General features: G+C 42.8%; 3 protein-coding genes and 1 long non-coding RNA gene across 33 annotated transcripts; 2 read left to right on the forward strand and 2 right to left on the reverse strand.

The window, feature by feature from the left end:
• Nucleotides 1-18,551: 18,551 nt before the first annotated feature.
• On the reverse strand, nucleotides 18,552-57,781 carry scn1lab (sodium channel, voltage-gated, type I like, alpha b). Of its 11 annotated transcripts, none has more exons than XM_023828012.2 (28): nucleotides 57,030-57,781; nucleotides 51,669-51,764; nucleotides 48,621-48,937; nucleotides 47,468-47,586; nucleotides 47,035-47,124; nucleotides 46,713-46,841; nucleotides 45,983-46,074; nucleotides 44,358-44,588; nucleotides 43,594-43,657; nucleotides 43,108-43,249; nucleotides 41,896-42,102; nucleotides 40,916-41,194; nucleotides 39,208-39,576; nucleotides 38,741-38,876; nucleotides 37,768-38,006; nucleotides 37,453-37,626; nucleotides 36,991-37,347; nucleotides 35,998-36,483; nucleotides 32,137-32,266; nucleotides 29,671-29,825; nucleotides 29,334-29,507; nucleotides 28,713-28,835; nucleotides 27,037-27,309; nucleotides 25,221-25,274; nucleotides 24,978-25,115; nucleotides 24,380-24,484; nucleotides 23,628-23,898; nucleotides 18,552-23,488 (listed from the first exon to the last, which is right to left on the reverse strand). In XM_023828012.2, exons 3-28 carry the CDS (start codon nucleotides 48,882-48,884, stop codon nucleotides 22,299-22,301), a joined length of 5,991 nt encoding a protein of 1,996 aa, XP_023683780.1. In that variant the 5' UTR covers nucleotides 48,885-48,937; nucleotides 51,669-51,764; nucleotides 57,030-57,781; the 3' UTR covers nucleotides 18,552-22,298. The 11 variants fall into 11 exon arrangements, with proteins under 11 accessions (XP_023683780.1, XP_023683779.1, XP_023683784.1 ...); XM_023828011.2 differs by lacking the exon at nucleotides 45,983-46,074 and adding an exon at nucleotides 45,783-45,874 and having other exon boundaries at nucleotides 57,030-57,539; XM_023828016.2 differs by having other exon boundaries at nucleotides 39,241-39,576; nucleotides 57,030-57,539.
• Nucleotides 57,782-60,916: 3,135 nt separating this feature from the next.
• On the forward strand, nucleotides 60,917-93,949 carry LOC111852274 (cordon-bleu protein-like 1). Of its 6 annotated transcripts, none has more exons than XM_023827970.2 (14): nucleotides 60,917-61,428; nucleotides 61,557-61,650; nucleotides 80,571-80,759; nucleotides 82,759-82,966; nucleotides 83,240-83,465; nucleotides 84,186-84,227; nucleotides 84,336-84,436; nucleotides 84,529-84,738; nucleotides 85,195-85,315; nucleotides 90,132-90,327; nucleotides 90,530-90,618; nucleotides 91,103-92,421; nucleotides 92,956-93,133; nucleotides 93,294-93,949. In XM_023827970.2, exons 2-13 carry the CDS (start codon nucleotides 61,601-61,603, stop codon nucleotides 93,103-93,105), a joined length of 2,901 nt encoding a protein of 966 aa, XP_023683738.2. In that variant the 5' UTR covers nucleotides 60,917-61,428; nucleotides 61,557-61,600; the 3' UTR covers nucleotides 93,106-93,133; nucleotides 93,294-93,949. The 6 variants fall into 6 exon arrangements, with proteins under 6 accessions (XP_023683738.2, XP_023683741.2, XP_023683740.2 ...); XM_023827973.2 differs by having other exon boundaries at nucleotides 90,135-90,327; XM_023827972.2 differs by having other exon boundaries at nucleotides 60,917-61,283.
• On the reverse strand, nucleotides 73,220-75,494 carry LOC111852275 (uncharacterized). Its single transcript, XR_002840199.2, has 3 exons — nucleotides 75,389-75,494; nucleotides 73,939-74,069; nucleotides 73,220-73,458 (listed from the first exon to the last, which is right to left on the reverse strand). It is a non-coding gene; the product is annotated as an uncharacterized lncRNA (long non-coding RNA).
• Nucleotides 93,950-98,187: 4,238 nt separating the features above from the next.
• On the forward strand, nucleotides 98,188-123,910 carry LOC111852297 (growth factor receptor-bound protein 14-like). Of its 15 annotated transcripts, none has more exons than XM_023828053.2 (17): nucleotides 98,188-99,276; nucleotides 100,445-100,801; nucleotides 104,376-104,558; nucleotides 105,385-105,447; nucleotides 109,290-109,585; nucleotides 113,282-113,438; nucleotides 115,580-115,698; nucleotides 116,119-116,193; nucleotides 116,288-116,425; nucleotides 117,620-117,730; nucleotides 118,733-118,828; nucleotides 119,256-119,318; nucleotides 119,908-120,024; nucleotides 120,467-120,536; nucleotides 120,612-120,702; nucleotides 121,313-121,406; nucleotides 121,516-123,910. In XM_023828053.2, exons 5-17 carry the CDS (start codon nucleotides 109,523-109,525, stop codon nucleotides 121,663-121,665), a joined length of 1,344 nt encoding a protein of 447 aa, XP_023683821.2. In that variant the 5' UTR covers nucleotides 98,188-99,276; nucleotides 100,445-100,801; nucleotides 104,376-104,558; nucleotides 105,385-105,447; nucleotides 109,290-109,522; the 3' UTR covers nucleotides 121,666-123,910. The 15 variants fall into 15 exon arrangements, with proteins under 15 accessions (XP_023683821.2, XP_072556462.1, XP_072556459.1 ...); XM_072700361.1 differs by having other exon boundaries at nucleotides 100,699-100,801; XM_072700363.1 differs by lacking the exon at nucleotides 98,188-99,276 and adding an exon at nucleotides 108,363-108,456 and having other exon boundaries at nucleotides 99,298-100,801.
• The last annotated feature ends 20,269 nt before the right edge of the window (nucleotides 123,911-144,179 follow it).

Below are 144,179 nucleotides of genomic sequence, written 5' to 3' on the forward strand. Positions count from 1 at the left end.
CTCGGGTGTCCACAGTGAAGCGGGGGACCACTCTTTGGTAAGGGGGGGGGGGGGGGGGGGGCTCTGCTGCAGCTGCAACAGGCTCACTGGGTGTTCCGTCTGCCAGGAGATGAACCAACTACACTGTCTCTCTCCCAGTTAACAAGTGTGCCTTCATGGAGATGCCTTTGTCTCTGGTACTCCCACCTGGAGCAGCCAGTAACTGGATCATGGATCACTTTGAACAAGTGACTGCCCTTCCAGGGTACGTCCTGTTGGCGACAACTTGGGTCACTAGTCATTTTAGAGCACTGCTTCACCGAACAAAACCTAGCATTCTTTGGGGAAGATTCAATTTCATTTTATGGATATTTTCAAAAGAGGTAAATAGTTTCAACAATTTGTGAATTAGGTGTGTTGCCATTCCTTTGCAAGTTACGGGCAAACTGTGTTGGTGTTTTTCTCACAGTTATGTGGATCTTGGTGAGTAAGATTAAGTAACACTAACTAGGTGTAAAATTCTGAAGCAATGGTGAGAGATACAAATCGGGAAATTCTTACTGCTCTTCTGAGAGTCCAGAATTTGAAGGTTGAACCAAACACAAATTTCGTGATGTTAGATTCCACATTATTGACTTAATATGGAGCACAATATGTTTTGTTTATGGAATGTATTTTTTATTACTATTCAGTGGGAAAAAATGCCAATTGTCAAAACAAGAACTAAAGGACAACAATTCATTTAATACAAATACTTCAGAAAGAGTAGAGTATTACCAAGAAACTGAGACACCACCTGGGGGAAAAACACTGGATTTCTGGTGATTTTGTTTCCCAGCCCAGTCCTTGTCAACCCCCAGACAGTCCGTGTTTTTGCTCCTTCCCAGCTCCCAGCACACCTGTACTAACCAATCAGCACTGTATACCTGGTACAGGTGTGTTGGGAGCCGGGAAGGAGCAAAAACATGAACTGTCTCAGGGTCCCTGAGGACTGGATTGAGAAACCTTGTTTTAGAGAAAACAGAAACCACACAAGCAAATCTGGTTTACAGCATTTGATTTCCACACACGAAGGTCAATTTGGAGGCACAGATTCCACTGAAACTGCATGTCTGTGATGAGGAAATGAGGAGCTGGTGCAAGACATAATCCCTGAGGCTACGATGTAGATGTTTCGAACTGACTTTAAAATCCCCCCATTTGGGCAGGATATTTTCAAAATGTTTGTCTATTTCCCACACTCTGAAATAATACCTGATGTTTTTATGTAGATCTCCTAGAGTGAAAAAATAGCCTGTGGAAACTAAAGAGCCTTGTGGTCTTTAAGGAAAACACCACTCACACCCCGTATCGTAGGACAACGCGAAGCTGCAGCAGCTTTGGGTTTTCCTCGCGCTAATTCCCTGTTAGCAGCTGTTCCCAGCAGCACAGTCCTGTCAACACATGCACAAAAGATAACAGGCCCGCCGGCTAAGCACCGACACCAAGACGCAGCCCGTCGTCTGGCTGGGCACCGGAGGCACAGCCACACATTACGGCCGTTTCGCTTCAGTGGTCAAAGCCGAAGTTTGCACTCGACTCCGGAATGTGACCCCGGGCAAAATACATCAGTGGTTCCAATGCGTAACCTGCTGCTGTTACTCAACATGCCAGTTGCATACAGTATGTCCATCCATCTGCTCTCTCTGGACTGGACACTGAAACCAGTGGGAAATTAGTGGGAATGATTCAGCTTAGTTTTCAAGCTTGTGATCCAGGCACCACATGACCACTGGTCTGTTGTGGAACATCAATCCTCAGCAAGGCCCACAATCCCCATTAATAGGACTGAAAATTAAATCTATTTCATTTATTTATTGAACATCGTTGGTGGTTCAATTCCATTGCCCATTTGCACAACTGTATTTATTTAGTCTTGTGTCCATTTTGTAATGTCATACATATGTCTTACATATTTATATTCTATATATCACAAGTACCATCGCAGGGCACACATTGGCTCACTATGGGAAATCTGTAGACACCCATTCGTCTAACAGTGTTTTTTTTTTTTGGGCTGAGCGAGGAAAACCCATTGAGCTACTCACTGAGCCCCCATGCCACCCTACTGAGAGCATGGCATACAGGAATACGACCCGTAGCAGCCCAGTTGCGATTAGGACTACCGAATACATTAATATATATCCCGGATTAATGGGGATTATGGGTGTTGCTAAGGATTGATGTTCCTCAACATGCTAAGAGTCAGTATGGTGCCACACAAAGTCTGTGACCGGCTGGATATACCAATGGGAATGTGTCTGCCAGCATCACAAGCTCAAAAACAAACTAAGCTGAATCATTGTCACACTTGGGAGTTTTACTTACACAAAAATGCTCTGAGGGCAGAACAAAAAATGATTAGTTAAAAAAAAATAACCAATCAGATTGCAGAGGAGGCAGGTCCAAGTAACTAGAGGAGGCAGGACCAAGACATTTGATTGGTTGTTCTGACATCTGACCAAGATCTGATTGGTTATTTCTGTGAACCAATCATTTTTTGTTCTGCTCTCAGAACATTTTCGTGTAAGTAAAACTCCCATGAGCCATTTGCACTAATTTCTTAAAAAAGATAATGCCATGCTATCCAAGGTCCCATTCTCACCCCTTTACCAGCAAGTCAGCCAGATCCAAGCACATAGACACATGGTATTCAGGACTTTGGTTCCCCCTGCTCAAGGACATGGTATGACCCTCCACTTCCCACATTAATGGCTGGCACACGTCAGCTTCCAGACAGTCTGGTTTCCTGGCCTTGTTGATGTTCTTCTGGACCAGGAAAGAGTGCTGCATAACTTGGATTTTTTTTGTCTCAAACATCTAGGGCTGTGATCCTGGGTCCAGTTCCCACAGCTCTTGTGTGTTTACATGGGTATCTTCTGATAGTTAAAAGACATGTGAGTTGAAGAATCTAATTCGCCTGCATTGTGTGTCTTGCCCTGGCCTGGTACCCTGTGCTTACTGGGTTAAGCGACAGGATCCCCAAGACCCTGTACTGAATAATTGATTTTGGAAGATGAGTGGAATCTTGAATGTATGGATGTTACACATTAAACACATCATACACTGTTTAGGCCATTATTCTACACATATGTGACATACTACAGATTTTGAATTACAAAAACCCCAAAACAATTACTAAAAGGAAAAAAAACCCGTAGAATATCAATGTTTCGCCTAGAGTTAGCATAGCTAAAACTCTAGGCAATCTTGAGTGATGGACTGAGAATGCTCTTTGGAGCAATTTGGGCAATCTGACATCGATTTGAGAAGAAAGTGTAATTCCCACGAAAGGAGCGCACACATAAAAGTGTTTTCAGAGCTCACAAGCAGCCTGTATCAGATACAGACAAAAACCATTACCTATGTCATCTGTAAGTCATAGATTTGGTTTTACCAGAAGGTTTACCCATCTATTCTTGCTTGACGACTACTAATTTTGTCACTTATTTCAATATATAATATAAAAATACTCATTTTAATTTGCTCTTACAACCAGATGGAATACATCAACATGTACTTGGAAATATGTAAGATGATCACACGTTAACATGCTGTAGTATAGCGTCAAGATGGGTATTCCCATTATTAATGCATATTTACTAACAGATACGTATAATGTGAAGTGGGAGGGGGGGCTTGGTCGTAACCCGATAGAGCGCACGGGATGTGAAACCGGACCAGCATGTGGATCACATTTGCTGCAGCCTGCTGTCCAGACATCCTCCCCGAATGGACATAGCAGCCAAAACGTTGATCACTACCACCCTCAAGCTACTTATCTGCCTCCACCCCAACAAGTTCTGTTTCAAAGAGACTGGGAGAGCACAGGCAGAGTAAAGGTTGCGAGACCCATCTGTGTCTCTCCCCTTTGATGTGCCTGTGATATGTTCCAATTGAAGATACGTGGCGTAGACGGCCAGCGATGCGAGATGCTTCGGAACAAGGAATTCCTGCCTGAGTTCCACATCTTCCCCGACACTTCGAGGGCACCTGATTAAACAGTACCGCCGCTATTAAAAGATATAGGAACAAAATTTTAAAGGATTATGTTAATTACAGGTGGTTCTGGAGACAAATAATCCAGTCCACAAACTCTTACGCAAGTCGGATTTACCTTCCTATACCAGTCAAGACACCGTATTGCAAAAAACCATATATGCCATAAAGGTACTAATACAGTAAGAATCCCGTTATTCACAGGTGAAACGTGGCAAGACTAACCAAAGATGGCCGAAACTGCAAATAACAGCGAACCATCTGCAGACCCCATATATAACATGTTTTTAATGTACATATACTGTACAGCTCTGAAAAAAATTAAGGGACCACTCTATATTTTCAAAAAAATCTGCATTTTTAAATCCTGCTTGAGTCCTGGTTCTGCTGGTAATGGGCTGCACTGAGAGGCAGGCTGCTTCTAGGCTCAAAGATTCTAAGACAGCAGTACACAAGAACAGGGTAAAGCAGGAGATACTGGGAATAACTAAAAACCAGTCGGGTGGAAGGCAGAAGCGACTTCCTAATGCCAGAGACGACCGTCAACTTATCCGGCAGTGACTCATAAATCAGAGGATGACCTCAAATGACCTTCAAAAAGAATGGGAAACATTAAGTGGTGTGAAGTGCACTGCTAAGACAATTCATAACAGGCTCCTAGAAGAAGGACTGAAGACCCATAAAGCAAGGAAGAAGTGCTTCATCAATGAGAAGCAGGGAAGAGCCAGGTTGGAGTTTACAAAAAAAAAACAGTAATTTACATAGGAGCATACCCGTAAATTTAGTGAAACCGAAAATATCGCTGTGCTCTCTTAATTTTTTCCGAAGCCGTATATGGTAAAATTTTATTGACAAATTACGCATAATAAGACATTACCAACATTAATAAAATACATTGTAACTTTAGTCAGCTGGCTGGCTTGAGATTTCCAATTTGAGACAAATCTGCACACACATTTACATGTATGTAACTGTTTTATTACCTTGTAAATAGTTTGTAGGGTTTGCAAACTAACACATTGCTTTTGATGTAGCTAATTTTAGGTTTAGAATGGAATAATACAGATTTGCTGTAAGATTTCTTGCATGAGAGTCTGAAAGCCTGAGTGTCACACCAGATGCGTGAGAGTTGGCAGCCCTGTATACAGTGCCGTACTCTCTCATACTTGAATGAAAGGGATTCTGGTGTTTTAGCCTAATTCTCAAGAGACGATAGAGTAATGAAACAATATAACATATCAAGGGATGATGGAGCAAAACACTGTGCTTTTTATACCCCTCAAAGGACAAAAGAACAATGAAAAACATACTGCTACCCATTTTACAATGAAAACTATTATGTCATGTACAGTACTTGTACACAACCTACTGTATAATGAGAAAATTGTATTTGTTAAAAAATCTGAGCCTATTGGGGGTACTCACTGGCTGTACTGAGCACAACTGGGGTGGCAGATTTCATTGTGTTACAGCCAATACTCATTTGGCACACAGTTTGAAACTTATGAACCATTTATTTCTGTAATTTTTCATTTTTTTTTTTCATACTGTAGTAAAACACGGATAAATGTGACTGCGGATACAGGAGGCCCACTGTGATAGGTACTAAAGAACACATATGACACACATGAAAAGATAATGTGCAAATGTACTTATGTGTCACCTTCTTTGTACTAGCACAACCATAAATTATGTCTTGGATATTTTTACATAAGTGTGGATTTACTTGCTTTGGTTTTACACGAGACAAGAGCTGCCTGTATTCATTATAGAAAAGACACTATCCTTCATACACTGAGTGCTGCTGAACAGACTCAGCTGCGACGCTGTTGCAACCACTGCAATTCTTGTTCAGAGTCCGTGGGCCGTCATGAGGAGCATTAAGAAAGGATACTGCTGTCTGCCTCTAGGAGTGCTTGGATCGCAAGCTCAGACGCAGGTATGGGAGCATGATCACCACAGACCTGTGACTCTCACTAAGAGCTGTTACATAACAGTGCAGGTCAGAGCCAATCCCAGCGGCTGGGGGGCAGAAACAGCTCAGAAATCTGAGGAACAAAGGGAGGTGCCGTTCTATTCCAGAACTGTGCAGCATCCATAGCAACCTCATCGTATCAAGTCTCCACAGCCCCGGGTGGCTGACCTCTGACCTCCGAACTTTGAACCCTGGGGGCAGGAGCTACACAGAGCTTCAGAGCAAGAGCAGCGATATTTATAAAGCCATCAGAAATGATTTATAATACGGAGTCTGTAAAACAGTGAAAGACTAACAGCCCGTGCCACGTGTATCTGAAACCAACCACATATTGCCCTTAATCTCAACACTGTCACTCTGTCATTTGTCACGGTGCCAAAAAACTGAAAAGGGATTTCAGATTTAGTAGTTCTCTGTTGCTTCTCTCTTTTTGCAGACCATCAGTTGAACACAGAAATTCTTATTTTGTTGTTGATCAAACATGCTAAGCTGATCTGTACTTTATGTAAGAATATAGCTATGCATCTATAGCCTGACCAAAGAATATTACACGCTCAGCGGCAGATATGACATACAGAGAGTAGTCACAAATCCTATTGCAGCTTAGCTCCTACGGCGAGATCTTTTCAATCTCCTGTCTCTGGAGGGGATATGTTTGAGAGAAAACTGTCAGCCATATCTCCTCCTAAGAGGAGGGAAATCCTAATCCATCATCCTTCCCTAATACTCCCAGAAATCAGTCTGACATAATCTACCACCACATTGTCTCTCTTTAGACCTTCTGTTTCAGAATCTCTAGTATAATCCCTATAAAAAATTCCCTAGTATATCTTTCCTTTCTACAACCAGATCAGAGATTCTGCTATGCAGGGACTTGAAACATTTAGCTTGAATTCACAGACCCTGCATTGCACCATACAAAATTTCTGTCTGGATGTTGAAGCCTTTTCTAGTTGGCAGAGGACAGAAGGCCGGACTAGGTGCTGTAAGGGGATCCAGAGATCCATTTTTCTACAGCCTATGTTACACATTATTTGCAATGGCTTCAGAAATGATTAGTGCTTTCAGTCTGTATGTAGTAACTACCCTGGGGGAAGAAAGTGAGTAATGAGCATGCCTTTGTTGCAAATTCCTTTCTTTGCATGCTGAAAATCCTATTTGAATGATTATTACAAGGGACAGAAGAACACCTGGTCTTAATATTGACAGCAGGGGACATTAGCAATAGAGAATGGATAGAAAGTAGACATGAGACTCTACACATAAGCTAAGGCACCTCTGGGAAGGAAAGATGGTGTGTCTGTCTGTATTTCTACAGGGTGAGGTCTTTACATGACCCCTTAATCTGAACCCACCACTCCAGATCTCCCTACATCTTGACACTCCACCTCACAGACACACTTTGAGTGTTGTGCACCTTCCGTAGTATCTCCAGGGAAGGTTTCCGTGATTCCCCAGCACTGGCTGGAAGCCATGCTACTAAGGAATCAGCAGAAATGCAATAACTGTCACCGTCACATCATGCTGGACTTCCAAGACGTATCTTGATGCAGGTCGAAATCTGGGCTGTTTCTGAAGAGACGTGTCCTCATTGACCTCAGATCACGTTACTAGATTTTAATAGCGTTGGCATTAACGTCATTCATCATTTTAACATCTTCTAAGATCTTTATAGTTGCGTATGACCGCAATCACAGAATAATGTCCGTATGTCCAGTAGCACTCACCATTAGAAAGTAAACCACTGCTGTTCCAGTGAATTTCAACAACAAAAAAAAACCTTTAAAACACATTATATGCATTTTGTCCTATATTAATGCATATGAAGCTAACATTCAGAACTGTGTCCTTAAGAGATATTTGTGCTGTGGCTTGTTTGAATTCTACGGACCACTGGTTTGCATTTCACTTTAATAAAACAGGAGACAAGAATGAAGAGAAGAGCAACTTGAGTAATATTCTTTTATTTTCCCCGTTTATGTTATGTAATAAATATTGTCTTCCTTTGCATTGAACACAGAAAAAAATCTGACATTACTTGTGTGTGTGTGAAAGTACACAAGATAAATTATGAGAGGAGAAATACCTTACGCGAAACTATTCCTTTATTACGAATTGCTCAGATTTGACCTGCGGGAAAGTTATATTAGTTCCATTGTGAGTCATCTAAATAGGTATCATTTTTTAAAATGAAATAAACTATTTCAAGTAATTTCACGTCCGTTTCAAAAACATTCCTGATTTCAGCTGTAACCATAGAAACCGTGCGAACCCCGGCCGCGTGCATATCAGACTCAAGCTGCTAGGCGTTTTCTTCGGAGACATGTTTACTCCGGATTACGGGTTAGACGCTTAATCATGCAATGACTGCCACATAAACACATTTAAAACGGTATTTCATAAAGAAAAGATTTACCCTGCAGCGCACGCCAGCTGCAAGTAAAACCTGTAGGGCGACTGCAGACGTACGATTAACGCACACCCCGGTGAACACGATCCATAAATGATTTTAAATAAATATGACATTATCGCGTATTGTCATTGTTAGTGTCCTTATGTAGCATACGGGCGCTGGATCATAAAGTGATTTTAGAGTCACGGTCGCTTTATGCAATACCTTTTAGGTTTATATCAAACGATGCAACGTGTGTGTAAATATATTGTGCAATCTTGCACGAAATTGTCCGATCACTTTGCACTTGTTTCTGTTGTTTACTACAATTAACTTTTCGTGCAGTGATCGACTTTTCTTTTTTATATAAAGAAATCTAGTCTGTGAGTAACGTCATGCGATGGCTAACTTGCCTTTCCCCGTTCTCTTCTCGCCATCTTGATCATTTCTGAGGTCTCCGGACCTGAGCGGCCGCCGCCATTTTCGCACGGCGGCCGGGGAAGAGAGGCGGCTCCGGCGCCGCGGGAATCTCACTGATCCCTCGCACGGTGGCGCACCAGCCATTCCCGAGCGCCCGGGATTTGCTGAGCGAGGAAATGGTGGCACTGTACCTGCTCATTATATTTCCCGAGGTTTACTGCAACTGCTTTTCACATTGCATTTTAGTTGGAATGAGAACTGTATTTCTGATGCCAGGCAAATGCGGAAAAAAAAAAAATTTCCTTGAAGAATGTATTTATTTACATGTAATTTTAGTATTGTAGCGCTTGACAGACCGATAAATGAAGTTAAGGAAAACTGACATTCATTAGACAGGGTGCCTACTGCATACTGAAAAATACATTTGTAAGTGATCGAGCTACGTACAGAAATAGTCCTGTTTTGTCTTGCAATTTGCGGGATTCGAGGGGAGTAATTACGTCATTCTGCCACTTATAGCCAGGAATTCTTTTTTAAGGTTCCAAATTATACTGCTACAGAACAGCCATTAACCCGACTAAGAAGAATCAATGAGGGTCGCTGCCACAAAACTATATTTATAGCAGGCCAACAGATACAGGTACCATTCATTAACGAAACATGTCCACCTCCACAGCTGATGCTGTTCACAATTTTCTGTGCTGCTTCCGGGGAATTCCATCAAGATGTGGCTAAATGCTGAGTGCACTGGATTTCCCCCCCAACGCACATGTGAGAACTGCATCAGAAATCCAGTTGTAGGATTCAGATGAAGGCACTGCATGCAGTGATGCTGGATTGGCTAGGCAGCAGGCCTTTGCTGAAACATGCTTATGTAATGTGACATGTAGGAGCCGTATAATGGGGGCAGTGTCGCGATGAGGATTCTTTTGTGTCCTTGTGACCCCCCCCCCCCAACCCCCGTCCTTTTGAGTGACCAGCTTGTGAAGCAGAACACACAGCTGGGGCCCCTACTCAGTCGAAGGTGTGGGTCTTGTTTTAGTGTGAGGTGCCGTCTTTCACTTAAAGGCCATTTCATGATGATGTTGGTCGTGCGGTAGATGTGTGCACACGCCTGTCATCAAACTTTATGAACGTTCTTGAAAACAGCTATGGTCCTCCTACACGCATATCAACATGCACACTGCTATCAGATGAAAAGAATGGAGGCTTTTCAAAGGGAAACCTACATTTAGATTGGTCTGTATTTAACTTTCTTGGTAGGTGACTTGAATTTTGCCATATTGATGGCTGAGTAAAGATCAGGCTATTAGCCATAGTAATAGCGAAAGTATTTTGGTAAACAGACAGCCATTTAACCTCGCCTTTAGTGGTGCTGTATACAATACCTAAGCAAAGATAATCCTCTGAACAATGTGTGTAACACAAAGCTCTGTGTGTTTTGGAACACTTGTTCAAATAAATAGTGATTGTTATATTAAAAAATGGGGAAACACTATCCTGTCCAAATTTGCTTTAGATGAATATGCGTTGATAAAAAAATAAACAATAATGATCACTTAGAAAGGCTGTGGGTAGATCTTTGTGGTTCCTGCTTTATCCATGTGTTTTACTTCATATAGTTCATTTAATCTGAAAGGAATCTAGGTATTAAAGTGAATACGTGTGATATGGATTTCACATTTACTGTAGTTCAAGTGTGTTGAATATTATATTTGACCACCATGTTCACAACAAAACAGCCTTGTTAGGATTGCTTCATTAATAATGGTGGTTTATTGACTGCAGTACTTGTTTAAAATTCCATAAAACTGATTCCTTAACTTTCTTATTTAAGATGAATGGAAAAAAAATACAAAACAAAAAACCATGACCGTCAGGTCTTTTAAAATTAAGAAGAAATGGATTGAATAAGTTTAAATACAAATAAGCAACCATGATCCATCAAACAGCATTTATATCTGGCCGTAAAACATGGACCACAGCTTGTGTCCTCAAATATTTCTAATTTGCTAATTGCTAATTTTGTTGCGTAATGTTAATTTATGTTTCAAACTGTTTTAGAGCCGTCTAATTTTATGTCTGTAGCGATTAGTCAGTTGCTGCTTAATTATTGTCCTGTAAAGGATGGAATTGTCATAAAGGCAAAAATGGCGGCGGCCACTAAGGTCCAGGGGCCTCATAGCTCTTCTCCCTGGTGAGTGGCTCAGTGGGCTAAGCCTCTGTGCCTGTGATCACAAGGTCAGCAGTTTAAGCCTCAGCACAATTCTCACATGTCTGAAGGCCCCTGCGCAAGATCCTTAACCCCCGGCTCTGGGGGTGCTTCATGCCGGCTGACCCTGTGCGGAGATTCTCTCCTACATGTGTGTCTCATGGAGAGCAGGGTAGGGACAGAGAAGTTTGCAATGTATCTGTAATTTTGTGACGGATCATTTTCTTCTTATTCCATTTTATGCTACCGGGGTACAGTAAGAGGACGAATACCCTTAGAGATTCAGGGGGCCTGTAACTTAACAGGGGCCCTTGAATACATACATTTATATGTAAAATTTGGTAGAGGGTAAACAGCAGGCGAATGTCTCTCATCTACATGCTATCTATGTACGTCTTGTTTTTGCGGTACATCCAGAGTTCACCGAGGCCATTGGCTGATTTCAGGTCGCTATAGCTCAAAGTTTTTGGGAAGGTTGTTGTTAGCCAAAATACAATGTGATTATCATGTCTCACTATCAATGTTCTGCAGGGTGGTTACTGTCGGGAGGATGTGGGGGACACGCAAGAATGAGGATCTGAGTGTCACCCCAATGTAGGAGTCTGTCACCACATTCAGGAGCCCCTGGGCGGCTGCAGCATAGCCCCGCCCCCTCGTGGGTCACATGGTCAATGGGACTCATTTCAATTACATTTACTGGTTCAGTACATATTTTACTTACGGAAGTAAATTAATGACAAAAGTCGTTGATAAAAAAAAACACGTTGAATTACACTTGTCGAATAAAAACTCATTGCATTAATGACGCTTTGAATTTTTGGGGACTGTAATTTAATATGTGCATACATTTAAACATTGAACATTTCAACTGAAAACATTTCAATCGTAATTTCATTGCTTAAATATTCAGTACAAAAATATTCGGCTTCCAAAATTCAGTTCATACGTATTTTAAAGTGCATGTTTATAATTCAACCACATGAATTCAGTTAATTTAATTTCGCCTCAAAATAAATTTCAAAAGAACAAATTCAGTTGAAAATATTCCATGTGTTTTATTCGCATCTTTATTATTCAAGCAGTAACATTCAGTCCTCTTATTTCTGCTTTACAATATTGAGTCCCGTTATTTTCGCTGTTTCAAATACGCTGCCACAATTTCAGTGGTTTAAAATACGATCCGAATTCCGAAATTCAACCCTCTACATCCGGGACTAGCAGGATGAGCCATAGATTGCCGATAGAGTACTCTTCGGGAACCGCGATCAAAATGGAGCAAGCGATCAGTACAAGTACTGATTGACTTGGCAGCAGATTTTTGTTGATTGTGTTATTTATGTTTCTTGTCGTTTACTGGTAAATACGATAACTTATTGCAACCCCAACTAATAGGTTTTTATGTAAGTAATTCGCTAGCTGCATTAATTATCACCAAACTTATCTTGCTAACGTAAGATGCCTGCGGGCAACTACAAGGTCCGCTAGCTTGCAAGCTGGCCAGCTAGGTAGTTGGGATGGGATAGTAGAACCCAGAAAATACATTAATTTACTTCCATATAATCTTGTTTTTCCAAATAATATAAAATGGTCTTTTTTTTCAAATAAATGAAATGGAACTGTCAATTAATGCATAAAATACTCAATTATAGGGAATGGATGCTAAAAAGGTTCACGCAGAAAATCAAACTTTTCTTTACAAAGCAGGTTAGAGTGCGTTAAATATGAGAAACGCACTTCATTTTCTGCCCCCACCATGTCGTTTGGATCCGCCGAGAGTCAGTATAATCACTGAACCGGAATGAGTCAGAGCACAAGGGTCCGGCCATCTGCTGCTAAAGTATAATGACTTAGAGTTTAGTGTTGGGAATTGCATTGCACTGAGAATTCAGTATATACTTCAACATAAATTTATGCCTATGTGAAATATTTAAACGAACACGTCAAACAAACTCCCAGTTTTTAAACGATTCATTTGGGGAATATCCTTCGAATCGTGGCACAAGTATATTAAAAGCATAGGCGGCGATTTTAAATGTTCAGCGTTTTCTCCTAAATGCGGTAATATTGTACAGCATTATATAAGGACGGCGCGAAAGGCGGCGGCAGGAGGGCGACTAGGGCAGTTGGCAGCGAATTGCTTTCCCTGCTGTCCCAAGGGAGACCCCGCCTGCCTGTCAGTTACCGTCTCCCATGAGATTTGGCGAGCAAACGCTACCTTCTGCTTTTATCAATGGGAGAAAAGACAGATCAAAATAACCCCCGGACACGGCCGACCGTGTCAGACAGATTCGAGTTCAAATCAGGATGCCGGTGAATCGTATACGAGTCGTGCGGACATTAATCCGAATCTGCTCCGGTTTGAAATAGACCCAGAAATGTGCATATTTTACAAACACCGAAATACATTTTTTCTAACGTGGATACTGATATTGTTTTAGGGGATCACGTCTGCGTGCCATAGTAATTCACTAATATCACACAATTATTGTTTTGTTCCAAAAAACTTACGTATAACTGAGTAATTCTCACAAGCAATCCGACTTTCAGAGAAAAAAATATGAGATGCGAAAGACGCCACCTGCTTTCTGACGTGAATGAGCACCATTAACTAGTGGTGGGCGGATCGATCCAAGTATCGATAATAATGTTGGTATTGATATTGATCGATACCAGTTTAATGAGTCCGAATGCGCTACTGCTCTCAAATGTCGTTCCCAGCTGTCACATGACTCAGCGGCGCCAGGCTATCAAACAGGCGCGTGCACATGTGATCAACTGTTTCTGGTTGTTGTCATTAGTCCTCTGTATTAAGTCCGCGTTTCAGTTTGTTTCCCCAGTCCGGTCATTGAGTGCGTTCGACTTGCTTAAAGCCATTCTGATCCTGACGCAACGCATTACGGTTAGATGCACTTCGACCTCTCACCCGGCTGCACAAAATGGAACCGCCAAATGACGACACACCTTTGCCCTTATTGGCTGAAGAGTTTCTGTTACACGCATGACGTTTATATCCCAGGCAGTTACGATGCGTAATCTGCTATTTCTCCCGAATATCACGTAAAGCAGTGAGAACTGGTTTTCAGTTAATATACCTGGTAAAATAAAGTTTAAATAAATGACATAAATGCTCTAATAGTACACGTAAGTTAGTGGTTTATTTATTGTTAGTTACTGTAATGTTGCGCTGCTTTATTTGGTTAATCGTCCAGTCTGTGAAGAAGGCATTCAAGTAAGAATTGCATTGTAGTATGACTCATTTCCTAATTTATATTAAGTAATTAAGAAGTATCGATATCGGTATCGTATCGGCGATACTTTCCCTATATTTACTTGGTATCGCATCGATAACAAATCTTGTAGTATCGCACACCACTACCATTAACTTCTGGCTGCAATTACAACATGCTTAATGATCAGAGGAAAAACTCTGCTGATCTGAACAACGTCCCATTTGTGTGGCGGTCAGATTCCTGCGATTTACGGACGTGGTTTAGTGTTTGCTATAGAGCACCTTCATAAAAGCATATAAACAAATGTATAGGCCTATGCATTCATTTGTATTTTCTCTGTGAGCATTCTGCCTACATTGTAGGCTGAGATCCCTTTTCTTTAATTGCCTTTTGCTTTAGAGCTGAGTAGTCGATGTTTCAATGATATATTTAATCGGAGTAAATAAAGCAGTAGCTGGCTTGGCTCCCTCTGTAGGACATAATTAAAGCTAATTCCATCCGCTTGATTACAGAGGGTTTTCCAGCCAACCTGGCATGAGTAATTGGTGAGAACACCAGTCATCCTCCTATTTTATATGTATGTATGTGTGTGTTTGGCAAGGAGGGCTTAATTACCATGGCGATGGATATTTTAGCAGTAGCCATTCCTCACTGGTGGCCCCCCCAGGCTGCGTTATGAGCCGGTATCTGTTTGCAGACAGTCCCTGTGGAGCATGGAGGTGCAGTGTCCCTCATAATGAGGATGTGGACTGAGCAATGTCAGCTCCTTTATTTTTAAAATAACTTAAAGCTAAGCACTTAGAAATTTGAGACAGAGGGATGAGCAATGGAGCTATTGGCTAGATTTCTTGTTTGTCTCTCTATTATTTCAAATAGAATTACGTTATTTTTAGTATATGACTCACTCCTTTTGCTTTATAGCCATCAGCATAGTGTTATATTTGTTATGGTTTAGGAAAGGAGTTGGAGTATGTAGACATGAGGGGGTATCCAGGAAACCTGGGGCCATTTCCTGGTGGATTCCCAGCTCAGTCAGAAGGTAGATCTGCTCGCTCAGCTTGATGGCTAATCAGCTCCTTTGCAGTCAGTCGTCGTCATGCTCTGGCTGCATCCCGCAGGCAGCCAATCAAGCCGGTTGCTAGGTTGCCGAAGGTGCAGACACCAATTCCGGCGCAGACGTCAGCCATGTCTCATGCCGTCGTTTGGCCCTTAACCTCAGTTTTCAGGCGGGAGCCTTTTTCTGCGGATCCATGCGGAGTACGCTCGGTGGTGAATCGTGGGAAGGCAAGGTTTGCTCGGCATTAGCAGAAAGCCCTCAGACACTTGGGTGAGGGAGAGACAGCTGATCGGCCACAGAAGGGAGTGCTGTGATGTCAGGTTGCCAGGCAACAGGCGAGGAAAATGTGCAGCGTCACTCGTCGCTTGAGAAAAAAAAAAATCTCACTGTGGTCTGGATCAGCCATTGTTCCCATTGCGCTGAAAGCCACTGGATATCGGAAGGAACATTTATGCTTATTTAATATCAGCTGATTGGTTACATTGTCCGCCCCTGGTGCACACCATATACCATCATGGCTGAATCCATTAATTTGTAATACAATCACCAAGCCCCTCCCCAAAGGAAAAAAATATCCACAAATAAATTGTGGGGGATGGAATGAGAAGACTGGTGATCACCAGGGGCTGCAGCATGTGTGAAAGATCTGTTTACACTACACAACTGATTTTGGCTCATCTCTCATTAAGGCTGAATCACAAGAAAGTTCACTGAAAATTCAGTGTTTATAGTAGCATTGTGAGCCGAGAAAGACAGAAGTAACTGGTAGCTGGCTGGTCCACATTGGCGTTTAATGCTACATTTTCTGTTAATTACAGGCAGTCCACCGATTAAGAATGGCTTAATTAACTTAACTTATTGACATCTTGTACTTACAAACGGACTGCCATAAAGCCTGTTATATTAAAAACTCAGGTTAAATACAATGGTTCACAATAACAAACACACGCACTACTTTGTGACGCTCATGAAAACGTTGCGTGGCTGAAGTGGTTCGTCTGCTTGAAGTACAATACCATATGTGCTTTTAGTATTTCTGCATTATTATTATTATTGTTGTTATGTACTGCGTTATTTTTCCAACTTGCCTATGAATTCTACTATAGGTGTCACGTCCAGCCCCCTGACCCTCCGGTCTCCTCCCTGGTGTGGCCCTAACAAGCCACGCCTGTTACTCGGTTATCTCACCTCTTCTTCCTAACAGATTCAGGGTTACTTGCCTTGAATCTCTGTATTGACTTTATTATTTTCACAGTTGGGTATTTTTTTTAGGGTAAGGGTTTTTATCAGGGGTAAAGCAACATTGGAGTAAAAGAACTGGTGTTGGTAGCATGGCACAGCTGGCAGGTGAAGTATTCAGTCTTCACCATTGGCACACTACTCCAGAGTCAAGCGTGACATGGCCACCAGCTCTGTGGTTTGGTGATTAATTACAGGGTATGGCTGGTGCACCTGGGCACAAAACTCAGCTCCTGCTTATGTCTTTTTTATGGTGGTCTTACTGCTCTACTTCAAAATTAAGTTTATTTGAACTAAAGGAACAAAGGCTGGAAATAAACAGGATCATGAGGGATCAAAATGGGGGAAGTAGAACAAGGTAGGACACAAGCAACAAGAAGGTACGACGTCAGTGACTGGACTGGGGAACACAGGACTGAGAACCACCTATATACTATATAAATAATATAACGAGGGAGCTAACAAGAGGCATCTGGGAGTGACCCACATGAGGGTTAAGGAAATTAAATGTATGCATTAGCAATGGATGAAGAGCCCTTCTTAACACGAGGAGTGTTGTTGAGCTTTGGAAGGATGCCTGCGCTGATAGCATTCCCTGTGCCTGACACTCATGGGAGTTTAACATACACAAAAAATGTTCTGAGAGCAAAACAAAAAAATGATTGGTTCAAAGAGATAACCAATCAGATTGTGGAGGATATGGGTCCAAGCAACTAGAGAAGGTGGGACTAACCAATAAGATGTCTTGGTCCTGCTGCAACCTGATTGGTTATCTCTCTGAAACAATATGGTACAATATGGCATGGTACCCAGCAATTCAACCTCTTACTGTACCTCAAATGCACTCAGTCCACACGTTACTCTAGAACAGTGGTTCTCAAACTTTTTGGACCCAGTACCACTTTGGATCAAACCAAAGCATGAAAAAAATCACAATAACCTGAATCATAAAAAATTACAATGGGCCTGAAACAAATAACAAATAACAGCGGGCTGAAAAAATGTGGAACATAATTGGCTTGGACTTGGTTGGGAGGCAAATACAATATGCTTTCATGGGGCCCAAAATCCAAAATAGGCATTCATCTCAACAGCCTTTTTCAACATCACAGCCCAACTATCCAGCCACCGTGGCTCTCTCTCCTCTAGGGGAAAGGTTAGTTTTGCCCTGGACACTTAAAGGTATGACCAAAACCACCTTATTCAAAAATATCTCATTCGGCATGCAGTTCAGAGCCTGCTAGATCGACCAATCCTGGGGACTGAGATTCTACTACTACGCCCTGACTATTTCAGGATCATAGAAACTGCAGGTTGTCGCTGTATGCAAATATGACACATAACACCGGAACAGTGCTGAGCCTCCAGCTTCTCTGCTCCGCGGTGCTGCTCCACCTAAGGAATTTGCTTCAAAGGCAGCAACGCAAGAATTTATGGCAGGACTTTTCAATCTTCCTTATTCCAGGGCCCCCCAATTGAAAATGGACCAGACCCCTACTACCAATGTGTGCCCATATGAATAGGAACGGATTACTGGAGGGATGTCTTTTTTAATATATGCTGGATAGATCAGATGATAATATCGGCATTTACGTCTCTGCAGACCCCCTGCAGCCGCTCTTCAGACTCCGGGCTAAAAACCTCCTGGTTTAAGGCATGACTTCAGTGTTCTCACTTCTCGATCAGGCCTAAAGGCCCATGCCGAGCTGCTGTGATATCTGCGTCATTGCAATCACCTGCTTTCAGACGACAGCATGTAACTGGCAGGGGTTAAACTCATCAGCCAATCACGGATCCCCAATGACATTAAGGTCAAACCAGCTCACAGTCCAAAAGCGGTTAAGACCAAAGCAGACAAAGGTTTCTCTGGTTAACGAAACTGAAGCTGGCCAACGAAACGAAGGACAACCAAGCAAAGTCACATGACAAGAGTTCATGTCAAAAAAAGGGAATTAAAAAAACCACAACACCAGCACACAGATAAAACAAAGATAAAAAGGGAACACAAATTCTTTAAAATATCTTTATGTTTTTCTTTCAAGAACAGTACATTGTGCAAGTAAGGAGGAATTACGGCACATACAGGGGCAAAATTGCAACGAATCTGACTGGCCAACACCAGCAAGACGACAGACTCTGGTATTCCTCAGAATGCACAGTATCCAGCATTTGAATAATTCAATTAGAAACTGCATTGCACAATAACATACAGAAAATTCACATTATTTTGTACAATTCGTCGAGAGAGTCTCTCAGTTCTATAAAATGTGTTTATCATTTCCAAATTATGCTTTTACCTAAGCTTGCTATTTAAGGTTGTGAAGCAAGAGCTGAAAGCAATGAAAGTAAGGACACAGAAAAAAGCACTATTATAAAGTTTTGCACTATTGTAAAATAAAGAGAAAAAAAACAAAAGGAAAAAAAAACTCCAGGACAGATATGCACTGCAGATAGACAGATGTAAGCAAGTGCCATCAAAATGATCTCAGACAGAGCAAAGAAACACAAAATGCAGATGCATAAAAAGGCTGCAAAATAAAAACATACATACAACACATACAATTTAGCCACACGTGACCCCGTGTTCTGCTGAAATCCTCAGTAGATTATAATACAGTTTGAGAAAGAACTTCTTTTGACCACTGATCTTCATATGACTCATTTAGAGAAACACCTGGGAGTTATATTTAATTGAATGCGCAATACTTTTTCAGGCTTTGCTATCCAACATGTATATTCAGCCAAATTGGGACATTCTTGATATATATATTAAAACAGTAATTTGGAATGCGTGGGACCAATGGTATTAAACAACTAATACTACAGGTTAAAGAATGGCTTTTCTCAAAGAATTTCCATTTGTTGGATCTTAGAACCACAGGGAGGTGTTAAGTTAATGGAAATGATGAAATATGACCTTGTGAAACAATAATATATGTGTATAGATATGATGTATGCATTCTACATTTGTAGAGGTTGGGTAGTGTTTCATGGAGTTAGTTGAATACATGTTATTTACATACTTTTATGTAGTTGCACATTTACGTTTATTAAATATGTATATATTCTGATAAAAGCTCTCTTCCTAAAAAACAGTCATACATATTCTTTTTTCCCCCATTTTAAAGAATTTCAGTTTACTTAAATTTACTTTGACACAACATATTCCTTCCATAGTAAGACACAAAAATGTCTACGTCCATTAAAAAACTGAGAAAGCAATTTTGGAAAGTAGTATTACGCACCTCATTTCCATCCATAAATATATGAGAGTTTGTTACTAACTAGACATCTCTAACATTCACACATTTCAATGTAAAATGCACTCAGATCCACTGAAATGCTTAAAAAAATATCGAAAGTGTATGTTATGCATTTAAAGTAATTATCTTCTCAATAGAAATAGCACAAACCACTGCAAAATGAATATTTGCTACATTGAACAGTGACTTGAAGTCGTCGAGTATGATTTACAGTCAGTGGACAGTGTTCAAATCACTACAGCAACTATATAATGACATTTTACAGACATACCTGAGGTACGATAAAAATGCAGTCTTCATTCTTTTGTATTGTTTTGGCTTTTTAATGAGATTTATCCTGCATGCAGTCTACTGATACACTACAAGCATATTAAATATGGAATCTATTGAACGTAATGTAAAACATCATGTACATACAGGTATACATGTATATGTATATATACTCCATATATATACATACACATATATGCATTATAGTTCTTTACAGTTGTGACATGATCCTCTTACTGTACTCTGCTGTGTACCATTGTGCAAAATTAAGCCTTTCAAAATGGAGTAAACATAAGCAATGGTAAACAGCTGCAGGAACACAAAAGACCCAAGAGGGGGTAAAGACACGTAACCTTCCAGCACAACTGCGGTCAAGCAGCAAGTCCGGGTTATACCATTTCAACCCCCCCCCCCCCACCCCTCCTTTTTTTTAATTGCTGCAGCCCGATCTACAAAAGAGAAAAAAAAAAACTGTACAGTAATCAAAGGTGAAATCCACTTCTCCATAAATAGTTTACTGTGGATTACTGACGGACAACTGTGCAGTGGATCCTAATTAACAAAGTGGCAGTGTTGCAGTGCAGTCGTGATTTACAGCATATTATTTACAAAAAAAAAAAAACACACATATTGATATTTTACAACATTTCTATGGACACAGAGTGACATCAAATCAGTTAAATTCTCACAGCTGGTGTGGAATGCGTCAAATTTACTCCCCGTACAGAAGACGACATTGAATGGTGTCTCGGGAATGTTCATGATGGTGGGAAAAAAGGGAAATGAGAGGACAAGCACAAAGAAAGTTGAAGTATATGAATAGCGTAGAGGAAAATTATAAACAAAAAAAAAATTGAAAAGGGGTTTTTCTCAACGGCGCCCTTTAGGCCACATACACACACGGGCATGTGGCGTCTCATCCTAGAAGAAGGCCTTCACAGGCAGATGGAGGACGGAGCAGGACACAGGCCACGGAGATGCGCATCAGAGAGTGCCACCACGGGGGACACTGAGAGCGGTGCCTTCCTAGGCGCGGCGGCCTGTATCTGCTGTGCTTACACTGTTCCAATGTTGACTTTTTGCTCAAAAGAAGGATGGTGAGGGACAGCTTTATACAGCACGGAAAGATCTCTACGCTTCACATCTCCACCTCTGCGTCTCGAGGTGACTGCCAGACCCTGGTGACTAAAGAATACTGAATTTAGAGCAGACAAATAAATTGTTAAATAGTGACCCACTGAATCTACCATGTGCTGTACAATGATTCTGAAGAATAAGACAGTAAGGATCTCATTTCTTGGGGTGGAGGGAACTCAGTGGAAACAGGCAGCTCTCAGACTAAAGGTCTGTTTTGGTCTAAGGTTGCTCGTAAGCATGTGATGTCAGACTGACTTGGGATAAAAGTAGGCACAAGAAAACGTCTAGATTCACCAAAAGAAATGTATCATAGGGCCCCTCAAATGTTGAGGGCCACCCGGAAACACTGAGGACAAAAACAAACTTGTCTCTGCCAATGACCCTTCATGCATGATGATGAGCGCACATGCTTCCATGCAAAAATAATGAAATAAATAAATTAAGCACATCTCCGTACAAATGTCAGCAAAAAACACTTTGCAGCTGCTGTGCTGATGGCTGTTTCCAGTCCTCTGACATCTTAAATGGTACAGTAACCCCCTCCCAGTTCACAGAGGAAACCCTTTCACAAAATTTGCACAATCAACATATGGTTTAAAAAAAAACATTAAAAACAAAATCTTTTAACAAAAATAAGTAAATAATATGGCGATTGGTATGTAAGACACTGGATGTAGCTGTAGCAGTGCTAGCTGCAAAATAAATATAATATAATATACTACAGTGTTTTACATTTTAACTCAAAGCAAAAAGAGGTTGTCTGTTTCTATACAGGCTCTGTGTAAGGGTCGCCATTTTGACTGGTTTCTTGCTGTGCGGCTGATAGAAAAAATGCCGACCCCTCTGCCTAAGATCGTGACTCCCCTTTCCTGTTTCACTTCAAAGTCTTTCGACAAGGGTCACCGCCTGATTTTAGGCACTGACCTTAAATTTAGACTTATATAAGCACTGTCAGTTTGGCATAGCTGTCCACGTCAGAAAAGGAGTCCCATTGACACCAAGAGGTCACCTTCCAAGGCTGTAAACAATTTGTCGCTAAAATGGAATGTCTGGATTTTTGCCCGACCTGTCTCACCCTCCTTCATTCTACTTCCGGTTCTCTCTGACATCTTTGTCTTTGTCTTCTTTTTCACGCCTGTCCTTCTCATATTTGTTTTTGTCAGGTTTCGTGACACTGTTATACGAAGGCGGGGAAGCCGTCGAAGGAGTCATGTCAGTTTTGTCTGAGGTGGAATTTTCATTCAGTTTGTCTATAACTAGGACTTCCTTATCCAACAGCTTCCCTCCTGAGAGCTTCTCCTTGTACATGGTGGAGGCTCTCTTAACAGTTCTCCTGATGAGATAACGTCGGAAAGCTCTCTGGATGATGATGGCGGACATTTCCTCTTGCTTGCGGCGCAGTGTCGTGGTGATGGGCTCATAGGACACCTTGGAGGGGTTGGACGCCATGAAGCGCTCCTCCATCTGTCCTCGGAGAACGTCCATCTCGCCGCCCTCGCCCAACACGCGCTTGGTGAAGGCAAACAGGATGTCCAGGCAGTGGATGCGCTCTCCACTCACCATGGGCAAGTCCATGGCAATCAGTGAGATCTTGTTGGGCTTTGGTATGCGCAGTGGGGGGTCCAGGGCGTCGGCAAAGTCAGACAGCTTATTAAATTCCATGAATTGGGTGGCGTTGGGGTCAAACTTCTCCCAGACCTCATAGAACATCTCAAAGTCATCCTCACTCAGGGGTTCGGCACTCTCCTCTGTAGCCACACTGAAGTTCTCCAGGATAACAGCAATGTACATGTTGACCACAATCAAAAAACAAATGATGATGTAGCTGACGAAAAAGAAGATCCCCACTGATGGGTTCCCACAGTTTCCCTTGTAGTTGCTACCAGGGTGCTCCACCTGACTGTCGCAGTCGGGCTCTCCCTTGTTGAGGATAGGTGCTAACAGGCCATCCCATCCCGCCGATGTTGTGATCTGAAACAGGCAGATCATACTGTTGCCGAAAGTCTCAAAGTTGAACATGTCATCAATGCCAGACTCCCTCTTGACGTAGGCAAAGTTGGACATGCCAAATATGGCATAGATAAACATGACTAAGAAGAGCAGGAGACCGATGTTGAACAAGGCAGGAAGTGACATCATCAAGGCAAACAAAAGTGTACGGATGCCCTTAGCACCCTTAATGAGGCGCAGGATGCGACCGATTCTGGCAAGTCGGATGACTCGAAATAGGGTGGGTGACACAAAATACTTCTCGATCAGCTCGGAAAGAAACATTCCTGCAAGAAAGAAGATCAATCAGACATCCACATATAATCATCATCTTCCACTGTCACATATTATACATAATAGAAAGTTCTACATATTATAGATTACCTATAAATTGGCAATAACAATAAATAGCTCCAACGTTCTTACCAACTATTGAAAGGATGACAACGACAAAATCAAATATATTCCAGCCAATGGTGAAGTAATAATGGCGAAGAGATATCATCTTGAGGACACATTCTCCAGTGAAGAGTACGATGAAGACAAAATTAATCCGATAAAGAATTAGATCCATATCAGTTGTCTGGTCATCTGTCTCTACCATCATGGTGACCATGTTAAGGCAAATAAGAATCATGATGACAATATCAAAGGCTTGCTTTGTGATTATGTCGAAGATATACCCTTGGAATTTGTTCTGTAAAAAGAAGAAATTACGATTAATCAACCAGTGTTACAAGTACGTAGCGTTGAATTATATGGTGCTTAATGAAAAATTTATTGTTATTGCTCTAATTATAACAATAAAATAAGAACTTCATTATTAATTCATCCTCAAACTACCTATCCTGACCAGGGTCATAGAGGGGCCTGGAGCTTATCTCAGGCAGCATATGGTGCAAGGTACTGTAAGGGGACATCCTGGAGGGGGTGCCAGTCTGCTGCAGGGCAAAAGCTATGGACAATTTACAGACACTAATTAACCAAATGGCATATCTCTGGACTGCAGAAGGAATCCCATGCAGTATGAGGAACACATGCAAACTCTACACAAGCAGAGCAGAGGCAGAATTTGAGCTCCCAATCTATAGGCTGTGAGGTACTAATACTGACCACTACGCCTCCTTTAAAATAGCTCAGGCATATCATTTTCCCTTAGGTCAACTGCATTTGCGTACCACAGGCCGCGGGATCGGCTTCTGAGGTTTCTTGGATCCGAGTTTCTTCATGGCATTGTAGTACTTCTTTTGTTCCTCAGTCATGAAGATGTCCTGACCTCCAAAGTAAAGGGGGAAAGACAAAACTGATCACAATCTTGCACCTCTGGTTTAACCTCTTGCTTTTGAAATGCTCTTTGGACATATCACTATGAAGAGACCTTGTGTTAGAGAAAAACCCTAAAGTGTGAATTCTCCTAGAGGGGGCCCAGTGAACGCTCCCCTATATCTCATGCAGAAAGTGACTGTGCATTTTCCATTCTGCAAAATATAAATATGCCAAGCAGCTACTATGCAAACAAGCAGTATAGATAACAGACAGGTATGTAACATTCCATGTGGGGTTGTGATCTCATTGACTCAAAAAACTCAATCTGTGATATAGGTATCAAATAAAGAGTCAGTGCAGAATTTACATACAATATATGTTGTTTCGTATATCCAACCATCCGTTATAAGAATTTACATATTATAGTCAATATTATGACATAAAGTCAACAAGTTACCTCAAATTTAAGTTGCAAGTTAATAAGAGACATCTGCAGGAATGAATACTTATCTTCTTCTTTTGCTGATTGAAGTTGTCAATTATGACACCAATGAAGAGGTTGAGAGTGAAGAAGGATCCGAATATGATGAAGATGACGAAGTACAGGTACATGTACAGGTTCTCTTCGTAAACTGGCTGATCTTCTAACTGTGTAACAGACGGACATAGGCGATAAGTGTGCATTCAAATGAAATGGTGTGACAGAGGCAGCCCTAGTGTCTGACTCCAGCAAATTGCACAAGACACACTCACATTCCGGGAATCCACAGCGGCGTACATGATATCCATCCAGCCTTTGAATGTTGCCTGTGTGAAGGAGAGCATGAGATAATTCAGCTGCACCCCAGCTGCCTGTGTCATTCAGGTCACCTTCTTGAAATCAGAATTTTGTACGCCCCCCCCCCCACCACCCCCCTGAAAGCGCTCCTCTGAAAAGAGAAAAAAGCTACATTTTCACACTTCAGTCACATGTCATGGATTTGCATACAAAGCACTTGAAATCTGAGAGGCTAAGACTGCACCGTGTCTTTAATCCGCAGTATCTGCCTGCCATGAATAGAAAAAAATCTCCCTCAATCTACAATGTCACATTAAAATAAATGATATGTCAAATTCATGTAATAGCTTCCCGGTATCTACTCGCGACTCTCCAAGTCGCCCAGTAAAAGATCCAATCATGAGGACAATTCTGGTTTTCTCAATAAACAAACAAACAAACAAATACATTTCAAAAATCAATGCTGCTCATTTGGATTAGCAGAACATCAACTGCATAATATTATAAATTTTTGGACAGTGTTTTCATTATGAAGTCTGAATCTAGACAGCTTTGATGGGAGAAGACTTAATACTGATTAGCAAAATAAACTTCTCTCAACTCTTAAGCATGGTGATAGAAGAGTCATGTTGAGGTCTGTTTTTCTGTCTAAGGACCAGAGGTGCGCAATTTAGGTCCAGATAATAAAAGTCCAGACGAATATTTGGTTTCAGCCAACCAGTTGAGTATAAAGAGTCACAGTCACAGAGGGTTGGTTGAAACCTTGATTGAAATCTGGACTTTTATTCTCTGGACCTGAATTTCCCATCTCTGCTATGAACTGAAATGATCCCGCACTAATGAATCATGCCAAATCTTCTGATGGAGAATGTCAGACCTTCTCTCCCTAAGTTGAAGTTAAAAATCTATTTAGTGTACATCGTTCACGCTATTATCATAAACATTTAAACTTATATTGAGATATGAAGGTTCCACATACTTCCAAGCAGCACTGTAGATTAAAAACTGAAATGAACACTTAAAAACCTTCCGTTCCTGTCCTCAGAGAAAAGACAAAAATAATACTTTGGTGATTCCTTTATGCTAAAAATAATTTCCCTGTTTCCCTGCTTTCAATCAGGTCAAAATCACACTACTTGTGAGACTCTGTTGCTATTTTCAGGCTGCATCAGTTCAGATTAAACATCTGGATTTATCCTGTCATGCTGTTGGCAGGGCTTCCGGATAACGACCGCATATACCTACAGCTGGACGCGCATCGCCTTCACAAAAAATATTTTTTTATTGCCAAATGTTTACTCTTGTGAAGTCTATGGCACCAAAGCACTTAATTGTATTAACCATTCAACTGTAAGAAGAAATTTATTTGCATAATAATGATTAAAATTCCAATACTGCACTGTACTATGTCTTGCATTGTCTTGTTGTTTACTACACTGCTGTTTTGTCCTATATTTGCACTGCTGTTTCTCCTATTGTTCCCCACATGTTCCTGTTCCATTCTCTGCAACTGTAGCACAAGAATTTCACTGTTTTCCTCACAACACATTTGACGATAAAATTTGAAACTTTAAACAGTAATAGTAGTTTCTCTGCAAACTGTGATTCAGGTTGAAATGTTTAAGAATGTAGAATTACCAACATGTAGTGAACATTAATGTCCTCATTTATTTTCATATGGGGGGATGATCATAGCTCTAGCTTAAATTAGGTTAAATTGAGGTTACATAGCTAAACTTCACCTAGCCTGCCAGTTAACCGTGCACACTTTGATCATCGCCCACCACGCACCACTTGCAACAAAGCCAGATATCCAGCTCCCACGTTGTCAAAGTTGATCTTGACGTTCTTCCAGCGCGCCTTATCCTCTAAGGCCTTGCACTGTGTTTTATTGTTAACGACATCTGTGGAGAACATCTCGTCATTGGTGGTGTTGACACAGTGGTAGAACTTTCCGGCGAACAGGTTGACGCCCATGATGCTGAAGATGAGCCAAAAAATGAGGCAGACCAGGAGCACATTCATGATGGAGGGTATCGCTCCAAGCAGAGCGTTGACAACAACCTGCACAGAGGAGAGAAAAGAGCTGTGATATACGAAGAAAAAGCAGATGCAAGTGAGTTGAGGAGGTTTACACGATGTATTGGAATATTGTGGCTAGTTTACAGTGAGGAAATGGACAGCACAACCACAAGTAGCAAATTCTCAGCACAAGTACTGTATGAGTAAATTATGTTTGTGGGAGTTTTAGTTACACAAAAATGTTCTAAGGGCAGAAGGAAAAATGATTGGTTCAGAGAGAAAACCAATCAGATTATAGATGAGGTGTGTCCAAGCAATTGGTTTTCTCTCTGAACCAATAAGTTTTTGTAAAACTCCCATGAGCATAAATTACTATCACCACATATCCTTAAGGGGAGAAAGGGAAGGAGCAGAACATGAATAAGGAACAGGGAAGGAAAGCTATTTCACTGGTGACATATCAAGTCAAGGGGTAGACGGCAATGTAAAAACGAAACAGAAAAAACCTTGTAGAAGCAACGATGAAGTCACAAAATGTGTTTACTGCAAATGAAAAAAAAACACATAACAAAGAAAAAATATACGTTAAAGGCAGCCATGAAGCAACATCAAAATGCAATCCAGCATCACAGAACAAGGATATAGAATCAGCAGAAGAATGGCGAATCAGCTGTGCAGACAGGAAAGTAAAGAAATTCAGAGATTGTTGTATATAGAAAGGCAGCGTAAGAGCACCATTGGAAATGTTGGGCTGGTTCAACAACACAAAAAGCAACTGTGAATCTAAAAACTAACATCGCTAACATAGCCTCTATTCACTAGGTAAGTCTAGATAAGAGTCATAGTCCCAGATCCATTACTCAGACAATTAGCATTTAGCTATAAGGACATATGAATTGTGTGTCTAAGGTGGTCCCCAGTTCTGTTAATTTTTGAGAGTCTGTCATGACTGAACAAACAGATAGTGCCAATAGCTAATTAATCTATGTACGACACACCTCAGCCTACAGTATGTATGACAGAGCCCAAGACACAAACAGTGTACTAAATGTACTGAACGGCAGCACCAGGAGAGCGTGTAGCTACCGCTGCTTTAGCTAAACACTCGGAATGAGTGGGAGGTGGAGAGATGCAAGTGTGTTTGTTCGGAGGCGCTGCTGACATTTGTGCAACTCATCTGGGGGGGGGGGGGGGGGACTGTCGGCGGACAGGGGTAGTCTATCTCTTTGCTAAGGTAAAGCAGAAGAAGATGAAGCCATGAATTCACAGGGTGACCCTGGTCTGACTCAGCAGTTACTCCTTGTCAGTGTTGGAAGCTCCTTGACCCAGTGGATAATGGTGACCTGGAAGAGCTGTGAGGACTGTTGCTCTCTTTGGTGGTGGTGTGTGTGCGTGTGTGTGAAGGAGGGGGGAGGATCAGTCAGTGTGCTACTTCCATCGCTTACCCTCATCCCCTCAAAGCGTGACAGCGCTCTAAGCGGCCTCAGAGCACGAAGCGTCCTCAGAGATTTTATGGCGGTCAGCTCAGAGTAGCCTAAGGCATTGGCTACCAGGCTGACCAGAGAAACCTGAAAGGACAAATACAAGCTTTACTGACCCAGGAGAACAAAGGGTGCATGTCTGGATATAACTATTATATACCATTTGAGGTAAACCAGTAATTTACCTCCGCAATATAAAGCTTTTAATGTGAACTTCTAATAACTTTTTGAGTGAATCAGCAAATTCTGCCAACATAGTGGGGGGGGGGGGGTTCCTCCTTGGTAAATTTTGCTGACTAGGGAGGGGAGGGGGAGTTATGGGCCAAACTGTGTTTATGTAGTATAGATCCACGGCCCTCCTATGGGCCCTTGGAGAGCAGCTTTTGTCACCTTTCTGCTGAATGGGGGGGATTTTGGGGCCCCTACAAAATGCTAAACCCCCTGAATTTGTGCCCCTCCAACAATCTTGTGTGGATCAATGGTTGAGAAACCCAGTCCTACATTTTGAAATCTTTTCATTTGTTGACTTTCTGTTTTGCTTAAAAATTGCTCACTTGTCTGGCAGACAAATAAAGAGGTACATACGTCTACAATTAAGAAGTCCAGCCAGCACCAGGCGTTGGTGAAATATTTCACAAATCCATAGGCCACCCATTTAAGCAACATCTCCAGGATGAAGATATAGGTGAAGACTTTGTCTGAATACTCCAGGATGGTTTTGATGGTTTTTCTCTGCTCAATGTAAATGTCTTCAAAAGCCTTTAAAGAGACAAACAAATCACTTGAGTCTTTCATTGCCAAAAATAAAATAAATAAAATAAACAGCTTAGGCCCCAGTACAGAATTTTGACCAAAGTTAGCACCGAAAACCCTTAGTCCTGCCTTATACACAGATTTATGAGTCCATAGTTGGCAAACTCACCAGAGCTCCACTACTCAGCAGAATCATGAAGATGATGAAAGACTCAAACCAGTTGTGTTCCACGATCCTGAAGCATGTCTTCCTCAGTGTCCACCACATTTTCCCTTTACCTTCATCTATGTTCACGCTACAACACGGGAATCTGCGCACGCAACCTGATATTAACCAGATACAGAAAGGACGTGTGAATATTCTGGACACAAAGTACATTTGAAAAAAATCAGTCGGGTCTTGGAGTGGTACCAGTACGGCGGCTCAGTGGGCAGCTTAATTGCTTCGTACTTCTACGTTTGGGGGTTCGAATCAGAGAATGTTTTTGATTAGCATGTGTATGTGGAGTGTGAATGAGGGTGGTGTCTGGCTCTGTAGGCAGGGACTTTGTGTCTCTGACCGGAAATTTACAGTTTAGATCCTTTGGCTAACAATGTGACTTCACTGTTGAGCACTTCAGCAAGGCTGTTAAACCCAACAGTGTGAAATAAAGGCTGTTAACCCCACAAACTGTGAAATAAAGGCTGTTAACCCCACAAACTGTGAAAGAAAATGCTATGAATAAAAGCATTTGCTAAGTAAATATAAAAAATGAAATGTCCCCTAACATGCAGTGAGGCTAACAGAGGGGTAAAGTACGGAGTGGGTTCAATGGCTTAGCAAGGTTTCTTGACTCTTCTGAATTTTACATACTATAAATTGTAGCGCTCTTTTAAACAGAGAATATTGTCATGGTAATTTACGCTACATGCCTAACCTGCTCTGAGCAGATTTAAGTACAAGCTTCTAGGTTAAAACTGGTGTAAGTCACACCCTTCATGATAAACCAATATACAAACCATCCAAATGTAGGCTGTGTAATAGCCGACCTTTGGCTAAATATTTGGGATGGGCAATACCACTGATATTCTTTTCAATCCAATACAAATGAAATGAAATGTTTCTGTCCCCTTTTACCTTGGCAGGGGCAGATTAAATTTGCCCTGGGTGCCGAATGGGGCAGGTACTGCAGACCTCAAATCTATCAAACAGCGGCTCTTTGAATCATTAGTTAGCAATGCTGACTTCACACCATTTATGAGCATGTGCATAGACAAGCACTGAGTTAGCTTACTAAGCTGATAACCACCATTGTTAATTAACCCAGTTCTAGCAAGTTAACTCCAGTGATGAGTTGGTGTGTACACTATGCTGCTAGACAATATATGGTTAGAAGAGGGGTGGATTTTGTTCTTATTTTCCTATAACTACTCTTTTTCCTGTTACACACATTTTGTGTAGCTTCTGAAGAAGTCATGCGTCACCATGGAGATGCACTCCCCACTGTGGATAAATTAGTGTAGGAGCGAGTGTGAATCTTTTCCAATCAAAAAACTACAGTCAAGTCGTTGGTTTATTTATGGTGAGAACTCTATCTACAGCCAAGGATGCAAGAAAATGGCGTCCTCCACAGGCTGTTGCCCTGATTAGGAGCCCCAAAATAACAGAAATAAACTGCAGCTCATAATTATTAATGAATAGATGGGTTCCATGGATGCTTGCTCATCACACCAACTGTTCTTTTTGTGGGTATCTGATCCGTTAAGTCATTCGAAGCAAACTGCTGTTTGAACCACTCAGGTTTTGCTAGGAAGCTCCACCGAGATGGTGAGGGCACCCCTTGGAGTTCAGGTAAGAGGTCGATTTGCTGGGGAATTGGTGCTTAGTTGAGTAGATTGCTCCTCTTGCCTCAAACATTATGGTGGAGGTGATGAGGTCGCAGGTATGCTAGACAATATAGGAAAATGATTCTTCCCAAAGTTTTCATAGCTTCCCTCATATTTCTCTAGAAAAACTTGGTCTCAGATATTTTGGGACAGATGAGAAGATATTTATGCCCCAAATTGTGTCTAGAATAAAGCAACCTTTGCCTGAAAGCTGATAGTCTGTGCCTTTTACGATACAGCTTTGAGCTTATACATTTCCTTACAGAGAGATCCTAACATAAAAGCTGAAATATATTCCACTGTTGATTGTACAAGGGTATTAAAGTAATTTCCTTAATAAGCCCCTAACAAAGTAAGCGATTTCCTTATTAAGGACTTAAACCCAAAAATTTGCATAATCCTAAACCCTAAAATGGCCACACCCCACTGTGTCTGTGGTATTCCTTTCCTGATCAGTCTGTCATAAACGACTTGTGACACACAAGTTTATTAAATCTGCCATGCTGTGTTGGGTTGGTAGGTTAACTGAGTTAAAAGGATTACACCAAGACAACACAAGCTCTTCCTAAACTCAGCTGGGTCACCCTAACGAATGTTAATGACACATATAGGCCAAGGAGAGAGAAAGAGAGAGAGAATGATTTGCTGTCAACTGTATATATTTCTCATGAGAGAGCAGAATGGGCTGTCAAAAACAAAACAACTCCAATGAACCTGGACTTGTACAAAGACTGCCTCACTTTACATTCATTGTCATTTCATTGCCCACCTTCAGTGAAGCAGGACTCCGGGTCCAGCGACTCCTCGAGCTCCATCTCCACGGACTCCCCGCCCTCGCCTGGGGGCCGGATGTCGACGGTGCTGCCCTCTGAGGAGCTGAGCTGTGGGTCGGCCAGTTTCTGCGGGGACAGCAGCAGCGTGACACGGTCACTTGTGCTGGCAGGTGCCAGCGTGCTCGCGTCCTCGAGGGGAGCCAACACACTGAGTCCTCATGTTCATTGCATGGGGGGGGGGGGGTGGTTATGCAAGTTTGCTACATGTCAGTCGACAGGATTGGACTCCCCTTTAGAGTCGGATCTTTTCATGCAGAATCAATCAAAAGTACCCACAGACTTCAGGGACAAGAGACGCTGGCATAGTCTGATACTGGAATATCTGGGCGCTTTGAACCAAATGTCAAGTTCTGCCAGACGTGGGTGGTGCTAACCAACTAGCAGCTGTAGGTAACATTGATTTCACGTTGGTCGCAGGGCATGCAGCAGTACAGTGCATTCTTCATCCAAGCCTGCGCTCTAGCTACCAAGAAACATGTGCTTAGGTATTTTCATGTCCAATGCTCAACGCACCCCAGGATCCCAAATTGTCTTACTCACCGCAGAAGTTCCTGAATAACGAAGGACCCCCCCGCCCCCCCCCCCCAAGCATATCACATCACCTTTGTTGACATGAAAACACATACGTCCATTCTTTTAAGCATAATACAAGCTTTGGTCATTTTAAGTACAAGGCGGTGGGGGGCAGGGCAAACCACATTAGCTTGACAGCGAAGGACGGCACTGTGCACTTAGCCTAAGAAGGCATGGATGAAGCGGCGTGTTAAACCAGGTGCTCGTACATATCCGAGAAATACTGTAGTAAATATAAGCTCTTTGGCTCTAAAGGGACTTGAGGTTTTCATGTTGGCCAGAGGGATTGGTCCTCCAGGGCTTAAGCACTAGGATACTCCATTTCGTGTAGCTGCCGGAAGCCCCCCCCCGAGGCCGACGATACCTTGGGGAGCCGGATGATGAGCTCACCATGGAGACAGCTCTATAGAAGATAAACAGCTGCAGGACGAATCAACTTCAGATTCAACGGTCCTGGAGCACCCTTCCTTTTTGGATAAGACAAAAAGCCTGGCGCCTCATGCTAGGACTGCGCTCCATGCAGGATGGGGAGTAAGCTGTAAATTACAGCCCGGATATTACATCCTTTGTTTTTCTCTTCTGAGCAATACAGAAGGACTGTCTGAGATTGGCTTCTCCAGTGGGGAGGCTACTAGGACAGAAAAAGGACAGGACTTGCCAGGTTTTGCAGTTTGCCTCCACCAAGCAGGTGCAAGCATCTCTAGCTAGAGTACAACCACCTTAAAACACGCCATCTTAGGAAGTGCAACAGTCATTGCTGCCATGGGACACAGCTAATGCAGACTGGGGAATGATGTAAGCATGCTGCACGGAGATGTTCCTCATGTTGTTTTTTTCCCCCATAATTCTCATAGGTTTATGAAGACTTACAGCTGCAGCTACCAGGGATTGCCCAATTTGTGGCTGATGCTATGATGTAAATTTCTAATCATACAGCATATACACAAGAGATCAGTAAAGTTTATCACACATTCAAAGGTCTATAGTTTCAGACTTAAATACACTTGCACTCTTTAAAGGAATAATATACAGCATTTACAATTTATACTTGAAACCAAACTGATTCCAAGTTGAATTTTTTTGTACTGTCTGATTTATGATGCCATCAAGTTTGATTTAGTATACTGTATTAATTTGCTTTTCCTGTTTCATCATCTTGAAACTACAAATGCAAATAAGCAAATTGGCCCCTTTATTTTGAAAAAGTCCCACCCTTAACCTAAGAATGACCTGCTTCCATCATTCCTTTAAGGATTGTATTTGTAAAATAAATGCCATGATCAATGTTCAAGTTATGAACCAGTCCTCAAATGAATTTTGACATACTGAAGCAAAATCCATTCCTGTGCATCAATCAAGTTTGTTCAGACTCCAGGTGTTCAGAATCAGCTCAACGCCAAAAAAAAAAAAAACAAAAAAACAAAACAAAAACAAAAGATGTGAAAACCAAACAATGAAATCAAAGTATGGAGTAGAAATGACGATGGGAGAGGTGCTGCTGCAAAATATTTCCAGTGTTGCAAAGAGGTGTCAAAGAAAATAACAAAACCAAAAAGGGTAACTTTACAGCCTCTGATCTGCAGGTAAACATGAGCAGTGGAAGGGGAGGGGGTATGACCAAGCATTGGAAATTAATGAGCAATCAATAAAAACACTTTTGTTTTTGCTTAAATGGCATAGGCAGTCTCCATGGTTAGTGTTATGTACAATAAACAGGTCTTACAAGTCTCCTCTCACTGAAAACCTTGAGATCGTCTGTAAAACAGCTGCAATAACAATCAAACGTGGTTAAGAGTTACCGAACCATAAAATAAAATCTGATTTACACAACAACACACACTCAAGAAGAAAATAATGAAAATACGTAGACAAAATAATTATGCATATAAACAATACAACATTTTAAGGACAGCAGATAAACTAAGACCATGGTAATTGCATTCTAGACAATGTAAACACGACAAATGATGCAACAGCATCTGAAAACGAAAGCAATGACACGATTGCATATAATACACATATGATGTCACATTTTTGGTCGTATACTTGATTAGTTTAGGGTGTGGCATACATGTATTGAGAACATCCTTGCATACGTGCATACGTACACTGAAAACATCCTCGCCCCATAAGCTTCCGGAAAGATCTCCCTACAGCAGACATTAGGTGTCATAAATCTCCTATGCAGTTGCTGTATTTTCGCAATGTCATACGGAAACACCGACGAAAATAATTGGAGCCAAAGCACAAGGGTTCATAAGCATAAAACTCAGCAGCTGGTCTGCGGTGGCCACGGAAATACGGCAAAAGCCTGCTGTGTCTCACACCAGGAGGTCTCCTTCATCTCGCTGAGAATGGGGCAGGTTGCGGATGTCACCGGCTAGCTTTTCTCCATGGCATTTCTATCTAAGTGGGCAGCCAGTGCCCAGCTCCTGTGATGTGCCACTGCTTAAACGACGGTACGTTTCAAGAGGACGTGTCACTATATGGCCTTGCTGCTGGCCTGGGAGCCTGTCACTTGTCACAGCTGCTCTGGCTCAAATGGGGTTTCCTCGGCATGGTGTAGCTTTGATATTCCACAGTAACATTTTTATTGTTACACAAACACTCATCCCCAAAGCATGTTGTTAACATGCACAAATTATTTTTACATCCAGTTCTCTCTACATTCTAAGTGAATAGGCCCCACACTTCACCTACAAAGTGTCCTCAAACACTGTCTCATTCTTGTCCTCACCCTTGACCTGCTGTGCTTCACAGACAGGTTATTTCCCCCCAAAACTTAGCACTCATCAAGAAAATGGATATTTGATTAAGTGAACTGAGAAATTGTACAAAATGGATAAACTGTAAACAAAATCCATTTAGAAGTGCGAGAAGATCTATCAAGACCACTGTGATATTCTGTGAGATCAAATATACTCTATATCCGGTGAATGTTAATCACAACCAAGACCATTCCATACTGAAGACCATACCTAGTAGAGAGCCCAGCTTAACCAAGGAAATGCAATACATGATAACTGGTGTACAGAGGCTAACTGGCCCATGTCTTATAAGCATTATTTACTCATTAGAATCATGGTTTCTTCCTGTGTCCATACGTATCAAAGCTTGAGGTGACCTTACAGCAGAAAGCTGCAGGAGCATCAAAATGATCTTCACACTATGCATCCTCCCCAAACTACAGTCCCCCCAAATAAATTGGCCACAGCCTGTCTTACCTCTTTGCTGCCTTCAATGTCTGACGACTCGCTACTGAAGTCTTCGGTATTTAGGTTCTCAAAGTCAGATTCGCCCACGGCAATGGGGACCGTCACAGTGAGGCTTGGATTGTGGATGAAGGACATGTAGTCACTGTTGTCAATGATGTATTTCCCCATGTCGCTGCCCAGTCCACTGGCAGTCCCGTTGCCCTCCTTTAGGTACTCGGGCTCCCGAGTGAGATCCACAGCAGTGTGGTTGGAGATGCAGTTTTCGACCTTACTGTGTAGCTCCTCCAGGGCCTTGACCTCGTCCAGTGTCCTAGGACCTTTCCCCATGCACAGCCTCAGAAAGAACTGCCGCACCATGGACTTGATGAATTTGACGCCGCGATGGATGCGGCCCACAGCGATCTGCAGGTTGTTCATCTCACTGTCCTCGTCTGTTGCCGCCAGATTGTCAGCGCTGAACGAGCTGAGCAGCAAGGCCAGGAACAGATTCAGAACCTGCACCAGACAGGGATAATCCCAAGAACTGTGATGCACCGCATGGGAAAATGCACTGTGACAAATTCCATTGGTCACATACTCTTGACTTTGTCTGCACTGCATCTATCAGACATCTCTTGACGTAAAAGAGCATTAATGACTGAAGATGTTTGGAGGAACAATCTCAGCCTACAGAACACCGATCATTGCTTGCAATGCTAGGAGTACTTCTTATAAAGTAACCCTATACTTCAGTTCAGAAATTTATGAACAGATCATCAAATCAAGACTTCAGCTATGCCCATGATTTCATTTTCTAAACTTCGTAGGATACTGAAGCAATTACGGACTAAAGCTGGAGATCTTGTTACTGCATATTAGTTAATACAGTCATAGGTAATGTTACACCATTTAGTAAATGGCTAGATGCTGTGATGTCCTGTAGCTTGTAGAGCTACGATAACTAGATCACGATTCCCTTAATTACCCAGCCTGTAGCACCTGTGAACGCAACTCGACACGTACCACCAGGTTTCCGATGACCATGACCATCATGAAGACGATGAGGCACAGAGCCTGGCCGGCCACTTCCATGCAGTCCCACATGGTCTCGATCCACTCGCCGCACAGCACCCGGAACACAATGAGGAAGGAGTGGAAGAAATCGTACATGTGCCATCGTGGAAGTGTGCAGTCATCTGATATCTTGCACACACAGTCACGGTAGCTCTTGCCGAACAGCTGCATTCCCACCACGGCGAAGATGAAGACGATGATAGCCAACACAAGGGTCAGGTTTCCCAGGGCGCCCACAGAATTGCCGATGATCTTGATAAGCATGTTTAGGGTAGGCCAGGACTTGGCAAGTTTAAAGACCCTCAGCTGAAAGACATGGTCAAGGTGTGATGAAAACTGTCACCTCCTGACTGCTCTGCATATCACATGTGAATAAGGCAGCCACAAAGAAAGGGCCATGGGTGAACTTACCAATCGGAAGGACCTCAAGACAGACAGTCCTTCCACATTGGCTAGACCCAGCTCCATCAAACTCAGGCTAACTATAATTCCATCAAATATATTCCAACCTTCTTGAAAATAGTAGTAAGGATCTAAGGCAATGATTTTGAAACACATCTCAGCGGTGAAGATTCCTGTGAACACCTACAAATGAAACCGAGAAAACAGTCACAACCAAATCCCACATACCCAGGCCACGATATCCCCAATATTATCAAACTAAAAAAAACTTGGGAGTTGTATATGACTGTAGCTGGAATCCAGAGATGAAAAGCAAAATCTTACCAAATTCCCCACGGAGAGCACATTGTCGAATTCAGTAGTCATAGGATAGTGCTCCATGGCCATAAACAGAGTGTTTAAGACAATACAGATGGTGATGGTAAGATCGACGAAGGGATCCATCACAATCAGGTTGACAACCTGCTTGATCTTAAGCCACAGCGGGCAGCAGTCCCAGATGAGGAAGATGTTAGCGAATTTGTACCAGCATGGCGGACATTTCTGTCTGGATTCCTCAAGCTCTGCAGAAGCAGAAAAGCAACATTAAATAAGCTCAGCATTTGAGCTTAGACATGAATTTTACTTACTCATCAAATGTATAATTTAGGGTTCCTCAGTTCTGGATCTTGCAGCCCATTACGTATTCTAGTTTTTGGTTTGACTTTGATGATGTGTAAGATATTAATATAACAAATCGCACAACTTAAATCACATTACATGATGTCAGCTGAAGACTTGCTGCAGTTTTTAATTGTTAGCAATTGTTGAAACAATGTCTTCAGCTGAAAAAGAAAGCATGAGCCGATTGAAACGTGAACACATTTTACCATTTCAGGGAAAAGCATAGATTTCATAATCATTTTAATAACAAAGCACTCTGTTCATTTAACAATCAAGACCAAAGTTATGTGGAGACATCTAGTCAGCATTACTGTTCTTCCTGACAAAAGATCAGTTTAACAAAACTGGAAAGCAAATGGAAGTCAATGCAACTGGATTCATGCAATTTTAACTATGTGATTTGTTCAACCAAATGCTTGATCGAGCCTCATTAATGAAGAACTCAGCTGGATGAAACCAGCATAGAAAGTGGGACAGGGACCACAGAGCACGGAGCATAATGTTTAACAGGAGCTACATGCCTGGAATAATTGAATGAGATGTCTATCCAACCATGGTTTGTCTGGGTTAGATATGTGAAGAGGAACCATTTCTTTGTCCTTGTTACTACACCCAGAAGTCAAGAAAAACCTACCCTCCATTGTGTTTGTTAAAATACTGGCAACGCTCAAGGCTCTCTGTCTAGCAGCCGGGTCCTCCAAGAACTCCATGGAGGTCTGGTGAGTGCCAGACCTCTTCTTCTTCTGAACATCTGTCTCTGTTGTCGTACCCTGAGGGGAGAGAAGCGCAGTTTCAAAGGTCAGCTGTCGGAACGAGCGTTACCACATGGCATTCCAAGTGCATGCTCAGGCAATCGGAAATCGGTGGCTGTGGAGGATTCGCGAAGGAGAGAGAAAGGTCTCAAAAACTCAGTGCATCTCAGCATGCGTCGCTAGGTGGAGAGCATACTACGGCTTTTATGCCATGGCAGAAAAAGGAAAGGACAAGAGAAGCATAGCAAAAGCACACAGAAGTAAGTAAAGAACTAGCATGGCAGGCAGCAAGGTGCAAGAGTAGCTACAACACAAGCAGGCCATCGGCGCCGACCCGCTCTTCCCTTACATTGTCATCAGTAGTGGGCTTATCTACAGTCACCTCGGGCAGCAGGAGTCCAGCAGGCGACGTGGGAACTGAGGCTCCACCCACCAGCGACACCACACCGTTGCAGTCCACGGTGCAGTGCATCTTGCCGTTGGCCGGCAGCAGAACGCGTGAGGACACGCTGCTCTGGCTGATGTTGCTGCTGCGTCGCTCGATACGCCGCGGCACGAACAGCGAGCCCCGCCGGCTCTCGCTGTCCTCAAATGTGCTGTGCTCATCGTCGGCAAAGTCGTTCTCCGAGCCCACATCACGGCCGCGCCGGAAGCTGAATAAACTGGTGCGGCTGTTCCGGCGTGGCGAGAACAGGGAGCCACGGACGCTGAGGAGAGACTAGGAAAGGAACATGGCTGTGTTAGCCCTTCAGTGTGTTAGCTGTATTCAGTGCTGAGTGTCAGGTACTGATTCTCCAGTCAGCATGCATCACTTTGTCTAAACAGAGCACCAGCAGCTTGCCCTCACTGGAGTGACTGCAGTTGGTGTGTGCAGTGAAGTGCAGTGTACTCAAGAACCCCAATCATGGGAATTGTTCTTGATTATTGTTTAGTTCACTTGTACTGGGAGGGAGCAAAAACATGGACTGTCTATGGGTCCCTAAGCACTGGTTTAAGAAACACTAAACTATCCACTGATTTTTCTTTCACTGTACTCATCAAATGTTTATTATCATCTTTTAACAAAAAATAATACATTTATGGAATGGTAGAATAACCTTAAATTTAAAGCTTCACTTTATTCACAGGTAGCAAAAGCAACGACCATGGTTAGTTGTGACTACAGAGCATACAAAAATGTACAACAATTCTGTATTGTACCACAGTGTTACTCCTCTGAGTAAAAACATAAAACTGTGCGCATGTTGGATCTGCTTTCTTTGCTTTGCAATCTAGATTTTCCGCGTGATTTCTTCTTTTTTGCTCAAAAAAACAATAAAAGCAATATCTCCCCCAGCACTCACAATAGCATTGTTCAAAAAATAGATTTGTGATAAATATAGACTTTATGAATGCCATGGGGCTCCTTCCAAGGATTGCACTGGCAATAAAAATCCACTTAGGTGGTTTACATAAATTGACACCATCAGCTAATCGCTGTCCTGATAAGGATGAGGTGGCGAAAGCATGTGTTGCAGATGTTGATGGTCACTGTCACAGAACATGTGGGGAAGAGCATAAGGCAACAGAAGGTAGACTCAGACCTGCATGAATGATCCAAGAAATATTATACATTTGACCCAAAACCAATGCATTATCGATGGGGAACAGATTGCATAAGTTAGTGCCAAGTAATTCAGCCCAGTCTGGCATTTTCACATTACTTCTATAACAAAAATCCCCAAGTCCATATGTAAAGATGAAAAAGGCATGGTGAAGACATATGATTTGCATGCCTAATGTGCTCTGCAATTTAACTTGCCAGGATGCTGCTTTACATATTCTACCTTAAAGAAACTATGGATAGAATATTAGCATAATGCATACAAATGTATACATAAAAAAATCATGCTACTGCGTGTGAAATAGCTAAACAGCTGTGATTAGATATTAATAAGAGAGAGCGATCCTGGTGTTAAGATGACTGTCGAAGGGTATCATGCGCACTGGAATATGCAAAAAGCTTAAAGAATTAAATTCACGTCAATCGCTGTGTTCTCTGGCTAACTGGGGTTCACCTGGTGTGGGGACGAGTGCCTCTTCTCATATGACAGCCTGTTGCCGTCGATGGAGAAGCGGAAGCCCGTCCTTTTGATGCTGTCCTCTGACTCTGACTTGTGAAACTTCTCATCGTCTGCCTTCTCCTCCTCTCCCTCCTCCTTCTGCCTCCGCTTCTTGCGCCGGTTCCGCCTCTCCTTGGCGCTCTTGGAGCTCAGCTTGGATGCCTCGGAGGAGGATTCTGTGAGGCCCACCCTCCCGCTGTACTCCCCGCTCCCGTTGGCTGCTTCCATAGCGGCCTGCTGTCAGAACAACCAACCAGCAGACGGTAATGGTTACCATGGCAACACTGGGGTCTATTCCTGAACATAGCAGCGATGTGCAAAAGGGTTTCTTCAGAGAGCAAAATCCCGCAGCTTCATAGGAATGTTCCTCAAACATATTGTGTGGCTGGGAATAGTTTATAAAATATTTCAGGAAAAGCTATTTTTAATGGACCTCTCAGGAATGATGGAAATTGAGATGCAGAATTTTCTATGGCCACGGAACGGTCTTGTAATAACTTGAATGCTACATTTGTCTTCCAATAATTTCTGCATCCCTCTGAATAAAAATCAAATTCTCTTTTCATAGTTGCTTCTTTTTCACTTTCCATGGTTTAAAATGTGACGCACTGGTGAAATAGATTGGAACAAAATACAAGAATGCAACCAGCTACATAAACAATCGCAACATTCTCTCATGAATAAAATGCAGCAATTTGTTTTCTCTTAAATGCATTCATGCTGTCCAGTCTCCCAGTGTTCTTATAACTAAAGATCCACTTTCAATAGGTTACATTCACTGCACAAAAAAAGGTCACTGAACCTTCACACAGGGTTGTCTTAACCACACTGTACCCTTAAATTAATTAGACTCTATTGTCACATGGGCTTTTGGATGAGGTGCCTTTCACATGGGCCAATATAGGGCCAACTGGAGCGCAATGGGGGCAGCATACCTGAGCTTCTTCCTGCTGCCTTTTGAGCTGCTCCAGCATCGCCTGGAACTCCTCCTCCTTCTGTTGGGCCTCTTCCATCGTGGCCTGGTTCTGCTCATCATAGGCCATGGCCACCACGGCCAGGATCAGGTTCACCAGGTAGAAGGAGCCCAGGAAGATCACCAGCACGAAGAAGATCATGTAGGTTTTCCCTGCAGCTCTCAAGGTCTAAAACACAAATGGAGACTTCAGACCACCTCCCATCTGTTACAGCCATCAGACAAGACTTTTTCTTAAATGTGAACTTGTAGTATCTACAGAAATCAAATCCACTAAAACAACACTTTCTTAAAGGGATTAAACGATGCTGAAACATCTATCGTCGTGGAAAATTATGCCAACTTTCTGAGCTAAGCAAACATTTCACATCAATAAATTCAATGTAAAAGAGTGGCTATTCAATGTATTTGGTTTATATAGTAAAGCCATGTTATATCAGAAGTTGGTCGTTTTTATTTCCTTTAAAATTTAAAACTTTTTATGTTTATCTTTATAGACACGAATCACATGGTGCCATTTTAATAAGACACTTGACACCATCTGAAAGACGCAATGCAAACCAGGAGTAAAACAAACTTTCATTTAAAAAGCAGTACCTTCCCAAGAGCACCGTTTAAATAACACTAATGGGAAAAGGACAATATAAATATTAGCATAAATGACATAAGACACTATTCAAAATTAAAATTCTTCACTGGAATAATGTAAATTAATGAACTGCTGAATGTGTATGAAGAGCAGCACTATGCAAACACTGGACGCTCTGGTTAAACACTGCAGTAGATCATAATGGAAATACAATGACTGCAGAAAGGAAGCTGACCCCCTAATGAAGCATCATAAATGGACCTACATGCGCAAACTTATAATGATATTTTGCCTGCAGGAATTAAAAAAAACAAACAAAGATTTAAAGGACTTATATATCTAATACTCTACATGAAGTATTAGATGCTCACAAAAACCGGATCAAAAACCGTAAACAACAAAATGCAATAAGCCTCACTGATATTTACCCTTTAATAAAAAAAAAACACTTAATTTCATTCATTACAGAGGGGTGAGTTAATCCACATACAAATTCTCAGGTAAAGTAAAATTGCTTGATGTATCACCTGATGCGTCATGAAAGCAATGAAATCTAATAATGGTCCCCTGGTCTTTGCTACAGACCTGCTGGTAGAGATTCTCCCAGAAGTCCTGAGTCATGAGTCGGAAGAGTGAGAGGAACGCCCAGCTGAAGGTGTCGAAGCTGGTGTATCCGTAATCGGGGTTTCGGCCGGCTTTCTGGCAGGAGAATCCCTCCGGACATTGCCTGGGACACAAGGAATCACACATCCTCTTTCACGTACTTCACTCAGCAAGTCATTTTTATATTCATTTTAATTACAATTTAGAGGAGACCAGGGACATTGTAGAACGGGGTCAGTTGTTTGAAGTAATTTTCTTACATAGATTCTCCCCTTAGGTTCCCCCAAACACCATGTTTAGCAAACCTGTACAACCTTACTAAGAAAGAAATAAAATCCTGTTGCATTGATTTAAATGTTATAGAAATGGAAATGAAAAGAAAATCAACAATTATCCTCAGTCTCCCCTTTGCGACTGCAAATATATGGCCCAGATATAATCAGTGATGCAGAAACTTTGCAGTCTTACCCAGCATCACTTGCATTTCCACACAGAAGAGCATCTCTTCGATTTGGTAAGAAATAATAGTTACCTTGATGAAGAATGAAAATAAGAATTAGACGATGTGAATAATCTTACCAAAGACTAAAACTGCATCAATTACAGCAAGAGGGTAAGACATGACACATGCAGACTAGCCTCCTGTCCCAGTAGCCCGAATCCTCCAGCACCAGGAGCAGGTAATTGATTTGATGTAAACATGAAAGTGAGACCCTCGCTGAGGGGTACAGCTGCCTAATGGCAATATGACTCCTCGACACCCTGGTCATGACTGTACAGCCGTCAGCGGTGGAATTGTTGTGTCCAGCTCATTTGCTCAGATTCAGTGAGTCAGGTTTCTCTTCCTAAGTATGCTAGGAGGTCATCCCCCCACACCCCTATTTCATCAAGCAGACCCCCCCCCCCCCTGCTTTGGGGCAATGACTCAGTGCCTGTTTTCCAGCATAACATGCCACTCGTCTCCAAAGACAGGCTGACTTTATTGCACCTGCCAGAATCTACCCGAATTTCGCTAACACATTGCCACCCCCCCCCCCCCATCCTCCACATCTCCCTCCCCCCCCCCCACTTGCAATGTGTGCCATTTTGCATCACGATTCCCAGTGAGGACGCTCCCCGTTTTCTCGCTTATCGGCGATTATGTGACTCAGACATTCTGATTCTGCGGTGACCTGCTAGAGAGCCCCCTCCCCCCCCCCCACCACAAAAAAAGAAAAAGTCAAAGTGCTTACTTTCGTCATTGAGATAATCGGTCCAGTTAGCCGCGCCTGTCAGGTTCAAGGCCGTCACATTGTCCATGGTGTCATTTCTCAGAGGTATTTTTACACACTTCTGCCTCAAATTACCCATAAATAGCTGCAGCCCTATTAGTGCAAACACACTCAGACAGAAGACCGTGAGAATCATCACATCCGACAGTTTCTTCACCGACTGGATCAGCGCCCCTACGATGGTCTTCAGACCTGCAAAAGATGAAAGAAACCCTTTGCTGTTGTCTGAAGGGGATCCACGCGGCGCGGAAACAATGAGCAAAGCTTCTGTGAGCATCTAAATGTCATGGGGATGTGGGACAAAGGTGCTGCAGTAAGCTGATGCGTTCAGATCGCTCATTAGAAAGAAATAGCATAAATAACAGCTTATAAAAAGAGACCTGGCCCCCATATAATTGTGAATCAGGGGTTTAGTGATGGCAGACGAGGTCTTTTTTTAACCAATGGGATTAGTTTAGATGTGGTTAAATTTTCCTCAATTAACATGTGGGCCACGTCATGCAGGTTATCTTTTCTGAAGGTCCATCTCCAAGCAGATAATCCAGGCTCCAGCTTATATCACGTGCATTTAGTCTCCAGACCAGCTGAATCTAAGGGTCGCGGCCAGCGAGCTGGGAAATTTAAGTGCCAGCGCCTCAAGCCCTTGTTCTCGCCCCCTTGTTGACAATTTATATATTTTCAACCCACGCAACGGGGGAAAACATTCCAAGTTCACACAGATGGGTGATATTCAAACCCGCAACCTTGGAGGTGTGAGGTAACGGTGCTATTAACTGAGACACTGTGCCATCTTGTTAACTATTTATACGTATAATACTGCAACATTATCTTAGGGCTGTCCAATTACAGCTAGTTCCGAAGAACCACGTGTTATTTACCACCATAAATGCTTGGAGCAGAAAAGAGTGCTGTCAGCAATACAGGATCATGCAGTGTACGTGAGTGTGTATCAGGTTAGGCGTGATACACACACACAGGCCATCAAACGAGCACCATCCAGGTCAAACAGTCAGGGGAAAACCATAACAAACACCAAAAGAAAATAAAGGATAGCCAGGCATCAACACAAAAGCAACAGAACAGGCTGGATTTTGCGATGTCTCATGCAAAAAAAAATATGATAAAAAAATTTAAAATCTATAGAACTCCCAAGGCTGCTCTTAGAAAAGAAATAGAAGAAACAAAGCAAAAGAACCTAAAAGCAGAGAATCCATTCCATATCGATGGACTAGCTGAAGATTCCTGCTTTTACTGGCTGCTTTGCTCTATGAGAGGCAAGCGGTCGAACCTTGAGAAGTAAAAGTGTAAGGCGAGGTGACCCTTTTGTTTTGTCTGGATGGAGTGAACACCAGCCTTCACCCTTTTGACCTTTAACCTGGCTCTCACCTGGGATGACTGATATAGTTTTCAGGGCTCGGAGAACCCTGAACGTTCTCAGTGCCGAGACATTGCCCAGGTCCACAAACTCTGTCACATATCTGTAATAGGGGAGGTCACACACAAGACGCCATGACAGGACACCAAGGAACAGTCGGAGGAAGCATTGCACAAGGGCTGTCTGACACCTAACAGTGAGCACTCCTTACCTGGAATTACTGAAATAGTTTTCAAAGCTCTCAGTACTCTGAAAGTGCGAAGAGCTGAAACATTGCCTAGGCTTACAAACTCTGTTACATACCTGCAGGATTAAATGCACAGTTACAATAGGACTATTCACAATGTTCAAGCTCCACACACAATCGGGGGTTTATAGCCTTGCATCCTTTATTATTTTTCTGCATGTGCTGCGGTAACAGACATGGAGGTCTCCATAGCAATAAGATGGGTCAGATGTTTTCGCACTTTGCTCTCATTAAACCACTGTGGATGCACGTGGTAACACCATTCAGTGAAGGAGCGTGCATTCCTTCTCATCTTTGTGTCACTGCGACGCACTGGCAATATCCAGTGCAAAATTAGCAAATAACATTCCTGCTTATCTATGGACTAAAAATCACAAAAACATGAATAAAAGAGGCCGTTTCATATTTTCCTTTCCCCCACCGTGGCTTTGAGGAAAGACAGATAGGATTAAGCAAAAATATCCAAAAGAGTTGCAGTGAATAAACGCAGCAGCACGCTGGGCCGCACTGTGTCATAATGAGTGAAAATATTTAAGCAATGGTTTTTAATTATTAAGTACTTTTAATACAGTAGTAAAGTTCAAGGGTTTAACATTTGTGAATGCATTAACAGCTGCAGTGACAGCTGCAGTGACAGCTGCAGTGACAGCTGCGTTAACGATAACAGGATGAATGGATGAAGCAGGATACTTACGCCATGAGTATAACACTGAAATCCAGCCAGTTCCAGGGATCCCGCAGGAAGGTAAATTTCCCGACACAGAAGCCTCTCGCAAGGATTTTTATCAGACATTCAAAAGTGTAAATTCCAGTGAACGTGTACCTGCGAATGAAAGGATTAATGTTACGCCACATTAGCATTTTCACAGCGGAAATAAGAATTTCTGGGGTTTTCGTTTCTGACAGCAGCAACTCCCAACATGAAAATGTATTTTATGACAATAACAACAACAAACATTAATAATAATGAGTAATAATAATAATAATAATAATAATAATTTTAGACAATGACTTACTCTACATTCTTTGCCCAGTCCGGGGGGTTACTCAACGTCATGAACGCACAGTTGGTCAGGATAGTGCACATGATTAAAAAGCTGAACAACGTGGAGGCAGCCGTCAAGGAAATGCTATTCAAGTTATGTAACTTTGCCCAGTTAGAATTAACAAAGAGCAAATTTCCAAAACTCAATCCATGGGATGTGTGGATGGGATAAGCCCATAAGCACCATTTCTGTGGATTTACTGAATGAGCTTTGGTTCCCTACTTCGTTACATATGATGAGGAAGCCTGACTTCAGGTCATTGCCAGTCTCATTTCACTAACAACAAAAATGGACTTTGGTAATTTGCTCTTCAATTTACGTATCAAAGATTCATGCATGTCACTCATGCATGCGCCCATACATACCGGTCCATTCTCGCACAATTCCATATGGCAAAGGATATGAATGTACCAAAACCATAATTGATAATCTTCTAATGGGGTTGAAGGAGCTTAAGATGTACAAGGCAGGAGTGGCGTTAAACCGGAAGATTGCCTTCCCACGGTTCAATACTATAAAGGTCTAAAAGAGAGACAGAGAGAAGAGGGCAGGGGAAATTTTTGTTTTTTGCCGGAGTCTGCATTCAGAGCAACGCTTTCCGATGGCCAGTGGCATCCAGCTCAAATCCCTGTGCTGCAATTCAATTCATTTAAGCAACATCTCTTGAGCGATGTAACTTAATTTATGATGTAGTCCGCATCGTAAAAACTACAAGCCCCGGCAGTACAGAAGGGTTTCTGGATGAGTGAACAAAGTGGCGATCAAATTTTGTACGTGGTCACAACAGTGAGACGAGTCCCTCGGACAGCTAGCTCAGCAACGGGGATGGCACAGCTTAGCAGATATACATGGAATAGAACACCATTACTGCCGAAATGTCTTCAACAGCCTGCAATATACGGCTGTGCAAATGTGGCTGTGTTATGGTGTATCTAACCAGGGTCACTGCTGTCGTAGTTATTTGAGCCTCGCTTTTTGGTCTAGCCATTTAATCGCCTCTACGATGTCACCTATGAGTCGCTGCATGCTGTCCTGTCACATAAGCTACCGTGACGTCTCACAGAGAATCATACCATACTCCAGCACCCAGGACACAAACAACTAGGCAACAGGCATCAAAGCTAGTAAGAAACAGGCCTGTCAGTGGGCCTGGCCTGGAATGTGAGACCAAACAAGAGCGGACTGACAGTCAATCGAAAAAAGTCGCAAGAGAGCCTCTAGAAAGAACTGATTTGTCTGCAAAGTTCAAAATAAAATCTGTGATTAATACTTCTTATATTTTTTTATATACTGAAACTTCTGAAATTTATGCGAAATATAGTTAATCAACCAAATACAATACCAATAACAAAACAATATTCAGAAATTTCCAGCCAATCACATGAAACCAACAGATGATTATGCATACATACATCATCAGCGGTAGCAACTAACAGAAGAGCCAGCCAATAAAAATGACTCTGAAATGTGCAGGACACAGACTTATCCAATTGATTGTTGCTCCTTATCTGACTGCATCCACAGCCCGCCTACAAGTGAGGCTTAGCAGGACTCACTTGCTGATTGCTGTAATAAGGGTCCAGATCCTCCAGGGGGGTGGAAACCATTCCCTTTGGTATGTCCCCATAAATAAATGGCAGGGACTTCCCCGCCTCCAGGTCACTGTTGGGCTTGGGGCCGTTTTCGTCGTCCTCATCTCGCCGCTCCCCTCTGGGCTTCTTGGACTTCTCTTCGGCGATCCGCTTCTCGATGGCATCGAGAGACTCGCGGCAGAACAAGCGGAAGCTGTCTGGTCCCGGCGGTACAAGCAGCTGGGCCATCTTCTCATCCTGCACCTTCAGAATGAACGGTTAACCTCCTGCATAAGAAAGTGCTAGAACAACAAGAGGGAGAGTGGGAGACCACGTTAACCGCTGAAATTAGCCGCTGAAATTAGCCGACAGACGCGCGCCTGCTTTCAATTCACAGCGTACATCCTATGTGGGCTGGAACGTTTAACTTATTAGTCTTGACAAATGAACATCCTCACTAATTTTCCCTTAGACAACAGTTAGGGCTAACATCAGGGAAAAGGGAACAGCTAATTTCATACTGATATATCACATCATACTCTACACCAATGAATAGCAGATATTAGCAACAACGAGGACGGTATCAACACCTGAAAGGGATCAAGACACAAAACTTATAGGAACATCATCTTCCCTAACTGCTGCCTCAGGACCCAGCCAGGATATCGCCAGTTCTCACATTACCACTACCAAAGAAAAAAAAGTTCTCACAAATTGTTGTATTTGCTGGCTAATCTCTCAGTCACTGCATCTCCTTTAATACAGCACTCGTAACATGAAGTGAACTTAAACTAAAAATTGACTGTAAAACCAAATCAGGACTTTGGAACAATAATCTCCTTACACATAGGTACATAAATCCCAGATGACAGGCCTCAGGCATAGCTAACAATGCAGAAATTCCAGAGTTAAATGAGGCAACGTTGACCTGACATGGGTGGGACAAGGTTAGTAGATTAGAGATGTAGTGTTGCACTAAACATTAGAAAATGATAGCCAGGCAAACTAGAAAGTGGGTTGAACCAAGGTCTCATCAGATCCAGGATTTCTGTTCATTCCAGACCTAAGAAGTCCTGACTTCCTTGAGCTCCTGATGAAATCATCCAGGGCACTGTATTTGGTCACAGGGAGCGAGGAGATAAAGAACCAGACACCCTTCTGCCACACACATCTAACCAGGAAGCCCTACTTAATTTAGTTTGGCCATACCATGCGCTTTCTGGGCGTCTGCGTTATTCTATGTGCGAAACTACTTTCCAGTGATGAAGAAGTGACGAGCATCGCTGACATTTTTTTTTTTGATGACTCACCACACAAACACGTCAGCTCACGATGACATATATGGTGCGTGAGCTCACAACTGGCTTTATAAGGTTCTGAAACATGAGTGTGCATGATAATCTGGACATCTGCTTAGCCGTTACAATCACCATTACAGGTATCAACTCTCCCTTTGTGGTAAAAGGATAATTCACACTTTGGGCCAGAGCTCTCCTGACCATGGTCTCTACAGATGATCTTCCAAGGTGTCCTGTCCTGTGAAGCTCCTGCCTTTGCTCCTCTGAAGACCTCAATTCAACGTGCCCTCTCAGCAAAACTTGGGCTGACAGATGATAGGTCCACCTTCACAACAATTTTATGGTGCTTAGTTAAAGTGACATCCTACTGAGTACGTTAACCACTTCCCCTACTCAAAGTTCTCACCTTGTCTGCAGGGGACAGGAGAGCTATTCAAATAAGGCCAACAGATTTTTTGAAGCAGTTACAGTACAGAGTTTTGGTATCACTTCAGTTTAAGGAATTTTATGTTGACATACATTGCGCATTGTCACTGCAGATACATGGCATAAGTACGAATAGGCGCAGAATGACATTTACAAAGACATGGGCCTCACATGTTTGTCTGCCATGTTCAATTGGGATTACATAGTCTTTGGTTTACTTTTTGTTGTTATGCTTTGCAAGTATCCATAAGAACTTACGCAAACATTCTTATTTCGTTCAACCCAAATTCATTATCATTCATAAACATCCACAGCCAAATATTTTAATTGACTAGAAGCCAAAATGTTTTACTACTAATGTCAGTGCTGAAAACAAAATTGGTGATCATAAATTACAGCGGTTTAAGTATAAACCCATTTCTCAAACTATTGAATGATAATGAATAGTCAGAAATGCCATATTGTAAAATGACACAATTTATAATACATTATGTACGTCAACATAGAACGCCCACATCACAAAGTGTTGCCAACTATTGTTTTTTTATGAAGTGTAAAGGTCCAGGAGGACCTAGAATAATCCATTCTAGTTTGCAGTAACATGCACATTCTGTCTGCATGCACTCAAGGAACATTCTATCACATGCAGGTAGCAGCAACCATGAAGTTGGCAGAGTGACACATGAGAAAGCTGGTCTTCCCTATTCTGAATAATGCACCACACTATCCAGAATGGGATCTCCGAGCAGAGGCGCAGGCGGAGGGTCGTCGTGCTTCGTATGCAAAAAAAATCTTTTTTTGAGTTTTTTTTTTTTTTTTTTGTTTTTTTTTTTGCCATGTCATTCATAATTTGCCTCGAAGTCCTAGTCAGCCATGGTGGTGCACTCCCAGTGAGCTAAGCTTTAACACAGCAAGCATGTGGGCCCGACAAACGGCCAACAGAGCAACAGCGTAAGTGACTAATTTCATTTGAGTAGACAAGGCCTTCAGGTCAATTCAGGCTGATTGGTTAGGAAGAAACTCAGAAAAAAAAAGATGGATGAAATGGCATATGTTGTGATTTTGCTATTGGTCTCTGCTGGATTCTCATTTTGTAATCATTGCATTATTTATGCATATATATTGTTATGTTTAACCATTGCACTGCATTCTGATATGAAATGTATGAAATGCTTCATGGTTGAAAAGCAATTCTATAAGATTTTACAAAATCTCTTGTAGACTATAATGGAATTCAGAAGCAACCCCCAACTTAGGATGTAGTCAATGAATTGCCAGGGTGGAGTCATGCCAAGTCCCTGGTACCAACCTTTGTCTAAGCCCAAGGGCGGAGGCCCCTCCATTAATACATGTTTTTTTGCCATCCATTTATTTTAGAACGCTTCTATCAGAGCATAGGATCCGGCTGGAAGACAAAAACACTCACACAATAATGCAGTTCTCTTGGCAACAACAGCAATTGTCACAAACTACAGTACTTGTACTACATCAGTTTTTCTCAACCCGGTCCTCAGGAACCCCCAGACAGTTTTGTTTTGATGGGAGGGAGCAAAAAGATGGACTGTCCGGCAGGGAGCAAAAACGTGGACCGTCTAGGAGTCCCTGCAGACCGGGTTGAGAAACCCTGTTCTACATCCAGATGCAGATAATTTCCTCTGCAAATTAAGAAGTTAAATTTGTGTTGCTTGTAGTTAACAAAAGTTAAAATTGTTTCATAATTAAATTTTGGGTAGCACTTTACTTGTGGGGGCACAAATAATGTAGTAATATATTCTTAATTAATGTATTTATTAATCAGAAATTACATGTTAGTTAAGTACTGATCTCATGTTCGTTCATCATTAATGAATCAAAATGGTTAATGTATTTCATGCATGTGTAGTTACTATATTTGTTCATGATTTGTACTTGAGTAGTAACTGAGTTACTAAGTTACTTGTGCCCCCTCAAGTAAAGTGCTACGAAATCTTTTTGATTAATTAATTTTAAGCAGTATTCACTAGCAAGAAAATATATAAATCTGGTAAAGTCATATTTGATATAAGAATCAGTTTATATATTGCATTTAAAAATATGAGTTGTAGTGTTTATGTCTGCAAAAGATGGATAATTGAAAAAGAATATATGTGGTCAAAACAAACAATAAAAAATGTAAAGCATGTATTGAAAATCTCAGCTAAAATGAGCCACGAGCCACATAAATAATATATTTCAAAGCAGGCAAAGGAAACTGCTTGTGGCTCAGTTGAGTCTTGGCCAAAATAACGGTCAGCAAATCATGGCCTCGGGCTTCTGTCTCCTGAAACACGTGCTGCCTTTGGGAATGCTAGCTGGCTAGGTGACTGACAGCTACGCCGATGTAACGTGCGGCAAAATAAACAGTGAAGTGGCAGGATGCTGAGCCCCCCTGCCCTCGTCCTCACGCCCGACGCCTTACTGGGGGGACAGCCTGTGGTTTATTTGTCTCCATGGCACACAGTTCATTAGTCATCTGTAGCCTCCCTTACAGTGGGGACCATTTTAATTGTACCACGACACATGCGGTGCTCCCTGAATTTTAAAAAAGGAATACATTCTTGTTATTTCAAAGAAGGGCCGCTAACAATGCGAGGCAACAGTGGCCGGAGACTCAAAATGGCATGACATTTTGTTTCTGTGTCTCAATAATTGGCTAGGAAGTTTGGCACCATCATTTACATCGGAAGAGATGAGAGTAGCACTATACATTTACTCATTTATCTGAAGCTTTTATCCAAAGTGACTTACAGTAGAGGGAAGGGGTACAATTTATGCATGCGCCCTGGGATTTGAGCCCATGACCTTTGCATTGACGGTGCTGACTTGCTGAGCTACACTTTGGCGTGAATTGAAATGATGGTGAGAAGCCGTCCGGATGGACGGAGAGAGTCCTGGACGGGCCACCTGCCGGCGTTTTCGCGTGTCTGCTTAGCGCTTAGCTCACCTGCCTCCCCCACTTTTTCGCTTTGTTCCCTAAATCCATCCCAAAGACCCACTTTGTTCCCTCGAGAGGCTTGGAGAGCAGCGCAAACAAGCCCCTCCTGAAATGCCAGGTGTGCCGTTTGCTCTAACCCCCATTGTCCTCCTTGCCAGGCCCTCCAATAAGCACACATCCCACAGGAAAGAGCACAAATCCCCTGTGACATCACAGTCATTCCCAGAAATAAATACATCTGTACCCTATAACACAGTGAGAAATTAAGTGCTCTACTAAATATTAATAACAATACCAAGTGTAAAGTTTACATTTCAGGAATCTTGAGGCCGTATGAGAAGTCATACTGGGCTTATAGTGCAGGTCAGCAAAACAGCCAGCTTTTCCCTTTACTGTCACGTGATTTCAAATGATGGTATTTTCAGACTGATTATCTGGCAGGTATAAAAAGTTATTACAATATAAATAATATAAGGCACTTGCCTGAAACAGATGAGGCAAGGCTTCTGTCTTTGAGAAATTCATAATAAAATAACATATAATATAATCAAGCTTTTTGACAAACTTCGGATGACAGCATGAAGTGACCAGAGGTGAATAACGCTTTAATAGGTGTGCACTTAACAATGCGTATTACATATAAAATGACTATCTGCAAGTCTCTGCCATTGGTCACGGTTTATCATATTTTGTACTTAAGGTATAAAACTGGGGCGTAGGCGACAGCTGCTGTCCACGGTGCTGAAAGACGTTTTCGGTTTGTTTTCGTAAATGTATTGACCGGTTTTATCACATGAATGGTACATTTTTAAGTCGACAAAAATATGCATCATAACAACATGAATCGGCACCACGCAACGATCTCAAAGCTATTGTAAATCTAAGTATGTATATGTTAATCTCCGAATTATCCTAAGGTTTCTAAGTTTGATCGCTGCAGTCCAGCAGGAGGCTACCAAATTTCGCCCAAGACTTTTCTTAAAGGATACATATGATGTCCATATTCATATGCTTTATTCCAATACCATAACCTCACTGCGATCGTCAGTTTCTAATGATGTTTTGATATTTCCATGCAACCCAAAGGCGTTATAAAAGTGTATGCAAGATAACATATGTGATGCAAGAAAACATATATGACCAAGAAAATCGTCTATAGCCATTCTACATTACATCCAATAGCAATCCCATATTGCAGCACAACCGAGCTATGGGTGGTAGGACTAGAAACTTCGAGGTGCGGTCCGTCAGTTTCTCTGAATATTAGTAGAAAAAATATTTTTAAAAGAGACTTTTAGGTGTAACTGACAAATTATCTGGAGTATCGAAGTCTAGAACAACATAGACGACGCAAATGTAACTGGAAGGTAGCACAATCTTTTTATAGGCGAATGCAATTGTTCAACATTGTGAGCAGAAAATGGACCGCTTTGCTATGAGGAGCCGAAATACAAGTAAAATTAGCGCATTTTCATGATTGCACGGAGTTGTAAATCCTAACGATTGTATATGCTACCACAGACACATAGATCTGTCAAAGCTTACTCCAGACCAGTTGCAATCAAGATCACGTCATGCGTAGACCTTTCCCCCCAAACAGCAAATAGGCTATAGCTCCTGTCATAAAATAAACGACCAAATAGTGTTTGAAATATTATACATTATAGTCAATATGGCATTATGATGGCAAATAATTATCTTGGAATTACCCTGAATACTTCTCCGCACACCCGCATAATAATAATTCATACAGTTCTAAAATTAATGATTTCTATCTACTCTAATATCCGTCGACAAGTATTTCTTCATCTGTGCTACACGATTAATCGAAACGAACCAAAAAGGCAAAATGCGAAAGAATTGCATAAACGATTAGACACGACGCACAACTAAGAATGAATACCCTATTGTTTTTTTTAATGAAATCAAACTTTATACGATAATTAATCCTAACAGAAGATATGTGATTGAAAACGGTACCTTGCCTGTGGAAGATTGTCGACTAAGAGAGCAAGCAGTAGCTGTCGCCATATTGAAGGTTTCATTTATTTCCATAGAGAAGCCTCCAACGCCTCTTCAGCTGCAACATCTCCACCTTGCCTTTGGAGAGTCCGGAGGATAACCAGACCCCCAAACGCCCTGCCCATTTACACTTCATAAAGCGGCCGCTCAAAGCCACTCCTTATTCCAAGTCTATTTCGAGAATATGTCAAGGCTATGTCGAAAAAAATTATCTAAATAATAACAACAACAACAACAATCAAACGCCATTCCTGTTTTATTTAACAGGTCGTTTCTGGAATACCAAGCTACTTTCACAAGGAGAACGAATCTTAAAATGCAGAATAACTGTCTTTTTTGTTGACAATCTTCTGCGTTTGTGTATCTATGTAAATGTCTACATGCTTTTGGATGTGAGAATTAGGCATGCATTAAATTACAGGGTATATTTGCGAATAAATGATAGGGTGTGTTTTGGTAAAGGTCTACGTCAGTTTCATGCTGATATTTTTGAGGGCCAGGAAAACATTGAGCAAAATACCCCGTGTTTCACAAAGCAACTGGATTTTCCTTTGGGTTGCGGTGGCTTTTTTAGCCCTAAAATCAGATTTAATGCGTGAGTGCTTTACCTGTTGATGCCATGAACGTTTTATGAAATGCAAATTCCGGTGATTTTTTTTTTTACAACCATAAACCGACTGTAGGTTAGCCTACCAACTACCAAGCATAGTGGACTGCCTGTTATATTTATAGCAGATAAAATATTTGTACGATTGGCAGTCAACATGCTTGAAATAATTGCATAATTTTCTTGGTCTTGAAAGCTCATTAACCCCAGAAGCTACCGGTTATTCTGAGCTTAAGTGAAAAATTCAGCCCAAGATGTCAGCTTCCTACAAATGAGAAATGTCCAGCCAACAGGCAGGGAAGGTCGTCTCCATGCACAGACAGCGCCAAATGCGCGTCTAAACGCACATACATGGTTCCAAAGGCGAAATAACTGAATGTTGCAGATTGATACTGATTCTGGCATTAATATCTTTTTTGTACTATGCTCGGTCTCTGTTTTGCATGGACTGGCAAAATGATGGACCTAATGAACGATCACAAACAACCTCAGCGAACAAATTCAACCGACCTCAAATAAACGATTTATTAGCAAATGAAATAGGCTACTACACTGTGAAAAACACGACCCAAAGCCTGGTACATTTATTTGCGGGTTACCACGCCAAAACGGCATTGGCGATCACAGAGGCAATAGGTGACGCCTTTCACTGTCGATCAGTATAAAAATTATTATACACGAGGCCATCGATTTCACTTGTAAACGACATGCAATACGCCTTGAGATTATTTTTGTGTGTTTTATATGCTATTTAAATAAGTCTTATTTTGTAAATCTTTTCGACATACCAACGATTACGCATAATCTTTATGATGACTGTTTGAACAGGCGCTAATGTAAGCTTTTAGACGTTTTAAGATGTCTAATGATAACACCAACACCCAAATACAAGTTTTTTTGTCAATATTTTCCATACATTAAAACCATCTTGTAAAAAAAGGAAACAGTCGTGATTATTTCATCAAAGGGCTACAGCAGTTTCCAGTTCATAATTGTATTTTGGGTGCAGCATATCTAAAAAGCATTCGTGCATATTGTTCTGCACATCTAACGATGTCGAAATGCAGGTTTTTCCTTTAAATACTCACCATTATGGTCCAAGGCAGGGGGATCTAAGAACGCCTGGCCGATCCCGTCATGTCTGCTTGACTTTTTGTTTTTTTTTTTAGTTTGTTGTTTTTCTCCCGCAGCCAAATATCGTTGATGCCTTCTTAAGAGTAAATAGAACGGTAGTTATCCTTTGGGTGAATAATTCCCAGGTAGCGGAGAATAAACAATCACGTAAGAGAACTATCAATCGCAGCCAGTGTCGCCTTGCACCGCCGATCGACGCTTCCGGTCATTCATTATAGGGATGGGAATGACGCCAAAGCCGCTCCGAGGGATTCACGCATCAGCTGGAAAATGCAAGATGCTGCGTGATGCACCTATAAACTTCAATCAGAAACCGTGAATATTTAGGAAGGTGGATCCCGGAAAAAATGAACTAACTGTGTTTAGCTCAGACACGCAGTGTTTTCCACCAGCTTTTCCTTCAATGCGCGTACAATCGATAGGATGCCAAGGTCGCCCAATGCAAAAGCCGGCAGGAGGAACCCGATTCACTATGCATTTATATGGAGCGCTGATCAGACCTTTATATTGCGGGAAAATGATCATTGATAGGTTTTGCATTTTATTATGCGCTCATACCTTTTACAGCTAGGCTACTAATTAGTAATAACGATTGCGTTAAATCCAGCACCGATAAATAGGATTTGTTTCGTGAGTATTTTATTTAAAAAAAAAATCGTTCACGCGGAGTCGTGCAAACACACGTACACCCACGCTCACACCTATACCTGTACGTATGCTCATCGAATCTGTCCTCTGTTGTAAGTTTATGTGTTTTCATAAAGGACATGAAGAGCGATATTGATATCTAGGTTTTAAATCAGGCCGAAATGTATCGATCAGAGTGAAAAATTAGGGAAGTAATGCCACCTAGTGACAGGTATTCTATTTAGAGGAACAGCGGAGAAAAAGTGCTCGACCTGTAGATATCAGAAACGGCCTTATAATTAGTTATATGAAAACAGAACAAGTACAGGAATCCGGCACGACGTGCCACACTGTCAGAAAGAACACGCAGGTCTTAAAGGGTATGTCCCTCAAATATACATAGAATATTTTACTTCCGATGAGATATTCCCGAACGATGGACGGCGACTACAATTTTTATTAAATAAATAATGGTTCCCGTGATTACGTATATTGAATGGTCACCAAAAGCCACCCTCGGTGAGTGACACATTTTTGCTGCGCCATGTGTGCTATCCCTGTGATGAATTTCTCATAAATGTCTGGTAAATCTGTCAGAAGCTCTGGGTGTACTGCAATGAGCTGTTTATGTAATGATGTCATCAAAAATGAATAATTTATTAAAATTACAGCTAAAATCTTTAAATTGCCATTTTAATTTCATTAATTATTTTTTAACATAGCTTTGATAGCTTGCAACAGGACCAAATGATTGTCATCATAAATATTTAAATTTCCATCCATCTGTGTAAATGGAATGGAGGAGCCCTTCTATGAAGACCATTCTGTTGTATGTGTCCTTTTTCCCAAACACCAGGTCAGACACACAGGCCAGACGCTGGCTCATATTTCCAGGGCTTCTCATTAAACAGTTTCCCCAGTACCGCCTCTTTTCGGAGCACATGATCCGGTTGTGTCCCAGATGTCCATTTGGCTGGTATTTGTTCTGACCCACTTCTCTGAGAGTAACCCCTCTTGCGGTTTCTAGGACAAGGCAAAACACATTGTGGGTTTGCAGCAGTAACAATCTCCACCGTATAGGTCAGCATGCACTCCTGGGTTGCTTCAATACGTCGGACTGGATGACTTCGCTTTTAGTTTATTTATTTTTTTCCTGCACATTTTCTCCCTGATTTGAGCTGGCATGAGGAAAATAGTCCATGCCTATTTATAATATAGGAAAAATCTTTTCTAATACAGATATGCTAGTTCCTTAATGCATTCATGTTAATAATGTTTTTGTTCAAAAGTCTATTGATACATTTTGCCCAATTAATAATAAAAAAAATCAAGAGAAAATGAATTTGTCTCATGATGGAGGTACACAGCATTTCTAATTACATTCCGAAATGCACATGTATGTGAGTTCTGGGTCAGAGGAATGAGGACATGCAAAGTTATGTGTTTCTTTCAGTCAAAGGAGAGAAATCAATGCCAGTCAGAGAGGCTCTTATTTCATTGGACATGCAGTCACATGACCTCAGAGTGACCTCAGACACTACTGTCATTTTCCACTAAGCTGCCATGTATTGATTATTTCTAGCCTGGGGTTCATTGGTTTTCACTCTTCACACCATGTTCATCCTACCATCCTTTTGGCTCCTTGAGTGTCCTGAAAAAGAAAAAAAAAGTGTTTTTTTTTTTTTAAATGGACGTGTTTAAACGCCAACGTGAACAGGCAGTTGCTAAAATTGGGAGTTCTGTACTCGTCAAGTCAAAATGTCATGGAAACGGAAGTACGGGGGGTGGGGGGTGGTAGGGTATTTCTTTAGAAGCCAATCTGTTTGATTGGAGGGTGAATTGCGGTCTCTTTTGTCCACCCCCACCATCTCCTACATCTGTGAGATTGCAGTTAAAAATAGCCATTTTTTTTAACACTTCACTTTCATTCTGATACTAGTTTGACCAATGCTACATCACCTGATCACACTGCAAAGACAGTCAAACATCAGTGATCCTTCATTATTAAAACACAAAGACAACAGAGGTTCTTTTCATCGTATTGGATGTTTTGTGGTTTCTGGGCATTTGTATAACTCTTGGAGTTCATGCATGTGTCAGTGTTCCATAAGTGTTTATCTAATGGGGGGGGGGGGGGGGGGGGTGGTGTGTGGTTCAATAAGTTAGACCTATGTGGTCGGAAGGTCATTGGTTTGAATTCCACACTAGCCAGATTAGCCAAGTCTCTGTCGGGGCCTTCAATAAGGTGTTTAACTCCTGAAAAACCAGATGAATGGCTGACCCCTGTGCTCAGACCTCAGGTTTCACTGTCATTTCTGCATGTGTCTAAAGAGAGAAAGATGTTACACAGTCCACTGTACCTGTTTGTGTAAAAATGGCACACAAAGCTTCATTTACAGCTTATTGCAGGACGTACAGGGTTAGAGAGCTAGGGGAGCACCTCGGATGAGATGCAAGTCCGTTGCATAACAATCACACACACATATGCCCACATTAGGGGCAATTTGGAGACACGACACGTTTTTGGTCCCTCGTCTTCTTTAGCTTGACAGTGTCACACCTGTTTCTGACTGATAATCAGGTAATTAAGCCTCGTCTGTGATCTTGCTGGTATCCCTGTCTCGTGTGCATCCTGAAACAAGCTGTAGGCTCACTGATAATCCTTACTATAGACCAAAACTGCTCGTAAATGAATCAATAATTTATCTTTAAAAAAAGCTCACAAGAGAAATGGTTAGTCTGCAATACAATCAAAACCCCATTCATTGTATCCTGGACATAGCCTATCAAATTTAATACGGTAACAAACATGCCCTGCACGCTTCCATACCGCAGCACAGCTCCCGTGAAGTGAGATACACCATGCAAAAACGTGTATAATTTCTGCCACAGGGTGGCGCGTCTATTTCAAATAATGTATTTGGGTTCGTGCAGGAACTCACTAGAAGTACACGTTCACAGGCGCACGACTTCTACTCTAAGGGTTAAATAGACAAGAAAAACTTGTTAAAACACATTAATGTTTATTAGCCTAGTCGTTTTAGTTAGGCCATTATATATGTTTATATCAAACACTTTGATTTAGTTTACCTGTTTAACAGTTGCAAAACATTTTAGCCAAATAATTTTTCAGAATCGAAAATATTCGTATATATCAGCAGAGGTGAAAGACACGTACCACGTCATTACGACAGTATCGGCGGTAGCAGTATGATCACGCTAGGATTTATTTTCTGCCCGTTTTCCACGGAATGCCGTATTTCCAATGCCAGAAACCCCCACCCCTTTTGGGATATTAACTGCTAAATGTAAAATGGAAAAAAAGCGATCTGGCACAGGGGTGAATCATGTCATAACTTGAAAATGTATCAGTTTAGTAAAAACAGACCAAGCCGCCGAAACAGAGGAACGAGTGTGTTGTGGAGCCGGTCTGCGGAAAGCGAGGCGGGACCTTCGGCGTTTCGCTGTCAAACTGAAAATAAATCCTTAGCAAATCAAAGAGAAACTCATGTGAGTAGGAAATAAGTTCATATGCTCTGAAGAAGACAGTGGGGCACTCCAGGGCTACTTTAATGAATAAGGTAGAGGCGAATGTTTAAATTATCTGTAATATGTAAATTTATACCAACGGCTATATAGGCCTACTGCTATGTTTATTTAACTTAAATTTGGTGACTGGTCAACCGATTTGATCACATGAGGATTTACAGAAGATTGGAACAAAAGGTATGGTTAAAAAAAGCAAAAACTTTGGTACTAGTTCATATATGAAAAACCTCATATAGATCCACCTATTATATTAAATATATTCAGATTAATTATGCATTCATCGTTTTGCTTTTTTCTTTAAATAGACAGAAGGATTTACTTCCTCTTCTAAATTCGGAAAGTCGCAGCAATGGATGAGCATCCGTCTAGAAGCACACTTCGCCCCCAATCCAGCCTCAGGTACGTCGATCTCTTGATCTGGAGGTCCTGGTGAAAACATGACTCTCCAAGTTTGTGTGCGCTTAGATGACATGCTGGGATATCCTGCGCCGGATTTATAGGACACCTTTCAGTGAACAGAGAGCATACGTGTGAGAGGGTTTGGCAGAACGGGATATTATGCGCAAGTGGAAAGTAACTAATGAATAGAACTAAATATTAGCGACTTGGGTGCAATACATCTCCCAAAAATGTAATGTAGGTGTATTTGCAGTTAACAGTGTCGCGATTGTGACTTACATAGTCAGCAGACACAATTTTGATCTTGGAATTAAAAAATAAAAAATAGGCAGAAAAATATTTCAGTGTTGCTATGTCACAGTAAATAAATACAGACAAAGGAAAACGGGAACCCCGACCGCAGGTTTATGCACGCATATTTCTCTCAAAAGTTGTAGTAGGCTAGTCCTCATACGGCAAACCTGAATCACATCTGTAAAATATGTATATTCAACGTACAATATAGAGGATTTAATAAAAATGTAAATCCCGAGTCCTTTTGGATTCCCGTATTGTCTAAGCAGCTGTAATGTAAATTTGGCTGTACAGTATTGTGTTTTTGCCACTGTGGCTCACTGATATGGCTAGGCTGTTGATTTGAGTAGCGTTTCATGGTTTTTAATTATTTTTACTGTACCAAAAAACACTTTATTGAAGACGTACTTTGTTGTATTGGGAAAAGGCATAGTGTCATGATTATGCAAGTCTGCAGATATGGGTGTAACTAATTTAATTTTCATGCAGCTAAAGAAAACGGGTGAAAATGCACCATTTCTTAATTTTGTCACCAGTATTGCTTTCTGACAGCTGGCAGCAGCAGTGGGATTGTGATGCTGTTGTCTTGCTAAGGCACTTGAATAGAGTATTTCTTGATGGTGGTGGGTCTTATATAGAGTATTTCTTGATGGTGGTAGGTCTTATTGTTTTGATCTAAAATGCAGCCGTCCGTTGCTTTTGCTCACACCCCCAGGGCTGAGAGCTCAAATCCTGTGTGGGCTTCCCCAGGTATACAGTCTCCTCATATAATGCAGGTCCTTGCTGTTCAGCTGAATTGGTGGTTCCCAGCTGCTCAGTGTCTGTTTATGTGTGTGACCTATGATTGCCTGGAATCTCATTTAGGGAGTCCCCGTCCTCATTTCCTGGGATGTCCTAGGATAGCCTTCAGCTTGTGGAATATGGATTTTGTTCAATTGTACTAACTGTCATCATTTCTCCATTAACGTCCAAGCATCACAGAACTGGGGCCGGTGTTTGCCTTCTGCATCCGGTGCAGTGGTTACCGTCACATTACATGTGACTTGCGGGGGTGTTTTGAGTGAGTGCAGTGACATATAACAGGATCAGGCATCCCTGCAGTGGGATGGGGCTTCATCCATACGCTGGGTCACAAGCCGGGCTGCACTGGGATTAAAAATCAGCCCTGGACTTATGCTCATATAGACCCACCACACATATTTAACTACAATCCAATTCAATTTATTTTTATATAGCGCCTTTCACAACAGAGTTTAGTTGTCATAACTACAATGGGGAGTGAGGGGGGGGAGGGGATGTGACAGGGCATCTCCTGTCTGCATGTCCCTCTGCTCCATCACCAGTGCTGGTCAAGCCATTATGCGACATAGGAGACCGTCTATGGCGCTAACAGCTGACTTAGCAAGGCAATTTCACTTTGTCTCAGGTGGTGTGCTGTACATGGCCCTGAAACTGGGGGGGGGGGGGGGGGGGGGGTGTAGCTGTCCTGCAGCTCCGCATGGCTTTCACTGATTCTGGCCACCACCGTCATCTTTGTGTGGGACACTGTGCCACCGGGGAAGAACTGTGCACTGTGCTCTCCCAGCATGCTCCTTACCCAGGGAGTGAGACTGACTCAACCTGACTCTTCTTCGCGAGCGAATCAGTGCCGACGCAGTGAGACGCAGTGCCGAGAGTGGTGAACGTGTTTGTGTGCTGGAAACTCGCGGCGTCGGCAGAAAGCCGTCGCTGGCCGTCTTGGCGGCGATCTCTCGACGTGTAACGAAGCACACGAGGCAAGATGGGGGATGGAGGGGGGGGGCACTAAAAAAAAACGGCACGTGTACGGGGGGATGTATGTTCGCGACTGCTGACTCCGCGCTCTCGTTTTGGCAGCCTCACACCACCCCAGTGGAGAAAACAGAGTCTGCCAGCACTCTGTCCTCGGGACCCCGACTCCGAGCATGGCAGAGCTGTGGAAACTCACTTGAAAGATTCCCGTGTCTGTGTGTGTGTGTGTTTGTTGGACTCTGTTCTACAAGGGAAAGTTAATTATGACTGAGGTGAGCATACTGATGTGAAGGACATAGATGGGAGGGAAAGAAAATAGCATTTATGGGTGAATGGCACAGAGAATATGCCCACCAGGGCTTTCCATTGGTCTGACACACAGCACCAGCTGTTAGCTGTCTAGCTTTGGCAGAAGTTGTTTAATAGTTAAACCATATGGAATACAGTGTATGTCTCAGTGGGTTAGGATCCTGTGTCTGTGATTAGATGGTCACTGGTTCAAGGCCCAGAGCAGCAGAATGATTTCACCATTGGGTCCCCGAATAAGGCCCTTAACCCCTTGTTTCTCCAAGGATGGTCTGACCCCAGCTTCAGTAGTGCATCCCTTTGGATAAAGGCATCTGCTAAACAAAGAAGCGGTAAATATACAAGCCTGTAAGAATGCCTCTTGCATGTTGAGTATTTAGATCAATTCTACCATGTTAGATTAGCCTGTTGAAATGCAGACCCTAACCGCAAGCCACGCTCTGGCGGAGTCTTTGGGTTATCATCCAGCACTCACTGTATGCTGCAATAAATATTTGTACTGGTGGAAAAGCAGGAAGGCATTCCAAGATCCGCCCTCCCTTTAAATGGGGCGGCTGATGGCTGTCGAGGTCGGGGGAGAGCGACATTTCACAGGAACAAAAATATCATTGAAACTCATGACTGGCCTCTACAAAAAAAAATGTTGAATTCTGAATACTGGGCCTTTTATATTTCATGGAAAGTCCACTTTAGGCACCAGCATGGTGTAATAGTCACTTTCCTTCAAAAATGTGAATAATGGACATGCTTTGTTGTGCCTTTCAAGCTCATTCCAGAGACTATAGATAGCAGCACATGCTGGCGAACGCTGATTGTGACTCTAGCAAGAGTATGTACAGATTAGCAGGGTGTTTTATGAGCTGTTATTAAAGTGTTTGTATGTGAGGGACCACCGAAAAGAAACTCACAGTTCGTCACCAATCAGATCGACTGTGAAGGCACACAACTGGCATGCGGCTTGTCTGCCTGATCCTCACTGCGCCCGTGGTGACACACTAATCCAGCATTTAACAATTACAAGTTTACTTTCCTTCAAATAGCAACAGAGGTGTAGTTTCTTTTCCTGCAGAGGGAACTTCAATGTATTAATGGTGTGTGCGCATGACTGTCTTTGCTGGATTGTGTTTTATAACTACAAGGGTCAAATTACGGGAACTTGGCACGAAGGAAGCACTATATCGTTGATGTAATTATACAACAATTCTGCTACGAAAGTGATGTATGTTAAGTTGAATGTCACGAAACAGTTAGTGTCAGTCATTAAAGCGATGTGGCAGTCAGCACTTTGATATGTGAGAGGCAACTAGCAGAATTCCAAAGAGGCAAAATAATCCGCAGGTGCACTGAGCACAAACACTGCGAAAATGCTTCACTGTTTCAAAAATGATGACAGCATATGCCAAACATAGACGAACTGTATCGAAAACAAACAGCGACCACAAGTGGGAGATCACTGAGAGGCATCGATAAACACTTAATGGGACGGTTTCCTTCAACGCACAATATCTGTTGGTTTGGGCAGCCGTTTCATGGAAGGAATTATGACCAGTGATGGCTCTGTACATAGACGTGGGAAGACACAGCGTGCTAAATGACAGAATGACCGATAGACTATACTGAAGCTCTTTTGTATCATCAGTAGCTATTGACAGGTAACAACAGTAGTCTTTTTGGTGACATAATCATAAAGTTACCTCAGAGCCAGTGCGATATGATTAATATAACGCTTTGTTTTTCTTTGATGAAAACTATAGGCTTTGGCACATTGCCCTTCACCTACAGTATTCTGATACTGCATTTCCACCAACAACCAGGGGGGGTGCAACAGCAACCTCAGCAACCCTACTTCCAGTGCTACTGGCTCTGTTTGGTCACAAAAGGGCTAATGAATATATAGCCATCTTACTGGAGTTCTGTAATAGGATCAAGTGTATTTAGTAAGGAGACCTCCATGACTTTCCCAGTCACCACATCTAAACATCATGAAACCCATTTGGGAAGATATGGAGTACAGAGATCTGCACCTCTTCCATCTCTTAGAAAACTGGAGGCTTTGCTGGTTCACAATGCACACAGTTCATGACCTCCATGACGCATTCCTACAATAACTGAAGCTGTTCTAAAGGTCATTCTGTTTGTTAGGTCAATGATAATAATGCATTATTAGATGATTCTTTTACTTGGTCCACCCTTGTAATTATCTACTCAGCAAGATCTGTCATTATTAGCCTGTGATGGAATGGTGCCATATTCAGGGTGTTCCCCTGCCTTGTGCTTCATTGGAGAGACTAGGAAGATGGACGCACAGAAGATATCCCAGGCCCGCTGAAAGAGGCTCCTTCTGCCGTATCTCCTCCCTTTTTTCTCAGTGACATGTACAGGGGTTAGACAATGAAACTGAAGCAACTAGTCAGTATTGCGTGAGGTTTCATGCTTAAATATGCGTGACCTGGTGGCCAGTCTTCACTGATTGCACATTCCATCACTAAGAACAGAGTGTGAAGGTTGAATTAGCAGAGCAATAGCACAGCTATACATAAAATATTGCAATCTATGTAACTTAATGGGAGACATGTCAGAGTCTAAAAGAGGACAAATTGTTGGTGCGCATCTCGCTGGTGTGTCTGTGACCAGGACGGCGAATCTTTGTTGTGTATCAAGAGCCACGGTATAGAGGGTAATGTTGGCATATCATCGCAAAGGATGGGCCACATCCAACAGGAGTAACTGTGGAGTTAAGAGGACGAGAGAGGAAGCTGTCTGAAAGGGATCCCCGGGTACTAACCTGTGTTGTATCCAAAAAACATAAAACCACAGCTGCCCAATTCACTGCCCAATTCACTGCAGAATTCAATGCAGACCTCAACTCTCCTGATTGTACCAATCATTAGGAGCTCTACAGGGTCAATATTCATGGTTGGGCTGCTAGTCAGTTTCAATGGTGCATGCAGCGCATATCTTGGCCTTAGACAATGCGAAAGATGTATTGTTCTCCGGTGAGTCCACCTTCACTGACTTTCCCACGTCTGGGAGAGTTACGGTGTGGAGAAGCCCCAAAGAGGCTTACCACATGGACTGTTGCGTACCCAGAGTGCAGCACGGGGGTGGATCAGTGGTAGTTTGGGCAGCAATATCATAGCATTCCCTAGGCTCGCTACTCGTTCTAGATGGGTGCCTCATTGCCCATTGCGAGTCAGGAAACGTTTTCTTCCACCAACATCACATACTGACCTGGGCACTGTTCTGCAAGAGGAATGGATCAAAATTCCTCTGGCCACTATGCAGGACTTATATCTGCAAGGGGTGTTTCAGCTTTACTGTACAACCCCTATACCGTATGTCTAGTGGGGGCTGGCATTTATAGAACTGTGGCAGTTTGCCAGCTTCCGCCTCTTCTGCTTCTGCGGAGTGAAGGATGTCTTCATCATGACGCTTCTACTGCGGTTAATGCCCCGGAGTGGCAGAGCAATGGATCACATGGTTAAAAAAAAAAAAGCACGAGGTTCACAGCAGTAAACTGAGAGCAGTGTCAGACTACAGTGCTGTGACACAGGAAGCCTCCACAGAAACAGCTCTTAATTACACGACTAGGAAGTGATCATTTTCATTTATTTTGGTGCCAGCCATGGGGCTGTTTACTCAAATTTAACTGGAATTTCACATGCATAATCCAGTTCCCTGAAATGCATTTAGCCCTATGTGTATAGTATCTCTTTCTAAGTACCATTAGCTAAAATGCTATTTATACACAAAACAGCCAAGTACATCAATTTCTGCTTTTACCAGCATCCATCCAGTTTATATCTTGAATTACTGGTCCATTATAGATCTCTGTGTAATCCAGTTTGGGGGGGCGGGGATTGTATGATGACAGCACTTAGGCGATCTGGGGATTGAGGTACTGTATGTCAGAAGAGCAGACATGTCAGCATGTGTCTGGACTCAGGAGAAATAGCAGCAGATTGGCCACACAAGGCACAGCTTGGAGCGAAGAGGAAAGCTCTCAGAAAGCACCGTGTTAGGACTTAGGGCAGATTTGACTGTGATCTTAAACCTATGAGAAGACAAAGACTGTTCATTTTAAAACTAAACTGCATGGAAGGTGGTTTAGAAACCTGAACAACAGTACTCGAAAACCCTGAGAGAGACAGACACATTTCCACAGTTTGTATTGGCTAATACTAGGTAGCCAAACAGGTTTCTGTGTTTAACATTCACCTTCCTAGATCATGCAGAAATATTTGTTTATTGTTAAGATTTATATATAGGTACTATATCAGACTGTGATCTTGTGTATAATGTGCTATGCGTAACCTGAAACACATGCAAATGCTCCAAAAGTAGAAAACAAGAATGGAATTATTGATGCAATCTAATGAACACTTTTTGTGCAATATATACTGTGTTTATATTGCAATATATACTGTGTTTATATTGCAGGGGCAGTGGCACTGTAAAGGGGCAAGGGGTTAGGATGACTCCAAAATTTGGAACGTTATTGTATTGCTCTGCCTTGGGGCCCCAATATGATATGCTTTATGGGGCCCAAAATCTCTAGAGATGTCCCTGTCATGGAGATAGTGAGAATTGTTCTGCTCAAGAATGTCACACCTTGGTGTTACAGCTGTAAGTTCGAGTTAGGAGGCCATGTCTTTAACCAGCATGACCCCTGCTGTCTGGGATGTGAATTGCTACCTGTCAGGGAGTCGATGAGATGTTTGCAGCATTGTCTGGAACCTGAAACCTGACAAAGTGCCTTTGTGTCGAGGGGATGTGGAGCAATCGGCATAATTATAACTCAAGGGGAAATCCTTCAACAGTTGTTTCACTGTTGCCCTAAATGTATGCTGTGTGTTTGCTTTCCACACGTTCAGAATCCTCTGCAAGGCCCTAATGCCCCTTTGCTAGTCTAGCCCCTGGAAACGCAGTTGTAGCTGCTGTCAAGTCCATCCACAACCTTAAACAGTCAGCTCAGGGTGGGCCTCAGATAGCACGTTACACCCACAGTGTTTCTGCGACAGTAAACCTCCATTCATTACTGCTGGTGTCGTGCATTTCATCATGCCTGCTGCACAAGGCATAGCCCCGGTATTTACAGGGAAGAGGAACCAGCTTAGACTCTACTCTGCTGGTCAGAGGCATGACCTTGGAGATGCAGAGGTGAAGTACACTGTATACACTGTATTCCTGCCGCAGGCAGCGTTTACCGTGGCTGTAACATGTTTTATGTGGGGCTGCGTAGAGGTCAGGCTGTAATCCCCCCGAGGGAATTCCTTGCTCTTGTGGGTGGGGACCTGCTTCTTAGGTTCTATGCAAGTTCAAAACCAGAGACTGCAACCAGATGTCTATTACTACCAATGCATGTAGCCCATATATTAGTAAATGCTGCAGATATATTGCTGCACTATATTCCTTTTCTCTTTTAGGAAATTTTGGCAGAACTTGATGGGATACTCATGTCTGCCTGTATCTGTACCCTAAGGTTATCAACATACCACGTTGATCTAGATAATATTCTGCCCATTGGAAACCAACTCACCCTGACTATTACTGATATGGACCTAATTCCCAGCTGGGATGGCTGCTCTCCCAAAATGTAAAACTCCACCCCTAGCAACATCCAATCAAAACCCAGCCCTGAATCATGCGGCACCTTAAATTGCAGATGAAGAAGAGCTCATACTAATGGAAGGTCCTGAGGGAAGGCTTTATGCATGCTGGTTTTTCTACCAGCTCAGCTTGCATTTAATGGGCCTGATCTGGGTGTTCACTGAATCCACACAGAAGGAGATATTTATTTTATACTGGGAGCTCTTTAGCGGTTTTGCTTTATCATTGTAATTCAAGTACATTGAGTTGAGTGACCAAGTTTTACATTTTAGCTAGCACAAAGGTGACTATCATTTTCACCTTGTAATCTGTTAGGTCAGGGTACTCTATGGATTTGATCCACCCTAATTAAGAGCTTGGGTGGAAAAAAAAAATCTGCATACACACTAGGAATATGACTAGGGAAATATACACTACCCACCCATTTTCCAACTGCATATCCCGGAGAGAGTCACGAGAATGGGGCCCCAGTCACCATTAGGGACAAGGTAGGGGAGAGTCTGCATGGGACACAACTCAATCGCTGGGCGAATACACACACACACACACACACACACACGCACGCACATGTAGGGTAAACATATCCTTATGGGGACCGCTCATTCATTTCAATGGGAAAAATGCTAACGCTAACTATGACAACCTTAACCCCTACCCTGTCCTAACCATAACCATAAGTAACCTAACAAAATACAAGAGTTTTTGCATTTTTAGTTTTTTCATAGCAGTCACCGATTTTTATAAAATAGAGTTTTCCCTTATGGGGACCAGGAAACCGGTCCCCATAAGGGAAAAAAAACGGATATTTATCACGTTACGGGGACATTATGTCCCCATAAGGATAGGTAAACCCGCTCACACATACACAGACTGCATGGGCAATTCAGAGATGAAATTTCACCCACTTCTATGTCGTTGGACTGAGAGAGGAAACCAGAAGACCTGGAGGAAGGAGAACATGCAAAATCCACACAGAGAGCAGGGGGTGAGTTTCAAGCAGCCCAGCCCAGGACGTGCAATGCAGCAGAGCTACCTAATGAGGCAGCTACCTCTGTACTCATAATGGAGACATACACATTGATGATTGTATACTACACACACACACACACACACACACACAAACTTCAGTTAATGTAATTATATGTGAGAACTTTTCATCTTTTCACATACAAGATATTGAACATGAGATATTCTGAGATGTTTTATATGGAACTTACTGTGTGGCCAAACTTCCAGTGAGGTGTGTTCCCAGGTGAAATCGCACTCATTGAGCACGGGGGGGGGGGGGGGGGGGGGGTGGCTGAGGGGCCTGGTGATATCAGAAAAGCTTTGTCGGGCTGCAGCCAGCTTGCAGGACCCGCCAGGCGCAGGGAACTCGAATGAGTCATTGTCTAAAGGTCACTGTTTCCCTGTCTCAGGTATCAAGCTGACCTTTTATGTGAATGATGCAGGATAAATAATGGTTTAAATACTGGAAAGCAGGGCAAAATAAGATTACAGCATACGCCTTTTGTAAGTGTCATTCTGTATAAAACTATATTTTTATGAATAACTGGTCAAGAGAAGATCAAGACTTTGTAAAATAAATTAATATATTGGAAAACTAAAAGTTTTTTTGTTCTCATGAGTAATCATACAATATAATACAGGGTATCCATACCTCTTACTAAATAGCTTATTCAGTGTAAGGTCATTGAAAGGGTGAAGCCAGCACTCGGAAACACAGGAGACAAGGACAGAGGTGCATAAGAGGGGTCATGATTCATACAGAAGGACCAACCTTATTAGCCAATGAAATGCTTTGAATTGATGAGGGGGCCAATCAGCTTTCAGCTGGGGTCAGTGCCCCTGTGCCCCCGCCCTGTGTACAGCCCAAGGCAGGGAAATCCTGGATGTGGTGGCAGTCCATCACAAGACAAACACACGATTTTATTTGGCAATGAAAAGGAATTGTTCAGACTAACAAAAAACATTTGGTACCTCCCATGGGGGACCCTTAGGGTTCTGCTCTAAGAGGTTCCATAGTCTGGGGAGAGGCGCTTTCACATGTACAAGGGGTTCCATGGAAGCAAACAAAAACTCCCGCTCACTGTGTTTTCAAAGAAGCATCTTGTCAGTCATCGAGCGGATTATGTGATGGGGGGGGGTGGTTATGCAATCCGCAGCATGTCTGAACTGGCTTAATCAAATGGGTTCTGCTGGGAGATTTTATATTAATGAGCGCAGCCACTACTGTCCCATTTATTTAACTCCAGTTCCAATAAATCAATAATAAATGCCTGTGATTTAAAAAGGATTTGGTTAATTGTTATTTATATTACATAACCACTGTACTTCAGGTTAAATATTCAACTGCATAATGATTATTAGGAGAATATGAACTATAGGTAGAATTAATCTTTGTTTAATAATGAAAATGTTTCATTATAAAGGGGGCAGGCTGCAGGAGGTTTACTTGGGGGCTTACTTGAGTCTCAGACCAACCCAATCACAATTCATTTATTTTTCTGACACTTTTATCCAAAATAACTTACACTAAAGGAAAGTATTACAATTTGTGAGCTCATTTGAGCCCATGACTCTACTAGTTAGGCTAAAGGAGATGTTCCCATTGATGTTTCGAGAAGCTCTTGGACTTGCTGAACATCCAGACATTCTAGACTGGAGTGGCAGCGTATAGAGTGGGCCACCTGTTCAGAGCATAAACCGGCTTGACAACACATTCCTACCAAACCATAGCTCACCGGTTTCCACTGACAGGCCCAGACCCACATGTGACGCACGGCAACACAAAAGCCATAATATTTAGAAGGAACTGCAAATGCTGTTTACAGAGCGAGCGGGAAACGCCGCAGGCTCGCACAGTTCGGCGGGCACGCGGACTCCTCGCCCGCTGAAGTGTGAGCCCACTTTGCGGCGTGAACCGTGAAAAATGAGTTTACTCACCTAAACACGGAGGGACAAATGCAGTAGACCAATCAGGAAGGCTTGTGGCCCTGGGGCCAGGCTTGTGACGCAGAGTGCATTTGCACTGCTTGTCCTTCCTGCTATCAGTCAGCGAACGCATCATGAACCTTCAGGATCTCTCCTAACTTCCATCCATCTGCTGACCTCTTATCCCGCACAGATTTGCAGCGAGAGCCTGGAGCTGATCCCAGGAAAGTCCGAGCACATGGCAGGGTTACCTCCCCACACAGGATGCCAGTCCATTGCAGGGCACAGACATGCATCTTCACACTATGGGCAATTTAGAGAAGCCTAACTGCATGTCTTTTAACTCCAGGAGGAAACAAGTGAGCTCTGATAAACTCATACAGCACAGGAAGGACACAGAGGTGCTTTGCAGAAAATTAATTGTGTTCAGTTCATTAATTGTGAAGTATTCAAGCAGAGATGGGTGCATGTATCATTTTGTCTCACTGAATACATACTGATTGATATCACCCTTGTGGCCTTAAATGGGCAGTTTGTGGGGGCGTGTCCTAAGAAACGTTTTTGTAAATTGTGGGCAACACTAAATCTTGACTCATGATTTGAATGAAACATCCCCCCTGATTTGACAGCATAAATTCAATCGTTTCAATGCATGTCAATGAATGCCATTTACTGGTAACAGATGATGTCACATCCACCCTCCACCCATCAATGTTTAACACGACGAGATCACAAAGTTTCACCAGATGGAGATTCTCTGGAGCATCGCTTGCTGGTGCCTCCCGTACAGACCTGCTCCTCCACATCCCTTCAGAGCGCAGGGCTTTGATTTGGGAGACGGAGTGGGACACCATCCATAGCCTCTATCAGATTGTGATGCCAAGCGAATCACTCCTACAAAAGGTGCAGAGAGGTGTCAGGCTACACATCAGACCGGGAGACACGTTGAGTGTGAGTTTGCCACTGATAACATGTTTACCTTGCACGGCGAGAACAAGCAACACCATCATCAACCAAAGGCTAGAATGCTAAGATTAGAAACCGCACAGAATGTTGCAGCCTCACCCCTAAAAGGGCCTAATTGAAGTGAAAACAATCTTGCTGAGGCATGCATGCACAGACCAGCCTTTGTTATGACATGCTTCATTGTTTGTTACACACAATTCACAACATAGTGATCTCCCAGAAGTATATCCATGAATCATCCTTTAACAGGCACTGCGACAATTACACCCACCGTCTGATAAGAAGCAAATGTATACATGCGAATTGATCAAACGTTTTTGGTTACTGCTTGCTAAAGAATACCAGGAATTTAGCAAGAATTCAAAGTAATATCAAATATGAAATTTAATGAGGAACAGGTACACCCACCTGATCGCCCTCACAGTGCAAAAGGGAGTGTCAGGCAGGGAAAAATCTGAAGTTCAGGTTGCACCATGGGACAAAGCTGATTAGCGGCCCAGGATCCTCAGGGACCCTCTTAACACTGTGCCGAAGAACTTCTGCGGATAGGATCAGGGGTTCAGACTGTGGTATAAATACGGATAGGTGGTCAAATATGATCATGTCACAAGGCAGGGTGAGCCGACAAGATGGCCCCTGTGTAAAACAGACACTACCCCGTATTCTGAGAACTCAGGAGACAAACATTTAGGTAACGTTTCCACAAGAGAGGCAAGAACCTGAAGTAACACCGCTACAGCAGTATCCGACTTGCTGCTGAAATCGTCTGCTCATCGCATGTGTCGGGGCTGCTTCCACGGGAAGCTAATCCGCCTGTGCTGCCAGTTTACAAGCTTACTATAGGCTTAACGTCACTTAGTAATGTGACTTTTCTGTCAGTGCGTTAATAACTTCAGGGTTTGTGACAATGTGTCACAAGGTATGTTTTTTTTTTACCAAAGCATTTTATTGAATCTTTTTACTGAATCAGACTGAGTGCACCGGGCAGTTTTAAATGATATATAACTATGTCTTCATATTTAATCGTTAAATGGAAACATTTTCTTCTTAGTATCTTTTGCTGTCATAAGGGAAATAACTCATTATAATTAAATATTATTACGACAGACTTTTTGCGACTTTTTAATGGTTTTTCAATAGATGTACCGATTCCGGGTGTAAGATAGCATTTAAAAATACAAATGCGTGTGTTTTCTATCACAGAGGGCCCAGGGGACCCATGTGGGGTTACTTTTCTTTGGCTGTATAAGCGTCCGCCCAGGCAGATGCGTCTCAGCACGTGTATGATCCCTATAAGGCGTGACGGACTGAGCACCGGCCCCCACGGCGCTCGGTGTGATATACAGCTGCTGGGATATGCCTGACCGATCCCTGCCTAAAATACACAGGGTGTTGCCTTTTCGTAGAGGAAGGTGCCTTTGCATATTTTTCGGACTTCTGAGCCCCCCCTTTCCCCAAGGACTGCAGGACGGCAGCTTCTTACTACGCCTGGATACTTCCAATGTGCATTCTCGGCGAAACTTATTAATGCAACTCGATCGTAGTGTGAGTGTTTCAAATTTGGTTCTTTATTCGTTTTGATATGTGTTAGCGCGATAATGCATCCCGTTACGTTGCAGCGTAGAAAACGAAAAGCCCAATTACTGTCGATTTAACATTATTTGGTGAAATGCTTCAAGCTTAATAAGTTATTTTTTTTAAAAAAAGATACGCACTAAACTACGTGTGTCACAGTACGCAAAAGCGCCAGGATACAATGAGTCTTTTAAAAAGTCCTATTTCTACACATAAGCGTTATTCTGTGCGGTTCATCGACGTTAGTCATTATATGGGCAAATAAAACTGAACATGTAATTACCTGTATATCTACTCCAGCAATTACACGGTTTCCATTGCTACCTTCCAGATTTCGGGGGCTGTTCTGCGAACGATCTCGCGGAGGAAGGGCGGTGCAGAGTTTTTGCTTGATTGACTTACCGCAGGTTCGCTGTCTCAGTGCTTTAAGTGTCGGAGAAGTAAAGTCGGTCCGGCGAGGTAAGACTGTGCCGAAGGTTGTGGTTTTTCTTTTTTGGTGGGGCTCTTCGGATTTACTTATGGGGTTTATTTTTAAGTTTAATATAGCTGTTACCTTATTGATATGTTGTTGTGTTTACTTAATTGTATTTAAGTAGGCTATTACATTTAATACGACGATACCACAACTTTGGACGCTGGGGTAGCGGTGTAACAGTCTTAAAAGGCGCGATCCGGATAATGTTTTCGGGCCTGATAGTTCGGTCTTGTTCTTGGATCCGTAAAGGTGACCTCAAATTAAACACACAGACACACAGCATGCGTATCAGTTCAGTTTCACTTCGATGCTTTGAACAAAACCCAGACAGTTGCAAAGTCCCATGTGGACGGTCCGCGTTACACTGATCGCAGCATTTGTCCTGTGAAGCAGGTGCAACTGATCCATCTTTGTAAGAAACTCTGAATAACAAACCAGGGAGAGTAATGAGGACAGCAGATTGTGTGACATTATCACAGTCCATCTCCTCTAAAATTTAGATGAACACGTTTATATACTAAAATGTATTTTAACATGCTTACTCTGATGTTTTATCGGCATGGCAGCTATTTCCGTGTATATTTTATGTTAGCCTACTTCCGAGCATATATTAGTGGTTTTCTAATGGGAAGAGAGTATATATTTCACACGTTTAGGCTGTGAATACATCTGGGGGTCAAACGTATGTGCTATTTGACAACAGCATCACTTCAGACGATCCTCTCTGCATAGGAATATATGTTTTGCCTTTTGCCGTTTCTGGAGGGTAAATTAAGGTTGGGATTTCGGCATACCTTTGCGGGTGTTGGCCCTTTGGGGGGTGAAAGACACTGGGAAGTAAGTGCTGTGTACTCGGGCAAGCGGCAGATCGCAACCCCTTCGTCTTATTTCCAGCGCCGCCGATCCGTAGATTTACGATGAGCAGTTTGTGGGTGTGGAAAAGCAGTTGCGGGGCGCTTGCCAGGGAGTCCAATAAGAGCGCCTTTGCCGGTAGGAATATGCGGAGCCGGGCCTGTCCGGACATGCTCCAGCTCCCGCCCGGACCCGCTCCCGCCAGCGCCGCACCGCTGCGATGGGTGATCCCAGAAAAATATGGTAAAAGAGTCATTGCCTCCGGAGACTGAGATAACAACCCCCCCCCCCCCCCCACACACACACACACACACACACACACACACACACACACACACACACACACACACACACACATCTACACACATGTACATAACAAGTATGTGTGCAGTCGACCTGATCTCCCGTGGCCTGTACTACGAAGCGGGGTTACTGGCTTATCGGGGTAACTTGTCGGATTTAAGGTACCACAGTTTAAATGGTCTTCATATTCGCTCACTTACATTTTGCCCAGACTACCTTAAATCCAACAAGTTACCCCGATAAGCCAGTAACCCCGCTTCGTAGTACAGGCCACTGTTCTCACAGACGCTGTTTATATTGCTTAGGGATCCAAGTATCTATGTATTCACTAATTTTTGGTATTTGCTTGTGATGATTATGTACCATGCATTGTTTTTGCATTATGACCAGTGAGGGAAGACATTCCAGTTCATTGTATAACCCATGCCATATATGCCATATAGCTTAGACGGCAATAGACGTGCTTTCACTATTCTTAAATAAACGTTCACTAACTGTATTGGTCTGTATGGTTGATGTGCTGTAGAGAGAAGATATAAGGGGTAATGTCAGTATTTAAAGGGGAGAACTTTATGTAAACTTGCACAACCTTGAATATTGGACTTTACACCCATGTGCTGGTAACATGCTGTCTGCAGTGTGTTGTCTTTAGATATTTGCAAATGTTTGTTTGCTGGATGTCTACAGCTGAAATACACGGAAGCTCAATAGTATGGCTTAAGGGGCTGTGTTTTGTCTTGGTTTCTGTCTTGGGGCCGGTCTTTGGGGTGAAAACATATGTGAGTGGCAGTAATTTACTGTTTGTGTCAGGTGAGGCATTTTCCTCTCCCTCAAGTGCCTGTACTTCAGGGGAGAAGACACGGTTCACTGGGATTTCAGAAACTGTGCAGCTGAAATCTTCTTACGGTTTCATCGCTGGCACCTCATCCCCCAACACCGATTACAAGACAATTAACGTTACATTTTTTTTTTTTAATTCTCTCTTGGATTGGCTAAAAAAAGAAGCTCATGTGGCCCCTGTGAGGCCCTGGCAGTGGACCGCAGGGGCTGGCTGGCTATTGCATTGCAGCAAGTTATTTTTTTTTTCTAAAATAAGATGCAATATGACTGTGTTAAATTCTTAAAAGGTATGTTTTATTGGCAGTCCCAACTTTGAGGAGCACAGCTTCAGAAGCAATTTGGTTTTAATCCTTCCAACCGAGTGGTGTCAAGGAGCTTATCCAGTGGGTGAATTTCTCAAATTCCACTGTGAAGTTCTTTCTTCATGATTTCATTTTAAATTACACACTAAAATGTCTTTAGCTTTAAGTCATCTAGCCATATGTTATAACGAAGGCTAGCTTTCTCTTCAACCTGACTTTTTAAGTTTTCAACATTTGATGGGAAGATAAAATGCCATTGCTTTTTTTTCTTTGAAACAAGTTTCTGTAGTTAATAAAGAGAAATTGTCGAGCTCGTCCCCCCAGGCAGCACCAATTTTAACAGCTGTTTGTAGTCAAACTTAAACAGGCCCTTTAGTGAGCAGAATCCCTTCTGAAATGCACGCGTTCCATTATATCTAGCCATAAACTTTTGGGCATAATGTTAAGCTCATAAATGATTAAAAGCAAAAAATTTATGATGGACATTCATAATTTCCATTTCAGCACTCTAGCTTTTCCAAGAAGTGGTATTTTATTTGGTGTGTTAAACATTGGGCATCAGAGTATTTTTCACGTTTGTGTTTCGTAATATCTTGTAAACATATCATGCTGTTAGAGTATTATTATGAGTAATATCCATTACCCACAGCCATGTAGCGTATCGCATGTGAAGGATGTCATCCCACCCCCTGCTAACCAGCTGTATATTTGCTTATTCACTTCAGGGCTGTAGCTTCAGTAGTTTATTTTCTTCATCTTGGAATTGTGGCTTAATCCACTACTGGAGCTCTTGGATGTAAAAACGTTACATTTATGTTGTTTGTTACGTAGCCAGGTTACATTTTTGTAATAAAGAATTGCCTATATTAGCATTTTTTCGTTGTTGTATTTGCATGGAGACTCATGGGTTAAATCTGACTGACAATCATTCTGTGACTGTTTTAGACCCCTTACAGCCTTGCCTTGTAAACATAATCTAAGCCTAACATGGTGTTGGGGGGGGGGGGGTGTTACTTATTTTATTCATGCTATGGACATTGATAAACACTCCCAATGCCCCAGCCCAGCTTTTCCATATCACTCGATAGGGAAATCATTCAAAAGGACTATTTTCTGAGTAGGGGTGGCTGATACGGCAAGAATAATCATATCATATGATTTTTTTTTTTCTTCAAGCAGGATCACGATCAATGTTATTATGATTTTTTTTCATGACTAATTTGCAAGTTACTGAACAGTACAACTAAGCTGCTTCCCCTATTTTTTAAAAATATGGCCCTATAAGGTAATTAAACCTAAAAGGAGGACATTCTGCACACTTTTCCAGGTGTCTTCCTTTGGGGTTTTGGGGTGGTGAATAAGGTCCTTCGTGCTGTCATCCGACTTGCCAACCTTATTTTTGCAAATTGTGCAACTAATTTGTTTGTGGCATGTCGGTTTTGGAAAATCCAAACAAGTTCCATATTACTGTTATCGAATTCTTTTTAGCTACCAACTCCTCCATATCGTCTTAGCTCTACCTTGCAGAACAGGGAACGTGCTGCACACTGGGACGAGGGCATGAAAGGGAGAGAGGAAGAGGTCCAAGGCACTACCTGCTGTTTGCTACTACCAGTTTATTGGTGTTTCGAAACAGATTTGGCCGGCAAAACAACTTTAGATGCGTGTATGAGCCATGGAACTCAACAGACAGTATGTGCGCTGTAGTGCGATACAAATTATCTCTGTAAAGGCAGAATATGGAGACATTTTAATCATTCATGATCTAATATCAAATCGCACACCCATACTTCTAACTACATTCTGATCTCTTTACACCAGGGCATGAAGGATTTTATTCTCCTCGTTGTTTAAGGGTTGCTTAGTCTCTTCCCTGCTAAATAAACAAGCGATTGTGCCCATTGCTGTGTCTTGTGACCAGGTTATAAAGTCATCCAGGGCACTCCCGCTTAATACCTGCAGTCTCTTAAATTGGAATGATATAATTCCTCTTTTATTTAAGGTGTTTTCTGAGGTGCTAAAAATCTTGAGAGAATGATTTCAGAGGTATCTCCAACTGCAAGCTGAAGGTGTTTAAGTATTCGCTGTAAGGCATGCTTTAAAAACATAATTTACAGAAAACGAATCATGAGATGTTTAGACTTTTCTTATCAATAATCATCTGCGTTGAGGAAATTACACTAGTGGTAGTTTGTGAGGGAGACTGTTTTCAAAGACACTTCTTTTGCTTGTCTCCCCTACAACGACTTGCAGTGCAATGCAAATATCAAGCACAGTAAACAGTGACTATGAATAAGGTCGAGCATTCAACCTACATTTTTTTTTTTTCAAATCCAGCACTCCCCTGGCTAGCTGTCAAGTGAATTCCATTTTTGTAGATTAGCATAACCGGTGTCTTATGCCTCTGATCAGTCGTGAGGCTCTTAAGGCCGGAACAGTGCCCCTGTAGTACGGTTTCCCTACGTTGTGCTTCCACCCTCTACCTCCCGTGGGACACTGTTGCGTGACAGAAATCCCTGACAGTGCAGATTAATGCTCTGTCACTGAGGTGTGTGTGAATGACGTGTGTGCTGAGACAGTCACTTACCGAATTAATACCCTCAAGAAGAATGCCCTGCAGCTCCATGACTTACACGTATATTTCAACGGCCTCTGCCCCTCCCCCCCCACTCCTTCCTCTCCCCTTTCTTAAGATCGTCCAAAAGGAGAGCCCCCCCCGTGCCACCTGCGGCCACGTGCTTGGATGGTCCGCAGCCCCCACAGGGATCGCTAGGGTTTCCGCAAGCAGCCATGGATCAGAAGGAGAACCTGGGCAACAGGGAGCTGAAGCTGGCTGTGGTTCTGCCAGGAGGGGTGGAGAAGACGGCCATCATCAATGGGAGGTGAGGGACATTTCCTCCGTTTGTGTCTTAAAGCGTACAGGAAGTGATGCGTGTGCCGGGGGTGCCGTTCCGGGCTGGATGTCGGAGGGAAATGGCGGTACTGAAGTGTATGGGAACATGCGTAAGGAAAATACATAACAATTACCTAGCTCTTTGTATTTATAACTGTTGGAGTAGTAAAGTCATAATGGGCCTTTGAGGTCATCACAAAGAGCTTTATTTGTGGACTCAGTAATTCACTGCCAGTATTTAGCTGCTGTGAATTTATGTCTCGTGTATTACGTTTTTCTGCTACTGGCAGATTGGCTATGCAAATCATTGTTGTTGTATTGCTGCAGTGCTTAAGGCAGCCTTATTATTTCCTGTTGCCCAGACCTGCATCTGGATTAAGAAAGAATGACAGTGACACTTGTTCCAACTGGGACTTAGGTCACGTGTAATTCCCAGACTTTAAGTATATGTTTAAATATGTTTCATTTCATACTGGTTTTTAATGAGTTCTTTTTGCATGTGATGTCGTGTGCAATAATTTACTGAAGTTTAGAGAGGTTGAGTTCGTTTCCTTGAAATAGTTGTATACACCCTTGTCTTTCTCTACGTTTAAGGTACCTATGAAGTTTTACTCATGTTTTCTGGCAATAGAGTGGTGCAGTGTGATCCTATGTAACTCCCTTTGCCCGCTTTTGCACCATTAAAATTGTGAATCACAGGATCATGGCGGTGCTTAAACACCCCATAATGTAGCCCAGTGCTTCCCAATACAGTCCTCGGGGACCCACACACAGTCTGTTTTTGCTTCCTCCGAGCTTCCTGCCAGGCAGTCCACATTTTTGCTCCCTCCCAGGGTGCAAAAATGTGAACTGTTTTGTGGGTCCCCGAGGACCGGATTGAAAAAAGCCAATCTAGCCTACCTGAAACTAAAATTGGAAATACTCCTTGGTGAAATTTTCTACCTTGGCTCCATTTTTCTTGCTGGAGCACCACAGATCTTAAGTGCACGGTAATAACAGGAATCCACTCACCGTTTCATATGTTGAAAGTCTGTTGCATAAAACCTGGTTTATTGTACCCCTTGGGACCTGTGCGCTGACATCCCATAATGGAGTCCAAAGCAATTTATTGTGGATTTTTCTTCATCTTCTATTCTCGTAATTCTATAACTTTCAGGCTGCATTTTCTATACCCTCAGAGTGAAATGGTGAAATGCATTCATTACTTCTGTATCCGTAGAAATGTACTTCAAGAATTAAGTATTTGTTAAATCAGTTTCTAAGTTGTGTAATAGTGTGTAGACTGGATGGGGATCTTTTGTATTGCCTAAGTGCTGATAACAAAACTTAAATTGATCTAGAACACTGTTCTGAGCAAATGTTTAGTTTAGTGCCTATAATCTGGCATATGTTGCTTCCATTTTTGGTTGTTATGACGTTTCAATTAGCCCATCATCCTTTCCCATGATGTCAGGCCCTCTGGTGTCACTTAAGCTGTGATCTTCTCAGCTACTTTAAAAGCTGGTGTCCTGAGACAGATCTGAGCAGCGGACGTACATTTGGTTCTGTAAAGTCGCTGAAATCAACCCAGTCGGACAACATTTCTCAGAGCCGCCTTTTCGACTTTCGTCTGCCAGAATATGTCAAATGACTCACTAAGCTAGCTAACCAGTAACTTGGTGCTTTATTCACTGGTCCAAATGCAAGGAGAACAATGTCATTATTTTGCTACCAGTACTAAACATTGATGTTGAAAATTTGATTTAATAACAAATACTGTTGCAGAATATATGTTTTTTTTTCATTGAATTTAATACTGATCTCTGGTTTCTGTCATTATAATTGTTTAGCTTGTTAATTTTGGAAACCTCCATGAAGTCTCAATGGGGTGATACAGGATGTGAAACAAAAACATATGGCAAAAAGTGGTTTTCATTTCATGATGTGGGTTATTGACTTGTTTTGTTTTGCATCGAGAACCTCTGTGACCTTCTGTGTGTGTTTTCCAGCGAGCCTGTGATGGACCTGCTGGTCACACTGTGCGCACAGTACCGCCTGAACCCCTCCGGCCACACCATCGAGCTCATCTCTGCTAACAGGAACGACATCAAGTTCAAGCCCAACTCTCTGATGGGCTCTTTGGAGGCGGAGAAGATCCTAATAAAACCTAAAGGCGCGGAAGACAGGAACAAAAAGACAGGCCCTCATTTGCCAGAGGTAAAATTAATATTCTTTTTTCCTCTTCCTTTTTGTTGACATGTTTTTAAGTCAACACCCAGACTTACTGTTCCTGTTCACATCTCTGAAATTCCAGTGGCAACACACCTTCATTCAAAGTTTGCGATAGAATTATATGTGCAGACTAAAGTGCAGTCTTGTTTGAGCTTAGCTCGTATACTGTTTACTGGCTTTTTGGAGCTTAGCTCGTATACTGTTCCCAAGTGCCCTTTCAGCTTTGCTTTTCTGACTTTGTGTTTAATGTCCCACTAGGCTACCGTCCGCCTGATAATAAACCACAAGAAGACACAGAAGACCATTCTGAGGGTCAGTCCCCAAGCTCCTCTAGAGAGCCTCGTACCAGCCATTTGTGAAAAATGTGAATTTAACCCGAAGACCACGCTTTTATTGAGAGACGTGAATTCCGAGGAGCCTCTGGACCTTACAAGGTCTCTAAATGACTACGGCTTGCGGGAACTTTATGCCAGGGACATTAAAGGTAAGAGGAAATGTGCTGAATGTGCTTTGGTCTTGTGCGCGGAAGCTGGCTATAATCTTCAAAGCCTGTATACAAATGAAATGCATACGCACCCAGCAACCACAATAAATGGTGAAGAATTATAAAAGTTTTCACACCCCTGTTTTGAAACCGGGCGTGCGCTGTTGTCATCTGCGCTAACAATTTCATTCAACCCGATCAACCGCGCACGAATTGGGTGGTACTAAACAAAAGCAAAAAAATGTATCACTATTTTAAAATGAAAGGGGTGTGTACATGTGTGTCCTTTTTTTATTGATGTGGAGTAGAGAGTATTATCTGAAACTGAATAGCATGAAGTCTGAACATGTAAGTTATAATAAAACCATATGCTTTATGGAAGGGGGAAATTTTTAACAGCAGGGATGATGGTTTTTGCGTCACCATTACAAACTTCTTTCCAAGTTGCAAGATTTTTCCTAAAATTACTTTGACTCTTTATTCCCAGATTCTCCCTCTGTATCTCTTGTGTATGTATTTGCTGAGTGTTTGCCTGCAATGGTGCGATTAATTATTTGTTAATCCTGATATGAATTGGGGGTGACACAGGTGGGAACACCGTTGCCTTGCACCTCTAAAGTTGGGAGTTCCAACTCTGCACTAATAATCTGAAGGTACCACAGAACTATTGTTGCTGATATTTTAAGGTGCCGTGTTAAGTAATGCTCCCTCTCTAAACAGGTGGGGTGAACGCATATTTCCCGGCTTCTTCTGTCGATCAGGGTAAGGTTCTGTAATGTGATTTGCATGCTTTTTGCATTCCCTGCAAACGTCGCAATGTGTGCAGTGCGGATGAGCTGTGCTCTGATCATCTCTGTATCTGCGCTGCAGAAGAGAGAAATCCGCCTGTAAAGGGGGAGGTTCTGAAGGACAAAGAGAACCGAGGGCTGTTTGGCAGCTTGTTCAGGAAAAGTAAAAAAAAGACGGAGCAGGTGGGTAAGGACTTTCCTCTGGCGTGCGGTCGGCACATTCGCATCTCTGTAAGCTTCTTAGGAGAGTGTTTCTGTTTTGAATCATTTTTAAGGCTGTACCCACGAGTGCCGCTACCTCCCCCGTCCTGGCCAGGAAGAGGCCGGAGAGCATGACCATAGCCCCCTCATACAGCTCCAGCACCAACGTGTCCAAGAAGAGGCGTGCTCCTGCGCCTCCTGTCACACCTGCCCACCTTCCCCAGTCAGACCTCAGCCAGCAGGAGACCCCCGCCAAACTCGGGGTCCCACCCGAAGGCCGTCAGGTCTGCCGGACGTCGCTCCCTCAGTTCTGATGACATCACAGCGCGGGGATGGTCAAGCTTTGGTCATGTGACTTTTGGGAAGCACTCGTGTCCATTGAGTAAAGGGTTGCACTTAAGCTGCTTCTCCGCATTTTTCCTTGGGCATTAAGTGACGGCCCAAATTAGTTTTTATGCTCAGTTACTGAAAGCCAATTTTTATTTTATTTTCCCACCCACCCTGCAACCCAATGAAAATGGTCCCAAGACCCATTTTCGGGTTGCGACCTACCAGTTGAGAAAGTGGTTTAAGCAGTATTTATTGTTTGAATATTAATACTCATAAGAGCTCTAAGATGCCCCAGTGGCTCACTGGGTGTGAAACCTAAATATCAATTTGCTGAAGCCATGGCATAGTGATTAACCACTGTTTTTGTAATGAAGCTAAACTCAGGGATATTGTTTGTGTTTCGCGTTTAGGAAAGAGGCCGACTCATGCGGGGACTCTCCGAGATTTCCCTGAGAAGCACCAAGAGGAAGGCTCCCCCACCCCCCCGTGCCGTCACTGTAGATGAAACGTCACTGGACCGGAGTATTAAAGGTCTGTTGAGGCTTGTCTAAATTGCATGGGTGTGTGTCGTCTCTCTCTCTGCGTAAACACCATGTGTGTGGTTGGTGACGTCTTCTCATATGATGCCTGTTAAGCATAATTTTTTTTTTTTTAAAGAAATTGCTAGTCATTTAATTTAGCTTAGAACTTTCCATAGCACTCTGCCCTGTACTGGAATGGTTGAATATAGGTTCTAGAACCTTTATTTCTCTTGGTGTATCGGTGGTGATATAATGCAGTTTGTAACTAGGCTGCTGGGCAGTGGCTGTCACATGATCCCTGGGGAGGAGCCGCTTTAAGAACATTCTCCAAGGCCAGAGGTCTGGCGTCTGTCCCTGATTTGCCTTGCGGGGTTTTTCAGAAGCTCGTGCTGATTTGCCGTGTGTGTGAGCACAGGGGAGAGTCTCTCTGTGGGCCTTCGTTCTGGTTATGGGCTTAACCGTATAGTGCTCAGATGTCCTGGAGCTCAGATGGAGCAGAGGTCAGTGGAGCAGAGGATCAGAGAGGGGCTCAGACTTCTCCCATGGCGAGAGTGTGTGTGACAGGAACTGAGCAGTGTCCCAGTGGGTCGTGCATTTAATCTGGCTGGGTCCTGCTTCGCCTGCTCCGCTGTTGCCTGGCCTGAAGGACGGGGGGGATCGTCGTGGCCTCATCGGTCTGCTGATCTGAAAGAGCGCCCCCTTAAGTCATTCTTTCATAATTATCGTGTACAGTCTAGAAGAGATCAAACAGCAGGGCTGCACTGGCTGTAGACTGTGTATTTGGACCAGCAAACATTTCCGGGGGGGGGATCCCATCCCCCAGTCAGCAAAATTTACCGCTTGTCCAAAGTTATCATGGGGGGGTACACTCGGCAAAACTCATTGTTGCGAACAACCTCCCTCCTGGTTGGCAAAATTATCCAGTCTGGCCCCACTGATGGTCTGCTGCTTGCTCCAGAGAGGCCTGAGCACACTTCCATACTCTGGAGAGCGCAGTGCAGCTCCTCTCTCTGCCAGAAGGGGCAGCCTCACGTCAAATGGCTCCCCATGAACCTACCGGCTGAGTTGCAGTGCCTGCCAGTAGGGGGAGCCCTTATACATTTTCATACCACGTGGATTGGCTCATTTTAGGAAGGCTGACATTCCTCTAAGTTAGTCTTGCCCATCGTCCATGTCCTGTAACTGCTTCTCCTATTCAGGGTCCTGTGGTCTTTGAGTCATGGAGGAATTGTGCTTTCTTTGCCAGAGGTTCCGCCACGGCTCCTGTCAAAGGTGGTCTTCTGGTGGCTTCTGGGCTCCAGGAGGGTGCGGTTCACCTTCCCCCAAGCTAAGCTAATGTTAGTGTCCCTGTGTGCTGCAGTCCCATCAGGCAGTCATTTTCACCAAGTAGGAAGGATTGCTTAACTGCCCTGAACTGGTTTCCCTGAGCAATGAATGGACTTCCATGTATCACCGTTGCTAGGTAACCAGCATGCGGATGTGGCCAGGATATCCCATGTCTGGCATTCTGTTCGTTCTTTAGGGAAGCTGGTTTAACAGTTTGTTTTGCCCTCTAGTGGTTGCTATGAAACAGTGTTCTGTGTTTTTGCCGAGAAAGCAATTCTTCCCTCGTATTTTCGTGTCCGTTTCTGCTTTTCCTGTTTTCATTAAAATAAATCAATTCTCCCACACAAGTGGGTTTCCTGGTGATCCACTGTTTGGGTTTGATTTAGTACTTTTTTTTTTTCTTTTTCCCTCTTCCAGGCTACCTCAGCTACTCTGCTACCAGCCTAAAAGCTGTAGTACAAAGAGCTACAGACCATTAATGATGTCTGTGTCTTTGCTCTAATACGAAATTTAAAAAATTCTCCTGGAAGACTGCAGGTGTGTGGCGTGAGGTTTCAGTCCGTGTCCCCATAAAGGCTGCCTGTTTCTACAGCTGCTCTGCCCGCTCATCATCATCTAGTCAGGAAATGGCTGCCTGTTATGTGACTGGTAGCACCTGTTTGCCGCCGGCATGAGCAGAGTGTGAAACCCGGGAAGCGGCTCTCTCCCCGACCTCAACGCGGAGAAGCACATGCGGCTAATCGGCTCTGCCTGCAGCACTGGCTCCCGGCCGCCACATCCTCAGGGGCCACGTGTCTCTCGGGGGCCACGTGTCTCCTTGGTCATTAAGGCACGGCCCAAATTTTAAAAAATTTTGGACCAAATTTATTTTGCAAAAAAAAATTATGCAGTGACGGTTAATAGATCATAGTGTAGGAATAGTAACACAATTCTTCATGCACTGCAAAGTCAAACATTAGAAATAATGTTCAGTTTTCCCCAATGGTCCTGGGACCCACTTGTGGGTCGAGAGCCACCAGTTCAGCAGTGGCTTGTCACACCTGTGCCATCGTCCTTATTCATCATGCTTCTCTCCCTGCAGACCAAGGTGCCTGACTGTCCCCAAAGGCCTTCTGTCCCCTGCTCTACGTCCCTGCCCCCCCTCTCCAAAGGCTTCCCCTCTCCACCTGCTGCCCTTCCACTGCTTGGTGCTCTGTCTCCTTTAAGACCCCCCCCCCCCCACCCCACCCCATTTGATGTGTCCTATTCCCTTTCTTTGTGATACTAGCTTGTTTTCTTTTCAGTCAGCTGATAATGTTTCTGTCATGTTTTCTGTGCCATTCCTTGAACCCAAGTGTGTGTTTGTATCCGGAAGCCATCAAATATGTGGTAATCAGTCTTAATCAGTAGAGTTACGCATATTTATTTCAGGAGAAAACAGAAATTACTATGTTTTAGCCCTCATATTACCTTTTTAACTGGAGAAAAGTAACCTTCAGAGAACTCTTCAATCTGTCCCTCTATATTGGATCAGTTGATGATGAATGGGTAGGTTTCTATATCCATTCACAGATCCCTCCATCTTTCGATTGCTCATCCTAAATGGGCTTCCTGCTTTATTTCCTTATACCTTTAACTTGGAGCATTTGAGTGCATTTTGTTGAATTTGGGCTTTCATAACAAACCCTGTCAGGAACAAATGTGTGTTTGATCACAAGGCCTGCATTCACACTCAGTACAGCGTTAAGAAGCAAACTGGATAGAGCGAGGATGCGTTGCACCAGGATTAGAGGCCAATTTCGGCACCTCATAGTAATACCCACAGCTTTGGAGCTGATCTGGTCGTCTGCATCCATAGAATTTGCTTTCTGTCCTCAGAATCCCTGTGCTAAGGCCAGGTGTGGTGTGACTAGCTTACTTTAGGGACTTGTAGTCCTAATTATGCATGTGTGATAAACAGCCCCTGTACTTTGCATCTTTTATAGAGATTATCTGCTTTTCTTTTCAAATTCAGTTTTTATCTTTTTCTTCAGTTTCTCTTTCTCTCCTGTTTCAAATTCCCCACATTTTCTACTGTTTTTTCTCTTCTGTTGAAGCTTTGTATTTTCCATGTTGGTGGTTTAACTTTTTAGATTTATAAAAATAGTTTGTGATACTTTTTATTGAGGTTAGTCTCTGTAGCAAATGGGTTTTCTCCAGCATTTTAATAATTAAATGATGACCTATAAACCCTGGTTTGTCTGCTTGCGTCTTTCCATATGAATATTCAGCCCTCTTTGGCCCTGAAAGGCAGCTAACTTACTGGTTGTTGACGTGCTCGCTCACACATTTGCCTTCCCTAATGGTGCTGCTTTGCTCGATTGGCTGTGGGAGCTGAGTTTTATCTCACCGCTGCAGAGGAGAGCGAAAGATGCGAGGCTGCTAGTGGATCTCTCACTCGGCGTAACAAAATCACAGCCGTCCCTTTTACACTGAGAACAGGAGTAAAGCTTTGCTTTTTGAAGCATGTCGTCTTATGCACTTAAGTGCTCGGTGCAGGAGGCCCCACGCTGGCTGCCCCTGAGTTACTGAGAGCACAATGTATCTGTACTTGTGCAAATGGCAAATAAAGCATTTATTATCGCCGGTCAAAAGACACGCCAAGCCGCCTAAGAAGGATGGTGGTGTGGTGATGGGGTGACCTAGACCCAGCAGTGATGGTTTGGGAGGAGTTTGACCAGAGAGTGAAAGAAAAGTAGCATGTATGTGGACAGCTGGGACCGGAACCCGGGGAGGCCATCTCAGGGGTATGGCGTGGAGAAGACTGCTGGGTCAGCCAGGTCCTGCAAGAGGGTCTAGCTGCAGATGCCTGTAGAGTGGAGCTCCACCAGAAATACGTGATCTTTAAGGACGTAAAGTGGAGCTCCGGTTAGGGTTAGGGTTAAGGTTAAGGTTAGGGTTTATTCGCTGTGACACAGAGTTGAGGCCACGTGTTTCCTGTGGAGGTGACGTATTTCCGCTGGAGCTCCACTCTACAGGCGTCTGCAGCTGGACCCTTCTCAGTTCCTGGGGCGATTGGGGTCAAGGGCCTTGTTGAAGGACCCAATGGCATGATCACTCTACCGACCCACAGAGCCACAACATCTGCCCCCCCCCCCCCCCCGTAATTTTTTTTATTCTTCATTTAACACTTTCTTTGCTTAGTGCATAATTCCATTTGTTATTTCATGGTCTTGATGTCTTTATAATTATACTAAAATGAAGGGGAAGAAACACTGAGAATCCTTTCCATGAGTAGGTGTGCCCAGATTTTTAACTGGTACTGTAAGAATATGGCAGGATCCAACGTGCTGTCTGAGCGTTTGCAAGATGTGGTCTCTGATGAATCCTGTGACTGGTGGCAGTAATGGTAGTTTTCGATTCCTGTCCCCTTTGGATTTTCTTAAATGTTCCTTCCCCTTTTACTGAGATGAAGTCCTTTTAGTCTGTGGAAATTGGACAGTTTTTTTTTTTTTTGCTTCTGATTTCTGCCACTGGCTCAGCAGGAGTGCCCCCCCCCCAGCCCTCCTCCAGTCCCGGCATCGTCGGCGAGACCCACAACGGTGACCACAGCCCCAGAAGGTCTGCCAGTGTCGTTGAGAAATGCTCTCCTGATACCATGTATATCGAGATGCAGGGCTGCAGCCCACTGGAAGGGACGACGCAGACTGGGCCTGGGGGGCCGTCCTCAGATGGCAAGTACGAAATATTGAGAAGGACTTCTGGGATTTCCGCCGTGAGGGCATTGGGGCGTTAAATAGTTACTAAAAATAAATAGTTTTTTGTTTAAATAAATTTAATGAATTCAATAAAATGTGGGGAAAAGCCTTTTGGGTGTTCGGCTTACCGTGTTACCCACCATGCCTCCTTCCCAAAGCATCTCACATTTTGATTTTGACAGGGAAGCTGGGATTGCTATGAACCATAAAGAGAGCTGCGAAAAAGCACTGAACACTGATGAAGCCGTTAATCCAGAGCTTGAAGTCATGGGTAAATCAACGCTTGATCCATCCACTTTTATGTAATAATGACGAGACAGTCTGTGTTTGTAATGTTCTGTATATGTGCAATTCTGTCTGTTGTAAGATGGGTTGCATACAGATTTATGGTTAGAATAATCAATTTCTTGCCTCGCAAAATTTGGGTAACACTTAAATCAGTCGTATAAATGCATTATACATACCTTCATAATGCATTATGATGCATTCATAAAGTAATTTAAACACTGCTGTAAAGATTTTAAAAAGCCATAACACATTATAGCCATGTTTATTATGCATTATGAAGCTCTCATCTATAATGCACTATAAATACCTTCATAGTGCATTATAGTGGTTAGAATAAGAATTAAGGTTGCTTTGTACTGCATTATGCTTTGTGTCACTAAAATTTACACCCAGTTCTCTAGAGGGAGCTGTGAAAATGTCATGTCGGTGGCTTATTGAAAGGGTATTTCATCTTTGTTTATTACCAGCTGATGACAACAATGAGCAAGAAAAAGCGTCCCAGGGACAAATCCTGGAATTGGTTGGCGATGAAAACAAGAGCATCACTAGAGAACCTATCGACCTCCCCCCCCTCGCACATGAGAGCCCCACACTGCCCTGCCCTAAGCTCCAGCCCACAAGCCAGGAAGTTGGAGTACAGGCTTTGGATCCGCTGAGCACAGGTACTTTGGATACTGACCATCCAGGAAGTGTGAAGGCACCTACTTCCTCTTCTTCGGACGCACCACCTCCGACACCGCCTGAGCTACCGAAAACACCACCGTCGTCTGGCTTCTCCTCAATTGACCGGCCCCAGCTGAAGAGGGACATGTCTACGTCTACAGAAGAGGGTGGTCCTGATCCGGTTCAGTCAGGAGCGGCCCATCAGGCCCAAACTATCACTGTGACCAAACAGCCCCTCGTTCAGGTCAAGGACTCAAAGCCCTCGATTGAGCTGACGAGGGACTGCACGCCCAAGGTGGGCCTGACCAGTTACACCGTCAAGCCCTCGAAGTCAGTGGACAAGCTTCGGTTCTTCGAAGTGGAACTGACTCTAGAGGCCCCGGGTCCGGATGTACCTTCAGATGCCTCAAAGAGTTTATCTGAACATGTAGCCCCTTTCTCAAAGACTACCAAACCTCAAGACTCAGGTGACAAGCCTGAACTGTACAGCCTCTCTCTCAGGGATAATCTGCAATTGCACAATGGCACTCATAACAATACTGCTAGTAGCCCAAGGTCAACCGCAGAACAAGACGAACCTTTTCCGGAACGACCTCTTCCTCGTGTTGAGGGTGCGTCGGCGGACGCGCCACAAGTAGGCAAGAAGAATAAAGTACCCCCCCCTGTCAGACCAAAGCCAGCCGCTTTCCGCTTGTCGCTGCAGAAACGTACGTCAGGGTACTACGTAACGTCGGCGGCGGAGAAGGATGCGATCACCAGCTCTCGCTGCAGCGCTGGCGGAAGGGACCATCCCGAGAAGGCGGTCTGTGACAATGGCTTCCCCCCTCCTCCGCCTCCAGTGTTTTGGGACGAGGAGGCAGGAGGAGATCCTCAGGAAACGTCCCCGCAGACATCGGTGCCCAGACCCTCTCGGCAGTCGTCGACTGAGCTGAGTTTGGAGAAACTGAGGTCCTTCGCTGCACCGAAGCCGTTCATCGCGGCTGCCCCCTCCCCCTTTGCCCGGGCCGTGGCCATGGCGGTAAAGAGATCAAACTCCCTTAACCAAGACTCCCTCTCTCCCACCCCGTCATCCCCCACAGACCTGACCTTCGTGGTAGAGCAGAAGGACTCCTCAGGGAACGTGGTAAGTTGGTCTTTGTGGGTTTGGCCTGAGTCGGCGGCCCATGTGAAGTTTTTGCCCGTGCAAGGTGCTTTGACCTAAAACACAGTATTGGCTTTGTGTCCCTGTTCCATCGGTATGTAGACGTAGGGCATTTTTAGAAGCGTTAAGTGTAAAGTAAAGAAGGAAATGAGGCCTTTCTCTTCAACAATGTGTCCGATGTACAGTATGTTCTCTTTGAGAAACCAATATTTAATGCTTGTGGCACTTTTCACAATAATGACCTTTGTTCAGCTGAGTATGCGACTGTCAAGCAGCGGTGTGTGTGTCTGTGTCCATGTGTTTTATTTGCTTTATTTGGCACCTTGGATAGAGGTTTGGCATTTCAGCATTAATGCAGGCCTTTGTGAATCAGACGTGTAGTTATGCATGTTTCCATGCAACATTACTCCTCTGGGACTGACTTTTAATGTCCTGAACAAGCTCACTAGTTCTTGTCTATGGTTTACCCTTGCCTTTCTGCAAACACTTCAAACCCTTAATTCCCTCCTCTTAAAGGGGAGCGCCCCTCTGTGGTCAAGCACTGAAAATGCAATGGAGCCTCAGGAAGCAGAAATTCCCAGCCCTGGCTGGAATGGTGAGCCAGCAAACCACCCTGAAATGGCGACGGGTGCTGGGGAAACATTGGAAAGCCCACTGCAGTTATGAATCCATCGTGCCTCGTGATTTGCCAGCGGTAAGTGGCGGTGGCCATTTTGCTTTGTCACTGCTCTATACACTAGCACAGCATTGCCTGTCGCACAAGGACAAATCTCACAGGAGTTCTGGGCTTCTGGTCTTTTGCGTAAGAGCTCTGTGTGTGTCGTGTTCTGAACATGTTCTTTGCATGTTTGCAGGTGCCTGAAACTTCTTAATGGAAATTCTACAGATGCCGAGCCAACGCGAATTGCTTACAGGAATTGAGCATGTAATTGTTGTTTGACCTTGAGCTGACCTCTGCAAGGAGGCTGTGTAAGTACTCATTCAGGTTGGGTAGACATGCTGAGGTCAGTTTCAAGGTTAACACGCAAGATGAATTCTCGTCTCCAGATAATATATGGATACTTTTTTTTTTTTTTTTTCTTATTGGTCATTTGTTTTGCGTTGTCTATTTATAGTATTCCTTTGGAAATTGCTGGTTTTATCTGATTTGAATTATATTAAAAGTTTAATTCTGCAATTTAACATTTTTTCGTTTAAATTATTAGCATAAAAATAAGTTGTAATTTTTATAAACAAAAAAGATGAATATTTAGAAGTCAGTCACTGGATTGACTTGAAGAATCTTTGATCAGATATATATTTTTATTTTTTTCCTTATTTTACCTTTTGTCTTGTGTCATTGCGACATCTAATGGCAGTGTGTGTGTGTGAATTTCTGCATGGCTGGACAGATTTGTTTATAGCTTCTTTCTATATCTGTTGTAAATAAGTTCTCGTTCTCTGGTTTGGATCCCCTGCTTGTATTGTTCTCACAAAACCAGCAGAATAAATTGAAACTGGAACCGTGAAACAGAGCTGCTCTTATTTTCTATATAAAAAATATTGATTTTTAAATCTTCCTATTTTTAAATTTACTCTTTACAATACAGGCAGTCCCCACGTTACAAATGTGGCTCATTCCCGAAGTCTGTCTTTAAGTTGAATTTGTAAGTAAGTTGGATCAATAATACAGTACATAACAATAATGCAGCGACAATAAAAGTACATTCTCTACTGTACTGTACCTCAAGCTGACGAACCACTGAAGCATGCATTCCTTATCGCGAACCATTGTATTTTACTCAAATTTTTAATACAATAGGCTTTATGGCAATCCGCGTTCGTAAGTACGAAATGTCCATAAGTCGGACGTTATTAACCTGGGGATTCCCTGTACACCATATACAGGCACTGGAACTGGCTGTATATTGTAGACATTTGGTAGTTAGGATAAAATGCCAGTCTGCTTGTGGCATCCATGTATAAGGTGATGTAAGAGTGAAATCCAAATAAATCTTTTAACCATTTCAGAAAGGCAATTAAAATGGCTCTGGACTGGCCTGGAACATATGTTTTTGATTACAGAGGAGATTAAACACCAGTACTATCAAAAATGTGAAACGCTTGTTAAAATGCTCATCTCAACATGGTTACCTGGATCATGGTTGATTTCAGATCTCGAGGAATCTTTGAATTCTTTCTTCTACCGCCACCTGCTGCCCAAAGTGTTAATTTTTCTTTATTTTTTCTGTTCCCACGTCCTGACGTGGGCTAGTGCATTTGCTCATAATTCCTCCCTCAGGAACGGTAACGCAAGGTCTTGTATTCCTTCTGTGTAGGTCCTAGCCACTTAACTTAGTCAGAGTCACCCAAGATAGGATGTTAGCCTATTCCACAATACATTTTCACACACAATCCCTACGCCATGAGGAGATTTAGTGATGTCATTTAACCTAATGCATTTAATCTTAGCATCAATAGATTAAACCCATGTAGTATGGAAAGAACATATGAATTCTGCATGGACAGATCAGAGACGGGAGTCAATCCACCAACCTTGGCAGCTTGAGGTAACAGCGCTAACCACTGAGCCACCATACAACCAGTTTTTCATATTGTTTTTTAATTGCAATTTTAAACTTCAAAAAGCACAAATCTTGTATAAATAGTTTTGCACTGTCTGGATTGCACGGTAATTCTTTCACACCCTGTAGGTGGCACTAGTGGCTTTCAGTTTTGTTGTTCATGACAAACAGTTGACGCAAACCCATCCACCCCTTTTCACCAACTGTATGTGCAGTTACTGTCCCTACTGTCTGCTCAGAAGGATACAACCCAGATGCCTACTGTCGCTCCCTCAGCACCACTATAAAAACCATTCATGGACGCACTCTTAAAGAACAATACACCTTCTGATTGTTTCAAACACTCCTTTGGGGGATGGTGTGTGGCTTCGTGGGTTAGGCCACAGTGCCAGAAGATTGTTGGTTCTAATCCCAGGGTCGGCAGAGTGATTTCACCATTGGGTACTTCAGCAAGGGCTACCGAATCGCTCCAAGTGTCCTCTGACACTGCTTTCTCAAACTGTACATCATTCTGGATGAAAGCATCTGCTATGTAAATATTTACAATTTTTGTGTTTAATGAGAGTTTGCAGTATGTGGTGGAAATTTCCCGGCAGTTGGTCACATGATCCCTCTCGTTACGTTAACCGTCACACGAAGGCGTCTGTATTTTGCTCACAGACCCTTCAATAACCTGGGGGTTGCTGAACTGTGGGTCTTGCGGCTTCTTCCACTGCATCTGGTGCAAGTTTTCAAGGCTGTGGGCTGATTATCAACTGGGACATGCTGGTTATCCTCATACCGATTATATATAATCATGTTTTAACCTCGCTTTGGCCTGGCCTGTTTTTATGGATCCTCTACATATTTGAAACTGTCTACATGCTTCTGTCTCTCCAGTGAGCTGTTGTGCTTAAGAGCTGGATTAGGTTGGAAACTTAATTCTGCACTGGAGACCCTAAGAAGGCTAGGTATTCTCCTACCTCACAGGGTCTAACCGACACTCACCAAGCAGCACACAGCTTAGCTGTACTTAAATGTAATCTGTTGACACCTAACCAATGACTGATACAGACTGTGGTAATGCTGTGCCAATTGGGGGCTCATACCTTTAAGGATATGGTTTTGAATCCCAGTTCTGACTTTGTAGAATTTGCATATTTTTCCCAAGAGATGTACTCAATGCTTGAAGTGGGCAGGTACTCATTGGTACACAGTACAAGCACCACTTTGTTTTTCTCTTCAGAGTATTGGCACCTCTCAGTATCTGTTGGCACTGAATACCAAGGGGAGTACTGGCACCTGGTACTGAATACCAAGGGGAGTACCGGCACCTGGTACTGAATACCAAGGGGAGTACCGGCACCTGGTACTGAATACCAAGGGGAGTACCGGCACCTGGCTGGGAATTTGAGAAGAGGGCTCCATTCTATACTTCCTTCAACGTATACCGTTTGAACCCTCCTATAAACAGTACCTTTGAGCTAACATTTGTATTATATGTCAATTTGATAATAAATTGCATAAACATTAATTTTGCTGAATTGCCCCCTTTGCACCATAATTTATCCTACAAAAATGCATTAGATGTATGAATTTATAGTGATATAGACACTGTATTCCATTATGTATGAGAAAATTTGCTCTCAATTTACGCAGTTATCTGGGTTAAAAAACATAGCAGGATTTGCTTTTGATCTCTTGCCAAGTTAAATAGAACCATTTTGTCATACGGTTCTGCATGTTATTTTAACAGTATGGCATGGTTTGGTACGTAAGTCATGCATTCGGCAGTATACATACAGGGGTGGAACTTTTGCCAACTGGGATAGTTCAGCAAAAAATGTTCTCCCAAGCCCTCAGTGTACAATATAATTTTCAAGCATAAAGAGCAACCAAAAACCATCACATCTTGCAGTAATAACATTACATACTTTATTAATTTCAATAAATAACTTGCTCATCCAGAGCAGTGCGTGATAACATGGTTGATATGTAGCCAATCTCTACCAGTCACCCAGCCATTTACATCTGTTACCCAGTTACATCTGGTTAGCTTGTTGATGCCCTTTAAATGTTAGCATGACTGCCTGGGTCTTACGGGAGAGGTTGAAATGAATGGTTTGCTGAATAGATCACTATAGTCTATAACTCTGTGTTACTTTGTCATACGGTCTTATCAGAATAACACTTCTGATGTTTCCTGTTGCAGGGAGCAGTTTCAGTAATCGAGTACACAAGTGCTTACAGTACTTGTGGGATGGAGACTAGTAATTCCTGCACTGCTAACTCCAGTGTTAAGCCATATATTAAACTGTAAGGTTAGTTCCAATGAGCTGAGTCTCATTTTTGGACCTCCAATGGCAGCATGACACAACGTTTCATCAAGGCAGGGAGCCTATGATCATCACTAAGGCTCTCATCTAATGAAGCAAGGCTTGATGGCACCTAAAATGTGAGATAAGGAAATGTATTCACTGGTGTATTCACTGCTCAACTGTAAACTGTTCAGTGATCTGTAGTTTAGCTGTATACAGTTCAAGTCTATAGCTGAAACGTGACTTTATCAGTTGCCTGCAGTTAAGCTGGTGGGCAGTTTGATACTGATGTGTGGGCTTTACTGGTTACTTTCATTTTCTTAAAAATCCAGGTGGATTATCATGTATTTTTCTGTCACCCCTATCGCAAAGATAACTGCAGTTTTATTTTCATAAGTACACCCTTCAGGGTAGCTCATAAATTCAACTGCTGGGGAAATAGGTCCCAAACAAGTCTAATATGTAGACGACACCTACAGATGTGCACACAGGTCTTGATGAAAGCCCCCAAAAACTGCTGTGCAGATGTTAGCGGGGGCTCCACTCATGCCGCTAAAACCCTGCTGCATCACCAGCCGCCGTTGTGGTCAGACAGGGCAGGTGACTCCAACGCCAACCAGCACAGAAATAGCCCTGTTCTTAACTTTTCACTCCCATAATTAAAAAGCGCTTGCTTTGCCCAGAAGACTGTGCTCCAGCACTATGTTTGGACACCTCCCCCCAACAAAGTTCTCACTTTTATTAGGGTTCTTCGGACTGGGCCCTAAATGACCCCGCCTATCCTGAGAGGTATATCAGCACCAGGCCTCATAGAGTTTGAGTCCATTCTACAGACTGACATGCCTCTTGCAGCCAAGGCCTCCATTAGTGTTTATTTTAAGAGCTGATTAGCTCCAGCCAGATCACTGGATATCATGCATGATACGGTCAGAGGTCAACCTGGATCAGCCACAGAAATGTATTCATGAATGAAAAGTGAAAATAAATGGAGTAGGCGTATGGTCCCCATGGGTCTCCACGAATGATCGGTCCCTGTTCTCAATGTAAATATTTGAGAAGTCCAGCATCCCCAAAGAATGGCTGAACTGCGAGATGCTACCTGGCATTAAGGCCTGAGAAATGCTCTCTGCTCAGGGTGAGGTAACTGCAGGTCATTTTTAAAAACGCATGGAAGAAGCTTGTAGTCGGGAAACTGAAGTCTGGCAGATGCCCAACGTTACACAAATATTCACATTAAACTTCGTGGTCTCATGGTCTAATAATAATGTATGATCTGATAATAATTATAGGATGTGAATGAGCTAATCCGTGACTTCACAGGCCCCATATTGGCCCTGAAAACTCATTCTGGTATTTCTGCTCGGGCTCCGGTCCAGTGTTCGAGTTTGAAGGGCTGTCACAGAGCTGAGTACGAAGTCCATGGCGAAAGGAGCAGTCGCTTTACAGTCTGGCCGCCCTCCAGCCTCGCCGCTAACGGTCAGTAGCCCTTTGTGTGCGCGTGAGTCTGTGTGGCAGCCTATTACCAGGTAGAGATTGATTTATTTAAAAAAAAAAAAAAAAAAAACACAGAGGGAAAAAAGGCACAAAGGAAAACAAGGGTGTGAAGGATATCAAGGAGGACTGAAGTGCCGCGTGGCAGGGAAAAGGCTCGTTACCGCGTCTCTGAGGACGTCAGTGTCGTGGCGAGTCGGTCGGGGACCGGCAGCGGTACCCCGGGTGAGCAAGGGACGTGAGTGAGCTGTGTAGGGGGATAGAGGAGCCTGGCATGGTGTCACTGTACCCCACTGAGGCCTGTGCCCACCGCCTCGAGCCTTGCTGGTCAGTGTGAGAGGAGCCCCGGAAGAGCGAGCGAGAGAGGGAGCGAGTGGCCTCACCAGGAAGGCAGGGGACACCTTGACAGGGCAGCCGCCCGATTCCGGTCGTCCTCTTGGCTGCCGTCTCTCTCCAATGTCCCTGAACGGTCACAGGAAGATCAGGTACGTCAATGTCTTGCTCACGGTCCACACCATTACTACACCATTCATATCAGGCTGGGTTACGGTGTACTGAAGCAGTACAACATAAGACATCCAGATCCCACATGTATAAATATCTGAATGCTGTGCCTTTATTTGCGCACACACATGTGCGCACGGAGAAAGCATTTCCTGCAGTAGTTCAGCGTATCACTGCCTGTGCACATTTTATATCTCGGTCTGCAAGTTAACCTTTAACATCGGAGATGTTTAAGCGCTGCCAAAATTCTTCGCATTTTTATTGAAAAAGGGGTGTTTTGGTGCTTTGACAAATTGGCACAGACTTTGCTCCTGCAAATACTTGGGAAAAAAACATTTCATGACTCGTCCTTGAGCATTTTGACCAAATAACAGGGTTTGCACTGTGTTTTGTTACCATGCTATGGTAAAATAAAATTCATTTTATCCTTATACAGGGTACCTGTCTTTATTTCATAAGTTACATAAGGACATAAAGCATATACATTTGCATATTAAAGTACAGTATACAAATTCCACAATGTGGGTTTTTTAATAAGTGATTTTAAGGTAAAAATATTAAGCTAGCAGTGAATGTTAACAGTTCAGTAAGTGTAGTAGCCTTGGTATCATAGTAGGTAATGTCCTCTGGTAGCCTCGAGCAAACTGCTTTGTGAAACCATACACTGTGTGAATTACAGTAGATTAATGCGTGAGCTAAAGCAGTAAAATAAACTAAAATGAAATGGTTGTGCTGATCCAAGAATGAGAAGGTGACTCTGGTGAGTCCGTGAGTTGCAGACTGGGGTCTGGATCGGGGCTGGATCCTTTCATGCCTCTTAACAAGCTGCTGTCATAGGAGAGGGAAGACATTAGTCATGTGTGTCTTTATCTATCTCCCTGTGCGATGTCTAATTCTCTGTCTGCTGGGCCCATCTCAGCGGCCACGGTAAACAGCCACATTGGGCAGGTTCTGGACACTCCCCTTCCATCCTGTGCTTTGCACCTCTGTTAATTCTTTGAGAAATGACTGGTACCCATTTTTGGGTAGAATACAGAACATTACAATAAGGGATTGTGTATGGGCATTGTTTTATATGAAATACTTTTCATGAGGGCAAATATGTAAAGTGATTTAAATGCTTTTTACTCACTTGTTGGCTAATTCAAGGTGAACTGCAGAACGTTCAGGACTCAAACTCTTTGAGTTGAAAGATCACAGGATCGAGACAAACAATGAAATGAGACATGTCTGGTCACATGTTCTGAGAGGGACGCATCTCAGCAATCAAGATAACAGACCTGTCAGGGTTGGCCTTGTCATAATAATGACATCACCTTTGCCCCCCTCCATTCACCTCCTGCTGAAGTAAGACAGCTCACTGCTCACTGTAACGGCATAACTCGCCAGCGGCTTTCTTGCAGTGCTGGCCGTCACTGCATTCTTCATGACTGCGGAAAGAAGATAGCAGCTTCAGGTGCAGGTCTTCCCACCTCTTGTTATGGAGCAAAGACAAAAGTCAGCAGGGTGAGCAGACTTTGGGGGGGGGGTGGGTGTAGATATCCCACCTTAGGGGTATTGACTTCAGGGAGGCAGATGAGGGGCATCCGGGCGGATGGGGTTGCTGGCCAGTGCTTGGGTGGTGTTACATAACACTGTATGTGTGTGTGTCTGTGTGTGTGTTTGTTTGTGTGTGTCTGTGTGTGCGTTTGTTTGTGTGTGTTTTTATATGTGTGTGTGTGTGTGTGTTTGTATATGAGTGTGTGTCTGTGTGTTTGTTTGTGTGCATTTGTATATGTGTGTGTGTGTTTGTTTGTGTGCGTTTGTATATGTGTGTGTGTGTGTCTGTGTGTTTGTTTGTGTGTGTTTGTATATGTGTGTGTGTGTCTGTGTGTGTTTGTTTGTGTGCATTTGTATATGTGTGTGTGTGTCTGTGTGTGTTTGTTTGTGTGTGTTTGTATGTGTGTGTGTCTATGTGTGTTTGTATGTGTGTTTGTGTGTGTTTGTATGTGGTGTGTGTATGTGTGTTTGTGTGTGTGTCTGTGTGTGCGTTTGTATATGTGTGTGTGTATCTGTGTGTGTTTGTTTGTGTGTGTTTGTATGTGTGTGTGTGTCTATGTGTGTTTGTATGTGTGTGTGTCTGTGTGTTTGTTTGTGTGTGTCTGTGTGTGCGTTTGTTTGTGTGTCTGTGCGTGCGTTTGTTTGTGTGTGTTTGTATATGTGTGTGTGTCTGTGTGTGTGTGTGTCTGTGTGTGCGTTTGTGTGTGTCTGTGTGTGCGTTTGTTTGAGTGTCTGTGCGTGCGTTTGTTTGTGTGTGTTTGTATATTTGTGTGTGTGTCTGTGTGTGTTTGTATATGTGTGTGTGTGTCTGTGTGTGTGTCTGTATATATATGCACTACCCACCTGCACCCCAGTCAGCTATCTTTTATATATATGCTGAGTGCCGCTAGACAGTAGTGGTGAAATTTGGGGTGGGGTTACGGCAGTAAAACGTCTTGCTGGCTAATTTTACTAACGCTGAAAGCGGAATGACAGACTACCGGGGCGTTGCGCATCATCTGCGGGTGTCAGGGAGCTGCTCTCAGTTTGTGGGAGACTCTTGGAACTCCTAGGAGAGGTGGGATGTCTGGGATTGTCTAATGTTCTTTGGCAATTCTACAGTTTTTCTTTTAAGGTGGGTGGGGCATAAGAGGGGCGTTAGTTTCTGCAGAAGGGCCAACCTGAAACCACTTGTGCTACTCAGGGTTGCGGTGGGGGGGGGGGGGGGGGGGTCCAGAGCCTTTCCTGGCAGCTAAAGGCACAAGGCAGGGAACAACCCAGGATGAGGCACCAGCCTGTCACAGGGCATACTCACACACCATTCAGTCACCTATGCCAGCAGTTTGGTAGCACCAATTAGACTCAACATGTTTTTGGACTGTGGGGGGAAACCAGAGTACCCACTGGAAACCCTATGACAGCATACAGACTGCACACACAGACCCTTGGCAGAGACACAGACGCTGGTCTCAGAGGTGTGAGGCGACAGTGCTAACCACTGCCCCACCATGTCAACCCGCAAGCTTGAATCTTTTTGAATTACGTTACATCATCATCACAATACTATACCCCTTTGCGAAGGTGAGAATCTAGGCTGGTGAGGGCATGTGTTGCATTATGGGTGAGTTTCAGCAGTAACACAGGAATAGTATGAATAATATTCATCTGTGTCTCCATATGTATCAAAGCTACGCTGCATTTGCAGAACTACTTCTATCATCTCAAGGATTTACTCAAAAGATTTAATTATATTTTTTATTGCCATTTGAACTGCTATCAGATAACTAAAGTGTTAAGCAGGGATGGATGAATCATTGTCAATATGCATGGAACCTTTAATAATTTATGTGTTGTAGTGCTGTAGTTTATATAATGGAAAAATACACCAGCCATCCCACTGCAAGCTTCTTCTGGGTGAGTCAGTTTTTATTTTACTGGCTAGTGACAAATTGCTTGGAATTCATTAAGACATGTCTTATGTTCAGTTTTATTACCTGGCCGCATTTCCATTCACACCTGAAAATATTTGTGTAGTGGGAAGTTAAGAATGTATACGGTCCCACAAGGGAGCAGACAGAATGCGGTTATAAATGAGAATTCAATCGACTAGGTGAGATCAATTATTTAGAGCTCGCCCACTAGCTTGATGGGTAACTTTGACAGATAATTTTAAGAGTTGCTGGTATCATTTAAATGGTAATTTAAGCAATCATTTATATATCAATTTAAATTATTATTTAAATAAATAATTTACATGACAATTTAATTATAATTTAAATAGTCATTGAAATGGCATTTATAAATAATCGTTTAAATTGCAATTAAAATAAACATTCAAATGACATTAATTTATCGAATATTGTCACGAAACAATCAACATATTTAAATAGTTTTTCATTTGGATTTTTAAGCTCTGAGTTGCATCCATGGGTGCATGTAGATGCAAATGTAACGGGAGACAAAACATCTTTGGTCATTATTTAAAACCGATTTGCAAACATAAGTAATGTGCAGAACGGGAAGGTGAGTCGCTCCGGTCTGAGTCCCGTCTAGGTGTCCGTCTAGGTGCTTATTATAATCGCTGTATCCGCGAGTGCCAGGCCAGACCCTGACTCATCTGCAAGGCTGAAATTACAGATGTGCACGCCTAAGCTCAGCCAAACGAGCAATGGCCTGCTTTGATGAAGTTTTTAATGAATACCTTAGGACACGTGCTTAGCGCTTATGTCAGTGTTTTTCAACCTTGGGGTCGCGACCCCATGTAGGGTCGCCTGGAATTCATATGTCTAGTAATGTCTAGAAATTGATTAAAAAAATTACTGAGAAAAAAAAAAAAAATCAACTAATTATTACTCTTTTAAAAATTATGATTAAAGCACCACATACAATCTTAAACAACTGTATTCTTTCACGCTTATAAATATTAATAAACAAAAATATAAATGAGTTCAAATAAAATGATCGCGATCACCTTCAGCCTTGTAAAGACTCGGCTAACTGTATTTGTGATCAGGGAAAATAAAATGTGACTTTGTGCACTAATCTGGCTGCTCTGTATTTGCAACATGGTATGAAAAACATGATCAAAAACTAATTCTAGAAAAAAAAATGTCTATGGAGTCGCCAGAAATTTGTGATGTCAAAATGGGGTCACAGGCCAAAAAAGGTTGGGAACCACTGGCTTATGTGCTTATGGCGCAAGTTCTTTAGAAATTTCTAAAGGGACCCGTGCAGTATTTATTTGTACCCCTGTAAAGGCCTAGGTCATCGGGGTATTTAATTTCGCTGTTATTATGCTTTTTACATGGAGAGTTTTTTTTCTGCATGTACAGGCATTAGCGGATATTTGCGGATGGCCAATAACGGAGAACACTTTCTGTATGCTCCTAGCCAAAATATGTATTTGTTCATGTGTAACAACATTTATATTGACGAACAAGCCTCTTTAAAGAGCAGTGTTTTGTTTCTCATGTGTTTGTGCAGTTTGATCTTTTTTGACTGTCATTAATGTTACCGGCCTCTCAGCTGTCCTGATTCTAACTGACTCCCTCTGTTGTTTCAGAAGATTGCTGTGGACCTGATGTGTTTTGATGGGCAAAAGTGAGACACATTACTGAGAAGTTCGAATGAACTACGGCTGACCTCAGGCGGTGAAATTGCATAGCTTCTTGTTGACTGGATTGTTACACAGCACACTGATGAATGCTGTATTTAAACTGATCAAGCTGACAGCCCTTGACCTGAGGTACTGAGATTGACTGTTGTTTGTATGTTGCAATTCTAAGGGTCACAACCCATCCAATCAGCAATTGGGAAATCTCTGACAGCAGAGCGCCAGCCTCTTAGTAGGTGTGGTAACAGTTCTGCTATTGCTAAAATAGACACAATTTGACCCATCACTAGACTGGTATTATACCTGCAAATGTTAAAAACAGATTACTTGCTTCAGCTCTGTCTCTTTAAGTCAGAATACGATTAGGTCACCTCCTAACCACCGCTGTAAATTTACACTTAACTATATGATTATATCAGCTTTATTTATAACTTGCAATGTGTAATTTGGCATGCTTGGCTGGATATACATTATCGTAACTATGCCAGGCGAATTGCCCCCTGCTTGTGTGCTAAAAGTTTTCTCTCTGGGAAAAGATGTGGAAAAAAAAATAATCCCCATCCCTGTCTTGTGACCTTGTATTAAAAAAAAATCTCGATGTAATATAATGCACTGGAAAAGTAAGCAGATCAGTTATAGTGCATTTGAATGCCAAGGATGTGATTCGCCTGAGTGGTTGTTACTGCTGTCAGAACAGAGTATATTCTGTTCAAGAAGACAAAGAGTAACCATTAGGGGTCTGAGGGGCCTGACGGGATTTGTTTTAAGTAGCCTTCTGCAAACTTTCCTGCTTAGACAATGGGGGGGGGGAACTCAGTGTGACTCGAGTACTTAGGAGTTTAAAAATAACAAATCTTCGTTGTAGCAAACTAGGACAATTTACTCAAATTCCACCACCACGCAAGTGGAATACTCTCTTGCTGCTTGTTATTAGCTAATGGAAAGAATTTCTGCCTAGAGGCTGGGCCGGTGCTGTACGGGAAGGCCTGAAATCATCCGAGAGGGTTATGAGTGCAAGAAGGTAAGCGCGGAGCTGGGATGACATGCCAGGTAAAGATGTAGGTTGTGACAAACTAGACGGGCAAGGGTGCAGAAGTGGTGAACTGTGTAAGGTTTTACAGACGAAATGCTAGTAACACGAGCGTGTAACACAGAATAACTAAATTACCAATATATTTCGAAGGATAAAACAGTTGTCACTTCTGCCAGTTCTAGTTTTCGTCTGTTTTCTATATTGTATTGGCATCTTTAGTCAGCTCTAGTAGTCTCATTTTAACTATCTTTCTATACTGCATTGGTTTACTATAGTCTGTTCTAGTGGTCTAATTTTAACTTTTCATACTGTATTGTTTGACATATCTGGTAATCTTATTTTAACTGCCTTTCAGTGTTGTTAATAGGAAATGGGGTATTAGGAACTTTCCGGTGAGGTTATTTGTTTAGTTGTAGGTACATTTAGATATGGTAAAATTTGATAATGGTTTGAAGTGGAATAAATGTTTTGTTTGTATTGTGTGTATGTTTCTGTATGTGTGTGTGTGTGTGTGTGTGTGTGTGTGGGTGGTCCAGGTATACATTACATTGTGGGGACCAAATGTGATAAAAATCTGTTTATGTTTATTTTGGAAGATTATTTTTTCAGCTGTCACAAGGTGAAATTTTATAAAAATCCAATGCAATCAATAAACTAATGTAAAAAGTCTTGTATTTTGTTTGGTTACTCAGGGTTAAGGTTGTCTCTATGTGTGTGTGTCTCTCTGTGTTTCTGCGTGTGTGTGCGTGTCTCTCTGTGTTTCTGTGTGTGTGTGCGTGTCTCTCTGTTTCTACGCGTGTGCGTGTGTGTGCGTGTCTCTCTGTTTGTGTGTGTGTGTGCGTGTGTGTTTTTCTGCGTGTGTCTGTGTTTCTGTGTGTGTGTTCGTGTCTCTCTGTTTCCGCTCATGTGTGTGTGTGTGTGTCTCTGTGTTTCTGTGTGTGTGTGCGTCTCTGTGTTTCTGTGTGTGTGTGCGTGTCTCTGTTTCTGCGCGTGTGCGTGCGTGTGCGTGTGTGTGCGTGTCTCTCTGTTTCTGCGCGCGTGTGTGTATGTGCGTGTCACTGTGTTTCCGCGCGCGTGTCTGTGTGTGTCTCTGTGTTTCTGTGTGTGTGCGTGTCTCTCTGTTTCTGCGCGCGTGTGTGTATGTGCGTGTCACTGTGTTTCTGCGCGTGTGCGTGTGTGTGCGCGTCTCTCTGTTTCTGCGCGTGTGTGTGTATGTGTGTGTCACTGTGTTTCCGCGCGCGTGTCTGTGTGTGTCTGCCATCTCCGCTCCCTGGGAGGTATTCTGGCACTTGCCTGCATGCCTCACTGTAGATGCCACATGGCAGTGACCCAGGAAGCCTGTGCAGACCCGGATATTTTCGTCAGTGCGCCGGAGTCCCCCTTTCATGGCAGTCATGCTGTTCTAGCTCCATTTAGTAGGAATATCAGTGCATTTTAATCCTGCGTGCCACTAATGGCTTGTTTGGGTTAAGGACAAAGGCTGTCAGAGTGATCAAGCATCTGCTTGTGAATTCTTGTGTAATAACTAAAATTTATGCATGTATGTATAATGAATACAGGTAAAGTGTTAAGCAGCTGACAGCCAGGTCTATATTCTGCAATATTCCAACACTTTAGAAGGGGACCCATAATTCTTACAGAGAACCAGAAATATTATTAAAAGAAACAATTATGCATTCACTTCATATAATTCTACCCAAGTGAGCTCGATGGGCCGAATGGCCTCCTCTCGTTTGTATAGTTCTTCTTATGTTCTTATTTATTTTTACCCATCCATCCATCCATCCATCCATCTTCTGACTGCTTAGAAACACCAGGCAGGGACCTTCCTGTATGGGATTCTAGCTCACTGCAGGACACTAACACAGACAAACACACACTTACACAATCATTCACTGCAAGTAATTTTGAGGCCCCAGTTAACCTAACTGCGTGTCTTTGGACTGCAGCAGGGAATCCTTGTGTCATAAGGAGAGTGTGCAACTCCAAACACACACAGCAGGACTGGAAATCCCTGAATGTTATGTTGCACTTCTGGTCCTTGAACAGTCTGAATAACTTCTTGCTTTTTTGGAAGTTGCTGTTGTGTACCTGGGGATCCACTGGAAACCCACCCTAGCTGCGTTTATGTTTAGTTGACTCCTTAACTGCATGTATGTTTGCAATGTGCTATTTGCCTCACTTATATGTTGCTTTGGACGTCTGTGTCTGCTAAATATGTAAATGTAAGGAGACTCGTTACACAGGAGGTGCAGTGAAGCTGATCCACTGCGGCTCCCTAAAGCATGATTGTGAAACACTGGCAGGAGTATTCAGAAAGCCTTTTTTGGGTAGCCATCATCACACGGCTGTCCTGGACAGCCAGATACAGACCGCCCCCCCCCCCCACCCCCCGTTTGGATCGGACCCACGGACTTGGCTCATATGGAGTTGGCCGTCCTACCGCGACGCTTATCAATCTGGCTCCAGCAATTCCGATTCACTGCGGCTCCTGCCGATAACCGGCAGCGTCTTGGAGTCTGCACTCCCCCAAGGAGATGTGCCCAGGCCTCAGATAAACCTTTCAGCTCTGTGGAGGGGCGGGCGGGGCATCAGTGGGGGGGAGTATTACTCCTGCATAAGCAAAGTTGAAATTTAACCTCAACATCTATATCCACTTCAGTAGACACTTTCCCGTGCTGAGTATATAGCGGGAGGGGTGTCGTATTTTAATAACACAATGTGGAGCCGACGTAAGGTTAATATTAACTTTTGTGATTTCAGGGGGAAGTTCTGAAATATATACAATTACCCTACATGACAAATGTATTTACTGTATGATTTTAATGGAGAACAGACTGTAATGAAAGTCCTAGCCAGACAGCTGGGTTTGTGGTCAGGTGATACCAATCTGTCTATGTTAGCAGGGGGTGACCAATGAAGACACTTTATTAATGGAAGACAAATGGAACATGCGAAACATCCAATACCACATCCATCAAAAGGAAAAAATTAATGGTACAACAGGTCTTACACCTATAATTATATTATCACTCTGTCTGTGCCTTTATGTATATTTATACAGTAAATTAAATATTCCATTTGAAATGTACCAGCTTTTGGATTAACACTGAGTTATGTCAGAGGGGGGGCAGTGTGTGGGGTGCCGTGCCTGTAAGCGGAAGGTCATTGGTTCAAATGCCTGCATCAAAAGCATAACTTCACCTTTGGGCCCTTGAGCGAGGCCCTCATTTGCTTCAGGGACCATCTGACCCTCCTTTCTCCTACTGGGAGCTGGGAGGGAACAAAAACATGGACTGTCTGTGGGTCCCTGAGGACTGGATTAGGAAACACTGAGTTCAAATCTGACAGCAGGACAGAGATTTCGAAAGTGTACCTTATGGAAGCACTCCTTTGTGTTTCCAAACTCAGAGTCCTGTTTGACATATGGCATGTAATTCAGCAATTAGTGTCTCTCCACAGCTCTATCTCAGTCCCGCCCATTCCGGCCTCTGTATCATCAACCAGCCTTTCCTTTGATGTAATCTGCACAAGGGTTTTACAAAAATAAAAAAACAGTAAAATACACTCTAACCACATGGTCTGTGACACTCTTTGTTCAGGCCCCAAAATCATGTAGAGGGTAATGTTTCTCTTGCAGAATTTCAGTAAGAGATTAAGAAATAATTTCTGCCCAGTTGACTTCTGTATATTTACAAATATTTACAGTTTAGATTACAGTTTATTTACACTGAAATGCGAATGTAAATAGAGATCATTCTCCCTGAGCTCCCGCAGCCTGCCGTCCTTGTCAGAGAAGCTATTTTTAATCATTGTTTTGCTTCTATTAGGATGAAGGGGTGACTCAGAGAGGGAGACATTTCCAAGGCTGAAGGGGAGGCTCATCACCCGGGAAGCGGGCCACCGCGCACTGCAGCGGACCTCGGGCTTCCCTCTGCAGGTGGCAGCGCTTACGTCGCGGGGAGGACCGTGGAGTAGGCGACAGGGAGCTGGCAGGAGGCGACTGCGTCGTCACCGACTCCCTACGGACGCATCCCTGCTTGTCAAGGGTCCAGCGAGAGCCATGAACTTCCGTGCCAGGAGGGTTACCCTGCCGGTAATCACACCAATCACCCTTCAGAAGCGGGTAAGGGCGTCCGCCTGTCCGCTCTGCCACCTCTCGCCGTTTTATTAATCGTCAGCATCTCATATTGCTCTGAAAGGACCCACACAAACTACACAATTAAGACTTCAGTACTGGCAGTTTCCAGTAATCGCTCCTTAACTCTACACACCGATTAGTTAGGTGTCTCCCATTGTTTAAGTGACAAATGAAAGACGTACGTTTCTTCCATGCTCATTGATATTCATGCTTCTCTTGGCACTAGAGTGTTGTGAATGAGTTAATATGTTTTAAATATAAGCACTTAAGTCACTGTTATGGCCTGATGTAGTAAAGACATCACTAAGGTGTGGTATAGTAGCCTTTTTTAAAGATGCTCAGCCAGATATTTTACCAGAGTAATTCAGGTTACCTTAACCTAGGGAATTATGGGAGCGAGGGGATCTACCCTCCAACCACGATACTAACTGTATGGACAGAATTTAAAGCTAGTTTACTGTTCTCCAGAAGTGGGCAGTTAAAGTGATCACTCAGTTGTTGTTTTTTTCTCTCTGAATTATTATAATGCAATTCTGATGGGAGATCTTGGCACTTAATTCTTGTGCTCTACTACTTTCTTGGAAAAGCTGATTCACTTATGCACGTGGTACCTATTTGTGCCACGTGTCACACATGTTCAAATAATGTAACTTTTTTAATGCAGGGTTCAATGATAGCCATTCTTCAGTAGAGGGGGTAGGGATTTATTATTTTGTGTAATGTCAGTGTGGCCCCCACTGTAAAGGTGCTGGACTGTCCGCATTTATCCCAGATATTTTCTCAGTATCATTATGCTAAGACTCAGTCATAGTCTTGTTGGAGAACAGATTTCAGGCTCAGTGCCAGTTTTTTTTTTTATTCTTACATGAAGGCAGTTAAATGCTGATGGTTTTCATAGCTTAAGAATTCACTCTGTCAGCAGGTTTTACTATCACTACTAGAACACAGCCAAAAGACACGGGACAAACCTTATATAAATCCACGCTCGTATCCCTAATGAACAACGCAAACTAGTTCATAGGATGAGAAATGACGGTACGAGCAGTTACTGCGACAGGATGATGGTTATCATCTTTGAGATGAAGCACTTTGATGGATTAAGGTTCTAAAAGACTTCTGTAATGAAAGATTAAAAACCGAGGGGCAGCTTTACAGGTTCTTGTGGGATGGTTTGTGGCCCAGCCGGTTCTGCCTGGGATTAGGTGGTGATGTCACTGTTGGGCCCGCGAGCAAAGGCCCTCACCCTGATCTCTCCAGACCCAGCTGGATGTCGCTTTGGATAAAAGCATCTGCTAAATGCTAATGTATGATTCTTCAAGCGAGAGAGTGATGCAATATATATTGCAACGACTGGAGTGTAAGGTACAGGATGGTAATGAGGTCAGAGGCTGCAGCAGGACTTGGACAGGATGTGAGGCTGCTGAGCCAGCTGATACTGTGATCGTTGTGGATGTGGGGAGGGTCACGTCTGGGGGAACTAACCAATTTGAGTATAAACAGGGAAATTCATGAACTAGGTTTTGAGATTCCGTGAATTAATCCTGGACATGAAGCACTGAATGGTAGTTAAGGGTATGTCATATGATTGCTGTATTGAAATAGACTGGATTTTAAGGTGCTGTTCCTGTAAGCATTGGAGTAGATGATCCTGATGTCCATCTGCTGACAAGCTGTAGCTATGTGGAGACTTATCTCATGTCATACTCATATCTCATACTCAGTATATGAATTTCAAGCTGATAGCAACCAGTCAAACTCTATTAGCTTCGATGACTTCCTTATTGTTGCGCTGGAGTGATGCAGGGATATTATTTTACATATTATCACCTCTTCGGCAGATACATGCTATGTACGCAGAGAAAACTCCCGTGAAAGGAAAAAAAATCAATAAACCAGCCTGGCGACATTTGTTGAGTGAATGAAAAGTGAGCTTCTTTTTAGCCTGCTACAGTAAATCTCTGGCACTGATTATGATTGAAATAGCTGCTCATTTACCTTGTTTGGGGATGATGTCACGGCCGAGCACTCTCATTGGCTGGTGGCTCCTGAAGGGTGCTAACTTTGTCTGGGCTGGAGAGAGCCGTGACCTCATTTTCCTCCACAAAGGCGAGCTGGCCCGTCCTGTCTGGTGGCTCAGCCTTCAGCTGCAAGAGGAGCAAAAAAAAAAAACAAAAGAAAAGAGAGAGAGAGAGAGAGAGAGAGCATGATAGGCAGTCAGGCAGTTGATCTTTGCTATGCCTCCCTCTCTTACCCCCCTGTCCCACCCCCGCAAACTCCAAGTGGTGCTGACCCCATCGGTGCTGCGTTTACCCCACCACTTAGCGACCGCTTGCAGACTCACGCTGGGCTTTCAGAGGGGCGGGCAGGGCTACCGCTGACATTTCTCACTTTTTCATTAGTTTTTTTTTTTTTTAAATCTTGCTTGGAGCAAACTCCCATCCTCTACTCTTTTGCTTGAGAAGAGCCGGCAGCTGATTGGCCGACAGCCCCCCAGTGACATATATCTGCGAAGTCAGGAAATCGCGGGGCGAGAGGAGCACCTCTTCCTAAATACCTCATTTGAGCTGCGCTGCAGCGAGGCAGGCGGGCCGGCCGCCTCCCAGCGGACACGGCGCACCCAGCCTGAAGTCTCGTGTGTCTGTGTGCAAATTTTGCCTGATAATGTTGTGCACTCAGCCCTATATGAGCTGCAAAACTAACGCAGATTCACAAGTCAGCGCAGCTGCAGGCAGACGGGTGAGTTAGACGCCGCCACTTACTGTGCTCCTCTATCTCGCTGTCATCTGTGTCATTGGCCGGGGAAATCAAAGGGTCCACTACTGTCTGTCTGTCTTTGGGTGCAAATTTCAAAGAAGCTGTTTCTGCCGTAGCTGAACCTTGGTGTTAGCTGACCCGCTCTGACATCTCGAAGAACTGATCTCTGAGAACATCAAAGTACTACTTTTTTTCTAGTAAATTGGAATCACAGGGTAAGGGCTGTGTGGCACAGCCTGCATGGCGAGAATGGAGATATTCTGCAGTGACGGGGAGGTTTCCTGCTTCCCTACTTTTAAAAATAAAACTGACTGATTTATGCATGTATGATGTATGGATTCCATCCCATTCCACCCTAAGAAAGTCTATGCAAACTATAGTCCATGCATTACATATTACATAAATCCGTAAACACACACATATAGGTAAGTGGCATTAGACGGGGAGCAGGGACACAGGAGCTGCAGGGGACAGCAGGGGGTGTATCCCCCTTAATATTTGATTGGGCTTCATTCATCAGTTAATATACTTTTGTTTTTTAATTATTAAGTTATTCTCTACGGCATTGACTGGGAGAAAGATTTAGTCAAAACTAAAGTTAAAAGTCCTTATGTGCAAGGGCATAACTTTGGACTAGAGTTAGGCTTAGGCTTATGGTTAGGGTTAGGTTTAGGGTTAGGCTTAGTCTTAGGGTTAGGCTTAGTCTTAGGGTTAGCCTACCCCCCCCCATCCCCCCATAATTTATGCCCCTGCTTGTGTGTATATGCTTGCAAATGTGTTGCAGGTAAGGGTGTAGGCTTTGTTTCAGCATTGGTAGAGACCAAATCAGCCCCAGTCCCCCCCCCACCAAACACACCCGATACTCCCATAATTTTGGCAGGGAGCTGACCCTGCTGTCCATACCCAAATCTATGTCCTTGATTGCAGGTCATCAAAGTGTTCAACGACGATAACACGAGTCGAGCGTTGGAGGTCCCCACTGATGTTACCGCCAGAGACGTCTGCCAGCTGTTTGTGCTGAAGAAGCAGTGCGTCGATGACCACAGCTGGACGCTGTTTGAGCAGCTGGCTCACTTGGGCATAGGTAGGGAATGTAAGCCCGGCCTCGTGCGTCATGCTCGTCCTCCTTAGGCATGTGCATGACAGCTATTATGAGGAAAACAGCAAACTCCTGTGAAGAAACTCCTACAAAGTAAAGGTTAATCAAGGCTGATGAAGTGAATCTGAATCACTATTGAAAGCCTTTAGACCAGCAGCTCAAAGCATTTACTAGGGTGGTCTGATCTGAAGGTAAAAGAATGAGAACACACTATTTAAACAAATTTGTGTACATTTATTTGGGGGAGCTGAAGAACATTTTAGGGGGTTGGCCTGTTTAGTATTACTAAAAATGTTTTTTTGAACCCTTTTGTGTGAGTGAATGGTGTGTGTGTGTGTGTGTCTGGGTGTGTGTGGGCCCTGCGATGGGTTGGTGCCCCATCCTGGGTTGTTCCCTGCCTTCCACCTGTAGCCTCCAGTATAGGCTCCGGACCCCCCCCCCCCCATGCTGAATAGATCAAGCGAATACAGAAAATGGGTAGATGGAACTCTTTTTGTTGCTAGTCTTTGGCCAACAGCTATCCCTAGTAGTCATGATACTTAGTTATGACCTCAATATCGATAAAACTTTAAGTATCATGATACCGGTACAGTAACAATACCAATGCAGGGGAAAAAAAACAGTTAAGTATTGTTTACAGTAAATTATACATTTTTGTCACCGAATCATATATCACTGAAACTAAAACACATTTGAAGTCAGAAACGTTTTAATGATTCAGGAATATTAAGAACTATGCCTAGAAATCACAGAATCGTAATCATAATATTGAAACATTACTGATAATACATAAGAGACGTAATAATATATTGGGGGGTGCGGGGGAAGGGGGGGACCAGTATGAATGTGATTCGTTATAAAGATTTTGAGAGGGCGACGATTAAAGAAAAAAAACATGTGAGCACGTAAAAATTTCAAACGTATTTCTGCCACTATCAAACCTATCGCCATTACTCTACTATAAAAACAAACAAAAAAAAAACAAGATAGCAAACTGATAATATGAGATAAGCGCCCATAAAGGTTACAACAGTTTCTTTCTTCTATTCATATGCTCAATAAACGTATAAAAAAAACTTACTGCGCTGCAAATGATGCTTGTTTATTTGAACTGCTTCCAACAGCGTAGCAAAGGCCTATAACCTGTAGGTACAGATGCTAGTTTGATGATGGTACGACCAGGTCGGAAAGTGCAGATCCACTCCAGTATGTGCTCCCAGTTGAGGGATATTCTATCCACAGATCATGCTGGCTGTGGTGCGTAGCTTTAAAGCCACAGGGAACACGCTAAAAAACGATTAAAACTAATGGTTCGAGGCCCAATAAAAGATATTAGCAGAGGCTGTTTGTAACAGCTTATCTTGTACACACATCATGTATAAACAACAGATGGTCTATGGCTATTTTATACGTTTTTAATCTTTACAGAACTCGTGAGAAACTGAGTAAATGCTTAGGTTGTTTGCACAGGGCATATCAGGCCATCTATATTACGATATCTTTTAATGGATGAGTATTAGCATTAATCAGGTCATTACTAATTACAGATTTTAAAACAAGTGTAAATAGTAGTTCACGTTATTTGCAGTGCAGGACAATATTTGTAGTTCTGTTAAGTTTAAAGTTTTTAAGTCTTTCCTGAAGCACACCAGTAACATAAGATAGTAAACATTGAGCTGAACACTATAGGTTTCTGCTGGTTTTGTGACACATAACTAACAAATTAGTAGTCACATGTCTTAAACTAGACATACACAATTCTCCAGCTGCTTATAGAGGACGTTTTTGGTTGTACTTTCTCTGATTGCTAGATAGGCCTATCTACATTGTGTATCAGTTTTTAAATACATTTTTAAGACAATGTGACATGCACATTAATTATTGATGCATTTTATGGCATCACATTTTATGATAAGATTGTGTTTAAAGGTTGTCATGCAGCTGTGCTCAGGACAGAGACGCTTGTGTGTTTGTTGATGCCCCAAGACTCCGTGTCACCTTGATGATTTACGTAGCTTTCGGCATTGTTTTTATTTTTTCCCCCAGAATTGTAACATCTACAGTTTGAGTATTTTGACAATTCAAGAGATAGCCTGGCTTTATATCGGCGTTTCTCTGATCCCCAGAACGAACCATCGAGGACCATGAGTCAATGATGGAAGTCCAGTCCAGTTGGAGTGTGGACAGCAGCAGATTTTGTTTTAGAAAGCATTACGCCAAGTATGAGTTTTTCAAGAAACCTCTGGTAAGAGCCAAATTCCTCTGTGAAGTACTGCAAATCCTTAAATGAAGTTGTGTAGAAACTGCAGTAACAAATACTGATCCAGGACAAGTATTTTGGATTGTCATTTTATATTATAAATACTAAATGACTGAATATTTATTAGCAATATGAATTCAGTACGTAGCCCTTGTTTACAGCTTGTGTCCATGCTGAGATCTGCATATCCTGTTCGCTTCCTGTTATACACTTTGGGCTAAAAAGCCCCCCTCCCTTTCGTGAAGCAGTTGAGTGGGTATTTTTTGATTTTGTGCTCTAGGGTGCTTTCATTTCTGCTGGTACTGAAAGCTGATGTCAACAGGCTGCTATCTTTTATTTGGGAAGCCGTACTGTAATAAACAACCTAACTGTGAGTGTGATGCTTGTCACCTCAAACCCCATTAGGACTTTTTCCCAGAACACATGGTGTCTGTATCAAGTGAGACCAATGACACGATGGCCCATTCTCAGCTGATACAGGTAACTGGTTTAGCTGATTTTATTCTTATTCCTTTTCCTTACAATCTCATTCAAGCTTTCACTGCCAATATGAACAGACTCTCTCCTTGAACAGATGTTTCTCAACTCCAGCATGTGCTCAGAGGTCTGTGGATACCTCCATGCCAGAGAGCAAGGGAAGAAGTCTTGGAAGAAGTTCTACTTTGTTTTGCGGAGGTCTGGCTTGTACTTTTCCAGCAAGGGGATGTCAAAGGTAAGCTGTCATGATATTTGAGGAGCGTCTTATGTTCAAGCTGTTTACTGTTTACCTCTTCTCGCTTTAGAGAGCCTGGGACCACCTAAGACAACTTAAGAGCAATTTTTCAAAAATTACTCCATTTTTTTTTTTTTTTTTTAGATGAAACTGCCAATGAACTAATGTCTTCATGTATTCCAGCAGGGAACTGTTGTTAAATTTCAAAAGTTCAGTAAGTGCACATAAGCTTCCTCAGAAACATATCACATGGGCTGAGTCACGTTTCTTCATAAACTGATGCTTCCAAAGAAGTAACAGTAAAATAAACTTTGACATTCTGATGCTGGGAAGATTACTGGGTTGTTAGGTGCGTCGCCGCAGAACTGGTTGGGCTGGATGCTTCTCAGGTCCGTCGGCATGCCAGCGATGGAGCCCTTGGCCGCGTTGACAGGCACGGCTCTTACCTGTGAGACGCGCTGCCAGCAGGTTCTGCTCACTGCCTTCAGGAGAACAAAGAGGCTGTTGTTAGGCGCCCAAGGAGGCCCCGCCGGCCCGCTTTCTGTCGCCCGTATCCGGACACGGCATTCTCACCCAGGCCAGGTGTGCGTAGTTGGTCTACCCTTTTGGTCCGGCTCGGGGGGTGTCGATCACCCACCCCCCTGTCCTGCACTCCACACCTGCTTGGTAAGGAGAGCACTGGCGGCGGGGGGATGTGGCGATTGCAGCATTTACTGCGGTCGTCACGGCGACCCAACAATGGCCGCCTTTATTTCCCTCCACTTACGGCACACACTCGCCAGGGTCCCCGTGTGTTTGCCTAATCGACATTCCCTTCATTGTGCTTTGTATCCAGCCCCAAAATTTTCACACTCACCAGTTGGCTCACAGCGTAGCGGATAAGGGATGTTTGAACTAGATACAGATTAGATAGGTGCTGGCCAAGGGTTTCGCAGACATTCTCTCAGGGTCCGACCGCTACGGCTTTTTCCTCATTCCTTCTGCAGCGGCTCAGCTCCTCAGACCGTGTCCCTGTAACGATGGGCCAGAGCGAGACCGTGGTTCCCAGCACCGCGCCGCCAGCGTTATGACAAACCCTCTCCGAGCCTGGATCAGCGCTCGCACGTATCATGTTCCGCTGGGACCCGGTGGTCTGCAGCAGGTGTCCCGGTACCTCGTCCGCGGCTTTACTGATTATCTCGGTCTCCCCCCAAGGAACCACGGCATCTCCAGTTCGTGGCAGAGTTCGGAGACAGTGACACGTACACCATGCTGTCGCCAACGAAGATGTACGGCACGCCAACCGCCTTCGTGTTCTGCATTAAGGTATTTGAGCTCTATGACTGACACCGGGATAGATAAAACTGGGAGCCAGTATAAGGCATGGAGCAGGGGAATACTTTAGATGGGATGCCAGGTCATAGCAGGACACATATAGACCCAGTCATGCTTTGTGGGCATTGTAGAGATCCTTAACTGCTTCTGTTTAGACTTCCGGAGGAAACCCCAATACCTGGTGTAATCCCCGTAATTAAGCAATGAACATAAACTTCATACCATAAATTTACACTAGGGTATCGGGGTTTGGGGAGATGTGGCTAACCAGGATCGGCCTGTGACCGTTGGTTTGATCCCCAGCCACGGTTGTATAGCCACATCTCCACTGCCCCCTGGAGCAGGGCCTGTAATTCTCCCCAGAATGCTCTAGGGCTGCCCGATAATTGGCCTGCCCCTAACCATGACTGTGTACATGTCTAAAAAAGGAGGGAAAGATGGGATATGTGAACAGAAGCATTCCATACTTGTGCAAATTGCAAATAATCATTTAGTTTCGATTTCTAAGAAAGAACTTGAAATTATTTAATAGTTTTATGACTGCTGTTTGGTATTTATGACTTTATGGAGCCACAAGTGCAGCTGCCAGATGTGTTCATTAGTGATAAGGCCCGAGGCTTGTGAGATATCGTGATCGAACCTAATTAGCCTTCGGCATTATCTACAACAACGGGCGCGGTTTTCCCATCATCGGCTTTCCGCTTGGCGTCTTATCATCAGAGGGCCAACACTGGGAAAAGTAAACACTGAAAAGAAGTGAAAAGGGAGCAGGCGGACTTAGCACAGTCAGAACGTAAGAATGGCGGGAAATAAGATAAACAAAAATATACATGAAGAATGATGTCATTGCAACGGGCAGGCAGAGAGTAGGAGGCCTAGTTTGTTTGTACAGTATTTTGCAGCTCAGTGCTATTTTACAGCAGTATGGCTGCATCTGTGCATTTCTCGCAAACTGTAAAAATGAGTCCTAACTTGCATGTACTGACTCGCCAGCCTCACAAGTCGGATTCCCCCCGAGACCTGAAGATGCTCTGTGCTGATGACGAGCGCACCAGGACGTGCTGGGTCACGGCGATGCGTCTTTTTAAGGTACGCTAGACCTCCTTACGGTGGAAGGGCCTTAGGTATGCCTTCTGTTCTGCTGGGAATAACTGGGCCGTATCATAGATGGTGGGCTGAATTCTGAATGCAATGTACATTACCCACCAGCAGAGGTCACTGTTTCCTACAAGTAAGTAGGTAGTAAACAGATAAGGCCCAGTTAAAATATTTGATAGGGATTTGAATGTAGATTATGCAAACAGTGAATTCTAAACATTGAAATTAATATGAAAAAATTACAAACATTCTTCTGGTGCTGCCACTGGACTGAGATTAATAGTACAAAACGCTAATTTTATGACTAGAATAAATTTTGGAATAAATTTAACATTGACATCAATGTCTGAAACAGTTCAATAAACATCATACTTATAACTTTTGAAATATGCTTATTGATACATGTGTTTCCTGTTAGCATGGGATGCAGCTGTACGAGAATTTCCTTCAGCCACATCTGAAACAGAAAGCATCACCGATGGTACGTTTCGCCACGTAAATCACGTCTTTATTGTCATATCATCCATTTACAACCTGAGTAGAAATTTTAATTACGACAGTTAAATGTGCACATGACGAAGACCACCGGCTATTAATGATGAACTTTAATGCTCCCTGTGATTTTGTAGAATTTCATAAATACACATCGACATTTAGTTGCTTAAATGACCCATCCCATTTGTTTGGAATAATTTTATTTACTTATACAGATGGGTTTTCTGCTGGTGTAGGCAATGTGAGAAAAGTTACCCAGAAAAGTAAAGCATTACAGACAAAGGTGGAAAGCTCAGGTTCAGAAAGTACGAATCCAGACCACGGTTTTGATTCAACCAGCTAGCTGCGTATAAAGAGTTACAGTGACAGAGTACTCAACTGGTTGGTTGAAACAAAACTTTGGTCTGGATTTGAACTTGGTAATGGATTGCTTTTATGAGTAATTTCCCCAACACTGGGTATAGGTTAATTATCTTGTTCAACGGTGTAATAGCAGCCCCCTCCTGGGACAGCTCCCCCTGCTGCCCTCAGGGTGCCCGAGGGCCCAGTACATTCAGTGTGCGTGTTTCTCCCAGAGGAGCATCTCGGAGAACTCCCTCGTAGCCATGGACTTCTCCGGACACCAGAGCCGCGTGATCGAGAACCCTTCAGAGGCGCTGTCTGTTGCTGTGGAAGAGGGCTTATCCTGGAAGGTGCACCGTCCGTCATGACACCCGAGGTTCATCTCCAGCCAAGGCCATATACAGGGGCGGGGTCACAGGGGCACTGGCCCCAGCTGAAATCTGATTGGTGCCCAGAGTGCCCCATCCCCTATCTCTCACCGAGTCAAAACATATCATTGGCCAAAGATAAGATGGGCCTCTCTGTATAAATAACACCCCCTCTTATGCCCCCCCCCCACCATAAAAAAATCCTGTAATAGCCCCTGCCTCTGTACATACCAGCAGAGATATTCACGGTGTGCGATCACTCAAGAGAGGGTAGGGAGATTCTCGACAGCTGGTCCTGTGAGACTTTTGGTAGCCTCTCCTGAAGTTCAGGTGCAGATGAAAGACTGTCAAGGTGTGCACTGCAAATCCCTCCACCGGCTCAGAACCTGAGTCTTGACTTCCTGTCCCCCCCCCCCCCCCCCAGAGGAAAAGCTACCACCGGTTGAGTTCCCATGGCAGTCCCTCTGCTCTCCGTAGGCCTCTGTCCAACATAGGTCAGTAAAGCGTGTTCCCTCCCCACAGCTCCCAGTAAAGAGCGAGTGATGAAGCTGACATGCATTTCACCCCAGTAGGCATCCACAGAGCTCAGCCCTGGTTCCACAGCAAACTGTCCAGAGATGAGGCCACCCACCTGATTGCCCAGCAGGGTCTCAGTGATGGGTAGGCACAGCATTGTCTGTTGATTTTAACATTTGCATTATTAGCTTCCTGCTATTTTTGAAAGGTGTTGTGTAAGCTCTTGCTTCAGTACTGCTTACACTTGCACGTTTCCATTCATTGGAAGCTTGACTCAACAGCTGTCTGTTTGCAATGTGCCATTTGCCTCACTTGTATGTCACTTTGCACAAAAGCGTCTGCCAAATAAATAAACATAAATATTAGCTTTATCGGACATTTTTATTGAGCTGTAAAGAACATTGTTTACATTGGGAGACAGCATGCATAGCAGTACACAAAGAACACCTTTAACTTTTAATGGCTTCATTAAATTTATGGCTAAAACAACTGTAGAAGGCTGAAAGATCAAGGTGTTGCATGCACAACGATTAAACTGTGTCTTTCTGTCTTGTATCTTGATATCCACTGGGTTTTGTAATGTATAAATATATGCCACATATCAGATAATAGAAATTCACGATTCCTTTGTCATTCCATCATCCACCTGTCTTCCTGCTGCTGTTTCTGGACAGGGTTCACGGGGTGGATTCAGCAATTGAAAATGTAATAAAGGATGATTTGGACAGTTTAAATTGTTCTCATTTCTTTTCAGGGTTTTCCTGGTGAGAGACAGCCAGAGCAATCCCAAGGCGTTTGTCCTGTCACTGTGTCATGCACAGAGAATCAAGCACTTTCAGATCCTGCCAGTAAGCATGTTTTCCTCAAATTCTGTGTCTTTTTGGGCCCATTACCCCATTACCTGACCCTTCTGTCAATGCAATATTCACCCGGGTCTCACCATGCCTGTTTACGGAGCAGGTGGAGACAGAGGGAGACTCATTCTTCAGCCTGGATGATGGTCAGACGCGCTTCACCGACCTTATTCAGCTGGTAGAGTTCTACCAGCTCAACCGGGGCTCGCTGCCCTGTACGCTGAAGTACCAGTGTGCCAGAGTCGCCCTTTAAGCCAGGGCACATGTGCCTTATTGTTCTGAGGGCCACGTTCACTGGCCTGCTGCCGCTTCAGGCTGCGTAAGCACAAGACTGCACCCAAATAATCTAACTGAAGCCCACTGTGACGACCAGCAGCAGGACTTATCAGTGAGTCTCAGTCCTGAACCTATAGGCTTCTTGAGACTGAATTAACTCTTTGGGACACGTGTTGAGCATTAGCCACCAGGTCATGTCCGTCCAAGGCCATGGCGAAACACCTCGAAGAATTCACAGGAGAATACGTGGAAGGTTGGGAAGGGGAGTACATCCACTGGACCGGGAACCTAGGAACTTTCTGCTGATTCTCTGTAATGGATACAGTTTCTGGTAATTTTCTGCATTGGTTGCAGCACGGATGGATGCTAATGGTTGTTTGCGCTAGACTCAGTTCCCATCTTGTGAGATGCATTCTTTGGAACTTCAAACATTGCTGTATACACAGAAAGTGTTTGTTCCAGTTAAGGGATAACCAGACCTACTGTGTTCAGGCTGGCTGTGTCCATTATACCTGTTTGTTCGTTTTTTGTGAGACGGTGGGTAATCAGGCACTACAGAGGATGACTTCAGTGTTAGGGAGCATTTCTTTGTCTCCTAATACTTCATTATATATACAGACACTCCTCTACTTACGAATGAGTTACGTTCTGAACGGCCGTTCGTAACTTGAAATATTCGTAAGTCGTTATTCAACATCATTTTAAGGGTATACGCAAGTACAAAGAGCTAGGATGCTGGGAGTACGCACGCTGCGCTGCTGCGCGGCGGGAGTAGCGGCCAGAAGTCATACCAGGCGGGATTGGTGTGCAGGAAAAAAAATTGATGTTGCGGACAGGAAATGGGAGCCCAAGGAACACAATTTGGACTGACACTCCTCTTCCTTTGTATGTCTGAAAGTTTGTAAGTTGAAAGTTTGTAAGTAGAGGAGTGTCTGTAATGCATCTTTTATTTTTTTCTTTTGAATTTGTGCACTCTTGTCAGCTCTGCGATCTTCGAGGACCTGGTGTTTGTCACGTAATGTACATCTCATAGTATTCAGGTGTTTTATAAAACTGGCCGTGTCATTGTTTTTTAACCAGGAGTGATGAAGTTCAGGACTAGCTATCGAAGCTGTATTATACGGGGGATGGGGGGGGATTTAAAGAGGATACTGCCAGTACCAAGGTTGGGGCCATTCCATTCCGAGAGTTGGGATTTAAATCTCCCTGAAATTCGAATTCAATTCCAATTCTGTTCTCCATAGTTTTTTTTTTCAATCCCAACTCCAGTTCCATTTCCTGATTTGGACTGGAATTGATGAATGCATTCCGGAATGGCCCCAACCCTGACCAGTACAATTTAATCAATGGAGGGTGTTCATACAGCAGCTGAACTGGTAACACTGTAAATGCAAATAAGAACGATGAATGAAAGTCTTGGAAATATGTAACTTGGGATCTTAGAAATATATGTGTGATTTTCAGTACTGGAAGGAATGACATTATTATTATTATTATTATTATTATTATTATTATTAGTCCAGACATTTTAATGCAATAGGATTTTTTAATAAATGAATTTTGAAATGGCAGTGCACTTTTACAAAAATGGATGGGCAAATACTGGATGCAAATATATTTTAAATGAGAATGCAAATAAGGCGCTATGTGACAACCTGCAATGATTCCTAAAAATTAGTTTTGATTTGTAGTGTGTGTGTGTGTGTGTGTGCGTGCGTGTGTGTGTGTGTATTCTGTCTGGTCTGTTTTTAAGTGAAACTGTTTTATAAAATGTTTTGCACCCAAAATTTATAGCTCTTGTATTGTAGATTTTATAGCTTTTCAACAATTTACACAGCAGTTTTCATTGCACTGTAGCCAAACATTGGTAACAGTTTCCAATGTTGATTATTAGACAATGACTGTTAATGATTGTCAGGATACATGATATTTGTTGCTGGATTTGTGAAAATTGATCATACATGCTTTCCTTTCATAATTCGTGACCTAAATCTTGTCCAAATGTATGTGCCTGTGCAAATATAGTTTATCTTCTGTAAAGCTTTCCCTGTGCTCTTTATTGTCTAAATCTTCATATATTGATCAATAAATCATTTTTGTGGTTTTCACAAAATAATAAAATGGCACTTTCTTAAGAATCCAAAACTGTAGTTCATTTGTCAGATGTGTTGTTAATTCGGCATTAAAACTTGCTTCCAAATAAAGACAATAGTGTAAGAACATCTTCAGCTGAGTAATAGTTTTTATTCTGTAATGTTTGTGGGAGGATTTCTGGTTAAGAGTATTTCAAACCAGTGGTTCACCTTTTTTTCATCTTCTGTCTTCAGTTGGGTATGTTCTGTCTCTTTGTTCATATCTTGATGTTAAGCATATTTCTGAAGTTGAAATAGGCAGCAGTCTATTATTACAATCAAATGAACTTTCCGCTAAGGATTTGGTACTGAAATATTGATTCTTTTGATCAGAAATGTTTCATTTTATAATCAGCACCCCAAAATTGATATCAGTCTTTGTACTGGGGTGGGGGGGATGGGGTGAGGAAGCTTTCGTAACATAGTTGCGATACCAACATTGGTATTAGTGTGTATCTGAACAAAAAGAAGATCAGTGGTATTGATTGGCATCTGTACTTCCCACATTGTAGCCCCTGACGTTGGAATCATCATAAGCATTTTGTACATTTCCGGGAAGCATGATGGCTAAATGGGCAGCATTGCTTCCTCACCCCTCCAAGGTCAGAGGGCTGAGACCACCCCCCCACCACCCGCCTCCGCCCCGCGTTCTGTGTATGTGTGGAGTATGGATGTCCCTGTGTTCCATGCAGGTGTGACTTAATCAGTGGATGGTGTTAGTTGTTCTCCACTAGGGGGCAGTAAATCACAAGAAATTCACCCTCACTTCTCTGAGCTGCAAAGGTATTTATTTGATCCATTATTTATATTTCCAAATATGTATAAACTATTTTAAAACTTTCATAGTTTGAGGTAATGCAATTCAAATTTACATGGTTCAGAACAATATTTATAATTACATTTTATAACAATATACAAGACATATTTACCAAACACATATTGCGCGCATTGCATTCATCAAGTATTCATGATCCAGTCATTATTTTTACCGTTACGTTTACATTTAATTTACATCGGTTCCTTCAGTTAAGCTTTAATTGAATACCCAATTCTTAATCTTGGCGAAGCACAGAAAATTAATTCGGATGAAATTACTGAGAGTCACGATTTTTAAAGATGAAAATCATTTGTGAGCGCACTGTAAATGACTACATGATACATGACTAACAATTGCAACGTGAAGGATGCTGTAGCCCTTTTTTGGCTGCGTGGTTAAATGCTGCCTTTAGATTCCCACCGAAGCAGCCGTGGCTTTAGGGGAAGATGGCTGCACTTTGAGACAAACTCCCCCTTAATGAATCCTCTCGGCCAGGCAGGCAACAGCCCGTGGACCCCTGGCCGGGGGGAGGAGGGGGGGGGGCAGTGTCTGAGCCAACACCTGTTGCCTGGCAACAAGAAGGACGCAGCCTAGAGAGAGAGAGAGAGAGAGACTTTGAGTCTTTCTGCACTCTTGCTGGTGAGACCTTTCGGTGAGAGTGGAGAGACTGGGTTTAGGTTACAAGCACAGTCAGACAACCCCGCTGGGCAACAACAGAGGCTCCTGCTGGGCGGACGGCCCTGCCCCGGGGGCGGCCTGGACAGCCTCACTGCTGTCGTCGTGTCAAATGTCACCACGGCCCCAAAGGGTGGGCTGCTACAGCGGTAAGAAAGGGATATATTACCCCCTCACGCACAAAAACTCACGCAGGAAAAAGTGCATTCATATACTACTAAAAACCTAAAAATCATAAGATCCAAACCTTTCGGAAGCCGAATGACAAACAGCTGGGGGATTCGCCAAACGGAATGCCCATAGCCCCCCCCCCCCCCCCAATGTCATTGGCACGGATTAAGCGGACAGTCAACAGACTGACACTGTTAGCTGGCGGCTCTGCACAGTGCGCGAACTCAAAATACACTGACGGGGCTGCTGCTGTATTTTTCTTCGGGTGATGCATGTTTGGCATGTAAAGGACAGCAGCACTGTCACAGGTGATTAACGCGACACACTGGCGACAAGCGCCATGTGCGGAAGGAAAAAAATAGATGCCTTAAAGTTAAGCATGTATAATTCAGTCATGTCGTATAAATTTAACTACTGAGTGTGAATGATAAAATGGAATCGTTTAAGTCTTACCTAATTGTAGTCTTGTTTAAATGTTTCTCTTCTCCTAAATGATCTATTTTTTAAGCATCCCTGTTGAAATCTGGCTACTTGGCCGCCTCATTAATTACAAGGATAACATCCAGATCAAACAATCAATACGGCTCCCGAGTTTGAATTTTAATAATCAATTGCACAGTGCAATTCCTCATGAAGTCAGATGAGAATCACAGGAGGCTCAGACAATACGCATCCCTCCATTGTCCTAAAATGCTGTTTAACTTCCTTAGGAGAAACTGTCGTGTATTTCCTCCTGCTTTTCGGAGCTAGAAATTTCTTTTAGGGGAGGCAGTTAAGTATTTAAAAGCCAATGGCAGTAAAATACTCGCAGGCTTGACAGTAAACACCACTATTTAAAATGAGGGGGGTAGATTCAGAATGAGGAGTGGCTTTCAACTTTAAAACAACGTGAGGTGAAGGGTACTGTACGTGTTTCAGTGGACGTCCCCAAACTTCTCGCCCCTTGAACGAACAATAAGGCGAGATAATCCCGTAATGTCTCCTAGATCCCCCCCGGTACTCCTAAAGCCGCGGTTACCGCCATTGTCTTCAGATCACTGTATCACATGGGGGGGGGGGGGGGGGTGACCTTGGGAAAGAAGCATAAAGTGAATGTCTCCTAAATCTCTTAAAAGTCATACAGAAAAACAAACAAAAAATCCAAAGAGATGAAGTGTGTATGTGTGTGTGCGCGCGCGCGCGTACGTGTGTGTGTGCGTGCGCGCGCGTGCGTGTGGTACTAACACCGGTCACGCATAGGTAAAAAGGCGCAAGCTGTAAATATGGATCAGGCGGATTCCGGTCCAACGATAAATCAAAGATGACAGTCTTCTCCATCGCAATGTTTGTAGTCAGAGATAATGTGAGGCGATAGCGCTGGTGTGTTTAGGGGTTACGATCAATAAGTTTTATGTATTTAAAGTTTATGCTTTTCTTCTCTTTGGAGACCCATGAGCGTGGGGGATAGTAAGAACCGCTTCATACTTTGGTAAGAATGTCTGAACAAATTTTATAGGTAAGGGCAACGTTATTTCTTTCCGAGTATTTTGAAGGTTGCATTGTAAATTAAAATATCCTTTGTTGAACGATCATCCTATAGGTCATCCTTTACGTATAAAATAGTAGAAACAAACTTTGGTTGACCGCTGATGCACACTATTCCCAGACACTCAAATGATTGCACTGATTTAACAGGAACCGATTAAGCATTTACCCATCAAAAAATATTTGCATTCTGCATAAATTACCTGTAGGGAACCTGAACCATTCTCGTAAACGGTGGTGCGCTTTTCAAAGCACGGAAACAATGTCAGCCTCACTAGCCATTAATTTATTCCCGATGAGCGAGAAATCGCCCAGACAGGCACTATAGAGAGCGTCTTTGAAACGAGTTAACTTGTAATAATGCGCACATATACAAACCCGAAAGCATACACCCGAAATCCCAGTTCCGATGAAGGACATGAGCAGCACTGCCCACACACCCCCCATGTGTACTGAATGCATTTACATGTGAATGCTCCTGTTAGATTTACATTGTGCGTGAGCATCTTTGGCACCCCGGAGAGGGGGTACGGACTGGAAAATTTCTCCCGAGCAGCATATGTTGGGCTTTAAACACTCAATCGATGAATAACCCAGAGGGTTTGTGTGTGTGTGTGTGTGTGTGTGTGTGTGTGTTTATTTTCCGTTTCTGGACGGGGCAGCGGACTGCGCTGGGAGGGTCTGGCTTCCCAGCAGTGAGAAAAAAGTAGTCAAAAATATTTGCAGGGCTAGAAGGCATTTACAAAATGAAAAAAAGCAAAATAATACATTTTGATGCAGATCTGACCTTTTACTGGGCATACGTTACCACTACCTCCGACTCTCACAGGAAATCTCTGAACATTGCTCTTAGGTTGTCAGTATCATGCTTTGCTAAACGTACATATAGTAATTTGATCAAATGCTTGCAATCAAGTAATGTCCTGAAGTTTTGATATAAATGCTATTTCACTGTTATTACGGCTTGTCCGTATCAATTATTTCCCGCCAAATATGTTGTTTCTTGACTTGTTCACAGCAGCAGTCAGTAGTGAGTTAAGAATTTGTCACGACATTTGCAAAAAAATATGTAATAAATTTTTTTAAAATATTTACAATTACACTTTACTTGAGAGGGCACAATTAAGTAACTTAGTAACTCAGTTACTCTCAAGTACAAATCACGAACAAATATAGTAACTCTATGAAATACCTGAACCATTATGACTGATTAATGATAAAGGAACATTGGATCAATACATAACTAACACGTAGTTTCTGGTTAATGAATACATTATGAGTGTAGTATACTACTACATTATTTGTGGCTCTCGAGTAAAATGTTGCCATATATGCTGATATATTTCTGGTGAAATATACCAAATGATTACACACATCTGGTTATCGCTTGATATTCAAAATACATGTAGTTTAGGTGAACTTTATATCAATTGGGATATCAGTCACACGCATCATACCACAGTTCTTGCAGTTTAGAGAATTCACCTAAACTACATGTATTTTGAATATCAAGCGATATTCAAGCGGGATATGAAGCCGATGTATGCTTTTGGGTTGGTATGTGTGTGCATTATTACAAGTTAACTCGTTCCAAAGTAGTGTGATAGTGTGTGTGACTGATATCCCACCTTGGGAGTCCCCTTCCTTCTGTCCTGTACTTTCTGTAACAGGCCCCAGAATCACAGTGACACTGCATTTAATGTTGCTCTCCTGGCCATTGAATAGTCTTATTAGGTTCTTGCTTTGTTAGAAGCTGTGTAGCTCCTGCTCCCAAACTGCTTACTCTCGTACCTGGACATTCACTGGAAGCTCAGCCTGGCTACACTGACGGCTACTCAGCTCCTGCAATGTGCTGTTTGCCTCTCCTGTACATCACTTTGGACAAAAGTGTCTGCTAAGTATGTAAATGTAAATGATCATCATCTAAGGGTATCTAAGCACAAATTTGGACTTCTGAACAAATAGCACTGCAGAGACACTATGGTATCATCATGAATTATGTATTATGAATATGCACCGTTTTGTTTGAGGCTCACAAAAGAGGCATTCTATTCATTACAGTAACATGCCACATATAATCATAGAGAAATAGATGTAATTTATACTGTACTGATGTGAAGTTTAAATATGAGCCTACATTATTTGTTTGGCACAGTATGGCATACGATTGCTTGGTGTTCGTGCTTAGGAATATTTTTGTTATCTTCTTGAGTTGGTGAAAGAAGTGACAATGTCCCCCATCCCAAAAATAAAAGATTTATGTGGACTATGTAGCTAGGAAACACTGAGCCTGCCTGAAGCTCAGAGTGGGTTGTTACAGTATTTACCTGGTTTTTCTGCATATTCTATATTTTCTGACCTATTTCCCCCTTCTTCCAAACTTGTAGGCAATCATAATGATTTTATCAGATCTGCAAGCTGATATTCCAACATGAACTCTAAGATAAAGGATGTATTTAAAAGGGCTTTGGTTCTGCATGGACTGTGATACTGGTAAATTAGGGAATTCAGAACTCCTCGCATCCTAGGCCCCTGTCCATGTCTCTTTCTCTTAGGTGAAGCACACACCCTTCTTGGGAGAGGTGATTGGCTCCCATTACCACCAGCAAGGCCCCGCCCACCCACTCTGACTGGTCAATCCAAATAACTGCTGCCGGCTGCAGAGCCGCCCACCGGGTGGGCGGAGAGAGAATGATTACGGACAACCGGCGAATGCATTACACATCCCTGCTGATCGGCAGAAGTTTCCCTGGAGCTACGAGAGGAGGGCTCGAGCTCCAGCAGGGCACTGCTGCAGTCAGAGCAGTGGGGGTGTCAGGTAATGCTTCACAGTGAGTGCAAAACTGCTGCCACTAACTGAGTGAAGTCACAGGTAAATCACAGGCGCAAAGTTTTATTTAAAAACTATATTTTAAAAATGATTTTCAGAAATTGCGCAGGCAGCAGAGTGGCTTGGTGTTTAGCACCGTTACCTTGCTCCTCTGGGGTAATGGGTTCAGTTTTCTCATCGGCCATGTGTGTGGAGTTTCCATATTCCTCTCATGTTTATTTGGGATCCCTCCTGCAACCCAAAAACATGCATCTAGGCTAGTGTTTCCCAACCCAGTGCTCGGGGACCCCCCAGACAGTCCCCCCAGCTCCCTGGGATGGGAGATACTGGTTTTGATCAAATGAGTTCCCCATAATGTGCACTCTAGGATGGATTGGCATCTTGTCAAATTTACCTTGTGTTTCCTGGGATAGACTCCAGACTCACAATGACCCCACAATGGATAAATGTCTTGGAAGATGGATTGATGGCACCTGAACTAAATATTTACGTTAAGTGGTGAAATTTACATGCACTTTTCAAGGAAGGTCATCCCATTGAGGGGGTACCCCTGCCTTCTGTCATGTGCTGCCTGGGATAGGATTCAGACACCCCACCTCCCCCACCCATGATCCTGACCAGGATAAGTGGTCAGGAGATGGATGGAAGAAGTGAAATTTACTCTGTGTACTGATTATGTTAAGATTGGACATATTCATACATCAACTTGGTTAGTTAGATATTAACCAGATTAGTTTGTATGGAAGCATATCACACTCATTCATTAAAAAAGTAAGAGCATTAAGTAGATGTAATGCTTTTAATATGTATAATTGGAGTTTTGATGATATGCTCTCTTTATAATTATCTCAGTTTATGGGCTTTTTAAGTGCCTGTTTAAATTTATATGTATGACCATTATGTGACTCACCAAGGGAATCATTCTGACTGATGTCATTCTCTTGCCTCAGGAAATGTCATTGTTTTTCATACTCGTTGTATCTTCATAATGGTGAATTGTTGTTAGAATCTTAACTCATACACAAAGAAAAAATATAATTATGATGCACATGGAATTTATCTCTTGTTTTACCCAGTAAAAGATATATATATATAGTGATACGTTCCGGCACCTACCGTGGATAACAGAAACTGCGGAGAAATTACACACAGTTAGACATTACCAAAAGTAAATACAGTAATAATAAAGTATGTTGTACATTATTGTACAGTAATGAAAGGGATTCTTTTAGCCTAATTCACATAAGACAATTGAGCAATGAAAAAATATCATGTATTAAGGGATGCAACGAAAGCAATGAAAATCATGCTTCTCATTCCCGTCAAAAGACGAAGAAACGATGAAAAAACATACTGCTACACGTTTTACAATTTCTTCTGGGCCGCGGTAAACCACGGATACTGAAACTGAAAATATGGGGGATTGCTATAGTAGCAAGAATACATAAAGACTTGAAGCTTCTACATACGTAGAATCCATTTTCGAAACTCATGTCTGCGATCATGCAAACGACGTAGCTATGTATGGTGTAAGTCATTAGGTGACGCCAAGTTGGCGTTGACTCTTGGCAACCATCATGGCATTTCTCCAGAACATTGTTGCTTCTATCTGGTTCTTGAGGCATGTCCATCGAGTCCATCCATCTTGCTGATGGTTCTCTGTCACTCCATCAACATTTCCAAGAATTATTGTCTCCTTTAATGCACTAGGTATTTTAATAATATACACATGAAAAAACTATAAAAAAGAAGAAAATGACAGTATTTCAGCTGCATTGGTCTATGGAGTTAAAGCTGCTTTGTCCAGTTGAGGTTAATACCAATTACTGCATAGTCAGAGAGGGAAACGTTTTCACGCCTTGTACTAATCATATGACAAGGGTTCAGGACTCACCCTGGCAAATGGTGTCATTATGATTCCTTGCTATCTAAGAACAAAATGTTTTGCACATTAAAGGACAGGGAAATGCAATCCCACCCAGAGACAAAGAAGGAATTCTGTGTCAGCTCAACTACCCTTTACAAGGTGTCTTAAATGAACACCAGTTATTTCCATTACATTATATAAACCTACTATGGAAGCTAATTATCACTACTGTACATATCGCTACAACCCTGAAAGACAAATTGGTACGATTTTCATTATGAATCCTATTTTCATCTTCATGAAACATTTCCTCAGTTTTCAGTGAGCTGTCATACAGGGATTAAAATTTGAAGTTTTAAGGCTCTGTTTTATGAAATAAGTACAGCACAGATGGAGTAATAATCTTCTTGGGAAAGTAAACTGAGCTGAAGGTCCTGCATTCATTCATCCTAAAGTCCTTGATATTATAAGAAACAGGAAGCTCAGATCCAAGCTATAGTTGACCTCCTTGGGCTGGTCATTGACAGACTCATTTAGTAACATAAAAACGTGATGTATGACAGATGTTTCAAGATTTCTTTAGAGCAAATCCTGAACTGCTGAAAGCAGAACACTGGTTTTAGAACACATTACAGCCAGAACTTACCACTAGCATGTAATGTGTAATTTTATATGTTGATTATATAAGGTAGTCAAATACTGAATTAAACATTGACTTAATTTGCTCACACTCCTTTAAATTGAACAAAATATATTGTACAGTCTGAGATCCTAAATAAAACGAATGGAGATACATTAAATCAATAAAATACAGTACTATAATAATTTAAGGACTGTTTACTACTCCATCATGTCTGAACAGTGCATGGGGCATTGTGGTAGCACATTAGCCTTACATATCCAGAATTTATGTGTATAGCTTTATGTTTCACCTTATTTGCAGTTAGACCAATTTGTGTCTTTACCCAGTGTGTGATTATTGCTGAGAGTGTGTAGGCCTATATGCCCTGCACTGGACTGGCATCCTGGCCACGGTCTACACCTGCCTTGCACCCTGTGAGGCAAGGATAGTTTCCAGGGCCCCCGCATAATCCCCACCAGGATCAGTCTAAGTGATTGGAATGGATGTATTATTATGATCAGCGGTTAACACTATGAGCAGTTATAATAATTCAATACAGAGAAGAAACCTACAAACGCTATTTAAATAACGGCACATATACGTCGAACAAACACCAACGGACACATTAAATCGTGTATTTCACAACGGGAATACACCTTCTTGCTGTCCGTACTGCTTAGTTTACAGTGTGCTGGTAAGGATACAGAGCTGTGGGGACCGGTACAAACTCAGCATTATTGCACTGGATGTACTAATTAGACTTTCCGCTGACTCACAACAGGGTTCCGTCATATGACGCTCATAAAACGAAGTTACACTGCGGCTTACGGAGCACTGCGGCACAAGCAGAGACCCAGGAGGTAGCCGAGCGTCTTACATCGCTTATTGCATTTTCCTGGACTGCCGTCCAAGCAGCGCTGCGCTTAGTTTTACAAGATAAATCTGACAGCTGATTTAATTGTTGACAAAGCACAACGATCATCTTTCTTGTTTAGACAAGATCTCCGCAAGATTATCTCTAAATGCTCAGTGAAACGCATGTCTGGCCAGTGCCCTAAATGGGGCTTCCTGACCTACTTAAAATTAAAAGCATTACTTAGACTGAGCTGCTGGATGCCGTTTGGTCACCGAGAGACCTAAAACAGTAAGCTGACGTTTCTCCAAAAAATAGCCATGCAGCTCGGTATCGTTTAAAGTTTTATTTAAGGACTGTCATTGAAAATAAATGTACCATTACACTGGCGGCGAAATATTCTAATTGAAATAAATTGATTTCAATTCTGATGTTTCGGTTTAGGGATTACGTGGCGCCTTGACAATTAACGTTATAGTAATGGCATGTTTAAATGTTAGGTGACGTGAATATCCTCCGTTGCATTTGTATTCATTACAAACATAATGTGGCTGCAGGAGCTAATAGAGTATTGACTTGGGTGACATTATATTGACTTGCATTTTAATTAAATTTAAAAGACTTCGATACTTTTGTGTATGCGATGCACTCACAGTGTAGACAATCGATTGCAACGGGAACGTAAATGCTTCCATATTTTTATATATCTCACCTTTCGATGTTCTTTTATTTTTTTCATAAAAGATTGCATTTTTAACGCGGATGCATTAATTCGAATTGCGTTTGATTGAATGTTTTCAGAGCGTCGGTGCGACGCCGTACCCACTGTGAGACTGTTTCATATCAGGGGCAGGAGCTGTCTGTTTTCTTGATTGACAGAAGCCCACATTAAGGGCTTTGGGGGTGGGGGTGCCGGTCCGCGGAGACCTCCCCGCAGGCCGCTAGAGAGGGAGAGCTGATCTCCGGGAGGAGCCTTTTTAACCCCACTCATTGGTATTCTGATGTGTGGGCGACAGGCTGCTCTCTAAATGGCTGAGACCGGGATCCAGACTGGTATCCCCTTGACTCACAGACACATTCAGTGGAGGGCCAACGATATGCAGCACAGAATACACAAACGAGGATCACCCCCAAAACAGCGCGGCTTCTTCGCATGTCACCATTAAGTAACTGAAATGCTGGTCTTTTGTTCTCAGCTTTGGCTTAACTTCACAAACTTTTTTTTTTTTTGCCTGGATAAGTTAGCGACATTAATTCGATGGCCATTAAAAATGAATCTAACACACAACTTTATTGATGCGAAATACATCGTACCAACACCTTTCACTAGGTATGGACATGAGTGCATGGATTCCCTTCCCATTAACATGAACACTGGCAGCAACTAAATGTAACGTAACTGGAGGGGTAATACGTTCTTTCATTCTTATTGTTATGTTGTAGGAAAACAACTTCTTTCAACTTCTTCCCAATGGTACTTCCTGCAAACCAATGCCTCTGATTTTAACAGGGCAAACTGCTATGCTTGTACATTATATTGCAAATAATAACTATTTATGTCTATTTTTTAAAAATCAATCGTTCCATCTTATCATAACATACACAATAGAACACAATTGTGTCTACAATTGAAGTTGTCTACAATTACATTATGATAGTTATTTTCTAATTATTAAACAATGCAAATAAATATGCGCCTGTAATGAGAATTGTGGTTATCTGAAAGTTGTGATGTGAGTATCCTTGTTCTTTCAAATGCTAATTTATTGCTGCTAATTGATTTGGCCAAAAACGCCCCCAAAACCTGAATGTGAAATACAGGTTACATTTGGAAACAGACTGGCAAAACAGTAGGATATAAAACCAAATCAACAGTCTTCGATGCGAAGCATATTTTATGAGAAATGCACAAAATATAATCCCTTAAAATTCCACATCACTTTGTAATATGTGTAACAAAATGACAAAATGGTTTCTTCCAGCAAGCTAAATGGAGTTGTGTTAAAAATCATGATCTGATGGTGAGGAAATGAAATATAATGGATATCAAATATTTCTTAAATCAAAACTTAGAATGATGCTAATGTATTACCTGTTTCCCAGAATGTAAAACTGTTATGATTATAAAATGTTATAACACGATTAATACAACATGGATATAAGGATAGCTTACTAGTACTGGATACAGCCTCTATACATTATTACCAATTCGCTGGGTTACCTGTTCAAATTTTAGAGGTCATAAATGTATAATTGCAAGGCAAAGATGTTCTGTTTGGAGCAAAAGGGACAGACTATGCACAATGATCACGTTATTAGTAGCTTTGTTGACTGTAAATTAATGTTTGTCTAATTAATCGATGTCTTGGTCATTCAGCTCTTCAAATTAGCATTTTATCTCATTACAGGAGACAAAAAAATTCACACTTCCCATAATTACTACAGGCCATCAGTAAGACAAAAAGAGAAAAAATCCAATTTATACATTAATATAGAAAAACGTTTTGACCTGATGACAATGTAGATGTTCTGCATTAAATTGTGCTGTAATGTTGACGTTTTTTATAACAATGCACGACAGTGATTCCAACTTCTCTGACATTAAAGTACATTAGATGCATCCAAAACAGTTTTCCCTGGTTTTGCATTTAATCTAATCTCATTAAATCATCTCGGCATGACAGCATCATTCACCATTAACATGTAATACTCCAGGGCTGAGTACTGATGAAAGTTACATCTGAAATGTGGGCAGTTACGTAACCTTTGTGCCACTGTTCAGCCTTTTATCCTGCAGTTTTATGTTGAACAGGCTAACTAGCTGTCTCTTTTCCTTCAGAAATGCATGACATCTTCCACGTGTATCATGTAGCTTTCAATATTCATTTTGTGGTATGCGGATAATATTAGCACATTGCACAACAATACATGTCCCCGCTTACCATGATAATAGTACGGTTCACCAAATCGTGTGCGTAATGTTCATAGATTGATTATGTATTTATTTAGTTTCTTACATAGTATTAAAAATACTTTAAATGGGTTGCCTGGGAGCAGTGATTATACATGCATGGGTACATTACTGGACCAAGTGTCACCTACTCACCAGAAACAGAAACGTAGAGCTTGTGGTTTTCCCCACGTAATTAAATGCAAGGCTTTAGTAGTAAGTGTGTGACTGCTGGCTGAGGGATCTTCTCCCAAGTGTCCAATTATTGGAGAAGGATCACACAGATATATATCATATATAAATGTATTTTTAAAGAGCTCTGTTTATTGGAATAAAATAGGCTTTGACACTCGAAGGCAGTGTTTCCTCAGGGACCCGCAGACGGTCCACATTTTTGCTCCCTCCCAGCTCCCTGCCAGACAGTCCACATTTTTGCAGTAGGAAACTAGGAGGGAGCAAAAACATGGACTGTCTGGGGATCCCCAGTAACCAGGTTGGGAAACACTGCTCTAAGGCAATGAGTGTGTTTGGATGAGTATATTTTATTACCCTCTCATGGGGGGATGTGCATTATCTCCACTGATTTAAGCTTAAGTAATGTTTGCAGTAAACTTTTCAGTAGTTCTCTCATAGCAACCACTGTTTCCAAAGCACTTTGACTAACAGAAATAGGTTTAAAATTCTCTTTCAAGAAAATGCCAAAACGCCAAACCAAACAGCTGGCTCCCATACATCTTATTAAATGCTAAAACCCTATTACATAATGTAAATGAAGCAATATTTATTTTGTCATTTTAAGGGGTATTATGGCCTTAATAAAGCACTTTCGAAGGAGGCCTGGAAAAAAAAACTGCTAAGTATAGTACTGATTTTTTAAATTTTATTTTAAGTACCTGGCAAACAGAGTTTAATATTTTCATAATAATTAAGTTTCTCACTCAGCTGACCAAGCACATGAAGTTGGCACTGACTGCTTAGAGGGAGCCACATGGGAATCAGCGCCAGCAGGCAAAACCACAAATTGCACCTTTCTGAACTCCTTCATTAATAAACCATCTCTGGCACAGGAAGTGCTCCCGTGCAACATCGCTTATAGTGGCGCACACAGTGGAGGTCGGCCGTGCTCTGGTGCCATTCCGGAATTATTCCACAGGTTGCCTATGATATACAACCCCCCAGTTTGACTTTGAGGGGGGATAAGAGCTGAGTGAAGAGATGACAGACTAGGTGGGGGGGAGGGGGGGTTCTGGTCAACCTGGCTCTGCTGTGCTGGACCAGGGAACCTTTTGAAGTCTTATTCTCGAGGTGCACATTCGCACAGAAGGAATGGAAGAACATTCCGTCCCCATCTCATGTAAATAGGACCACTGGCCTGCAGCAAAGCAGCCACAATTCCCTGGCCAGAACACAAATCTTGGCCTACAAGACAGTATTCTGTCACCTGAGAGGGTATTCAGTTCACCCATAGTGATTAGTGCTATTTAAGCAGCATTTTTATCTTAACAGAAACATGTTTTTCAATAGAATTAAAAAATGATAGCTTTATTAGATTTTTTTCTCTTGGATTTACAATGCAGGCAGAACCCAGGTTATGAATAAAATCCCTTCCCTAAGTCTGTCTTTAAGTTAAATTTGTAGGTCGGAAGTCAGAAAAATTATTATTCAGTGCTAATAAAAGTAACTACATACAGTATACAGTACACTGCTGTACCTCAAGCTGACAAACTGCTGAAGCTTCACAATGCTTTCATGAGTGTCAAGCAGTAGTGCCTACATTTGTTATTACAAGCCATTGTATTTAACCAGACTTTTTAACGGACTTTAGGGTAGTCCATTCATAAGTGAATGTCTGTAAGTCAGACATTTAAATTTTTTTTACATGGACTGCCTGTAAATATTGCTTTCATATCGAGTTAGACATTATAGCGTTCAGCTGTAACATGGGCTGCTGAGTGAATTTTAGATGAACTGTCAAACATGGTATACAGATATATATCATATATGAATGTATTTTTAAAGAGCTTTGTTTATTGGAATAAAATAGGCTTTGACACTCTAAGGCAGTGTCAAATGCTGTTCAACCAAATAGTTACTTCAGCATTAGTTCAAATACAAGAACTCGTGGCCATAGGTGGAAATTAGCGGGAGAACATTTCAAAATGGATTTAAGGAAGCACTTCTTTACACAGCGTGTAGTCAGAGTATGGATAGTCTTCCTGATAACGTAGTGTAAGCTGAATCCTTGGGTTCCTTTAAATCAGAGCTAGATAAGATTTTAACAACTCTGATCTATTAGTTAAGTTCTCCCCAAGCGAGCTCGATGGGCTGAATGGCCTCCTCTCGTTTGTATAGTTCCTATGTTCTTATGTTCTTAGTACAAACCCCTTCAAAGATGGAGGTAGGGTATCATCTGGCCTCTTGTTGGGGGGTGGAGTCTCTCCTACTACAGATTGGGTGTATGGATACAGTGAGGTACCAAGAGGAAAACTCTGACATATGTGTGTGTGTGTGTGTGTACACAGTGAGTGGCAGTTTGGCACATGCTTAGAGAAAGTGTGTGAGGTGCTCAAGCAGGTGGCTCCTAAAATGGCATGATGGAGATACGTGGAGGATCTAACCTCAACTGCTGAACTATTATTGAGCAGACTGGTGCTTCTGGGAACTTCTGGCTGAAGGCACTGAACTGGGTGAATTGAACTCACACCTCTGAAGAAACTTTTCCCATCCGCCAAGTGACACTGAGGACGTTCAATGTGAATAGACCAAGTTCAATCCTCCATCACTGCAGTGGCTGCAAAGAGCTGTGACCAGGAGACAATTGGTGCCTGTTATAGTGGTAACGCTAGGAGCCACTGGTGGATACTTGTGGTGAGAGAAGTGTGTCAACTGAAGGAGGAGGACTTCAAGGCCATGTTTGAATTGAGGTATCCCGAGAAAGCTGAGGGGTTCCGACAGGCTGGAATGGCTTCAGAGGTCTCAGTCACCCAGACAAAACCTCATGAATGAGAGGCATTTGGAGAGGCCATGGAGACTACCAGGTGGTGTAATGCCTCAGGGGGGTGAGGCAGGATCTAGTTTATATGTTCTACCGGTCTGGGAAAGTGCTGACCAACTCTGGGATATTGTTAAATGTTGGATGGTAGGGTTGATCGATATCACATAGAGATTATATCGTGCACAATAATCACCAGGGCTTCAGATGACAGGCGAAACATTTGACTGGGCACGGATGTTTATTTACGCCCACAATTTGTTAAGCAGATTAGTGGTATGGCTAAAATATTAATGAGATGCGTTTTGTCCCTGCTCAGGGACTGCATACTCTAGGGTATTGGAGAGGAGAGTCATAGGTGTCCATAGGTGAACCTCGGGATTAGGAGGAACAATTTAAATCTTTTTGTGTGGTTGTTGGTATCTTGCAAGGGTGTGTCTGCAAATAAAATACAGTTTGTGATTTTCATGGACAGGCTATCAAGGCACAGCTGTGACTGGAAGGAAATCCTCTCGTATAGAGGGCTAGTGGTGCTATCTTTAGATGTCGTACTTTTGGCCTTGTTCAACGAAGACCTCCAGCCAGGGATGAAAATCATGCCTTCCGATCTCAGGCTGAGGAACTCTTTCAGAAAGGAGTGAATCGTTCCCTTCAAATGATTCTGGATCTGTTTCACGAGTGACGGTACAAGGGGAATGTGAGATTGACAGGTGGATTGGTGCAGTGTCTGCAGGTTTCAGGCCACTGAACAGGTTTGTGGGGGTGAAGTGAAAGCAGTTGGCTTTGGAATGTCTGGGGATGCCCTAGAATGAGGCGGAATCCATGGCTGCAGTAAAGGAAATCCGGTCTAACTTTCTTGGCATGCTGCCATGGTGATTCTCACCGTGAAGATATACTATATAACAGCGGCGTCCAGCCTATGTTTTTTTTTCACGGTTAGAGTTACTTTTGCACAAACATAAACTGAGGGGCTACCAGGGCGTGGGGCGTGGATGTGGGAGTAAAACGTCATGCCGGCTACCGTCTAATTATATCGCCACGGAACAGCAGAGCGTCGCATTTCCTGGACACCGCTCATCATTCTCAGGTGTCACGGAGCCGCTGTCAATTTGAGTGACGCTCCCAGAATGTCCGTGAGAAGTGGGATGCCTGCATTGCTTTTGGATGTCGAATGCAGTCCAAGAAAATAGTACTAACCTTTGTGTGCTAAGTTAGGTAGCGGTAGGTAATGAAGCTAATTAATACGGCCGTGTGAAGCTGACAGTCTGATTGTTGCGATCGACTAGGAATGTCTGAAAGATCAATCTGTTGATCGTGATCGACTAGTTGGCGAACACTGTCATATACAGTATGCTGACACTATGTATTATACAATATTAATAAGTTAATGATTTTCAATTCTCTTCACAAGCAGACCTGAGAGAATTTGACCCCCCCCCCCCCCCGATGATAGTGGATTTCGTTGTTGATGTTGTGAGGCTTCTTTCTTTGTTTCAAAGACTCACAAGCTGGTAAACTGATGGTTATTGCGTGCGTGTGCGAGCCCTGTGACGGACTGGAATCCTTTTCTGCCTCCTGCCTTGTTCCCTGTGCTGCCTGGGCTGTTTGAGGAAGGATGGATGCAAGTATGAAGAGATTCTCTATGTTTCACTATATGAATAACATTGTTTTTGTCTGCTCTAACTCTACATTATACACAAGATTATAAAGAAAACTGCAAACTATCTAATAAGCTGTTATTCACATGGTTGTAATTTTAATTTCAATTTAGGGTAACAGGATCTTTATAACTTTGTGAGAGGCACGAATATTTAAATGTGATTCTCTGTGTAATATAGCTGTCGCTTAGCTTTTCAGTATTAATCTAACAGCACTTTTTTTCATGCATCACAACACTAGCATTTCCATCTCCTTCCTCTCATTAGAAATGGATGAGAGTAATCTGGCGCCTCATATATCTGGAATCACTTTCCAACTTTCCTGATGGAGGGGATTACCGCAAGGATAGCAGGAGCTAGCACAGTACATGTGACAGGGACAATAGGGATTCCCCCCTTTGCCCACCCCACCATGAATTTCAGCTTCTTGAGAATAACTGATATGCTAATGTAATATTTCCCAGAAACTGGTTTTAAATATAAAAAAATACAGACTCCACAACCACCTTGACTGAAAAAAATGAATGAAAAAAATGCATTTTCTCGGAAACTGCATTACAAAATAAACCTAAGACAAAATTACGAGAAACCCGTAGCACCACAAATAGACACCTATCTTTACACAAGTGTTAGTGAATGGTTTAGTGTTTTATATGGATCTACTTGGATTGTTGACAGCAAGGCAAATACAAACAATGATGCTATTTAGCTAGCTAGCTAGCTTTCAACATTAATTTGTTATTAAGTAATCCATACCAACTACCATCAGTGGCCTGTACTACGAAGCGGGGTTACTGGCTTAACGGGGTAACTTGTCAGATTTAAGGTAGTCTGGGCAAAATGTAAATGAACGAATATGAGGTCCATTTAAACGGTGCTACCTTAAATCCGACAAGTTACCCCGATAAGCCAGTAACCCCGCTTCGTAGTACAGGCCACAGGAATACAAATGTATTATTTACAAACATAGAGTTAAATAGATGACTTCATAAAAATCTTTTCATTGGTCAATTGGATGTCAAATGTCCATAAAAGTCACAATCGTCAGAAAGTGGACATACACTCACTGGCCACTTTATTAAGTACACCTGTTCAACTGCTACTTGAAGCCAATATCTTATCAGCCAATCATATGTCAGCAGCATCATGCAGAAAATGATGCAGATACAGGCCATGAGCTTCAGGTAATGTTCACATCAATCACCAGAATGGAAGAGAACAGTGATTTAAGTGACTTTGAGTGTGGCATGGTTGTTGGTGCCAGATGGACTTGTATGAGTATTTCAGGAACTGCTGATCTAATGGGATTTTCAGGCACAACCATCTCTAGGGTTTACAGAGAATAGAGTGAATAAGGAAAAACATCCAGTGAGCGACGGTTCGCTGGACGAAGATGCCTTGTTGATGGCAGAGGTCAGAGAACAATGGCCAGGCTGGTTAAAGCTGATACAAAGACAACAATAACTCAAATCACCACTCGTTACAGCCAAGGTATGCAGAAGATCATCTCTGAATGGTCAGCAATGGAGCCATTCCTGTGAAATAGAGACAGGAAACTGAGGCTACAGTGAGAACAGGCTCACCGAAATTGGACAATAGAAGATTAGAAAAACTTTGCCTGGTCAGATAAATCTTGATATCTGCTTCGAAATTCAGATGGTAGGGTCAGAATTTGGCATAAACATCATGAAGCTTATTTCTTCGTACACTTTGGTCCCCTTCGTACCAACTGAGCATCGTTTAAATGGCACTGTCCGCCTGAGTATTGTTGCTGACCATGTCCATCCCTTTATGAGTACAGTTTACCCAGCTTTTAATGGCCACTTCCAGCAGGATAGAGCACCATGTCACAAAGCTCGCATCATCTCGGGCTGGTGTCTTGAACATGAAAATGAGTTCGGGAGACTTACATCATGAAGGTGCAGCCGACAAATCTGCAGCAACTACACGATGCTGTCATGTGAACATGGATCTCTGAGGAATGTTTCAAGCAGCTTGTTGAATCTATGCCATGAAGAATTAAGGCAGTTCTTAAGGTAAAACGGCGCGCAACCCAGTACTAGCAAGGTGAACATAATAAAGTGGCTGGTGAATGTATGTGGTTTACATTGGATAGCAGCAATATGTTTTTATCTACGAGGTACATTTTACTAATGGAAAATTGTCGGTAAAAATGTAACCAACCTGAAAGAACCACATTTGAATAGACAGAAGCACTTGGCCTGATATTTTTAATGATTAAATAAACATACATTTTGGGGCACGGTGACTCAGTGGTTGTGGGTTCCATTCCCACCCTTGGTTCTGTGTGTGAGTGGGAGGCTATGATGTACTCGCATAAGTTTTCTTTGGCTGCTCTGGATCCATCCCATGGTTAGAACGGTTAAGAAGATGCAGTTTGGTGCATTGGTGTCTGTAAATAGCCAGCAGCCTGTGAGTGTCCCATGTAGGAATGACATCCTGACTTCTGTCTTCTGTTTCCAGAGTTTGGCTCTCTGTGAATCTGTACAACATAATCAGCTAAGGACAGACTGATAGAAAACATTTAAATGCAAATTCTTTTATTTAAATATGACAGATTCAGTAAGTTTTTCCCACTTAAAAAATTGCTTTTTAAACTTTTTGTCCTCTGAGTATTTAATATCTTAGAGGTTAAATGAAACGGATGAAAAGTGTGAAAAGTAAAAAAAGAGTAAAAAAGTCTTGGACATTACTCTTTTTAAATGTTTCCACAAGTTATGCTGTGCATTTCTTATATCTTTTATTTTAAAAGGGTGTTTTTTATTGGATTCTTGCAGGGAAGTCTCCTGTCGTTTGACTGGTCAGTGTTCATTCTATGCAGTCTTTCCTTTTGCAGAAGGACAGCCCACAAGTGACACCAGAACTGGTCTCAAAGTACATCCTAGCCGCCGTTGTCTGCAGCCCGTCTCCACCGAAGTGGAACCGAAGTGTCAAAGTAATGAGCAGGCAGGGAGCATTTTCCGAAAATCTACTCGAGGGGCGGCTGCAGCCTGCTGTTCCTGAGGCCTTGATCCTGCTAGCTAATCCCACCAGGAGCTGACCCCCCACTGGTGAACCCCCCCCTCCCCCCTAACGTACAAGAAGCTTTGGAGCTTGAGGGTGGAGGTTGCCTGGCGATCACTTGCCAGCTGTTGCCACTCTCCGCCACCTCATGTCCCTTTCCATGTAGGTCCGAGTGAGGATCCCCCCGTGCCCCCCCCCGTGCCCCATGAGTGTCCGAGCGAGGTTCCCCCCGTGCCCCATGAGTGTCCCAGCGAGGATCCCCGCGTGCCCCATGAGTGTCCGAGCGAGGATCCCCCCGTGCCCCATGAGTGTCCCAGCGAGGATCCCCCCGTGCCCCATGAGTGTCCCAGCGAGGATCCCCCCGTGCCCCATGAGT

This window comes from Paramormyrops kingsleyae, chromosome 16 (genome assembly GCF_048594095.1).
Source record: "Paramormyrops kingsleyae isolate MSU_618 chromosome 16, PKINGS_0.4, whole genome shotgun sequence".
Taxonomy (NCBI): domain Eukaryota; kingdom Metazoa; phylum Chordata; class Actinopteri; order Osteoglossiformes; family Mormyridae; genus Paramormyrops; species Paramormyrops kingsleyae.

Coding starts and splice junctions, on each gene's coding strand:
- scn1lab (XM_023828010.2), bottom strand. CDS start 48,884: ATGGCCCAGCTGCTTGTACCGCCGGGACCAGACAGCTTCCGCTTGTTC. Junction 29,826..32,136: donor GGAGTCCTGCTTCACTGAAG/GTGGGCAATGAA, acceptor GGTTAATATCAG/GTTGCGTGCGCAGATTCCCG. Junction 28,836..29,333: donor TGGACTTCTTAATTGTAGAC/GTATGTACCTCT, acceptor TTGTCCTTTCAG/GTTTCTCTGGTCAGCCTGGT.
- LOC111852274 (XM_023827970.2), top strand. CDS start 61,601: ATGGATGAGCATCCGTCTAGAAGCACACTTCGCCCCCAATCCAGCCTC. Junction 80,760..82,758: donor ACGGCCATCATCAATGGGAG/GTGAGGGACATT, acceptor TGTGTTTTCCAG/CGAGCCTGTGATGGACCTGC. Junction 83,466..84,185: donor TTATGCCAGGGACATTAAAG/GTAAGAGGAAAT, acceptor CTCTCTAAACAG/GTGGGGTGAACGCATATTTC.
- LOC111852297 (XM_023828048.2), top strand. CDS start 112,262: ATGTTGTGCACTCAGCCCTATATGAGCTGCAAAACTAACGCAGATTCA. Junction 120,703..121,312: donor CAGCAGGGTCTCAGTGATGG/GTAGGCACAGCA, acceptor ATTTCTTTTCAG/GGTTTTCCTGGTGAGAGACA. Junction 121,407..121,515: donor AGCACTTTCAGATCCTGCCA/GTAAGCATGTTT, acceptor CTGTTTACGGAG/CAGGTGGAGACAGAGGGAGA.